At 39.5% G+C, this 144,179-nt stretch overlaps 8 protein-coding genes across 17 annotated transcripts; 4 read left to right on the top strand and 4 right to left on the bottom strand.

Annotated features, from left to right (window-relative positions):
- Nucleotides 1-1,462: 1,462 nt before the first annotated feature.
- On the bottom strand, nt 1,463-7,939 carry rnf212 (ring finger protein 212). The gene is made up of 13 exons (XM_069147198.1): nt 7,831-7,939; nt 7,081-7,142; nt 6,849-6,923; nt 6,691-6,747; nt 6,444-6,502; nt 6,287-6,340; nt 5,382-5,440; nt 4,751-4,811; nt 4,621-4,638; nt 3,837-3,879; nt 3,610-3,664; nt 2,824-2,893; nt 1,463-1,592 (listed from the first exon to the last, which is right to left on the bottom strand). The coding sequence occupies exons 1-13, from the start codon at nt 7,937-7,939 to the stop codon at nt 1,463-1,465; spliced, it is 852 nt and encodes a 283-aa protein (XP_069003299.1).
- A 711-nt stretch (nt 7,940-8,650) lies between these two features.
- Nucleotides 8,651-10,698, bottom strand: LOC138196831 (transmembrane emp24 domain-containing protein 11). The gene is made up of 5 exons (XM_069147199.1): nt 10,569-10,698; nt 9,879-9,970; nt 9,452-9,577; nt 9,142-9,288; nt 8,651-8,982 (listed from the first exon to the last, which is right to left on the bottom strand). Exons 1-5 carry the CDS (start codon nt 10,696-10,698, stop codon nt 8,833-8,835), a joined length of 645 nt encoding a protein of 214 aa, XP_069003300.1. The 3' UTR covers nt 8,651-8,832.
- Nucleotides 10,699-13,309: 2,611 nt separating this feature from the next.
- spon2b (spondin 2b, extracellular matrix protein) lies at nt 13,310-21,325 on the bottom strand. Its single transcript, XM_069147216.1, has 6 exons — nt 21,176-21,325; nt 19,927-20,180; nt 19,485-19,708; nt 17,820-18,011; nt 17,505-17,691; nt 13,310-14,385 (listed from the first exon to the last, which is right to left on the bottom strand). Exons 2-6 carry the CDS (start codon nt 20,147-20,149, stop codon nt 14,207-14,209), a joined length of 1,005 nt encoding a protein of 334 aa, XP_069003317.1. The 5' UTR covers nt 20,150-20,180; nt 21,176-21,325; the 3' UTR covers nt 13,310-14,206.
- Nucleotides 21,326-46,640: 25,315 nt separating this feature from the next.
- On the bottom strand, nt 46,641-76,996 carry LOC138196836 (C-terminal-binding protein 1). Of its 3 annotated transcripts, none has more exons than XM_069147214.1 (11): nt 76,850-76,996; nt 58,937-59,091; nt 56,393-56,537; nt 54,751-54,854; nt 54,227-54,329; nt 53,470-53,594; nt 52,154-52,243; nt 51,470-51,600; nt 50,998-51,125; nt 50,381-50,495; nt 46,641-49,541 (listed from the first exon to the last, which is right to left on the bottom strand). In XM_069147214.1, exons 1-11 carry the CDS (start codon nt 76,854-76,856, stop codon nt 49,349-49,351), a joined length of 1,296 nt encoding a protein of 431 aa, XP_069003315.1. In that variant the 5' UTR covers nt 76,857-76,996; the 3' UTR covers nt 46,641-49,348. The 3 variants fall into 3 exon arrangements, with proteins under 3 accessions (XP_069003315.1, XP_069003314.1, XP_069003316.1); XM_069147213.1 differs by lacking the exon at nt 76,850-76,996 and adding an exon at nt 69,353-69,589; XM_069147215.1 differs by lacking the exon at nt 76,850-76,996 and adding an exon at nt 69,353-69,589 and having other exon boundaries at nt 49,449-49,580.
- Nucleotides 76,997-78,855: 1,859 nt separating this feature from the next.
- maea (macrophage erythroblast attacher, E3 ubiquitin ligase) lies at nt 78,856-93,872 on the top strand. 3 transcript variants are annotated; one of them, XM_069147210.1, is made up of 9 exons: nt 78,856-78,939; nt 82,752-82,934; nt 85,058-85,261; nt 86,034-86,156; nt 87,314-87,390; nt 87,491-87,599; nt 91,136-91,269; nt 91,552-91,747; nt 91,905-93,872. In XM_069147210.1, the coding sequence occupies exons 1-9, from the start codon at nt 78,871-78,873 to the stop codon at nt 91,998-92,000; spliced, it is 1,191 nt and encodes a 396-aa protein (XP_069003311.1). In that variant the 5' UTR covers nt 78,856-78,870; the 3' UTR covers nt 92,001-93,872. The 3 variants fall into 3 exon arrangements, with proteins under 3 accessions (XP_069003311.1, XP_069003308.1, XP_069003309.1); XM_069147207.1 differs by lacking the exon at nt 78,856-78,939 and adding an exon at nt 79,892-79,980; XM_069147208.1 differs by lacking the exon at nt 78,856-78,939 and adding an exon at nt 79,920-79,976.
- A 1,331-nt stretch (nt 93,873-95,203) lies between these two features.
- LOC138196835 (heterogeneous nuclear ribonucleoprotein A0-like) lies at nt 95,204-99,731 on the top strand. Of its 2 annotated transcripts, XM_069147212.1 has the most exons (4): nt 95,204-96,411; nt 97,392-97,542; nt 97,874-98,004; nt 99,618-99,731. In XM_069147212.1, the coding sequence occupies exon 1, from the start codon at nt 95,294-95,296 to the stop codon at nt 96,209-96,211; it is 918 nt and encodes a 305-aa protein (XP_069003313.1). In that variant the 5' UTR covers nt 95,204-95,293; the 3' UTR covers nt 96,212-96,411; nt 97,392-97,542; nt 97,874-98,004; nt 99,618-99,731. The 2 variants fall into 2 exon arrangements, with proteins under 2 accessions (XP_069003313.1, XP_069003312.1); XM_069147211.1 differs by lacking the exon at nt 97,392-97,542.
- Nucleotides 99,732-101,980: 2,249 nt separating this feature from the next.
- LOC138196833 (heterogeneous nuclear ribonucleoprotein A0-like) lies at nt 101,981-103,744 on the top strand. The gene has a single exon (XM_069147206.1). It carries the CDS (start codon nt 102,063-102,065, stop codon nt 102,984-102,986), a length of 924 nt encoding a protein of 307 aa, XP_069003307.1. The 5' UTR covers nt 101,981-102,062; the 3' UTR covers nt 102,987-103,744.
- Nucleotides 103,745-106,259: 2,515 nt separating this feature from the next.
- Nucleotides 106,260-120,664, top strand: LOC138196832 (kelch-like protein 3). Of its 5 annotated transcripts, none has more exons than XM_069147202.1 (15): nt 106,260-106,348; nt 108,662-108,796; nt 109,197-109,303; nt 109,451-109,572; nt 112,715-112,877; nt 113,099-113,208; nt 114,775-114,891; nt 115,791-115,940; nt 116,078-116,195; nt 116,721-116,918; nt 118,175-118,276; nt 118,412-118,540; nt 119,183-119,323; nt 120,243-120,386; nt 120,501-120,664. In XM_069147202.1, the coding sequence occupies exons 1-15, from the start codon at nt 106,299-106,301 to the stop codon at nt 120,527-120,529; spliced, it is 1,815 nt and encodes a 604-aa protein (XP_069003303.1). In that variant the 5' UTR covers nt 106,260-106,298; the 3' UTR covers nt 120,530-120,664. The 5 variants fall into 5 exon arrangements, with proteins under 5 accessions (XP_069003303.1, XP_069003302.1, XP_069003305.1 ...); XM_069147201.1 differs by having other exon boundaries at nt 106,272-106,348; nt 108,638-108,796; XM_069147205.1 differs by having other exon boundaries at nt 106,297-106,364; nt 108,638-108,796.
- The last annotated feature ends 23,515 nt before the right edge of the window (nt 120,665-144,179 follow it).

The raw sequence follows: 144,179 nt of genomic DNA, 5'->3' as shown, positions 1-144,179 counted from the left end.
TGAGTGAGTGAGTGAGTGAGTGAGTGTGTGTGAGAGTGTGTGTGCGCGCGTGCGTGTGTGTGTGTGTGCGCGCGCGAAAGAGAAAGTAAGAGTGAGATGAACAGGAAGATGAATAGAAGGACACGTCTATGACCGTGTGATATTTAACATCCGTTATTACTGTAATTGTGAGAGGTAGCGCAGAACAGATCACCTCGTGTGTGTGTGCGTGCGTGCGTGCGTGTGTGTGTGTGTGTGTGCGTAAAAATGTGTGTGCGTGCACATAAGGGAGAGATTACGGTGATTTAGTCTTCTCCCTGTCAGTGTGTGACACCATGACAGCTTAGTCTGCCCCGGGGAGCCGCTTCTCTCTTAAGTGGACCTTAAAAAACAGGAAACGGCTTCAGATCCCACCGGAGTATGAATATAGCGTGCACAGGCCACATAGGCCACACACACACACACACACACACACACACACACACACACACACACAAAAACAGTCACACCTGAGCCCTCTTGAATAGACACCATTCAGCACCCTGACAAGCGGGGACAAAAGAGGCAGAAGCGCACGTCTACAAAGAAAGAATCGACCTGTCTGAACACATCGGGCGCCCTCGCCACCCGCCTTCACCTCGCCACCCTTTTTTTTTTTTTTTTTTTTTTTTTTCTCCCCCCCCTTCGCTGCGATGACTCCAGGTGATATCATGTTTCTGTGTGGCTACGCTTTCCTTTGCCTTCGCTCGTAGCTGTTTTGGTAACAAGATTTGAGGGTGAAATCACAAGTCAACGTCGCTGAAGTCACATCCAGCCGGCCGGGACAGCGCAAACTCCCGCTGGGGGGTCGTGCTTAACTGTCCCGCGGTTGAAGGAGACCCCCTCGACGCCGCTTCAGCATTTTATCAGGTCAACCTTTAAGTCTTGTACAATCCAGTAAGCGTAGGTGGTTTTTTTTGTTAGTTTTGGTTTTTTTTTTGGGTAAACAACGCAATCCCAGTTCATCCGCGTAGGTTGAACGGGTGCTGGCGAGCGTCGCGTCACGCTGCGCCTTCGGCTGAAAGCTCGCGGGGCTGCGTGGAGTTGAGGCCCGCGGGTTTCTCTGTTGGATCACCGACAGTCACTCTCGTGAATAACCTGACCTTCCCGACTACCTACCAGTCACTAACATACACACGAGCGTACCAGCAACGGTCCGAATATCTGCAGCAATGGAGGGCAGGTGAGTGTCAACAACAACGAGGCTTACGTCGATATTTTATCCGTTTAATTGACTCGAAAGACTGAAATGCAAATGGCTGTTTAACGACCCTAAACTGGAGTTTAGTCATCAACGTGCGTGACAATACATCTCTGCCTGAGGTCAAGAAACATTAGTACCTCTACCTCAGCGGTCAGGTGCGTTTCCTCTGTAGACTTTATATGTATGTGTATATGTGTGTGTGTGTGTGTGTGTGTGCGCGTGTGCGTGTGTGCGTGTGTGTTAAGGAGGAGGGCAGACCAGGGAGGACATGGAGTGTCTGAAGGAGGAGGGAGGTTTGAAGAGGGGAGACTTCCATCCAGAGGTCCGACCGTACGTTATGTCTGGGGTCAAAGGTGCTCCTTGAAAACGACTGAGAGAGCAGAGGAGAGAAAAACTTTGTCAGCCCACGTTTAAGTGTGAGCATCAGCGGTTGACTAATTAGAACGAACACACTAAAATGAACGGGAGGGGGGGAATCACGATGTGTTTCTGTCATATCGCGGCCACACCGGCCACTCGTGCAACATCGACAAGAACTTGATTGCGGTCCGTTTTTTTTTTTTTTTTTAAGGTCACGGTATAAATTTGAGGACTCGTCGCAATATGTCACCCGGTACTACAATAAAGCTCATTTATGTGTTGTTCACAGTTTTCGGAGAAGTATATTGTTAAGAGGAACAACCTGCATCAAGCTTTGTTTCCATTTGATTTAATGACGAGAATAAATATGTGGACAATGACCGAACGCAAAGTCTTTACATGTAATATGTTTTTTTGTTGTTGTTGTTGTTCCTGTTATTGATTCACATGTCGCCATATTTTTTCAGAACCGTAGATTAGTCACGAGTACTTTCGCACAGAATGCAAATATTGTGAAGTGAAAAAGCCTCTTTTTTTTGTAAAAAAAAAATAAAATAAAAAGGTCAATTTTTCTGTGCTTTGGCAGCAAGTGAAGGCGTCAGCCAATCGCATTGTGTGTAAAGTGGAAAGGACGTGACGTCACGACTCCCTAATGACACTGTCAATTGTTTGTGTCTCCAGCCAGGACGAAGGGCACGGGGGAAACAACTGTCTCAAGGACAACATTTGGACATTTATGTACTTTACTTCTGGGTGTAGCGGAGTTGGTGGGAAGCAGGTAACAGTGACACAGCAGGTTTGTCTAACACGCTCAAATCTGATTTTTTTTTTTTTTTTTTTTTTTTTTTTTTTGTCAAGTGAGGAGGAACAGGACGAGATCTGCATCACTGGAAAATGTTTGAATCAATCTTTTTTTTTTTTTTTTTTCTGAAAAATTAGCTGACGCGAATCTACTCAAACCTGTTTTTGAACAACCGGCACAAATTTGCATCGCTGCCCTCATGAAAAGCGTGTTTTGTGTCGTTTATTCGTCGTGCGCCAAGTGTGTAAAGGTCCGTTCCTCAATTGAAATACAAAAAAAAGCAAAACTAACGCAGCAACAACAACTGCACAGATGCATTCAAAGAAGTTTCTCACGGTGTGAATGAGGAGCTGAAAACACAGGTAAGATGACTGAAAGACTTCATCTGCATTGGACTGATATATAATATTATATGCATATAATGAATGAAACTTGTCACCTGACTGGGGCTGAGCGTGCTAAGTGGTTGGCTGACGTGTTCTGGTTGGACAGTCTGTGAGGGACGGTGGCTAAACACAACAGCAGATGAATGGTTAATCTTTAACACAGCTCATACAGATAAACTTACAATGATTTTTTTTTTTTGTTGTTTTTGTTTTTTTTAAATGCACGAGCTACTTCTGGGTCATTATAAGCTTATGGTGTCTCTTCTTCCACCCCGTGAGCTTCCTTCAGGTTTTGAATTTGGAAACCCTCCAGGAAGACAAGATCAATGGGTGAGTCGTCTTCCAGAGTAATCGCCGTGTTATTTTTTTTTTTATCTTTATGTTTTCACTTGAGCGCAAACTCGCACAGAAGCTGCTCCCAAACGCAGGCAAAGCACCTGCGGCGTGAACGCGCGCTCCTGCCGCAGTTAGCTCCGTAACGAATGGCCCGCGTCATCGCGGTGCAAGGAATAGCTATCAATCACTCCAGCTGGAAAACATTTTAAACAAGAACAATCAACCTGCCGCTGCTTCAATATTGTGACGTACGTCGCCAAACGCTCGCGCCGATAAAGTTATCGACGCGGTGCCGCAGCGAACGGCGGCGACGGGGCTGCCACTTCATTTACTCTCCACAGCGAAAAGGTCAAACCTCCTTTAAGAGACCGAAAAGCTGAACCTGAAGCTTTCCAAGGGTCCCGGTGCAACCACCGTGGACGGTCCCAAGCGCTTCTGTATTATCTCCCAACACTTCTTTCTGCAGTGGAAACAACAAAACAACAGTTGTACGGAGGACTCACCCATGCGTCCGTCCTGCGCAGGATTGATAAACGACCCTCTGTGGGCCGAGTTGGGCTGAAAAGCAAAAGCACAAATCACGGGCGTTTTTTTTTCTCGTTTTTTTTATATATCGGCTTGTTCGCTCGATACTTTCCTCCGTCGTGCGCCTGAAAGTCTTTTAAGTAAATATCAGGATTGCCGCAGAACACGTTCATAATAAAACTGTAGGTGAAATCACGGGACTTACTTTCCTGAACAGAATCCCTTCATCCACCTCCATGCTTTCACCGCTGCCAGACAGGAAAGCACACTTCATTAGTTCTGCTGGCTTCAGTTGGCCGAACACCGCAGTGGTGCCTGAACTTTTTCACAACAAGCCCAAACGTCTTCGGAACAGCAGCATTTATTCTTTCCAAAGTGAGGTGCGGACTTAGTGAAACCCTGACACGTCCTTTTGAGGTGAACCTGTGGCTGGTTTACTGACACGCTGCAGACAAATGTTCACATTTTATGTCGTCTAATCAACAGGGAGTGAGATAATTCCCAACTTTAACAATGCATTTGTACTTTAGAAATTGTCGTCGTTATTCATTGGTTTTAAAAATGTCAGAACTTTTATATATATATATATATATAGAAAAACGTATAGAAAAACGTGAATTTGTCGAGAAAACACCAAGAGGATCGGGGCTTTTCAAAATAAAACTCACGAATCAAATCAAATTGAAGATCACATTTTGTGAAACCAAACTTCGAATACAATACAATGCTTTGCACCTATCGGTGAATAAAATGTGTGTTCAGTGCCCCTTTAAAATCAAAAGTGAATGCCAATCGGGATTCCTGACTAAAGCCAAGCAAAGATCAGCTTATTCAGGTGTGTGTGTGTGTGTGTGTGTGTGTGTGTGTGTGTGTGTGTGTGTGTGTGTATATATATAGCCACAGGGCAGGGCAAAGCTACACAGCAGCTAAAGCTAACATAAGACATCAGGGCTGAACCCAGGATATAACTTGTTTGCACTGTGAAATACCTCCAACATTCTCTCTGTCTCTGAGGTGTAGTGAGACGCAGTGACGGGGCGAAGGCATCGCGAATCAAAAGATGAACGGAGAAAGAGAGGGTTGATGTGGGACGGAGAGAGAGAGAGAGACGGTGCTCACCTATTAGAGGCTGAGGAGCGTCGCAGGAGGGAAACGGGGGATTTATACGGGATCTGTAGGACTGAACGTAAACAAGAAACACCAAGACATTTAAAATATGACGTAACGTTTCAGGGATGCAGTCTATTACACGTAATCTGATATACTTCAGGTCAGAGCAGCAGAAGTCTTGTTGCGAGCTGCAGGGGACTTTTTTTATTATTATTATTATTATCTTTGACACCAGTCACCTCCGTTACAGCCTTTTGGATGAAGTCGTAAACAAAGATTTAACAAGTAATGCGACATTATGCCGCATTTACATTTGTTTTCTGTTCCTATCACGTTTCAATTTTTTATAAATCCAAATAAATGTACTAGCCGAGGTTATATTACATTTGACTTTCACTATAAACAACAGTAACGAAACGGTATGAAGACTATAACAGTCCTGATTTAAGTAGGGCACAATATAATATAATATTCTCTGTAATATTAATATTCTTTACTCCCCATTCTAACAGCTTGGTTCACAGCATATAATAAACAAGCCATGCATGAAACATGAGCTAAATAATGTAGCGGTTGAGTGTGCCGACAGATCAACACAGCCATCAATACAGCAGTGTAGTTAAGTTACGCGATTGATTACCTGGTTTATGTCCACGTGGTGCGTGAGAACCGTGGCTGACCTGGGATGAAGCTTTGGCACTGAGGGACAAGAGTAATAAATACAGTTAATCTGTTCCAGGTAATGAGTGTTGATGAGCAGCACAGTTGTTGGTTTGAATCCCAGAGAGTGTGTGAGGACCCTCCCCGCTGCGCGATGAACTCAGGACGAGCCAAGACGCAAACATTTATAAGGAGAATTTGGGTCAATCTTTTTTTCTTTTTCTTTTCGCGGTTAAGTATATGTTTATGTAGTTCGTATTTTGCGGAACATTTAGAAAAGGACTTTTACTGCGCTTTCAGGAATGATGTGAATGATGCAACGCTCCATGAAAGTAACCTAACTGTAAAACTTGTCGAACTTATTCATTAAATACTTATCAATAAGAGTTTTTATTGAAGAATTTTTATATAATCTTTTTTTTTTTTTAATCTTGTTTCAAGATAACTTTTTCGGGTCTCTTTTAAAAAACCTTCCTTTTTAAACACATCCAGGCCTGGTTGCAACAGTCCCGGCGTAGACGTGCCAGGAGTGACACCTAGTGAGTGGTGAGGCATAACAGCCAGCTCGTTGGAAATGCTTTTATAAGCTTCAGCGCTGCCAAAACCCAAAAAGGAAAACAAGCAGCATTTCCTTTGAATACGTGATCAAACTGGACAATAACTGATATTTTGAGCCTAAATCGTGTGGAAAAGTAAGGATGCTAAAAATATCAGACTGAGAAATTAAAATTATGTTTTTAAGCCAAAACAAAAGCTTTTTCCAGATAGTTAACTTTGTGAAAATACCAAAAGACCAACTGATTACCAGCACAAAGTTTGTTCAAGTAGGTCAACTTAACTGCTGAATGTTCAATTTACTTTAATACATGTTGACTATTGCCCAACCTCTGAAGAGAGTTTTCCAGCTTGGTAATGTAGACGCTCTGTTCATTCAGTTGCCTTTGAAAGGGAAAAATAAATAAGAAACACTTCCGACTTCTAATAAACAGCAGTAATATGTGATATGTATGGAAATGTATCACAAGCATATCGTTTAACTTACTTTATCATCTGCTGCACTTCTTGCTTCACCTTGACGTAAGCTTCCTCCAGCTTCTCATTCTGTAAATTATAAAATGGTGAGACTGCAGTATATTATCAGTAGCATTAAGATCTGTTTTAGGAGGGCAAGAAACTGATTATTATTATTATTAATAATAATAATAATAATTATTATTTCAGCATTGGCAAGGAAAGAAAATGCATACACAACAAAAACGAATGCACTTCACCGAATAAATTCCTCTCACCCTTTGCTGGTAATATGTTAACAACCTCTTTTGATGTCTCGCCTGAAACATCACAACCTGTAGACAGAGAAGAAACAGTCACGTGTATATTAAATCTGCACCACACACATGACATGTACAAGTTCATGTGAAGACGTGAAGCAAGAAAATGACCCAACTTTGCTGATTTCTGCGAAGTGTTTGTTCGCCACGACGTTGATGTCAGAGAACAAGGCCTTCACGTCGGAGCCGCTCTGAAACGAAAAACATTTCACACCACTGTAACGACAGCAGGGTTTTCAAATGACGTCGGTCTGCTTATGAAGTTATAAAGCGCGACGTCGTCCCAAGCGGGCGGACACACAACCAGCCGAGGATGCAATTAAACGAGAAAAGAAAAAGGGTGCTTACTTTGTCGGAGAGTGCCGATATTTGGCAGCTGGCACTGCATATTAAACATTTTCCCTGCTGGCCTGAAAGACAAGAATGCAATCACACGTGGACAAAAATGACAAGCTGAAGAACAAAATGCATCATTTTACCCCGGCTCGTAGTGAATAGAAGACATGCTGGGCCTGAATCTTAACGAGTGAACAGAAACTAAATTGATTTTAAAGTGCTTCCGCCTGAGAACCAAAGTTAATCTGGGAGCCAGAGCAAATTAAAGAGACCGTGATCGAGAGGAAACCCATCAGCAGCTGACCTGCGGCTCAATGAACGCGACCAGCGGATCCCAAAGTGGGATCGAGGGCCCCTTCCTGGAGGACTTACAGCCCGCTATTATTTCATTCTCATTTTCTGAATACGACAACAAAAAAAACCTTTGACGGAGCTGGTCTGAAATCTGATTATCAACGGGAGAAGTGTGCAACACGGGAGGCTTCCTTGGGCTTGAGACGTGTATAAAAAAAAAATATATATGCACCTGCAATATCTATAATATTGATATTGCAATAGACCTGCAATATCACTGCAGGTCCAACAGAGGTCTCTGTCTAATCACGCTGTCACCTTGTCTGGTGGTCAGCAGTCAGCAGATCCAGCGCTTCTTTTTTAATAAATAATACCCAAATATTACAAACAAATATTGCTTTGACGTTTGCTTGCATCAAAACACCTCCCTCCCCCCCACGTTTTTTTTTATTTTTTATTTTTATTTACCTTTCTGATAACAGACGCTGCAGACGATATGGCCGCAGGTGGTGACGGCCAGTTTGCGCTCAGCGCTGGGAGAGAGGAAGCAGGAGTTGCAGCAGACCCAGTGAGACATTTGAAGATCTGCAAAAACAAACAAAACAACAACAAAAAAAAGTAGATGAGAGAGGAGTTTGAGCTCACGAGCTAACTTCGCTTAACTCCCGTTCAACCATTGAGATAAAAGCTATTCCTGCAGTCGCTTACATTGAGGTTTTTTTTATTTTTTTGTTTTTTTTAAACCGTGTCAGTTGTTTTTTTTTTTTTTTTACAAATGTTATAACCTCAATTTCACAGCCAGTTAATCCGATTTATCACGCCGCTAAAGCTAAATGCTAATAATCGCTTCCGTTGTCTAATAACGGCTCCGTAGAAGTGACTTCCGCTCCCTTTCTTGTGTTTATTTACAACCACAACTATCCGTCTCGCTCCTTAGTTGTTTATTTATTTATTTTACCTCTCGGTTGGTGATCCATTAACGACTCGAGGTGTTGTCGGACCGGTCCCAGCTCGAATATGCTCACTGTCTCAAAATGATGGTCTAATTAGCGCGTAAACGACGTCGGGTTTTATTTTTTATTTATTTTTTTCAGTTGCCGAGCAAACACGTGAACGCAGAAGGATATCATTTAAAACGAGGAATAATAACAAAACAGTTAAACTTTAAAACACTTATTTTTTATTATTATTATTTTTTCCATTCTCCTCGTAGCCAGCTGTGTTTATTTGTTTTAATTGTAGTACAATAATTATGACCATATTTAGAGGGGACATGTGCTGTTATATATTGTATTATTACGTGAACTGTTGTGTTATAATACCGCAAATTTATCAATTCTTTATCAGACATCATTTTTAACCCTTTAATTTGTGTTCATCTACCCAGCTTTTTTAGGCCTTTAACTTTTTTTTATTTTATTTTTTTTTTTTTTGCAGTATACAGAAAATGCAAAAAGAAGTTCGTCATCGTCAGACCAGCTTCTTGGCGACAAAGAAGTCTTTGAGTCGTTTCATCTGCCAGAAACCGACGGTCAGCAGGATGGAGGTCTGCACTACGGCCCACCACAACACTTTGCCGTTGGTGTCCTCGCTTATCCCACGAAACGCCTCCTCCTTCTCCTGAAAGACGGCAGACGACACAAAAAGACAGGACCGTGATTCAGTTTGACTTGTTCTGTGTTTTCTCAGTAAGCACGGCGACGTTGAGGATGCCCGAGGGTGGTTTGACATGTTGTGCAATGCAAGAGGATTGTTAATGTTCACAACAGTAACGTTTACCCGCTGGTACTCTTGCTGCCTGCCGATGTACATCATCTGATCTATGAGGTGTCTGAGACTGTTCTCCAGAGTCTCCATGTTGTTCTTGGTCCTGTCAGCGTGGGGGTCGATCGAGTGCTCTCCCATCTGAACATCCAAATGAAGCTTCTGTGTGGCCAAAATTGAGGAACGTTCAGCATTTTTGTTGTTGTTGTTGTTGGTACATTTCAACAATTATGAGTGTTTTTAAACCGGGTATGCTCTTGTGTTTTGCTTTATCTTCATCTCTGTTTTGAATACATTTTTCTCTGTGTGTGTCCACAGGTCTTACCAGCTTTTCACCAGCATAGACGGCAAACCTTGTGGAGTTGGTCTGGAAGCAAAGGTAGTGCGGACCAGAGGCGTGAGCTGTAAAGGTGATTTTCCCAAATTTTCCAAAGCGTTTGGACATCACAACCTAGAAAGCAGGAAAGAGGAAAAACTGGTTGTTGCTTTTTTTCCACGTTGGGACCACGTCAATGGATAAAATACAAAACTGCATACGTGTGACGATGATATTATAACAATATGACAGATATACTGCAAGTCATTTGTTTTTTTTTACCAATCAAACTACGCGATGCTTTAGTAGCAGTGTGTTAAATTCACCGTGTCATTATCTGGGTTTGAAATGGAAACCAGCCATATTTTACTGAACCATCACACTCATGTTTGTGTGACACTGGCTTGGTGATAAAGCTCCCGTGGGAGTCCAGTACCTCATGGTTCGGGTCTCTGACTGTCGCAGTGACTCCAAAGTGAGGGGAGTGGCTGGACGCCTTCATGTCCCACGGCTCCAACAAGAAGTAACCTGAAGGTAAGAGACACTCACACATGAGCGCAAACATATACACACACAGTAGTTGTCAAGGCCAATGCCAAGCAGGTAATATTTGTAATAAGGATTGGGCATGAAAAGGGTAATAATGTAATTTCCTACTTTAATATTCAATGATATTCAACATTTACAGGTATGATAGTATTTAATATTTACATTGGTCACCTAAGTAACCAAAGTTATATTTCTCTGTCTGACATTTTAGGACCAATTGTAGGAAATGTATTTGAGAGTACAGCGAACATACAATAAATGAAATGCTCTTAACATTTTTTGCTTATTTAGTGTTTCTGAAGCACAACGCTAGCTACTACAATAAGACACTGCTTAATGAGCAGTGTGCTCTATAAATCGAGTCATAAGTGGCCTTTATGCTTTATCAACTTGTTAAAATAAGAGACATACTATCGTGGAAGTGCATATGACGCCACTGTGAGGTTCAACAAACGAAGTGGTGATTTACAATTATAAATACTGTAATTAAATACACACTCAGTCTAATTCCACATTTATTGCTGCAGTTCAGGACATAAACGACACTCGGGAGGACCATTCGATCTTTACGACTCACCAGTCACCAGCGTGTCTTCAGGAATCTCCTCAATGATGCACTTTTCCTCCTGCTCTCCGAGATCGAAATACATGGCCGCTGCCAACATCAGGTAACACTGGAGGAGAAAGCCAATGCCTCGCAAACCCATTTCAAGTTAACAATGAGCTATTAAATTACAATACGCTTGTCAGTGACCAAATATTTGGCCTGCAGTTATAGTAGAGTTTTTTTGTTGTTGTTGTTGTTGTAGACCTGTAAAATCGAGCTCAACTGTGAGCTGTTTTCATTGACTAAAACCGCAGCACATGTTGAAAGTAGAGGCCTGTTGGGGAGATAGATCGAGCGTGAGAAACTGACAGGTGCTACTTTGTGTGACGGGACGTACTGCTCGTTTTGTTACTGGTTAACCTGGGAACCAGTAGCACAGCTGACAAAGACAAATGTGTATCGGATATAGAATATCCAGCGGTGTCTTCTTTTCACAGTAGATGATAGACAGTGTTTTGTCACTAACATGGAAGTAGGAATAAGCACTGTGACTTTTGAAGCACATTCTTAATATACACAGCAATTTTCATTGTCATTATATGAAAATAAATGTGGATTGGTTTGTTATTTATTTTATTACAGCTGGTGGGTTATGGTAATTCAAAAGGGTTTGAATTACAGCTTTGATATCCATGAGAAGATATTTGTATAGTTTTAAGTGCCAAAAACCCTGTCAACATAGTTTTACATCTTTTCTCAGATGTTTCTCTCTCCAGCTCGACTAAGAACAGGCAGTTTTGTGTCTGTGTCTTTAAGGTGCATTGATATCAATGACCCTCTTTTCTGATTGGCTGATTCTTGTCTGACGTTTGCTCATGCCAACTACAGGGTTTGTTCTGTGTTTTAGCCTGCTAACTCCACGACTGAATGACCGCTGAGTGTTTTCTTACATATAAAAGTTTGGAAAGTGGGCCGTGCTGCGGACAGACACATGACATGAGCGTGCTTTTGTGATGTCACAAACTTACAGAAGTCCAAACGGCACAGTTGCTGAACACGGGCTGTGTATTTGTCTATGGACTGAGCATTTTGCCTCCTTAATAGTGTTTATATATAAACTTATATAACTTTATACTACCTAGACCTGCATTATCATCAGAAAAGAAGAATTCAGATAATAATTACCTTTTACTATCACTGCAGCAGCACCATCTTGGAGCCTGCTTTGCATTGACCTCACTAAATCAAAAGTGATAGATGCTGAACTCGACTCTAACAACAAGTAACAAATCCAAGAGGTGTGTTTATGTGTTTTGATTCTTCTTTCGGGTATTACAGGATGATAATATATGAGCACACTGTAATACAGCTCATTGACTGAGCTTTAATCTTGATCGTGTCTCGACAGTGTGTGCTTGCTACTAGAGGATGAAAGAGAGGCCAAATGTGTTTGGAAATTGAGTGGGAAATGTAATCCAAACCATCACATACAATACTTGCCATATGTTTACCTTGGATGAGGTCACTGACAAAGTTCACTCCCACACACAGAATAAACCCCTTCTCATGTCGGCATCTGCAAAAGTTGTCATCCCTAAAGTAAGCAAAGAGTCAGATTTCCTCCTCCCCCTCCCACACTTCAGTAGTTTTACACAATGTGTGTGAGGAGTAAATATACAGTAATCAAACTTTTGATCAAACAGTAGTCTGCAAAATGCAGTCCAAGTCTGTTATCATTTATTCCAAAGCAGTGTTCTTGTAATACATATAATAATTATAAAATTGCAGATTACTGTGAATCACATTCTGCCTCCTAACTCAGGCACTCAACACGGTATTTTCTTTTGCCATTGTGAAAACTTGAATGGGAGCTTAACATATACCATTATTTTTGTTTGTTTTCATTTATTCTGAGCATAGCAAAATTAATCTCTTGAACACACATTTCGCGTTGAAACAATCCCACGTTATGTACAACTACTCCTCACGATGAACTCTTCATTATAGAGTACCATGTACTGTACGTTTACTTTACTCTTACCACTCATACATGGTTAATGAAACTACCATTTAGGAAAGCCAGAGACTGACTCTGTTCCTCTCCTGTTTCTCCTGATTCTTTATCTCAGTAATTTTCCTCTCCTTCATCATTCAGAACGGAAGGACGTCCCTCATGTACCAGATGTTTAGTCCTTATTGCTATTCAATCTGTCATCTGTAGTACGGTTAGAGAAATGTTGGCCATAAGTGATTTTTTTTTTTTTTTATCTCTTTTACATATATCCACTGATATCATTGACTTCTGTTGTCTTCACCTCACCCCAAACTCGGTTTTTGAAGAGGGAGTCATTAAAGTTGGATTTATGCTTCATAGTCTGTACTTATGTGCTGCTATGGATGTTGCAGCATCAAGGCAGCTCCTTCAGAAATAAACATTTGGTGAACTCTTTTAAATAGTTGGAGCACCTTTTCCCATTTTATGAATAACACTTCATCAGGGCGAATCCTATCCAAAACTGGGGTTTGAACCCAGGTCATCCACTTTAGTGTTTTTTTCATTGTACTCAGTTTGATCCTGCAGCCCCAGTATTAGTAATACTATACTATACTATACTATACTGCCTTATGAGCCCAAATGTAGGTGAAGGTGACACACTGCTTTGAGTAGAAGCACTAAAAAAGGGAAATTAAATCTGTTCAAAGTCAATATTGTAATTATAGGAATTATCCAGTTCCACAACAACACTGTAAACACACTTTAGTCTCTTTTCTCCAAGAAGGAAAATCTCTTTATTAAAGAAACAGTCACCAATGAGATCACAATATTTTAAGATGTATTTACACTTTATTAACCCTGACAGAAAATATCTGTTCATTTTTTTGTGCATTTTTTGTTTTGTTTAGGTTTTTTTTTTGGTTTTTTTACAAACAACATTTATTTTTGTAATTAATATCTCAATAACATGAAGGAATACAAATTATTACTTTCAGATTTTATATACTGTACATTACAGGTTAAAATCCTGTCAATAAATATATTCTTTTTCTTCAGGAAAACAAACAAAGTGTCCGTAAACAATATGTTTTGAATGTGGTTTTGTTAAGGAGACAGAACATGCCCCTTTTCTGCTTGAACTACTTCTGCAAATAGCTTCATGTTTTCCCCAGTCTGAAATTATTTGGATTTTCTGTTGTATGAATAATCCACTGTGGGCAAACAGATGTCTGTGATCTTCAGACATGTCAAACCAAGCCCAATCCCAGTGCCAACATGTGTTTGTGAGTTTATGTTCAGAACAGCATTGTTCTAATCCAAGTCAATTTTGATAATCTGCCAAAACTGAATCGGTGTCTAATGGCTATTTTGCCAAACTACACCTTCTTGTGCTTTCAGATCTATCAATATGACTTGAAGATTAGATTTGTTTTGGCAGTCGGACTCCTAATTTAGCAGTCAGACAGTGAAATCATTAATTTCCACAGAAAGAGGGTATGACCGGGCAGAAGAGACAGAATCTATTCCATCAACACTACGCCTTATGCAAATACATCGCAGACCTTTTACTGTTTTTCGTCCGTCTCCGTCCCTTCCTCCCTTTCCTGCCTTTCCTCTCTTTCTTCTCTCTTCTCTCCTTCCTCTCTTTAGTCTCCCTCCGTTCCTGGCCTAGTCATAAACAGTTGTCCGGGTAGCACTTCCTCTCTTCCTCCAGCAGGGGGCAGGCTGCTCCACTGTTGGCCGGGTGCATCAGGATGTAGCGTGTGCGATGCTGCACCCCCGAGTCTCCACACTTGCTTTTGCACAAGCCCCAGGGAGACCAGACAGACGCCTCACAGTCCAGAGGGGTATCTGCACAGAGAGAGAGAGGGAGTGGGGGGGGTTATAGTCACATAAACATTCAAGTTATTACTTTCTAACTCACGCACGGGAGTGTAACCTCCTTTTTTGTGTGTGTGTGTGTGTGTTCTCTCTCTCTTTTTTGACCTGGAAAGTTTGTGAGTGGATATTTGTGTTGAAATATAATGTAGGGCAATTTTGTAATAGGGAAATTAACTGCTCTTCAACTGTTATTTGTATTTAAAAAGCAAATGAAATAGTAAAAGACAATAACAGTGAATGATGGCATGCTTTGTGTGCAGCTCTTTATGAACCCGTAGCTTCTCGTTATAGATTCTTGGCAGTGGTTGTGCTGCTGGAGGTACCTTTCATTTTATTTAACCTTAATTTATTGAGGAGTTTTTGCTGACTGTGTCTTTGTCAGTATGACCCTGCCTCACATCGCTAATACTTCACGAGTCCCCTGCAACAGATAAGGCTTCACCACCTCAACTGTCATAGAGGTAAACAAGGGCTGCCTTTAGCATTCTTTTTTTTCTTCTTTTAGCTAACGTAGTGTATATTGTAATCGTTGAAGTCTTATGTTACATCATACTCCTACTTTCTTGCTTTCCCGCCACTTTGTGAACTTGCCCGGCTACCCCAGCCAACCTCGTTGTGAGTTTATGCACAGCTGATATGTATCACAGTTGCCGGTTAAAGAGTGGAAAAGCAGAAGGATGGGAGGCGGTACGGAAGCTGCTTGGATGGATGGTGGGATTGAACATGCATGTCAGGATGAGGCTGATTTTGACATCTCTCTTTATCATGTGTGTCCGTTAACGATTAAGATGACGTGATAAAATGCTGCACGAAGCTGATTTACACTGATTTTACATCAGTGTTGTATTGAACAGATGAAACCTAAATCAAGTGATTGCCTATCATTTAATAAAGCTTGTATTAAAGCTCTGGGGAGAAGACACCAAAGAAATGGAGGGATCGGTGGAACCATAAACAGATGGAAGGGTAGGATGGAGCACTGGGAACAGGGTAGGAAACCCCAACAGATTCTTGGCCAGTCTGTGTTGTTTGTTGATGGGTAGTCAGGGGAACGGGCTTGTAGTCTGTGATGCTGACTAAAAATTTTACAGTCACCCTCAACACTGAATCTGATTACCACACTGTCAGCTCTTTTGCCAGGTTGACATGCTATCTGTTCCTTTTTCCCCCCTCTGAAACACATTTTTCCCGGTCAAGTCATCTATTTAGACTTTCTGTGGTGAGTAGTGTTTTTATAAAAGGTTATTTTTCCCTCCCTGTCACATATAAGAACATCAGTCACCCAGACAGTTTGTTTGACTATTGCATCGCCGGCTTTACTTGAGGTTTGACACACTCTTCATCTTTAGTTTTTCCAAGATGTTTTCTTATTTTTCCTTGCTGTTGGGCTTCTTTTTTTTTATTATTACCACTAATCCATACAACAGGGAGTCTTAAATAGTCCAGGAGCCACCATTACGTAAATCCTGCTTCACATTAAGGATTTAAGTCTTGTTAAAACTTGCACGTCTGTGTCCCATTTGGGGTCATGACCTCAACGTTGCTGTATATAATTTTGACACAGTCTTCTTAAAGTGCTTTTTCACTTTCTCCATCTGTCATATTTTGACTGTTCCACTGGATGCCAGATGTGGCCCTGGAATTTTCTGATGCCATGCACTCAGTTGGCTTCTCTGGTTTCTGGTTGGAAGTAATTGAGTTTGCGTGTGGCCTGTAATGTTTCCCAAATGCTTTTGTAGGAGTTAGTAAAACGCACAAGTAACTAGTGTCAGCCTTTTACATTTGAATTTAGCAAAACACAATCTGTTTCACTTTTTAAATCTGTTCATTATTATTTGATTAGTTTGTTCGGGGTGGGGACTCTTTCATGTGCATATTGTGATAGGAGTGCCCCGACACAAAACTGAGTGGGTACACATAACAAGCCATACGTAAAGGAAGTCAGCCTTCTATAATGAATGAAGCCGGAGTGCCAGTCGACCGAGAAATCGAGTGCTGCGTCAGGGTTCTTCTGGCTGATGATTCAACTCAATGACTCTGAAGGGGGCAGCCCTTACTTCTCCATATTTCAGCATATTGTGTATAAGTGCGTTTTCTTTTTTTATTTCATACCTGCAAAATATTTATATTGTATTCATTCGCATTTGCCTTTGGATATTTGGATATACATCTGCAAAACCAGTTGCTTGGATGTTGTAAAACGGTTTTAGTATTGCATCGTGGATGTGCAAGGAGAAACTGGATACTGTCTTCAAAAATTGCACCAAAGTCATTCCTGTGAAACTCGCCCGCTGCCGCATGTGCCGAAAAATGCCTGGCGGGTTTCTACAGGCTTCCTCGTGCTATTGTGAAAAAAAATGCTTTCGTGCATCGCGCGCGCACATTGGCCACTGCGCTCATCATGTTGCGAATGCAGGTGTTGCAATAATGCGGTTTGGCCCCTCGCCAAAGTCGCAACACACCCGAGCGTCTCATGTGGGGCTGGTTTGGGTCCATGTTTGCCAGCGTGCTGTGTGCTTCCTCCCTTCCTTTTGTTGTGCTTATTTGAGCGTTATTAAAAAATTTTAGTTTTAACACAGTGGTACATTTTACAGACATGACATACTTTAATCTTTTCTATGCTAAGACCAACTTTGGCTTTGTGTGAAAAAACACAACCGTCTCACTTATTTAGGGCCAGTCAAGTGCGTCAATATGTTCTAACTAAGTTGATTTTGGTACAACGTTTGCAACGGCGTAACGTCTTGGTCAACCACTTATTTACAAAAGTGCCGTATTTCTACTGTTTACCTTGCAATTGTTGTGATGAAAATGAAATGGCTGGCGTTGTAATAACTTTACCGAGTGGAAAAATCCTACCTGTACCTGAAGCAACACCCTCCCCCACAGGACTGATTTAATTCACAGTCGTTTGTAAATATCTTTACAGTTATCATACATATCACTGCCTTATAGTTATCACTACACCATATTTTTGGCAGTGCTCGACCAATACACAAAAAGGGTGTTTATTTTTTTAATTTTTTTAAAGAGTACTTAACTAATCATATGAAGGCAGAAATCCTGAGTAATTTTGTTATTGGACTTACTTATGAGCTTGTCTTCGATCTCGTTTCCTGTTGGCAGTTGATTGGACTGGGTGGGCTCCACCGGCAGGCTGATGATCTGATTGTTCTTCTTTATTTTGGTCAGTGTGACCTTGGCCATGGGTGGAAGGTGCTTCAGGCGGGGGTAGAAGAAGGAATTGGCAGGGTGGCTGGGGATGGAGGAGGTGATCTATGGAGGGGGAAAATGGACAAGGAATAAGCGTTGATAGATGGAGGTGAACTTATTTCTGCACTCACAGGGTTTGTGATATTTGCGTTGGATTGGTTCAGTGTTGCTCTTGGCTCTGGCTGACCCACCTGTGTGATTTTGTCCTGTGGGATGGTCTCAAAGTTGGGGGAAGAGAAGGTGAAACCGCTGTCGGTCCCCGCATCGTATGGGAAAAGCTCCAGCGACAGACTGTCTTTCCAGTGGTCGCCATCGCACAGGTCGACACTGTCCACGCCCACAAACCAGTCCGGGCTTGGAACGATACGCACAATAAACGACAGCTGCAGATGGAGGAAGTAAAGCAAAAGGAAGGAGATGAAGCACAGAGAGAGGAAAAAAAAGAGAAGAAGATAAGGGAGTGGGTCATAGCCAGAGATGGTGATGAGACGAAAGAGGAAGAGAACAACAGGGGAGGAAAAATGAATGGAATTGTCTTGTCATTTTATGTGAGCATGTAGGATTTGTTCATGACTATGGAATAACGCCACAAATTATGCATTTACTTCATTACACATTGACAATTAACTCTACAATAAATAGCAAAGGAACTGCTTGACATACTTTGATTCTCTTGGAAGTTATCGTTAAATAAGCATTTTGTTATTTCAAATTTGGTTACGGAACATCTGTACAACCTTGACAAATTCAATTTTAGCATTATTTTCCTATAATCTTGTTTCGTTAACTTACAATGGACAGTTAAAAGAAGGAATCAAAATCAATGCAGCAGAACCACAGGTTGTCTTTCCTAACCCTCACTGACTTGTATATGTTGGTGTACATCTTCTGTCTCCAACTGGCTTGTTATGCAAATCGTTTTCCAGCCCTAACAGGTTTTGGTAAGATGTGTCCATCATTTTTATGACCTATCTAAAAACCCATCAGCGGCAAGTTTCACAGCCAACTTCTGCAGAGTTGTACATAACTTGAAGAGACATGAATTAGACCTGCTGCGCTTTGGAAGCTCTCTTTAGGGTGCAGTGTATGGGAAAAACAGTCAGGAGCTGCTTTTATAGGAGCTTTAAGTGTTCCGCTGCATCAGCCCTGTTAAAAAGCCGTAACGCGTTCTTTCTCACAATATAACTCTTTATATTATCAACAATTGGCTGCAGTATGACAATTCATTACTGGACAAAAAAGACACTGGGTGGACTAATTTTAAAATGTTGGACATTTTGGTGCTTTTACCACCCCAGTAATATTTTTATAGTTTTGGCTGTCGGTGCAAATGGTGGTAATAAGACTTTACTCAATTGTATTGCCAGGATATGGCAACAAAACAGCCTCAGTGGAAATAACCTCACAGTTCATAGGGCTAACCCCAGATATAGTTTAACTCGGGTCTGAAACACTGACTTGGAAGTTAGACAACAGAAAATGCATCCACAATGTCCATCGTAATCATACACTGTTCTGCACTACAGTAAGTAAGGTCAAAGTTGAACCTGCGGGAGGCTCTGCAAGGTTTATAATGTGGCCATACTGGAAATGATCTATGTAGCTGAATGTAAGGCTGTGTTGTCTGGTAGTAAAATGTCATTGTCAGTAATATGAATGATGAATCCTTGGGCTAAACAAGAACTGTAGTTGTCAACTTAAAAAAAAAAAAAAAAAAAAAAATTCTTTAGGCCTCTTCCGCAGGCTAAAGACAGCATCACACCACCTTGTTCTGTACGCTAACCTGCCAGAAAAAGGCCTCTCATGCACTTAATGCCCTGACTCCGACTGAAGGACATCAGTTCAGAGAGACTTACGTATGAGTGCCTGGCGAAGACCTCAAACTTAGTGCAAGTCTGGCCTGTGCCTCCCACGACAGCGGGAGCAGACATGACCCCATAAACACTCTGGATGCGTTCGCCGGCCATCTCCACGTCCTTCATAAGCGTCCAGGCCTCGCCTTTCTCCGCAAACTCCCTCACTCCGTTGCTGGCGAACTCATTAGGTTGCCACATGTGGAAGTCAGAGCTGTGGGTCACCCCTAAGAGCAGAGGAAGAAAGTGAAAGAAGAGGATCAGAAATAGTTGATGCAGCAGCTACTAGAGATGACTCAATATAATTTTTTTTTTTTTTTTTTTTTTTTAATTTTTTTTTTTTTATAGACTGGCTGTCTGTGATTAAACCAACAGGATACTGTTCCACATCTACCCTCAAAATAATAAGAAATCATAAAACAGCACTTAGCTTCAGTGCACTTACCAATGAGGTTAGACCACTGTGCAGGGGGACGATAAACAGGATATTGCTTAGGGAAAGCTGCCTGGGTCCATTTACCGGTAAACGTCAGGCTGTACTGGGCAGTTTCTGAGGCCGTGCAGATGGGGATGTCGGTAGGAACAGGCATTGAATGAATGCCTTGGACCAGTGTCAGCATCATGACAATCAGGCGACAGAAGAAGAGCGTGTTCTTTGCGGTGTCCATTATGAGGGCAGATTAGGGGAGGACGGAGGACCTAAAGGAGGTGTAGAAAGGGAGAGCAAAGAAAAGCAAAAAGTTCATTTCTATCTAGCTCAGTCATATAGCTGCAAATTAATTCACATGCATTCAAAGGATTCTACAAATTTTATGAAGCCAAAAAGGATTTCATCACTCTTTTTTTTCTACACATTCACTCATTTTCATACAGTTTTCTTCTTCTTGTCATATCTTGAACATGACAAGGCTACAAGGAGAACTGAAAAGGGGCAAACTGTCTGGCTGCAGTGTTAGTGTCGGGTTTAACAAGTGGGGTATGTGAGTCAGAGGGAAACTTCTTTGCTTAAACCCTCTGACTGTTTTTCCACTGTTTGGGCTTGTAAAACCAGTTAAACTGTCTGGGATTAGCAGAAGGAGATCTGACATTAATTAGGATGCGTGTAACAAACTTTTGATCTTTGTTGTTGTTGCTGCTACAGCCTAGTAAGCTCTACATCTCTGACCTCAGGATATTTCTGAATGAATGAAGCTATACCAGCAAACATACTTAATTTTGGATACTTCAACATATCCTGATTTCTATCCATAATACGTCAGCGGTGTCGGTCCCCTCATTTAGTCCCTCACTTAGCAATAGGAGTCTGATGCTACTTTGTGTCCTTGCTTCTATATACATGAACAGCATGCACATAGAGTGGTTCACAGTTTTGATATGTTTCCTAACCAAGTCGACCTCTTAATATGTCCAATTCTTTTCATTGCAGAGTTAATAAAGCTCTTAATTTACTGCATGAAATTTGATGTTTTGATATGAAATGAATAAAGTGCTCAATTCTGTTACATCCACACCTCTTTGTCACAATTGTGTCTGAAAAAGTGCCAGTAGCGTTGCGTGCAAGCTTGGTAGCCTCCTATGTTGCAACTGTCACATCCTGCAATTTGTGCAAATGAATGAATGCACTCTTCCTAATGCAAGGATCTCCGCGCAGTCAAGAAGAAACAGGATAAACGTGTGGTGCAGAGGCTACTCACTGGTTGTGCTCAGGGTTCCAGATGAATGAAGGGTTGCAGCAGATGAGTGGAGAGGAGGGCTGGAGGTGGAGGAGAGAAGGGGAGAGGGGAGCTGTGGATGTGGCTGTCGGAACGAGTGACTGCAAGGCTCCGAGCTCTCTTTTGCCTATTTATGTCTTTCAGGAGGTTCACCCCTCTCTTTCCTCCATTCCACCCCCACCCTCCACCCCCACCCCCAACCAACCTCCCGGTCCACTCCCCTCTTCATCTTGCTCCGCTCTTTTCTCTCGGCCTCTCTATCTTCTCGCCGGTGACTTCCCTGCCCCCTTCATGCCCTTTGACTATCCCTCCTTCACTCTCTTCCTCCTCTCTCTCCTTCTCTTTCTCAGTAGCCCATTAACTGGCTAATGTGTTCAGCAGCTCTGGGTGCGCAGCCAGGAGTCATGTGCAGCTCCATGGGTAGTGTCATTTCACAGCGTGATATTTTAGGTCTATATACCTACAGATGTGACTAATGAGGCTAATAATGTGTTTCTAGAATTCCCAAAATGTCTCTTGGTCATGTTTTTGAATTGCAGCTGAGCTAATAAATCCAGTGCTGCTAAGGAAGTCATATTGCAATTGTCATAGTCAATTTGCATAACGCCTTTGATGTGTTTTTTAGTGGTTTATATAGTCAGACAAGTTAAGGCAGCATCCAGGAAGCACAGGCTTTAAGACTCAAAGAAACTGTGTGTTTTTAGGGCACTGAGTCAGAGACATATCTACTGTACTGATTCTGGCAGCACCCAATCACTGATTACATTCAAATTATGCACTTGATCAGCTCTAAATGCAGCTTCCGTAGTGAATTGTATTGCATTTGACATTTGACATTTGGCTCCCAAAAAGAGCTTGTAATGAGCTTTGGACGTTGTAAAGACATGAATGTGACTTTGGCCATTCCTTTGCATTCGAAACGCTGCTTCTCAGCTGCTCACTGTAAAGTGTGACAAAGTTTCTGGTTTTGTTTTATCTGGATGGAGCAGTCATTTTCAGAGCTTTTTCCATAACTCTTTTAAGAATTGATTTATCACCTCTGTGCACAGATATATATCCTGCCAATGGCAATATTTTTCTGGCACCATTGACCTTGTGGTAATGGTATCATAATGTCCCATTTAGTTGAAATTGAACACCCTTCAGTTTTGCTTCCCCACCTTCATCCGTGGCTTATTCGGAGTGACTCCCCAGTGATGCAATACGTTGTACATTCAGTTATCATCACATCAGCAAGTTGTGTTTTCAGCTGTAATTTTAGCACCCCTCACACATTTCCTACCAATAAACAAATAAGACTGTAACTGTAAAACAAACATGGAGTGTTTTTGGTCAAAGTCTGGCTCAGACTGGATATGAATAGACCCTGTAAAACACTCTTTTTGGTGCCACACCTGCAGGAAGTCAAGATGACAGCTGCTACTTTCTCTTTAGTCTCTCAGTCAGGTAATAGAAGGAGGAGATTTTGGCATGACTCCTTGTATGTGTGTCCGTGTGCATGTGTGCCAGGTGCTAGGGGTGTGGTGCTCGACTTACTGAACCTGGAGGTGATAGACCCCCACATACTCGCGTGCAACTGCAAACACACAAGTATGCCAGCATGCTGAATCAGCCCACATCTAATGATTTCCACATGGTCACGTTCCTTACCAAAACAAACTAAAACATCTATGTTACACACACACACACACACACACACACACACACACACACACACACACACACACACACACACACACACACACACACACACAGACAGACACACACACATACACACACACTGCTTGCCCTCACTCAACCTCTCTCCATTTCCAGTACGTATTATTTGGACTGCAGAGTCCAGTGTGTTTCAGTCAGTGACATTTGAAAAAGGAAAGTTAACTCATTAACTGCACACTGAACAGTAGCTCGCTGTGTTCAGCTTTATTGAGGGCAGTAGATCAATGTGGCTGAAGTGGTTTTAAACTCTCTCGCACACTACAGCTGACCTAATTCACGAAGTTTCAATTCAAATTAATAGCAGTAGCAGTAGGATTTTACATAGATACATAGGTTTTCTCGTAGTTTAGAAGTCTGTTGTCGAATTAACAATCATCATTAAATGTCCATTTACGTGGTTCTCGGTTGATCCCATATATAGTTTATTGTAGGGGTGCTGTAGAATACCTCAAAGTCCCACTATTGTATGAACCTCCGTTTTGGATTTTGTGTTTCTGGTACAGCAGAGAAAACAAACAAAAAAATAATGTATCATAATCTCCATAAGAAAAGAGGCTGATCTGATTGCAAGTATAAGATAATAAAAATAAAAAAGATTTGTTAAGACAAGTGCAACATATTCATAATCCACAAAAATTTAACAAAAAGCCAGCAGTGCATTTTCAGCCTTAAAAATTGGACCGAGTAATGCTGCCTTTCTTTATTTTTGTCATTACTAAGGACACAGCTATCTTGTCTGACAAAACATTATTGAAAGTGTTCCTGGACAAAAAGCGACCCGCGGCTTGGTGTTTATGTTCAGTGTGAGCTCCCGCATGGTGACCGGTCGATTAACCCGTTCAGGGTGAGTAGAAAAGTTTCAAGTTATGGTCATTCACGCACAAACGTGTAGTGTGAGTTAACCCTTTGTACATGTTAAAAAAAAAAAAATGGGTACAGTGTCTGCCCAGCTTTTAAGGCTAACCAGCAGGGCTAACATGCTACAGCTGATGGACAAGAACTGATGAACTGCCAAATGTGGCGTACTGAATGGTTTGGGAAGAACGTGTTTTGTTCCATCACTTGTGCCCTAGTTAGTATTTTCTAAGTAAGTATATAGTAAGAACTTGTTTATAAAGTTTTACATTTTTAGCAGTAAACAGTGGATGAGGATTCGAAAGTCCACAAACAGGCCGGGGAAATAAAAAATATGTGATAGATGGACTGATAAAAACACAAATACTATTAAATATATATATATAAATATTGAGATAGAAGAAGAGCTTTATTCTTTTAAGTATAATTTTCTGCTGGTTAATTTTTGATCATTTCCATTATTGTTCTTGAATGAGGGGCTGATGTATTCACTCTCCCTGACTACAGCCTATGTTATTACTTGATTGCCTCTCCCGTTGCTGTGGTGCACTGGTGCACGCTGCCCTATTTTTGCTTTATGTTTTCAGCATATGACCAGAAGGCTGGCTGACTGACTGACACACAGACCGCAGTCTGAGGTGTTTGTGCAGGGAAACGACCAGTCGTATGTTGTTTGAAAGGAAGCTTTAAATATCTAGAGAGAGTAGAGCTGAAGAGAATATAGGTCGAGGGCCCGCAGCCAAGGAGGCGAGTCTGTCACGTGTCTGCTGCAACTGTGGTTGGAGGTGAGAAGGTGGGTACACGCCATGGTAGGGAGGTGGAGTACCATCAGCGCTCTATGTATTTTAAACCTATATAAACCTGATGTTTGTTTAGAGTCTAGAGTTCAGTATGCCAGCAATATTCATCTGAGACCTAACACTTAAAGGATTCGAAGTTGGAGGAAGTCAGACACCAAAATCATCACATGCGAGAGATTTGATCTCCTGCAACCGACTTCTGACTCATACGTTCTGATGTAACATATCTGTACGCTTGTTGCGGTCAATGTTCACAGTTCTTTCAAATGGATAGACATTGGTATTAGTGCAATATCAGAGCTTTGGTAAATCGCAAATCTAGTTTTCTACATTTGGTCTCCTTTGAAAATCAATGTATTCGTTATAAGATTACGAGTCCATGTCCTAAACAACATTAGTCACTTTTAGTGCGTTTTGTCTGTGGAATTTTTAAATTTATGCAAAGTGAGATACCAGCAGATGTCCAACTTGTCATCGAGGTAAACAACACCTTTTATTTTGCCATGGTGTTGTGATGAAAACTACTCATTCTGTTTTTGAACGGTGAGGTCAGATTGCAGCTGCTAACATGACTTCCATGATTACCATATGGACAATTTTGGAGTCTGATGTTTTCAATATTTGGGATGTGTTGAGATTTTGTTTACATTTCGATCCCATGTTGAACCTTACAGTCATTACTTGAGTTAAACAAAGATGAGTTAATTCCCACAGTCTCAGTCACTGGAAGGATCAGAGCCAACACGAACTGATCCAAGTGTCTAAGCAGATTTTGGGAGAACAGAATAACACCGGCTGCACCCAGTAGCCTCATATCAGTGAAGGTTTTGAAACACATTCAATATTTTAATGAGACACAAACTTTTATTGCGAAGAAATATTATCCGAAACTGGTTTATAAGCTGGAATTTGTTTTACTGCCAAATAACATCGCTGAACTATCTAACAGAAAGTAGTAAGCGTGGCAGAACACATTGATTTCAGTCACTGGGTGAATGTCAAGACACTAAAGGCCGCCGAGGGGCCACCATATGTCAATACAATGGACCGGACAGCCTGTACACAAAATAACAGAGCATGTTGTTGTTATGTTCAAAGCCAGTGTTGCCATGGTGACCGGATGTGAGGTCAGTGTTTTGACTCTCTGGCTTCATTTAAGAGAGGTTAGGGAGTGGACCACGGTAAATTTGAAAATGCTGATAAACAGCTGGGCACATGTGGCCACAAACAGATGCAAGGTCATGCGTATTGATACACACACACACACACACACATACATATGCATGCAGTCCGTGAGTTTCTCTCATGCACAAACTCTTACGTCTGACACCTGGTCTCACCATCCAACTTTTTTCACACTGTTCTCTCTACGAGCCTCCCCTCAGTGTACCCCCGGGGCCTTGTTACAGCAATAAGCACCCCTGATTTCCGGGAATAATTCCCTCCGCTGTGTGGGAGCAATCTGCGTGCATGTGCATTAATTTGCACATTTCTGGATAAATTGTGTGTGTGTGTGTGTGTGTGTGTGTGTGTGTGTGTGTGTGTGTGTGTGTGTGTGTGTGTCCACTCTAATGGATGCCGCAGGTCCGAGCAGAAAAAAGAGACAGCAAGGCGGTGGTGATATTGTATGTCTTTGCAGCTCATGACTCACTCTGGTTTGGCGGAAGCTTTTCTTGTTTATGTTGGTGTAATGTTGCTGTTGTGCTTTGTTCAATGTTAAATTAATATTTTGCTATTTTGTAGATGCAATATATGCAAAAGTTTAGATGTTTCTAGTCATATTCATCATACAATACCATCAAAGAAGCATCTGAACAGTCTCAAATTAATTTAGCAACATGACCCCAAACACCCAAATATACAGTCAGAGCCATTAATCCATCCATCCATCCATGTGAAACTACTGCTAGTTTGACCCACATAGATCTTAATATTGGCTTCTAATCATTTTTTTACCAACAATAATTTAATCGTCTGACCTGCCTCAACTGTGTGATGAATCATTACCTGAGTCCCACTGTGTGACTCCACTGAAAGAGACTGCCGGTATTGTAACTGACTTTGTTGAATGTTTGTGCCATTAATCATCAAAGCCCACCACAGTCAGACAAGCCAATATTAAATGTCGAGACCAAAGCAATTTATATCCGAGAATTATGGATAAACAGCTCTGTTCCAGGGTATTAGGTGACTGCAGAGTATTAAAACACAGTGCATATAAATTCAGCATTAGGAAAACACAGTTGCTGAGTCTGCTGTTCTTGCCTCTTTTTACTCCTTCTTGTGTCTTTGGCGATTTGCTGTGTAGTTGGCGTGTAGATTGCATTATTTGGGTTTAGGAGAAAGGCTTTTAAAAGCTCCACAAAGCGGATTTTCATAAGGGTAACTGAAACTGGCAGTAAGGGTTCAGGTCGAGGAAAAGGTGGTGCAGGAGCATGTCGTTTAGTTTTCAATTGCCATAACTTTTGCCAGCTTTGTCTTTGGACAAATGGGCGTGGAGAGCTGGAAGGATAACAGTTTTCTCATTTTCAGTTATTTCTTATATTTTGGTAGGTGTCCTTTTAGAGAGCTTGATCTGGGTCAGAAACTGTTGCTAAAGCCTGTTGAGAAAATACATTTACGCAAACTGCTTTGCTTTGGCACTACATGTGTTTGAAATTCTTAAAATCCTCCATGAGCTATGTGCTTCCGGGCCAACTGCTGTCTGTGTTTTGCCTGGCTGTGATTTGTAGTCTGGAGACACTGCTCGTATTAGCGTTCACTCAGCCACTCTGAAAGGGTGATCCAATCAGCGACCAGTGTCGGTAGTTAAATGCGTTTGTCTCCCTCCTTTCCTGTAATAGCTGGGTTAAAGGCAACAGTGACGAGCGCAGCGTTTTGCCCAAAGTTGAAAATCTTTCAGCTTTAGGGACCTTAAAAAAAATGCACATTGTGAGTGCTGGTGCTTGAGAAAAATGTGGCGCTCAGTAATTTTTTTTTTTTTTTTTTTTTTTTTAAACACTGTACTCGGGTAAAAATGTTTAGATGGACATGTCCGAGATAGTTGCAGCGGAGGCAGAGTGTTGGCTGGTTTCAGGAAATGCTGATTGGTAAAAGTAATCCGAAGTCCACGCCCAGGAGGATGGAACGACTCCCTGTGTACCCAGACCCATATACATTGAAAGACTAGTCTGTGTTGGTCACCAGGACAAACCAGTTGGCACAACCACAGTTGTTTCATTGTCCATTGTTTCAGAGCACTAGTATGCATCTGTACCTTTCACTTTATGAAATATCTCTCACCTGTCTCACTCTGTGCCCTGTCTTCAACTCTCCCAGTTCCTTTTTCTTTTCCTTCCTTCTGATAACAAGCCATGATTAATTTTCATATGTATTGTTGTTATTTATGGATTTTTGCTCTTTTTTTGTGCCTACTTGGCAATATTGAGTTATCATGCTGGCTTCTTAGAAATAGGGAGACATTTTTCTTGCTGTGACTGCAGTTTTATCAGTTTTATGTCTTCATCTTCTTCCATCTTTATTTTGCTTTCTCCGTCTGACTATATTTCAGTATTTTATCCCCTACCATCTCTGTCTCTTTTTCATCCAGTGTAGACATCTCATCCAACCTCCTTTGCAGCCTTTCATTCTCTTTTGCCTCCTTTTCTTACTCTCTGTGTATTTCTGACCCACTAAAGTGAGATCCCATCATGTTTTTCCCATCATGCTCTCCTCCCACCCTGTGGTGAGGCAGTGAACCCCCGGCCGGAGGTATAAAGGACATGATTTACAGGGCCCCTCTGCAACAAAAAGAAGAAAAAAAAGAAATAAGAAAACATCAGATGAGAGATCAGTTTTCCAGCACAGTAGTCAATCGCTTCACTTAAAAGTTTCACTCTTTAAAGGTTTGCTTTGAAATACGGCGCTCCGGCCCCCGACACGGTGTGGTCCAATTTTGTCAAGTTGCAAAAGTGCCAAAATGTATTTCCACGGGAGAGGAAAACAGTGATAAAGCTGGTATTTGTTTTCTCCATATGTGCTCTGTTGACATGTCTGGATGGAGCAACAGGGAGATCCAAATGAGTGAGGAAGTGGGAGCATTAAGGCCCAAAGCTGCGGTATTGACACATTGTAATGCTCCGTTTTAAAAGAAAACATGGGATGTAAAGTCGAGGTTAAATGAAGTCTGGCTTTTTCATCTTGCGTTAGTCAGGTTTTTCAAGTTTGAGGCTGAAACGTGCAGCCTTCTGCACGCTGCTGCTGTTAGAGGTGAATGACAAGATGGTTGAACTTCAGAAAAATTGTGGTGTTGTTCTGAAAGCTGTATTCAAGAATGCTGTTGATTTAAAGCCCCTTAAAAAACTCGGGCAAAGGTGAAAGCATGATGCTGCTAGGTTGTTGTTCTGAAATAAGGCCACAAAAAAATTGTAGGATTGCATTGCTAATTCTGTGATGAATTGACGTTATTGGGAGTGTCTACTTGAACAAGTGTGATAAACATATCGACACGGGACTGGATATCTGGTAATCTGCCACAGATTGTTATTGAGACCCAAAAGCGTTTCACAATGGCTGCGTAAATCTAAAATACTTTGAATTTCTGAAGCGAGACAGCAGTGGATATTTGATTTATTATGACTCTAAAATAGTTTTTATTTTCCCTGAGAAACATTGAAAGCATTTCTGCATTTTTCTCAGGAACAACCTGCCTCATACTCTCACACATTTACGACTGGTGATCAAAAAGTTCAGAGATTGTTCTTGTTGCAGGTGAACAGAGCGAGCACGGTGATTCTTTTCTTTTGTGAGTCAGTTTTCCAAGTTATAACTGCACTCTGTGCTACATGCACAGGTGCAGTGGTCTTTAGAAAGGATGTTACACAGGTGCTGATGTTGATCAAGCAACGTAACTTGGAATGCTCACTCGTGAAAGTTCCCGTCTTTAAACATTTTGATGGTCTCTTTTACACCATGGAGCTTTCTACTATAAACACACTCCTCTGCCATCAGCCAAGTTGCAGCATAGAAACAGTTAAAGTACTGGTTGGACAAAGCCTATCAGTGATTTCATAAAGTGGTGCAAAATTCAGCAGCCTGGAAGTCAGAGCATGAGGCTTGTGGCTGGAAAGTCACCAATTTACATCCTGGACAGAGACAAGAAAAATGAATAAAAGTTTCCACTCCCTGAGCAACCAAGGCATTTTAGCCCCAATTGGTCGGATGGAGCAGGTCCATAGTCAATAGCAGAAGGCTATTTACACTGGAAAACTCCCAGTTGTAAACTTGTGGAAGCATGAAGCAGGTTGTGTTGGAAATTTTAGACCTTCCCCAGACTTTACTCTGGTATAACTGGCTAATTGTAAATATGTAAAAGTGCTATTGTGTTGAGACTGGAATGAGAATCTGACCACTAAATACTGAAATTATTAAGTTCTGATATTACGCTTCCTGCCACAAAATGATGGCTGTACTTCACTCAGGCTTTTCCAAATTTTTCATATCATGCTTACTGAACATAACCCAACACCTGTCCTGTTGGAAAACAGCTGCAGCTGTTAAATTCAACACTGTGTTCCTCCAATTAAGTGAATAAGTTGGGAACAGACACAAGAAACTTTGATTTGGCTGTCCTCATGACGACCTTGTAGATATTTTTACCAAGACGTACCATGTCATTTTAGTACAAACCGGAAATGCTGCAAATTCCAACTCAATTGTGTTTCCCATTTTTTTTTTCCTTCTATTGGAGGAGCAGTGCTGTATGAGACTTTCATAAATATGTCATTAAATATACAGGAATACATTGAAGCAGACATTGCATAGAGAAATATAACAGCAAGACTAAATTGTACATAGCAGCTCCTCAAACCTTCACCAGGAGCACCTACTATTGCATGCACAGTGGTGTTGTAAATGCAGACCCATGTTTAAAGACACGGTTGTTGAGTAAGAGTTTGTCTATTGGCCAAAATCAGAAGTACATTGAGTCCTGGTCAACCTCACCTTTATTGTCATTTGAAAACAACAGTGGGCAGATAGATAGACATTCCTCCTGAACCAAAACACTGCCAGACAGTGACAGGCTGGGCCCATAAAACTCACTGCTGGATACACACCAATATATCTGTATTTTAGTGTCAAAACAAATCCCAAACACCCATAAAGGTTATTACTCTTATGTAACCACAACCGAGAGCAAAGCCGCTGTTGGCCTAAAATGTATTTAAAAAAAACTGCAAATATTAAATGAAAAAAAAATGTGCGATTTTCCGTCATTAGAGAAATGTAGTGAGCACATAGTTTGGTCCTCTGTGGTTGTGCAGCTCCATCAGTTTTGATTGTCATAATTTCGATGTATCGGTGGCAGGGTCGTATCCTGTAGTTAATCTGTTGTATTGTTATAGAGGGTATGAATGCAGAGATTGGCATTTAGACTTAAATTCTCAACGTACACGCTTTACGTCAGCTTTTTAATTTTAAGAGTTGTATGACCATTTAGTCCTGAAAGATTTAGATTTACAGCTATGCCAGCAGCTGTGTGAATCAGACAGTGACATGAGGAGCTCAATACTGATGTCAGATAAAATAACAAGTAACAAGTAACAAAGGAGCTATATGAAACGCTACGAATTCAGTTCATCCTCATGGAAACATGAATGTGTTTCATAGCTGTCTTTTCAATAGTTGATGAGACATTTCAGTCAAAACTATGAACATCGCGGTGCCACTGGAGGAAAAGTTAGAAGGATACATTGATACACAAAAAAAAAAAAACAGGTGTTCAAAGACATGCGTGTTAGGTTAATTGGTGGTTCTACAGATCCTGTAGGGGTGTTATATGGATGGATGGATGGATGGATGGATGGATGGATGGGTGGGTGGATGGATGGATGGATGGATGGATGGATGGTGTTAAAACAGATTCATTGGCAATAGTGGGACTGACCCGGTGGGGTTGAAGGCAGATAAATAAGTTTACATATCAAGTAAAGTGGCCCACAGTTGGCGATGGACAGACCAAATGACTTCACAAGTCAGTCGGTAACCAGAACAAGTTTCAAACCTGCCATATTAATAGTTGGGACAACATACTCTGGGAAATGTCTGTGTTGTTTGGTCATAAATTCTGGTTATGTAATCGTAACATTACAATTGGAGCAAACTGACGCCACTGCTTTTTCTGAACGCGATGTGGTAAAACGATCAGGGTTTACATGTACTGTGCACACAGACCTTGACTAAAGTCTACTCCTACATGATGATTACATGCTGGTTTGAGGATTGAGGCAGATTAATAAGATCAAAGCCTGATCTGTAGCGCGGAGGATTGTGTTGCAAAAGAGGAGAGCTAATGAATTCAATTCCAAATATTAAAAGGAATTTTAATAAGCTTTCAACTATATCATCTTATCAAACATCATTTCTGTGAGCTATTAAAATGTCAGCTCGAGATGATAAGAGCCAATAAACTTTTGATGCTAATGCTCATACTGAGTGTCATACTCTTTGCACTTGGATTTCTATCAGCTTTAATTTTTCCGATGATGAGGGTCAATAAAACTAATTTACGTTAGACATATAATTTCCAAATTAAAACTGCAAGCAGTGATATGCGGTCCCTCGCACGCTGCATGTCGGGGATCCAGCGGGTCGGGGCCGCCGGCTCCCCGACGTGCAGCATGCAAAGGTCCGCATATTCCCGCTTGCAGTTTAAAAAAAATTCTCAATCTCGTTCCTTATTCTTCTTTTTTTTTTAAATTGCTTTTTTTGGCGGCTTTGAATATTTTGGACATACTTTGGATATTTTGGATGACTTTTTTATTACTTTTTGGAGTACGACCTTTTTCTGAACTGACGTGCATGCCTCAAGTTACTTCTCACTGTGAGGCAACTGCTCTAACCAGTGCACCACTGTGTCATACTATAGCATGTTGTCCAAAATATTAAAAAAAAAAAAATAAACAAAAAAAAAAAGTCTCCTTCAGGGGATTTTTGTTTGAGTTCTGTATTGTTGTTGACCTTTGGTTTGGTACTAGTATGACTGCATGTACAAACCCAAAGCTCAAACCCGTGTCTCCATGAGGTCGTTTCCAGCTCTGAAGCGGCGTCGTAGACCGCTGGACTATCTTCAGCGCCGGTGAATGAGTCGCGGCAGGAGAAAGTGTTTCACTCAGAGCTTCCAGTGACTCAACCGACAGTCTGGTTAACTCACCAGGTAAAAGATTCTACTTCACCAAGGTTGATATTAACGGTTCGAATTCCACCTGTTGATGGTGATTCAACTTTTAGTGAAGTTGAAACATTTGGAGAAACTGAAAAAGTTTTGCATACACTACACATTACAGGAAGATATTTAATATCACTGCAGACCCCCTTGGAAACATGTATATCTACTATCCAAAGAATATCTGTGGCAATTTTGGTCGCATTTGAATGAATATCTGTGGACGGTGGAGTTATAGGTTGCAGTGAGCCAAAGATTTGTCACAAAGCAAACTCTCTCCTGGGAAGATTGGTGGTGCAGTGGTTAGCACTGTTGCCTCTCCCAAGGTATGGGTTTTGAGCCCCTCCTTTAACATGACTTTTAAATAAAATCATACTATGGCATGTCATCCAAATTATGAAAAAAAAAAAGTGATACTAACAAAAAGTGGACGACGTGCTGTATTATGACTTTTTGGGCAATTTTTGGCCACCACCGATCGACGAAAACGAATTCTAATGATAACTTTTAATTCTAAACATGTTAAGAGTGCCAGACTAAATTCCAAGTCCGTCCGACAAAATTTATAGGAGGAGTTCGTTAAAGTACAACATGTGTGAATCTTCAAAAATTCAAAATGGCGGACTTCTTGTTGAGCTGACGTAATGGTGCAATGTAACTTTTTTGTACATCTCGGTGTGATACACATGTCCACCGAACTTCATGCATGTAGGTAAAGGTAGCCGCCGGGGCATCTGTTTAGGGAGGAGCCATTAGGCCACGCCCACTCGCGACTCCACTAAAATGCGTCATTTTTCGCCGGGACACACGCGTGTACCAACTTTCATGAGTTTTTTAGTATGATAAAGCCTCCAAAAATGCAGTTGTTTACGGAAAATAATAAAAGAAAATCGCTTGAATAACAATAGGGTTTTCGCACCATCGGTGCTCGGGCCCTAATGAAACACAAGCAAAACTTTTGAGTAAAAGATTTCAAAACGTGAATTCATGAATGAATATATTCATTAAAGTTTTGTCAAATCTGGACAGTTTCTGTAGATTCAATAAAAAATGTTTTACTTTAGTGGAGGAAATGGCATTTACAAGCTTTAATCGTATGATCCAGGCTCCGGGTCACTGTTACTCTCATATTGTTGATATGACACGGGTTAATGTTGTACAAGACTGTGGGTATATTCATTTTATAATCTGACCTGTTATGTTACTACGTAAATGATGTTATATAACTGTCACCCGTGATGACTCCTCCAGACACATTCCAGTCAACAGATACCTTAAAAAAAATCGGTTTGATTATTGATTTTGATCAAAAACCTGAAGCCTCTGTGATTCACATTTAATGTTCATATGAGGTAAGATCTGCAAAAGCTTTCATTTGTAACCTCTGGTGGTTTTACCCTGCAGCTACATGAGAACATGACTGCATAACAACTTCTCATTCAACTATAGGATAAGTGGAAAACTAGAGTGATCCACCATCACTCAGTGTGTGTGTGTATCCTACGCAGAGCAGTGAGCTCCTTCCAACATCCCGTCAAAGTGGGTGTTACACATACACGTAAGTGATGGATTTTGTAATATGGTTGGTAATTCATATTAATTTCCCCGACAGAAATAATTAAAAAAAAAACAGATAAATCATACATGTTTTAAATATAACACAAGGCACCTTTAAGAGTGATGATTTTAAACGGTACACCCAAATAAACTATGGACGTGTTTGCAGGGTAAATAACATTTTGAATTACTGGTTTAAAGTTAATTTTCCTGGAAAAGGATCGGCGCAAGAAAACTGAGGGAAGGATAACACTGCAGGTTTTATACAAACCCACCCAATTCCAAACTTCTAAAATATAAGCCTTATTTAATCATTTTATTAGGGCCCGAGCACCGAAGGTGCGAAAGCCCTAGTGTTGTCCAAGGAATTATTATTCTTTTCGTTCCTTATTTTTCTCCGCAAAGAACTGCATTTTTGGAGGCTTTATCATATTCCAAAACTCATGAAAGTTGGTACACACATCTCTCATTAGAGCACCAAGTTTCATGAGTTTTTAAAGATGTTAAAGCCGCCAAAAAAAGAGGCAATTTTCTTTAAAGAATAATAAGGAACGAGTTTGAGAAAAAAAATTATAACTGCAAGTGGGAATATGCGGACCCTCGGGTGCTGCACATCGAGGAGTTTGCGTCCCCGACCCACTGGATACCCGACGTGCAGCATGCATATCACTGCTTGCAGTTTTAATGAAAATTTATATTGTCATTAAAATAGACTGACAGTTTTTCTTCAGACTCACTCTGGATATCCGAGTTATACTACACCATTCTGGAAGTATGATGAGGAATATGATTAGCAAGTGGTAGTTACCTAATTTCTGCCTTGTAAGGTCTTCATGCTTTTAACTGCTAACATATAAAATATTTGCTTTGACGACAGCAGTTAAAAAGGATGATACTGGTCAAATCCACGATGAAGGAGAAAGATTTAAAATGTTATTTCTAAGAGAAGAAGAGTTGCAGAACGAGACAGTAGGAACTGGTATTATAAAACAGCCTATGTTTCTCTCATATGAAGATGAATTGAAAATTAAATTTGTGTTTTCTTCAAGAAAAAAAATTAACAAATAGCCAGCGATGCACAGTGAACATTGGTTCCTTGATTTTTTTTTTTTTTTTTCCCCCCACATTAGGAAAGGAAATACAAAAAACGTGATACTAAGGATACCCACAAATGAAAAACCGGCCAAAGTGTGCTTTGACTTGTGATTGTTGGAACGTCTGTCAGTGACGGACAGGAGAAATCTGTTGGAGAAGTTCATCCAGCTGTCAGGCTTTGATACAGATGAGTTACTAATAGTTTGGAAATGAAGAGACGGGATGATATTAAATGATCACTAAAGTCAAAAGACAACCTTGAATCTCCAACGTCAAATACGTTTCACCCCACAAAGAAAACACCCATCTAATCCTTTTAAAAAGGGTGAAGATGTGTGACATTATTTCACTAATTATCAACACCAATGACATTATGGAAAAGGAATAATTATGTGTTCTATGAGGATAACATAACTTGAAAATTGCTTCAACAAACCAGTTTTCTCTACAGAACTCACCTCGCCCTCTGGCAGATTTTGCCTCACTTGCTTTCAGCGAAATAAGATTTTAAGTCTCAACATTACACTGAATGACTTGTCAAGATGGATATCTTTTGCAGCACAGGAGAAAGAGAAAACCGACTCTCGTATCCAAGTGACGCCAACTGCTTTTTTTTTTTTTTTTTTTTAATTCAACGAGAGGCTTTGAATGGCTTCCGCAGACATAAAGGTCGTATCACTCCCTCAGCATGTTGGGAGATGATGTCAGAGTCCAGGTGAAAATGAGGCAAAAGCCAAAAGTGAATACAGAAGGTTTCCACACAGCCGAAGCGTTGCTTGACAACACTCGGACAGTGATGTTGTATAAAACCGGTTTGTTCTGTAAATCAAAGCCTGACTGACAGGAAACAATGACGTTGAGAAAAGTGTCATTTCTGCAAAACTGTGGATATCACTGACTTTAACTGCACGCATTAGTGACAGGATTGAACTCGTGAATATTGAACAGAATAAGTAAAAATACACAAACACATTCAGAAAGCTTCAGTGAAGATGTGGTTTGATGTTAGACCAGATGTCTGCAGAAGAATTTATAGACTTTCTGCTTTTGTTATTATGTGGAGAGAATCTGCAGAAAGAAGCCCAGAAACATTCACGCACACTCGTGAAGTCTCATAAAAATACAGACGTTTCTTCATAGCATTATTGAAGGACTGGACACACGAGACTTTAATACCCACAACATATAAATGCACACACCAAAAGTATACTGACACACTAGAAGCTCTCGCACACACTCATTCACCTTATTGGCTTTCAGTAAGTCAGCCAAGAAGATCATCTAGTACTTCTGGTGTCCCTCTCTGCTCAGGGATTTACTGTCCCTCTCTGAGGAACCGTTACTAATGCTGCTTCGCTGCCCAGAAATCCTATGATTCTTCAGAACACAGCCACACCAGGCACAGAAAAAACTATCAGGAGCACCTGCTGTTTTCATGAACCTGGCTGAACCCAGGTGAAACCTCTGATCCTGCACTCAAATCACCCAATAAATTGCCTTGTGCCATGACGGATTCTGACAGGTCGAAGGAGGACTTTTGAGCCTTGAGACAGTTCATACATGGACTGTTACGAAGCATGTCCAGTTCAATATATACTTAGCAAAAACTGCTTAGTGCAATAAATATGAAGGGTTTTGTGTTGGTGATATTTCTCAAGACATTCAGCTGCATGTCACGAGGCACAAATGGGGGTAGGCAGAGGGACAGAGGGAAGAACTTTTTATGATAGTCTTCGTATGTAATATTTGCCATTAAGCTAGCAGCATGGCATGCAGTGGGTCTGTGGCTGAAGCAAAGAAGGAAACCAAAGGAAACTGAAGTTTGGATGCCTCTGGACTGCCTGTTCATTGTTTAGTATGTGCATTAGCCTATCATTACTAGGGATGGGCCTTTTAAGCAAAATTGCTATTCGAAATTCTGTGGGAACTACTCGATTTAAAATACATTTTTAGCTGGCGGCTGGAAAAAAGATTTTGGGTGCCTTACCGCCACCATTTGATGGGAGTAACACATTACAACCAGTTGCCGGTAAAAACGGGAAATAAGGAGGAACGATATTCGCACATGCTAATCGATTTTTAAAAAAAAATATATTTCAATGAACATTCGAAAATCATGACCCATCCCCAATCACTATATACATTATATTGGGGCAAAGTACAAAAAATGCCTATAAATGATCTTATGAAACATCATTAAATTATTTCATTGTATTTGTTGCCGTCATCAGGTCAAAATTGTAACTCGTTTATTACCTGCAGATCTATGAAATTCCTATTGGCCTCGGCTTTACTTTGTGTTCGGTGCAAATTTTGCAAATATTAGTACGCCAGCATTTTTAACTCGGGTGATGAAAATGGCAAAAGATTAAACCTGCTAAACAACGGTAGGTTGATATTGTCTTTCTGAACCTGTTAGCATGCTGACCATTACCATCAAGCTGAAGGAACTGTTGTCCCTCGGTATAGCCTCAAAGTGCTGTTAGTGTTACTGTCGACTCACAACATGTATTACTCTACATCTTAATCCACATTGATGCAAAAGACCCAAAATGACTGAAATTAAAGATCAAAGCACTTACTGGCTTGAGTTGCATTGCTTCATCCTACGTCTGATGATAAATTTGTAATATGGGTACAATCAGTGTAGATTAACACGAGAGCTTTAAGTGATGGACAAACACACAAAGCTAGAGCAGATTGTGTTTACTGCAGGTGTCAAAGGTTTGAACTGAGCACATGACCGTCCGGCCTCCAGTTTCTTCTTTTAAGTCTAGAAGGCCCCTGAATGAGCTACGTTTACTCTTACTGGGTATATTGCCAAAGTTGGTTCTGGACACTTTGGTTTTACTGAGACGACACTGTGCCAGAAAGGCGGTGGCCTTGATTCATGTTGACATCAGAGGAAGGGAAAATTGAGTAAAAAAAAAAAAGCTGCTTTGTGTGAGTTTTATAGCCTTAATCAGTGATAATAGGCTCACTGATTGCGCACACTTCTGACATGTGTGCACTCTTTCCTTTTGAGTAAAAAAATACCTGTATTTTTTTTCCTTTTCTATTCTTTGTTTCCTTCTGTATCCCTCATGTTTGCGGTTGGTTCACCACTCTGTAGTCATTATCTTAAATTAAATTAATGTGTACCACACATGATTCAAGCAAATGCATGTTTTTTAATAGGCATTTTCCTTCCTCACATATCTGTTAAAAAATTACAGTGAGATAAGACTTTATTGTTTTTAATGCGATTACTATAACCCCATAATCTCTTTCTTCCTACTTCTGGTTTCCTGTGACGTCTTGACAGGGTAATAAGGTCTGCACTTTGTTTTCATAGGTGCGAGCAGTTATGGCACAATATTCTGTGTTGATGGCCTTGCCAGTCGCTGTCTCTCAGGTTTCTATTTTAATGAAATAATGATGACAGATGGGAGAAGCACGAACCAGAAATCTGACAGCCGAGATGGGCGGTGGTGAGGACGACTCACCACCTCGGTTTCTGTACCTGTCTATGTCTTTTGGCTTGGTCTATCTGATTCATGCTGCGAGGTTAATGAAGACAGAAACAGAAAATACCGCAACACCAGATTTGGTTAATGATCTCTATACTTCAGCTGTTTGCACAAACTAACTGTATGTTTGCGAAAAGACAGATTTGCTGGAGGGATGTAGTTTCATCCTGATATATCAGGTAATATTTTGGTGTGTGTGTTTGTGTGTAAATACGATTACAAAAACTCATTTAAATCTTTACCCCGCCCCTGGACTGTTTGTTATCTGTGTAATAGAAAGCCTTTTAAAGTACCTCATTATACACAGATACCCTTGTCAAGGAGAGTTGTGCCTCTTATTCTGTTGCAAACATCATGTACATGCTGATATTTCAATGGTACCTTTTCATTCTCATTTCATAAACCTTTCCCAAGAACCTACCATTAGTTAGTGGTATCTGTCAGTCTGGACTGTTAGCTTGACCTTTTATTTTGTATAAATGGGCTTAAATCAAGAAAGTGTGAAAAATCAATGTTCCCAATTTGAATTATAAAATCACCGCTCCTCCTATTCGTCCGATTCAATTGAAAAAACAACCCCGGGATACAAGAACAGACTCACTTCAAACACACATACAGTACATACACAAGTCATTTTTGCATCATTCCATCCATCTCAGTATCTCACTGTTGGACAGAATCAGAATTTTTGTCCATTCGACAGTCATTAAAACCAGAGGTCTAACCCACATAGGAAGTTGGAGAAAAAGGTCCATCTGTCATTCAGAGCTGCCATGTAGTTGGAAACCATGAAGCAAGTCTGTTTATCAGCTGCAGTCTTTGCTCTGAAATGAATCGCTTTTCTGAAGTTGAAATATTCTCAGAGTTAGAAAAAAAAGTGTGAACTGTACTGTGATCTAATTTCTGACAAAACCTGAAGCTGTTTGTTTTAATATGCATACTTTTTTTTTTTTATGAAATATCCAAATGAAGTGTAGGTCGGTATTATATATCAGGTAGTACACCTGTTACAGAACTAGATCTAAGTTTTCAATTCAACTGAAATTAGACATATGGGATTTCCCATATAGGAATGTAAAATCTTTTGTCGCTTTAATATAAAACCTTTCAAAGCTGTGTATTTGACATTTGACAGAAACAGTAAGAATAAAAGTAGACTTGAGAGACCGATTAGAAAAGTCCTCACTTAACTTGCTGTCTTGCTGTACCTCGGCATTGTTGTGATGGAAGAAGTCACAACTAAAACTGATGTTAAACTTTCAAATCATTTCAAGGCTTTAAACAATTTAAAAACTCACTATGACATTTCAAATTGAGTTAAAAGTACAAAACCAAAGTACAGAACAAACCCAGTTGTGTCTCATCTCAGTTTTCTTTGTTATAGAAACATGTCGTGACTGAACTTGGGAACTTGTGTTTTTGCTTGTGATCTTAGTTTTGCTTCAGGTCATGTTGTTACAGTTTGTTTTGAGTCAGAACAAACTGTATAGTTCCACCTCCGGATTAAAGACACATGAACAGGCAAGAAAAGAGCTTACTTTGATCCTTGCGCTGAAATTATGCTAAAACCTCGTAAATCTGGTTTGCACTGTCATACCGTACGCTACTTCCTGTCATGGTAAACACCATTTCCTGTTTTAGCGTGGTTCATTCGTTCAAGTGGACGAGTTAAGCGGCACACAATAGATTAAAACGCTGCTATTTAGCAGTCCGAGTATTAAACACAAAACGTGCCACTGTCTGCCTCAAACATTTGCATATAAACTAAAAATATGAAAATCATACAGTGTTTTTTTTAATCATTACAGTATCATGAAACATACAGTTACAATACTCAAGTGTATCAATATTTTTCGCACCCCTAATACTTGTATTTGTGTTGCTGGTTGCTGTATTAGCTAATTGAGCTGAGCTAGTTCACGCTTTATCGTAGATATTTTTTGCGCCATACACGTCATCACCTTTTGAGACAATGTTTTGATTATGGGCAAAACGGTTTACGCTGAACTACAGATCCTGCAACTGATTAGACGGTCAATTTTACAGCAGGTTTCTTGTGAATTTACGACAGAATGGAAAAGTTAGCGTTGACTTCAAACTTGCACAGCTGCTGCAACGAGCTGCAGCTTCTTAACACCTGCTACGACCTTAAAAAAAAGAGCGAGTTGGACATAAAATCAGCAACCCAATTTAAAATTACGACTATCCTGCACGTCTCAAAGCGCCCAGCTGGAGCGTTCATAATTCTGGATCCCGACAATCATAACCTGCTACTGATTCTGGCTGTATGCCTGTCTGTCTGCTCTGAATACTCCTGTGTGTATAATATATATGATCTGCGTTGGCCTTTACTCTCTAAGTCATGTGAAAGAGTTGTCTCTCAAACAGCTTCCTGGAGCAGCATTTGGAAAACAGGCTGTTATTAATCTGTGATGGAATGAAGCAATGCCACATGATCTGGATTTATTCACATATTCCCAGAAGAAAAAGGGAAGAAATCGCCTGATTTGTTTAAACACAGCACTGGGTACTTCTGCAGCTGGTTAAATGTTTCATAGCAACTGGGATTAACAATAAGGGTGGTGGGGTTTTTACTTTGGAAAGACGACGAGAAGCCTTTGAAAACAGGAGCTGGTTTTTGACCTGTGGGTTAAATTGCGAGTATGTAAAACGAGCATCCGAAGCGTCTTTAAACCTCAAGTTTTGAAGCAGGAGAACAGCTGTACTTTGCAAACCCATATTTATTAATGCCTTTCGATATATCTTTTTCAAGACCGCGAATCATCCCGATGGAAAGTGTGACCACTCAGAACAGACAAACACGTTTAGAGGCGTTATTCATCTCAGTATTCCCTGGTTGGACTAGAGTAGTTCTACCTAACTGAGCATCGGTTTTAATATAATGGCAAACAGTGTTGAGATTGTGGACTTGTGGTCTTATTGTGTTAGCTTGCCAACTGACTGTTAGCAAGCTCGTCAATGCTGTGCTATAGCTGGCATTTAGTGAAGTGCTACATTGGGGAACAAAACGCCAGAGGGTCGTAAACATAACACCGAACAGTTATAGATTAGATTAGATAGACTGACTCAATGTTTTGGATATGGTAATATCGTGATATGACATAAGTGTTGTCTTTTACTGGTTTTCAAGGCTGCATTACACTAAAGTGACGTCAACTTACTGGACTGCTGTAGCTTTTCTGTTATTTTCCTTTTCTCATTACTCATTATACCCACATTGCTGATGATTATAGGTCAAAAAATCTCTGCGTAAATATTTTGCCAAAACATCAACTTTCATCCTACAATATCGTTGAAATATCAACATCGAGGTATTTGGTATCTTAATACCAGGACCTGCAATCAGATGATATATTTCTGTGTCTGTCTTTTCTTGGATGGGAAAATTACCAGAACCAACACACGTAAAGGACTTTGCAACAAAATAATGGAAGTAGTGTTTTTAGTATTTTGTCCACCACCCATAGCTTCTCGTGTGCATGGATGTAGTCCTTCCTGTGTGTGTTTATGGGAACCACATGGCATCTGTCAAGTGTCAGCTCCTCCCACCTCAGCCACATGTGAGCAAAGAAAAAACACACAGAAAACCCCAGAACCCTGGCTGTGTAAAGTGGGTCAGCACCTTCAACGTCTTGTTTAGGAAACACACACAGAAACAACACGTTGAGTGAAAATGAGAAAACGTGACTGCGACTCCCGCCGAAAAATGTAAACAAGATGATTTTAAAAAGATGTTTTTTTTACAATGAGAAGATACTTTATTTATTAGAAAAGTAATTTTCTCTTCATCGTAATCATTTCGATTTGTATCTTTGGCTGTCTTTCTCATGATCCTTGTCCTCTCATTTAGATTCCTGCGGTTTCTCCAGCAGCGGCAATTCTATCCAGCAGTCTATTTATTTTCATATAAACTACTGCAGTGTGTCTTTCAACATCGTACGGGTCTAACAAAACCCATTATGCCAGAGATAACTATATAATTTACTTTAACAGACCCGTTTGAGGAATTAGAGCCAGTCTTTTTGCCTTGTTAAAACCCCTGATATTAAATGAGGCATTCAAAGGCAAAAAAAAAACAACCAAAAAACTTGTTTGGTGATGAAGCCAGTTATCATCGTAAAAATGGATTAAATGCAACAAAATAGCAGACATATTGAAAGTACACCATTTCTGCTGGCCACCAACAAAATATTGGTGACCTGCCAAAGCAGCCAATTGAGTTGGCACCTTTCAGGCAGCAGCCATCATTTACAAGCACGTGTCTGGTGTTTATGAACCGCCAGACATTTTTCTTGGCAGGGTTGAAGGGCCCTATGAAACAGTATGTGGACCCATTGTACAGTGAAACCCGCTGTTGAAACAAGTGCTAATGGGAATCTTGCATTTGGTGGGGAGCTCATCTCAGCAGGATGCCTCACCTTCTCAGTGTCAGGGCAGCCACTGTATTCCACCACATTTCTGTGGATAATAATCCTCCGTCAGGCTTTATTTGGACTGTGCCCAATCGAGGGGAGAGGAGAGCAGAATAGAAAACAGAAGAGAGAAAATGTCAGGAGAAGAAACCACAGAGAGGTGAGAGGAGATGTGAGGGGAAAGGCGAGAAGAGCAGAGAGAGGGGAAAAGGAGATGCAAAGAGGAGGTGCGACAATCCACCCATTTCCTTTATGTCCATCATCGAACAATTAATCTGTTAAACACTGGCCCGACCTCATGCGTGCGTGCACACACACACACACAAACACACATCTATCATTGTCACATTCTCCATGGAGAATAGCGAGACCCATATATTCACACGCTGAATTTATGTCTGATAGCACACTGCACACGAAGGCGGATTAAAACTCAAATTCATTGTGTCGTGCGTAATGTTGTGTAGTTGTTTGGCTCACAAGATTGGAAACTACAACATAGTATATTTACAGTCTAGACAGTCAGTTTCTATGAATTCTAGTGATATTTCGTATCATGTCCATTTGCCAGAGCTGTTATATTTAAACTTTCAAGGTTTTGTTCCCTTCATGACTTCGACTCTTGTTCGACAGCCAAGGATTTAACAAGGAAAAAAGCCCCGCTCTCCCGCTTGAACCCTGTAACACAGCTATGCTATAACATGGATTAATGTTAAGTGCCTTGCCCGAGGGCAGCTTGATGATATTTCCTGCAGGAGTGGAGAGCGTTAGTCATTCACCTATCCTTTCTCAGAATTTTCCATTTCTTCAAACAAGCCAGCATCTCTTAAATCTACAAGCTTAGTCAATATTCACAGTGGAAGATGTGACTGCTTAGAACACACTGATGGTTTTGTACAACGTCTCCAACCATTGAATTTGAGTCTGGTGCTGGTCCTGAGGTTTAAGCAGACACTTATTTCCTCCCTAAAAGTTCCAGCAGCCTCATGAAAACCTTGCTTGCCCCTTTGCACAGTGCCCTTTGGAGGTCCCCATTATAGTCCAGTTAAACGTGCCCTCTCCCTGTTTTCGTTTTTGTGCTGCATCTGGTTCCCATCCTGCTTCCTGAGGTTTAGATTAAAACATCTTGAGTTTCCAGCTGCTGGAGAGCCGCTTCCAGCGACTGTAACCCTGAATGGATGAACCAGAGAGGGAGGAAAGGACAAAGAGAGGACGACGGAGAGGTTTCGGTGTATGAAGGGAGCAAAAGAGAATAAGATAAAGAGAAAAGCAAAGACAAAGAGAGGTTGTAGAAGTCTTTCCATGTCCCATGTGAGAAGTCAGCTGCAGTCAGTTCCCGATAACGTGATTGGCAGGATACAACTGATAATAATTCATATTCCCACAGCCAAAGAATATTCTTTTTGAACTTTAAACTGTTTTATAGTTGTGGTTTTTTATTCCAAATTTTACTCCAGTTTAGGTAATTTATACGACTGTATAATCAAATCTATATTTCCTAATTTAACTCTCTATTTGAGTGAATTAATGAATGCTCGCTGCCATCTGCTATGTTGAATGGAAATACAGTTTATTAGACATGCAAGATACATTATTTTCCTGCCATTGCTTGTACAAGACTTTTGCTTTTCTTCCTAGACTCATCCAATATTTGGTTCACTTTCTTAGTGCGAATATGCAAATTATTTAAATTGTACGTAAACCTGAGTTCTTGTTCTTTCAGTTCAAATTCCAGTAATATGAGGCCTTCGAATCATTGCTTTTTGATAACCAGCTCTTCCGTGCATAATTTACACACAAACGGCATGAAAGATAATTAACATATACACTTGTACGTTGTGGTTATTGTATGAGGTCTGATGTGACACCAGGCTTTACGCTTGAGCAGTTTATAACTGTGTATACGCCGGGAATATTATGCTCGACTGAGCGGTACAAGAAGTCTCGACAACAACAGTCCTAATATGACACAGGTGCCTACTACATGTCTGGAGGAACATACGAAGATGAACATAAATTTGTTGCATGAATAAACTGGAAAACACATGCAGGTAGCACGGCGATTGCGGATTCAGATGTCACATCTGGCTTTCATGTCATTCTCTGTAGTGTGATTGTTGCAGCTGTGCTAGTGACATCTAGTGGAATCAGCTAGAAACTTTGTACTGAGAGCCGAAAGAACACAGTCTGTTGTTTTTACTTGTGTACAAAAGGAACTTCTTAAAGAACATGTCTGGAAGTTCATCTAGCCAGGTACATTTGAGCAGTGTAACAATTATCAGTAAGTACTTGTCAACAAGACTGTTGTTGCGTCCTTTTTCGACACTGAAGATAATTCACAGTTTTCGGTACAATAATGAACAACTGACAAAGCATGTGAGTTTGCTGGATTTTGTTAATGGACACTGTTGATAGCTTTTATATACATGGTCCTTTTTTCAAATAATAAGAAATATGGGGAATGACATGCAGTAAAGGTCCAGCTGGGAATGAAACCAGGGACTCACTGCTGAATGCATCTGCATCCAAACCTTTCTGTTTATCAGGTCACTTCATAAGCTAGAAAACTTTCAATCAAATTGTGGTGAGACAGCTCCAGAAACAAACTATTATATTTAATTTCTTTATTTGTATCTATATTTTCTTGAAGTTTCCAAATTGAAAATCATAAGTAATAGTTAATACGTAACACTTTAAAAAAATGTCTAGTTACCAAAGTAGAATAAATTATTATAAAAAAATCCTTCACAGAGTGTACTTTAAGGATTTTCAAGACATCCGAGTTGCTCTTATCCCGCTTTCAAACCAATGACCAAGGTCAGATCAGGGGTTTGGGACCAAACTTAAACAATTCTTTTGTCAATTTAAAATCAGTCCTTCAACTCAGGTTAACCTCTGGTTATTCTGATAGGACCTGGGTCAGAACCCAGGAGTGGTGCATAACAATCAACTCATAGACTGAAAATTGGGTGTGGGTGGACAACATAGCAACGCAATTGTGGCCATACACACTGAAATTGACAAAGTCCAATCCTGTGGGTCGGACCCACCGCGTGGAAGTGCGTATATGGTGTGAAGAGGTATCAGACTCTCCTTCGTACCTCTAAGCTTATCTTTTGAAAAGACTTAATTTCAGCTTTGACTGTAGGATTCTCATCTTTCTAACAGGAAGATACCTGTAAGGTCGTATTGTTTGAAGCTAAACTTAAAGAACCCCCCCCAAAAAAAAAAAAAAAAAAAAAAAAATCAACATTACAGATGAATAACACACAAACGTCACCTTTCCACAGTTTATTTCCTTTTAAAATAATTCATACAAATGCATACAGTCACAAACATATCTTTGTCAGGTTGTCAGTTTTGACCAAAAATAATGATATTTACTGTAGAATATAGAATATGTATACTGTATATTGCTACGCCTACTACTTTACCATAAAGGGGACCAAGGTAGGCAACAGTGGACTGTCTGTTACTACCAGGGATGGAATTTCAAGGAGCACCTCAACACTTAAAATCTAATCTAAGATAATCTTGTCGTTGTTATTTGTGGCACCCAGCGGTTCGAAGGAGGAATGCTTACGGTTTATATCAGGAAGAACGAGCAAAGAGTTTCTTCCCCACAAAATGACAGGCATCTGGTGAGGAAACATTAAAGTTCACAATATTACAGCACTAATTTCAGGATGTTTGAGCTGTAGCCTGACGGTACCTTCAGTATAGACGCTCGGCCAGTGAGAACTCGAAACTGGCCCGGGTTGTAAAATACTCACCGGCGGCTAGCGAAATTTCCATCCCTGATTGCTACGCTTACTACCTCACCATGAAGAAGACCAGGTAGGCAACAGCAAAATGTTTTGACTACTCAGCTGCTGGTAGAAGGGGATCCAGAAAGCACTGTCACTCAGCTGAACTGGAATCAGTAATAAATATTCCAGAGAGAAAAAAAACAAAAACAAAAAAAACAGTTTTGGGTGTTTTTAAGCACTGACATGATGATGATATCAGCATCTTATTTACATTGTGTGAATGTTACCGGTAAAATTGTAAGATTACCGGCTGAGTTTGCCAGCCTTGGTTTGAAGTCAAGTTTAAAGCATTTTTAGATTCAACAGAGTGTTGAGTTGTTTAGCGAGATGGCAGTCTTTGTAATGATGCCTTGTGGAGAGTACGAGCCACCACCCCTTCTCCCAGTGCTGCTTTTTTAGACACAGATACAACCAAGTCACATTGACACAGGCAGGCAGAACACCATATGTACACATAGACACAGAGGCCACAGGGGGTGGCTAAACGGTAGACTCATGGAGGACCCATCTTGAAATGTTAGTGTTACTAGTCTAGAGAAATCAGTACTGGCTGACGCGCTATCGTAAGACGCCTTTACTTCATTGTGCATATTTGCAAAGATATCTGCCATGTTTGTTTAAAAGTATAGTTTTTTTTGTTCTCACAAGCAGGTTGTTCCTCTTTTATAGAGTTGATCAAACTGACAGGAAGTGTAGTATTTTAAAAAGTCTTAAAAGGCCCATTTGGGAGCAAATCAAAAAATATGAAAATTCGATTCAATCTAACTTCCAGCACATCGCCGTCTCTCTGTCAGTAACCATTAACTTCACTGTGACATCTGTACATGTGGCTTCTGAACTTCAAATGGAAATTAAAGTGGAGTTTTTCCTCAACTCTGCCAGGTGATTGGACATATTTATAGCTAGAAGGGCAACTTCAGCAGAATACTGATTTATCAGCTCGAAGCAACAATGATTCATCAAACTGTTCATGCTCCATGACCTGCACAATTACTGCATGTGATAGGGAGAAGTACTGGATCATTAGACACAAAGAAGACAAGATAAAAATCCTTTTTGCAAGACTGTTTCTCAAACTGTAAGCCGCTACAAACTCTCAGTGCATCACCTTGTCAATGTATAAATTAAAATAGCTACAAGGAATGAAGTCCCAGCCGAGTGTACCGTTTTGCCGCCTCCCCGCGGCCTTTCCTCCCATAACCCCTTCAATTTGGGTCAAACATTTACACAAGTCCCAAGAGCAAAATCACATGCCCCTTAAACATAACCAACAAAAGCAAACATTAGATCAACTTTAGCTCCCGTTAAAGTACTTTTATCTAATGTAGCAGGACACGAAAAAGGCAAGCAGGTAGAAAAACAAAAGCACTAAGTGGCATAGAAAGGAATTTATAAAACAAAAAACTTGAAAAAATAATATACCAACTGCGGAAACTTAATTTCCTGAGATGGTGTGCAAAAAGCTGCCTCTTTTTTTGGGGGGGGCCTTGCTAATCTGGGGACACAAAGAGAAGAAAAAACTAAAATAAACGGATGTTGTATTCGCAAACCGGGTTGGCTACGTAGAGAGATCACCTTTTGCTTTTGTTAAGACTGGAATACAAATATCAGTATCTTCTTGCTGTAAATCTAAAAACTGTACACAGACAGGTTACATTCATTTCATAACCTACTAAAGTTGCTTGTACATCAAACTAATGAAAGGACACGCAAAAGAGAGAAAGACATGAAACCCGCCCCTCTAACTTTGGACACACTACGGTCTAAGACAGCGGAATTTGATTCTGTATTTTTTTTTTTTTCTTCCCAAATCGACAGATAGTTATCATAATCTTTTAGTTCTGGCAGAGAAGGTGAAGATCGACTTCTGGTTGGGGCAGAGGACAACTGTCTTGCTCTTTGATTCGAGCTTCCAACAGCTGTCTGCTCCTCTTTCTCATCATCACCTTCCTCTTCTTCTTTTTCTTCGGAGTGAGAGCTGGCCGCTGCGAACCAATTGCCAGAGAGTTGTGAATCGATTGTTATTGGGACCTCAAACCGGTCAATCGGACACTGAACCTGTCTGATGACAGCTTGTCACTAGGGAACTTATCGCTATGGTACCGGTTGCAGTGCCAACCTCCCCTTCCAGTCACCAGACAACACGGGCAAAGCTCGTTGTAGTGTGTTGTGCGGCTACAGTTGGTCGTTCGGATGCTGCTCTCTGTCGCCCTCTGGTGGCTTCACTGTGTTTTGTCCGGGAGACGGTGCGTGGGGAGGGTGCGAGGCGGCGGGCGGGAGGGTGTGTGTGATCGGAATGGCGCTAGGCATGCCTTCAACGGGTGGGGGGAGGCCTCCCGCTGGCAAGCTCACCACTCCTGGGGGATACCTAGAGGGGAGGGAGGGAGATCAAAACCTGAAAAAAGAACTGAGACAACAGTTAAGAACCTTCCACGTTAACATTATTGAAGCTCATCTAATAGAAAAATTAAATCCTTAATTAATCTATCTAACCATGAAGATAGTTTTGGTTTTATTTGATCAGGTTTTAAGATTTAACATCAACCATTTTAAAACAGAAACAGATGAATGAAACTGAATTTGTCATGCTTACATTTAATCTTTTAATACCGAGACTTAATTTTTCCCAACAGCTGACTTTTTTTCTCTGATTGATCCACAGAATACACAAAAATATCAAGACTAATATTAAATAAAAACAAAACTGTGTGGTGAAATACTATTAAAAGTAGGCCAGAAAAAAACAACAACATTATGTTCTCAGTGTTTTGTATAATATGTGTAGGTAACGCAGTGTTTCAACAGGAGCCGTGACCTTTCTGGTGAACTGCGTTGCTATTCTGGGCTGCGATACACCCTGTAAATATTTCTCGGTACCTCAGCAGTCGATTTGTTGTTGTTGTGTCGGGTATGTCATTTTCTGACATTGCCCAGCTGAATTCCTCATGCCATGTGAAGACACAATCTACCCGTCAGTCTAATTATAGGCCCGTGTGCTCTTTTATCATGTGCAGTCAGTGCTGTCATCACATCTTTGAGCACTGTAACTCCTACTGGGTAGCAACATGCTCTGTATATGTGTAATTACACTGGAAACGCAAACACTTCCTGCCATTTCAAATTTTTCCAAGATATTTAGTAAACATTTGTTGATTAAAATAATAAAGCTGGTTACTACAGATGTGTTATTGTGATGTCGGTTATTACCTATAAGCCCCGTTCAGCTCAGGGTGGACGGTAGCTGGGTCGACTCCTGTCCAGTGGTTGTTCTGAGTGAGAAACTCTTTATTCACACAGTTCTTCAGACTGTCCGGGATACGACCTTAAAAACAAAAACAGAGAGGGTAAAATATCAACTGCCACAGTAAAGAAACTCAAATTAATAGTCCTGCGTGCTGCAAGTCACTCGGGAGAACTAGTTGGCGTGACTGCAGTTCGTTTCAAAGCAGGTGTGATTTATTTTTTACCACACTGACCCACTTTCTGCAGACAAGGGTGGACAAAATTTAACAGGCCATTGGTAAATGGACTGAACCTCTGGGGAAACCACAAGAATGTAAAAGAGAGACAGAATGAGTCAAGTAAAAGGATAAAAAAAAAAAGTCAGGAAGTTGTTGGAAAGAAACCGTCAAGTCTCTCTGCTACAGAGAAAAGAAGAGTAGTTCATGCTCGACTGGATTGAAGCAGAACACCTAAAAATATCTTCTTTCTCTTTACTTTGGTTTGTATTTTCTCACGGGGGTCATGTTTTCTGTCAACGCGTGTGCGATTTCATGACTGTGTGTGTGTGTGTGTGTGTGTGTGTGTGTGTGTGTGTACGCTACCTGTCACAGCCCTTCGGATCTCCCTGGCTGCCTCTTCCCGCATCTCCAGCGATGCCTGTTCGCTGTACCAAGCAGCATGTGGTGTGCAAATCAGATTGGGAGCATCCTTCAGCGGACCCTGACTGAAACTGACACACGTACACACAGTGCAATGAGCTGTACAATCTCAGCCTTTATTCATCACCGAGTAATATTTTAATTACTCACGTCTATGAAATGTCTGAATTTGACATTAAAAAAACAAAATAAATAAATAAAAAAAAAGCAGCCATTCCCTTGAATTTGAGATGCTAACATTTTGCTTGATTGATGACTCTATAACAGTGAATTGTAACATTATAATCCGTCATAAAACTAATTAATTCACTATATAATCAGGATTTGCTTTGTGGCTTACAGAGGACCAAGTAGTTACACAATGAATTTGTTGAGTTACGAAAGTACAGATATGTAAGCCGAGAGAGTGTGTTACCTAAAAGGCTCCGTCTCATGAACATCCAGAGCAGCTCCACGTATCCTCCCCTCCTTCAGGGCCTGAGCCAAGGCCTTCTCATCCACCAGACCCCCCCTGGCTGTGTTCACCAGGAACGCCCCCTGACGCATCTTTAACACACACGAGTACAGCCAGTGATTTACTTTCAGTTAAAGCGGCACGCCACATTTATATTTTAACATTAGTGCAACTTGGCCTGGGGAAATGTAAAGTTACAATGATATTAAAGAGTAAACAAAATACAATAAAGCTAAAAAAAAAAAAAAATCACATATTCTGCGCTCAGGGCAGAACTTTTAATCAAAACCGAACCATAACAATAAATAGGTGATATTTTATTGATCCACATAAAGGGGTTGTCTTTTCACTGTTCCTTCTCCAGCAAGGTCAGAATATTTGAATAGTAAAAGTCCTTCAGGCTGATGAAGAGCGAGCATCAGTCAGTGGGTGTTCCTTCAGTGGGTGTCGTCATGCTGTGCACGCAGCACAGAACCTCATCAATCTGTAGGTTGGTGGTGGGCTTCCCTGCGCGTCTTTAATATTTATGGCTGTGGGATATAGTCGTTGATGTCAGGATAAATAAATCATTCTCTGCGTGTGTGTGCGTGTGTGTGTGTGTGTGTGCGTGTGTGTGTGTGTGTGCTGGCTGCTGTGTCTCTCAACCTGTTTGATGGTGAAGTCGTTGATCAGGTGGTGGTTGTGTTCGTTGAGGCTGCAGTGCAGAGAGACACAGTCAGAGTGGAAGAGCAGATCCTGAGGAGGAAGAGAGACGGAAGTGACAATCAATCCCAAATCACTGTTTTACTCTTAAAGCTACAGTGCATTACTTTTACGTATAAATTATAACAGTGTAAAGTTCACGCGCAACGCTGATTACGCTTCTCACCGCCAGATCGATCTCTCTGTATTTCACGGTGAACTGAGTTTTTAAATCCGGTGTCTGGTGAGACGTCCCTGCGCTGGCCGGATGAATTGCAAACTGGTGATGCTCAATGAGTTAGCAGGTGCACCGGAGACTTGGTGGTGGTCCAGCAGGCTTACTTCCGGTTTAGTCCTATGCTAACTTTACTGAGGATGAAATAATCGATCATGTGGCTCTTCTAGACTTTCTAAATGTTATCGGACTGAACGTATCGAATTCTGATAGTGTAATGACCTGTTTCGCGGTGGGGGGGGTCGTGACACCTTTTATATAATTTATCCATCACTTTACAGCTGCAACGGTGGCGAACGAGCAGCGGAGCCGAGGACGTGAACCACATGCCGATACTGTTTTTGTAATTACTCTCGCTGGCAGAAGAGGGAGACAAAAGTTCCGCACTGCAGGTTTAATACCGCTGCTTACTTCTTACTTACTTACTGCTTTACCGTTGATTCACTCTGAGACGTAGAGCTAAACGAGTAGAACAGCTGACAGAATCTTGATTTGCTTTTAGTAGTTATAGTTTAGTTTTTTAAACGCTTTCACAATTACCATTAATTAACACAAGAGGGCGTTTCTCCTTTGCCTCAAATGGAAGTCACGGCAGCATACCGACAAATGAGCATTAGTCATGGTGGATAGTGGAGGAAGCTTTTTTTTTTTTCAGCTCAATTTAGCAAAGAGAAAAAGAGACAATGGATTTTTCCTTCGCTGTAAAAAGAGGATTTAGCCGGAATCCATTTAAACGCTTCGCCAGTGATGTGTTCTTATTGGCTAAAATCTGAGTAGGAGTTGAGTGGAAATGGTTTTGAGGAGACAGTCAGATATTGTTGTCATGTGATGAATATTTAGCTTAATAAAAACAGTCAGGTACTAACACATAATCCATTACAATGTTTCCTTTAATTAAGTTTCTGAGTCAAGGAAATTGCTTTGCTTTCAGTTCTTTTATGGCGTCAGCAGCACAGTAATGTGTCTGTTAGCAGTGCCAGGTCTGTCTCTGTGTGTGTGTGTGTGTGTGTGTGTGTGTGTGTGTGTGTGTGTGTGTGTGTGTTACCTGTAGTGTGGTGACCCTTTGTAGTCCCAGCGATCGTTCTACACCATCAGCCAAATATGGGTCATAGAAAATCACATTGAAGCCAAAGGCCTTGGCTCGTAAGGCTACAGCCTGGCCCACCCGACCTAGAAACACATGAACACCCACAGGCGTGGAGTCACACGCACACACACACACACACACACACACATCAGTACACTCGCAGGGGCGTTTAAGCAAACTACACACACACATGAAGGCTTTTGAACAAAATGTAAAAAAAAACAAAATGGTTCCCATTCTTGTGCATTTAATCTTCCCTCTTTTTTTTCCTTTTTTTTTTGGGACTTCCACAAATTACATAATGTTCTGGAAACACACGTTTTTTTTTTTCGTTATTACTGGAAAAAGCTCTCACATTGTACAGGGAAGAGATTTGCATTCTGCCTCTGGTTAATCCGCTTATATTTTATTGGCAGTAACTCCTTGGGAAGCCAATTTAGCTGAGCTATGGACAAAACTTCTCAAAATTAAAATGGAAAAGACCGACAAATGCTTCATGATTAAAAAAAATAAAAAAATAATAAAAAGCTGACTCGTTTCCTCGGCAGCAAACCAGATAGATCGACGTTGTGACCGGCCCGACCAAACGTCACATCTGCTTAACAAGCCACCTGTTCGCGCTGCCATCGCGAGCATGTGAGCACGCGCACCTGAGAATGTAGGTCAGAGCTCTGTGGCGGTATCAGTGACGACTCGTATCTGTGTGGTTTCTCACCGAGCCCTATGAGTCCCAGGGTCTCCCCTCTGATCCTCGCCGCTCCCGACGCCACCTCTCTGATCTGCTCCACGCTCTGAACCCGCGTGCCCTCCCGCAGAGCCTGGCGTGAATAACGATGTTATTATTACACGCCAACAGGAAACGGACAAGAAAAACGCAGCAGTTTAACACGACCCAGCAATAAGTTCATAACGCCGGGACTTAATGCAGCATTTAAATGAGTCTAAATCCTGTTAGATATTGTGATCATTGCTATAAAAACAAGTCTAAATATTGATTTGAGGAACAGATCATTTTACTGTACCTTCTACACTTCACATCAACGTCTTTCAAATACAGCAACGTTCTAAAGAAAATGAAACGTTTACATTTTGCTAATTTGCCAGTAGACAGTTATTAGTAATTGTCGAAACTAAAGTCGCGATGACCGAATGCACACCTCTAAGCAACGCATTCAGAGTGAGCTCATTTAAATCCGAGTCATTTTCCGCCTCTTTCATCGGCCGCACGAGGCTACAAACCTGATGCAGCCAGGTGGTACGTCGGTACAAGGTGAGGATGTGACACAGCGTCGAGTCCGCCGTCTCCTCCACCGAGGCAGCTGGCATATTACACACAGCTATGCCTGTTGGACCAGAGAGCAGATAAGGATTAGTAATAGCTTTTTGGGCCCTTTGAGGGAAGGGGGAACGGAGGGAGGGAAGGAGAGGGGGGCGGGTACGTGAAAAGCTATTTTGGTGGAGAAGAAGAGCAGCCCGAAGGTGCGATGTCAGCAAGTTTTCTCTACGAAACATAAAACGACACTTTCAAACGGCAGAGCCTCTCGGTGGAAGAAGATAGGGGAAGTTGGTCAAGCTCAGGCCGAGATAGGTCACAAACAAACAAAAAAAACACAAAAAAAACAACTTTGGTGAGTTCACTTTTCTCTAGAAATATTGCTGAGTTCTTGCAAACGTGATAGCTCTCATTGGCAGCTAGGAAAATGAACACGTGGCTGTTTGGTCAACCTACTTTGTAAGAAGAATTTAATTAAACCTTTGATTTCTGGCCTAATAGGGCCTCCGTTTACACTGATCATAATTCTGATTACTCAGGAGTTATTATTCTTTTAAAAAGTTAGAATATATGCTATATAAATTGTTAAGTAACTGAAAATAATTTGTGATGGATTAAGACAATTTCATTTAGGATATAATACATAAAAAAAAATTAAAAAAAAATAAAAAAAAGCTTCTTTTTTTTTTTTTTTAAACTTTCTTTACTACTAAAAAAAATAATGCTGAAATGACTTTCCCTGTTTAGATAGGAAGGCCAGTCAGTCATAACAGAGATTGTAATGGTACCACCTCGATACTTTTTGGGGGTTTTCCGTCGGGCAAAAGTGTCAGATAGTAACTGCTACCCGGTGCTACTTTGGTATCATCTCCGTTGAGGTTCAGTGTGAGGTGAGCCGATGCTAAAAGCTGACATGAGACCATGGCAGACCACCGGGTCCGAGAGAATCATCTCGATCACTGCGTGGGTGACACGGGACATCCTGCACAAACTCGCCATTGTTAACTAGCCAAGCTCCTACGACGTTCCTCTGTTTGGTTGTTGACGAAAAGATCCAGCTAGTTTGTGTGTCATGTTGAAGATGATGTAACAATAGTTTCATTTGACGCGGCGCTGAAGGAAAACTATCTGCAGTGGGGGAATAACAAAATCCACAGAAGTAAATGGAGTCGAGAAGAATAGAGCCAGTATCAGCAGTGGAAAAGAGGCTTAATTCACCGGATAATAGATTCACAATGTTAACACCTAAAACAGTTCAGGAAACATCTTCTTTTCGTGATAAAGTGTTACTTTTGAATCTTTTGGCTCATACGTTAAAGAAGCCCAACAAGTAACTTTTGGTGAAACAAACAAGGGTTGTCAATCCTCAATTCTCAAATACATGGAAGTGCACATTCTTGGAAGATGAATCTCCAGCATGAACCTCGCAGTCGTTACGACAACGGACGCCTTGTGGTGAATGTGGCTTTCATGTCGACTCATAAATGGTGTTTGAGGACTACTGACATCATAACAGTTTAGCAGCACAGGTGTCACGAGTGTGCGATCTCTCTTCCCGTGTGTGTGTGTGTGTGTGTGTGTGTGTGTAGTTTCCGTGCGCGTTCGTACCGAGTTCTCCCGCAGATTTGATGTCAATGTTGTCATAACCGCTGCCGATGCGGACGATGATACGCAGAGCTTTGAACTTCTCCAGGTCTTCTCTCATCAGAGTGATGGTGTGGTACATCAGGGCTCCTACAGCTTCATTCAGGACCTGGAAACCAAAAAATAAAACCACACAACACACATTTAGGCAGAGACAAACATCATATCTCGTGTATATTTTCTCAAGAAATGGAGCTTTACTTAACCGTCGGTGCACACGTTTAGAAATAAAACAGAAGTATGGGACGCGCAGAACAAAATGGTTGTGCTTTTTCTAAACGTACACAGCGACACACTGTGAGGGCGAAAGGTAAATGTCAGTTCTTAAGTGTGTGTTTGTGTTGGCATGTCAAAGCTTTGCAGGAAGTGTCAGCAGCCAGAGTTAATCGAGTTCACAATCTCTCTCAGTATCTTGGGTATGGTTGTTTTCCTGGCGGTGCCGTCGATGTCAACCTCATATCCTGTTTTTGAATATAACTTGCCTGCATAGAATAACTGAATTTCCTGAATATTATATACCATGGGAACCAAGCTGCTTCTTTGTTTGTTTTTTAACCACAGCAATCAAGATAAGGTTATCTGCGTTTAGTCAAAACTGTGTAATATGAGCAGAAATCTCATTCAGACGGGATTCTCTTTGACTTCTAATCAGGATAATATCTTATTGTCTTAATTGACAATGAAACATTATGACTCGGAAGCAGATAATTTGACTATCACGTGGAATAGGAATATATGGCTCCATGTGAAAGGTGGTTCGGCATCAGCCGTCACCTTTTAATTGGTTCTCAGTTAATCGTGTGATCTTTTTGCTCATGCTGGCAGCCGCTTCATGTGTATAAGAGAGGATGAAAATGACATGTGGTTCAATTACAGTAAAGAAGCCCTTTTAATTACACAATGAGGTGGCTGCTTACTAGAGAGCCAGAGAGAGAGAGAGAGAGAGAGAGAGTGAGCGAGGGAGAGCCATCTGTTTCTCCCACACTGTGGCCTACTGAGCGTGCTCACAGAGAGAGTGCGCCTGGCAGACACCCAGAACAAGACGTAACCCTGCCAGACATACAAACCCCTTAACAATCCATAGTGGCTGTGGCAGGATCGGAGTCTGACCCACATTTAAAGTTGGCTCTCTGTGCTCTTTATTCTTCTTCACTTACTTCACTGCCTCTATTTCACTTCTCTTTATCTTCGATTTTGTGTCAGCGTGTGCATTCTTTCAATTAATTTAGTGTTGCCCGTCGTTAATGACGGCCCGTATTTTCATTCTCATTTAACTTGGATATCTCAAGTGCTGACACTGCATTCAGGCGATGCTGGTGGACTGGCAAAAAACAGGAAAAGTAAAATTGCGAGCGGTCTTCATTACAAAATGGTTCCGGCCACGCCTGTACGAGCAGTCAAATTATTTCAATTGCCTAAATTAGTGACTTTTATTGTGTTAGCCATTGATGTTGTTGCCATCAACATATGACGATAGTCTGAACGATATGATGGAATATCATGAACATTGCATTAATTGTAATATTTCCAGATCAGAGATCACTTGTCAATCAAAAAGATAGTTAAACATGATTCTGTGTTTAATCACAGATTTCTGAAGGAATGCTTTAAAAGTATTACGTAGAAGACTGTTGCCATCTCTTTTTAAGTTATTAAAGTCAATCTTATTTAGTCCACTGATGTGGAGGACTGAGAAGTGCAGTAACTAGTTGATTAATCCATAAGTAGGTCAGAAGAAAATTAATAAGCATCTATTTAGAATCGATTGATTGTTTCAGACATTTTTAAGTATGGCTGGGCGACGTGAAGAAAATCAAGCATCAACATCTTATTAACCAAATATCTCGATACTGATATTGTCAGTCACATTTTTGATAAATATTAATCAGTAATGTAAATATAAAGACTAAGCAGGTAACAGCTACATCAGTCAAGTAAATTCAAAACAATTATATCTGTACTGTAATGAAGCCTTTAAATCCAGGAAAAGATGAAAATATCCAAATTTATGGTAACATCTAGTCCCATCACAAGATCTATATACTATTTTCTGGTAAAAAAAAAAAAAAAAAAAGAAAAGCCAAATGTTTAATAGTTTGAGATTTTCAAATGTAGAGACTTGACGTTTTCTTTGTCAGTTATGATGGTAAATCAAGTCTCTTTGGGTTTTGGACTGTTGATTGGACAAATCAAGCAATCTGTCACGTTTTGTCTCTGGAAAATTGCGATGAACAATTTTCAAAAAATGTTGACATTTTGTAGACTAAGATTAATTATCAGATTAATTGATAATGAAAGCAATAATTAGTTGCAGCCCCTCCGAAGGGGCTTGGTTGGACCAGAGGCTTCCACTTTATACTTGAATCCCAGAATTCAGTTTATAGAAATATGCAAAACTTTTCCTCAAACTTCATACTAGAGATTTACACATTCAGTTGGAACATTAAAATTCACAAGTCAAGATAAAATGATGTTATAAGAGTTGCATGTGCGCGTGAGGTGTTTTACCTTCTCGTGGATCTCTTGCGTGGACTGAGCGTCGCAAAAGGCCACGGTTGCTACGTCTTTCAGGATGGGCATCTCCACTGTGCAGTCACGCCCGTCCAGCAGTGCCACCAAAGGGCGAGGGTGCATGGGCCCATTCATAATGGGTGGCCTGATGCCTAAACACAAAAAAAGGAAGGAAAAAAAAAAAAATGTCAGATAGGCAGAAAGAAAATGGCAGAAAAGAAAAAAAAATGGAAAGAAAATAGTCTTAAATAGAAATTTAAAACTGAAAATATGCGGTTGCCCCAAGGCACACATGAGCGTGTGCTTCATTTGCATCCCATAATGTTTCTGCCCTGGACTGATGCTTTTGCTATGACAACTGTGACAATAAGCGTGGAGGCAAAAAAAAAAAAAAAGAAATGTCCCATAGCAGCTGTCCGTCTGCTGCGGAGCTAATTCCTGTTGTGTGAGGTCATGTTTCACAGCTGTTTCACTCCTCATAACTTTAAAATATTTTATTGTTTTGGTTTAATTATTACAGACTTTTTTAATAAATTCATGGACTCTGTGAAACAGACAATAATTAGGAAGAGGGATGCGGTGGGTAGGCTGGCAAAAAATAGTGCTGAGTATCAAAGAAAAGAAAATTGCCCTGAAATGTTAGTTTCTGTAGATTAAAAAAAACATTGTACTAATGAGGAGTACCCTTTGGTATTTCATCGCGTTCACATTAATTTAATTAAGTCCTCATATATTCACGGTGAATGTAAAAGCTCGCCCCCCCCCCCCCAGTGGACTGCTGAGAGTGACTCTTGGGAGCTACTTACTCGGAAAAAATGGGGCAGTCTTGACCAGAAAACAGCCGTAATCTCTCGATGATATTTCAGTTGTTTATTATGTAGCAAATCTTGGTTGAAATTGAGTGTCTACTTCTAGATATGCAAGAAAAATGTAAATAGAAAAAACCCCAAGTGTCTCTGAAAATACCAAGCACCAGTAGACAGGGGGGTAAGGAAGTGCAGCAAGAAGTGAGGGACTGAGAAGTGTGTCATGAGAGACAGCCAGTCTCTGAAATCTGTCAATAAGTGAGTAATAGTGAGTGCCTCCTGCAACCTTTGCACAGGATCTTTAATTAAATCACCTCTTCAGATTCAACCAGATCCTGAGAGTGCTGCTGGGCCTGACAGGAGGATAAGTGGCATTTAACAAGGCAGATCTGCGAGATGACCCCCGACTAACAAGAACAGTGGTCGATGGAAATTGCAATTATTCGTTTGACTTAAATATTCAGCCCCGCTGGAATCTTCTCAGATGTCTCGGTTTCTCACTCTCTCCACACTTAACTGAAGGAGTAATCCTTCCACATCACTGTTAGCCATACTGACTGACTGAGAGCCGACACATCTGAAGGACAGACAGATGTAGATTCGGCGGGATATCTAAGGCACTCTGTGTGTGTGTGTGTGTGTGTGTGTGTGTGTGTGAGAGAGAGATTGTGAGAGATTGTGATTCTTTGACATGCGAGGTTTTGACAGCCCTCCGAAACACTGTCTGTCGATGAAATAAGTGCAGAGTTATGCCTGTTTCTGCTGATGCTGACTGTACCCATCGCTCACTCCTGACTTATTTCCCATCTGAGATCTGCAGGCTGACATTTCAAATAATAAAAAAAAAACCTCCTCTGTCATTTTCACTCAAAAATATTCCTCCGTAAACTTTGGAGACTCAGACCTCCAGATGGGTACTCAATTGACCTTCGCCCGGTTGTATGGGCTAACATCACGAGAAAGAAGCACCATCATTGGACCGGTCTTTTAAAAATATAACTAAGGTCTATAGAATATTTTGAATGCCCATGATCCTTTAGAACCAGACTTGTGGACAGAAGTTTGGCAGCTTCAAACCCACAAATTAGCTTGGAAAGTCTGAGAGGAATAATATTCTTCCCTCAGCAGCTATCATTAAGAGGCCCATATGTGGAATCGAAGGAAGAAAAATCCTTGCTGGAGTAATCTTACTCATTGAAATCAGGGCTTTTCAGTGCCCTGCAGTTGTACGTTTGTAATAACTCATCATAATTTATGTGTTTTCTTTAACTTACTTTATATACCATGTAATGCAGTGAATTCACTGTGATTCCCTCAGGCCGATGTTGTAATGTGCCCCTGAGTAGAAGAAATAGCTACTCTAAGTCCCTTATCTCTTTAAATGACAAGACAGTCTTTGGGTTTGGTTACTTGTATGGACTATAACTTATTTTTATCCATGACTATAACATATTATTTTTAGATACTGCTTCTTGTTTCCTTGTAGCGACTTCTATATGTTGATCTGTTGCCTCTGAGTAATGCCTGAACTTTTCTGAGTAATGCCTGAACTTTGCCTGTGACTTTTAAAGTTGTCTTTATGGGCTGGGTAAGCTGCAAGTGAATTGCCCTTCTTGGGATCAAAAGATAGTCTGAATCTGAATCCTAATATAGATTTGTACCTCATTCAGTGAGTTCACGTTTCCCAGAATGCCTTTTACCAATATTGAGAGAAAAAAAAGTGCGTAAATAACGTGTTGAATAGAACTTTTAAAATGATTTTGAGTGACAGACAGCTAAGACATTCAGCGTTGACATTTTAATTACTTAAGCTTTGACAGCTTTTAGAAATCACCGTTCATGTGCTGGATAGGGGTCGGCGTACAATATCGCATCAACTACATTTAGACAGATACTAGTCGCTGTGTTTTTTTCCCCTCCGTTTGCTCCACCTGAGCCGCACTGTGACTCGGAGGTGAGAACTGTGTTCCACCGGGCAGCTCCCAAGAGCGAATAAGTGTAAGTGTGTGAATAAGGAGGCAGGGCGACACTGCATGGAAAAAAAAAAAACAACAACACGCAATACATTTTCCCCTGACAAATGTCGAGGGATGATCGTCCTTTTCTGCTCTTGTGGAAAGTAAGTAGGTTGTTAGACTAGACTATGGTGGTTTTATTTGTACACAGACTCTCAGCAGCTTTCTCGGGTTGTCTACGGAGACAGTGTGCACGCATGGGGAGATAATGTACGCGCCGATGACATGCATCTCAGCTTCATGTTTCAGTGTGCTGTGACAGAAAATAAGCCTTCAGAATCTGTACTCGGAGAACAGAAACGCACACTCCGTTTTCAGTCTGGGTTATAGTGTACTTGTAGTTTTAAAATTTGAGGATTTGAAAAAGCACGGGTTTCTACGGCTCAGGGAATATCAGGGAATTCTAAAATCTCTTTTTCCAGACGGAGAAAGTGACAATTTGATCATTTGTTGGGCCACGTCATGGAATATCACCGAATTGTTTTTTTTTGCATGTTTAAACTTTAGTTGGCATTTATCAAAATGTCATATTTTCCATATATGTAACTATGATATTAGTTATCTTGTCAACGTGTATGTTTGATAGCATTACTGGTCACTGACAGAAATTGAAATTGTAGTTGAATCAGCACATCAGAATATAGTTCGAGCCATTTTAATGTGACCTTTTGGAGTTAAAATCAGTCATATTTTCCAGAAACAGAAGCGCGACCACATGTTGTTTCAGTTCTGGTTCAGTTTCCGTTCTCCCGCAAACAAGCTTTCCGGCTTAATTCTCACATTAGCAACTTGGAAACTTATCTGAAAAATGTCAGGTACATCAGTAAAGTCCTGGTTTCTACCCCAGTTTTGCTCCCAACGTATTATAGCTCTGACAACTTGCCTCATTTGAACCGAAGATAAAAGCACTTTCTCACTGATGAAACCAAATTGAGGGTTAAAAGGTCGTTGTTGTTTTTTTGCAGCACTCAGAAGCTGCGCCGAAGCAAAGACAGCTCACAACTTAAGACGGCTCACAACTTAGCACAGCCCATCGCTCGATTTCTGTATTGTCTCTTTATCTGCATTGTCAAATTAGAGCATGAAACCTGATCTGACGAAGCAGACCCGCAGCGCGCCGAGACCAATAAGGTGAAACTCGAATCCTACTCACAACGCCTTATGTGGCCTGGTAAAACATTAGCTTTCCCTAATAAGATTTGCCCAAAGGCCATTGCACTTGCACATCAATACAAAATCTATGATGCATATCTGCGAAATTGGAATTCAGCAACAGCGAAAATGACTCCCGAGTCTTCGACGCGGCCTTCATTGCGACCCGGACACATTTGCCTGTAAGGTGCTGCACCGCGCAGTTGCTTTTTTTTTTTTTTTTTTGGCCGACAGACAACAAATCTTTCACAAGATTTCATTTGAGTAGAAACACCAGGGAGCAGAGAGTGATTCAAAAATAGCTCGTGTGATTAAACGGACATGATCTTCACGTCACGAAGTAATGAAAGCTGGTTGTGGCGGTCGGGGTTTGTGCAGCGGAGTGGCGATTTTGGAAAGTAACAGAGATTCCAGACATTTTCTCCGGCTCACGCTTGGTCGGACTGAGGGAGGAAATAGCTCTCATTCCAGCACCATGCATGACCTTGGGAGGACCAGCGCTACTGACTGCTGAGTAGTACTATGTGATAAAACACTGCTCTATTCACTCTCTCCGTCTCATCCCCCCTCCACACACACACACACACACACACACACACACCACGGCACTACACTGTAAATATTAATCCACAAACTCAAACGTCCATTACTTCCCGGTCTCTTTTACTAAATGTATTCTCCTCGCTTTCTCGTCGCATTAAACACTCATTAGATCCTTCATTATATTAAATAACTGCCCGGACTTTTCTCTCTGTTCCTAAACTCTAAAACATTCATCCATGTCTTCCATCTCTTTCCTCCCGCTCTCATTATATTAAATAGTACAGTACTTTCTCTCTCTCTCTACCCCCCACAGCCCCGGGGTTGGGTGACTGCCGGGAGCTTTCCACACTGCAAACAGGCCTCTTGACAGCCAACGGGGGCCGCAGCCTCGGCTCCGCTCGTGTTTTTCCATCCAGCATTTTCTCTGCAGCCACACTTTGATTCAGATTAACTACTAAGAATGATAGACATTTTGGAGGCAACGCGGCAATGCAGTAGCAGTGATTCGCAGCCAAGGAAACATTAAGAGATGAAAGCAGAAAGTTTTGTTGATCGTTTGCTTAAAAGCTGTCCCTATTTGTACAGTAACAGTTGAGCTTGTGTAGTTTGTCCTCGGCTAAATGACATCCCAGACATAGAAATTTGCATCCTGCGCAAAATCTGTGAGCAGACCAAAAATGATGGTAACGCCGTCTGACTGACATTTTAGAGATGGAAAAAGCATCTGCCAGTGACTGCAGGGACCGCATGAGAGCCAGTGGGAAAGCCCTGCAGCCCAGTCTGGATCCAGCTGCCACTGACCAGCTCACAAGAACAGCTGGATTTTTTTTATTTTTTTTTGTCCCCGAGGAAGGAGACGGTGTTTTCAGACTGTCAGTCAACAAAGACAATAAAAAAAGATCAGCTACTTTCATGCGTTTTTTAAATGCACGGGTCACCGGGAAGTGGGCCGGCTGGGATAGAGAGCGATCTGCCAAAACAAGCTGCGAGGCCCCGGTCTGACCGCAACAACACACTCTTATAATGATGGGTTCACATTTACAGAGCATTCATGGGTGTACTTCAGTATAACAAACTCTCAACCCTAAAAACTTAAACCTAAAGCTGAAATCATGTGTTGATTAAATTATTTAGTTAAAAGATCAAGTTAAGAATGAATTTATTTTTCAAGCAAAACTAATTTCAGTTCATCAGTTATTCGAATTTTCTTTTTCTTTTTTTTTTATAGGAAATTTAAATTTGGATTTTTGACTGTTGGTCAGACAAAATAAGACGCCATCTTGGACTGTGTGATTGGGATTGATGATAAAAAGAGCTAAAATTATAATCTGTTAGTCGATTGAAAGCAAATTATTGGCAGAGATTTTAATAAACAGTAGAATCATTTAAGCCATTTGTTTATGAATAATATCCAATATTTTCTAGTTCCAGCTTCTACAATGTGATGATTTGCTACTTTGCTCATTGCCCATTTAAAATCTTTGATTTTTCGACGATTGGCCCGACAGAAAAAGACATTTGAAGACGTCAACTTAAGACGATTTTCTGACATTTTTGGACAAAATTATTCATCGAACAATCGAGAAAACAATTGGCCAATTAATTGAGAACAAAAATAGGAGTCTTTTTTCATCATTCAACAGTCATCTTTTTTGTATATATTGGGTTCAAAATTACACTTGTCACCCATAAACACCTCTAAACTTCACAGAAATCTCAGACAGTCCTTTCAGATATATTACGATCAAAGCGAACACCCATTGTATTTATTCAAATTATTGCCAAACATACCAACACAAGTGGCAGCTGCTGTTGAGTATTTCCTTCATTTCACCCCTTTCGAACTGAACTGAAAGTGAACGCCGGCAGACGACATGTTCACATGTCAGCTGCAGTGTTTGTATTTCTGACCGAGCATGGGAAAGAAAAAGGTGTGTGTGTGTGTGTGTGTGTGTTTGTAGGTGGGGGGGGGGGGGGGGGGAGACACTGCTGTCGGCACCTGTGATCAGCCGGCCGCCTGCGACCGTAACAACCGACTGATCGAGCCCCAGCGGGGCTGATTTATACCGTCACGGGCTCTTGTGGCATGCGGCAACACGGCGTGGTTTAAAAGCTCCTACATCCACGTCTTTCACCCCCCTCAGTGTTGATCTCCACCATCCCTTCATCTGCTATTGCCTCGTTTTTAGATCTCCATCGCTCATTTCAGTCTCACTCCCCCAGGCTTTCTTTACCCCCACCCCCCCAACCCCCCCTTTGCCATTTCCTTTTCTTTCTTTCTTTTTTTTTTTTTCCTCCCCACCCCTCCTGTCCCGTCCAGCTCTCCCGCAACGAGGATAGCCGTGTTTCATATCATCACCGCGTTGCTATGCTTAAAAAAAAAAACGCCTGAATACCCAGGTACAAAGTATTTCGAGGTGGGGGGGGGGGCTTTCTGCCGTCTCTGCTTTACCCACACTTCAGCTGCCAGTGAGGAAAGAGCAGAAGACAGGCATATTCCTCCCTCACACACATATATATACACCCCCCCCCCCTCCCCACACATGCAGAAATACAGGTGCACACTCAGCACGCCAATCCATGCTTGTTGACATGAGTAATGTACGGTGATATACGACTCATACAAGGACTTACACACAGAAATTATCACCATGCAGGTCTCACACACACACACACAGACACACACACGTACCCACAAGGTCCTCACGATAGTGTCAGCAATGCAATTCAGGTTTGTCAGCTTTTTGTTCCCATTATAAAAGACACCAGCAGCAAAACAGACAAGGAGATGCAACAACATTTGGCAGCAGCTCAGTTAGAGACACCCACGTTTTTAATCGTTACACTATTAAAACGGCCTGTGCATATTTACCGACTTCTCAATGTATAGAAATAGGAGGCAAATGGAGAGCAGTTATGGTCTGAAAGCGCAATTTTCAGCCTTATAGTATAAATACTGCAGAGGTCTGGATCAATGGATCAATAGATCAATAAAGCTGTACAGTGGGACTGTTGCAGCCCCCCACACAACCCTGCACTGAATCAGAAAGTGACAGTAACTGAAATACAGGACAGCAGGCTGGACATGCAGCTTTTCCTTGAATTCTATCGAAAACTATGTTTATTTCACAGCTGTGACATAAATATTGCTCCGTCTGTAGATCTCTGAGATTGAAAACTATTCTCAGTATCCAGACCGTGGTGCGCGTCACCAGTTGGCCCGGCTGATTTACAGACTGTCACAAATTAGAAACAAAAACAGGGTTAGGCCTTAACAATGCTTGCACTACAGGAAATACTACATTTAAACACAGGCTGTAACTGGATTATTGTGTGGCAGCCACCTCGTGAAATTGGATTAATATGCAGGGGGAAAAAAAAATCCTAATCACATTTCAATTGGATTGGGGTCAGTTTGGATATTCGGGGTGTAAATGTGCTGTCCAAATGGATTATTAAAGCTATGAGGTGTTTATTGTATTTAGATTAAGGGCTTCCAAACTGGAAAAGTTGAATTCCACATGACAAGTCAACATGGCTTATCTTTCATCAAAATGTACAGTGTTGAATTTGAAAAAAAATGAGACAACCAAAGTTAGTGTTTTTAAAACACTGGTCACCAACTGAAGTTGCAACACGAGCCTTTTTTTGTTTTGCTTGTACCAGCTTGCAGCCACCAACTCAGCCTTTTCAATCAATTCAAGGTTGTACTTTAGACAGACTCATCTGACTATGTTGACATATACTCGGCTAATTAGTGCTTTGAATTAAGTCTGCGTAGTTGAATTACAGCCTTTTGGGGATGTCGCACTGTAGGCCTGTTATTTTTTTCTGTACATGCTAGCGCTGTTATTTAGCCACCACTCTACACTGTCAGCATTTTTGAAAAAAATACATAGGTTTTTCTCAAAGTTGTTAAATCTAACTATCAAGTACACTATGCTATGTTCAACAGTGGCCAGACTTTCAGATAATAGCTGCTTGATCTTTGACTGTTGCTTCCCTTTTTAGCTCAAGCATTTTTCTTGTACGCATTAGACATAATAGACCAAACCTTTTCATGCTTCATTCTATTTGCTGAGCACTTTATAGGTTTCTAAATGCTGTAAATTATGCCTACCACGCTTTCTGTTTTTATATATTGCTGCTATGCAGTATAAAATTCAGTGTACGTGTTTTCACACACTGTGCAGTGGCAGTGGAGTCTCTATGTCAACATTCCCAACTAGGATCTGCAGTGACTTGTAATCTAATAGCACTTTGAAGTGACATTTGGCTAAGCTGACAACAAGTCGCCACATGAGCAGTTTCCTTGATTTTGTCATTTGACATAACGAAGTGTCCACATGGAGCCTCCTGGTGGGAAACTGCCGGGAGCTATTAAGCTCAATCACGTTTGGTCTTTACCTCGTAATTGGCCTGTAAGATAATGGTATCAAAAACACCAAGCAAATTAGGTCTTCAAATAAACTATGCGACCACATTTTGGTCTTTTGTCCAGCAAATATGTTCTACAAGATGCCCGGGAGGTGACGGGCATGTGTCTGTGTCACCGATCTAGGCCTCCATAATCAGATCAGACGCGGCCCAACACGCAGATCAGAAAAGATGAATCAGTGCATCTATCAGTCACCAGGAACGACAGACGGATTTTAAAAGCAGCCCTTGAGGGATCAATGATCTCCAGCGTGTGCCGAAACAAATACCGACGACCAGATCAGTGTCACGATCATTGACTGGTGGAGATTTGTGCGCGGGCATCTTAAGAGGGCAGCTCCCCCTGAACCATAATTCACAGTCGTTATTCTTGTGACCTTGGACTCTCAAGCTGTTAAAACGGATATGGAGAAGATCTCTCCCGGGGCGGGGGGGGGGGGGGGGGGGGGTGTAGGAGAGAGAGAGGGGGGGGGGGGGGGCAAAAGAATAAATAAATAAAATCAGAGCTACAACTTTAATCTTTGATGTCATCAAGAGATACAGCCCGCAGCCTGTTGATGACATCACAAATCCCAATCTCTGGTTTCTTTTTGGGAGAAATGGCTTCACAAATCCAGATTTCAGGTGACCACAGATGTAATAATTCAGCCTGAGGGCGGATGATCATTTATCCTCACACCCTCCTCCTCCTCCTCCTGCTCCTGCTGCTCTACACCCGACCACCACACACACCACACACACACACACACACACACACACCACCCTTTCTTATTCCCAACAGCCCTACCTTGATCCCATTTTCTAGAACAGTCTCCTCCAGCCCCTCTCGTGAGGTGCATCGATCACCTGTGTTTGTGAATCCGGCATGCTTGGCATGCGTGTTTATACTTGAATATGTGTGCCACTTGACTTCCCTTTTATGCGTGTTTAAGTGTGCATGCACGCTTCAGCGAAAGGCAAACCGTCTCTCCATAAAAGAAGCAGTATGAAAAGGGAAATATGTGTCATGTCCTTGCTGGCCCCTCAAAGGAGAGAGAGATCTATTTCTGTCGCCACAAACGGAGGTGTTCAAGCAGCCTTCAATAGCAGAGATTTGCCTTTTCACACACACACACACACACACATAGACACACACACACACACACACACACACACACAGAAAGAGAGCGCTTTAGAGAAAAGGCTAACCAGTCTTGTGTGCCGAGAGAGGCTGAGCTGAGCGATATAAAAAAAAAAAAAAAAAAAAAGATAATAGAGTGAGAGAGAATTAAGAAGAGAAAGAGGAGGAGACGGAAAAAGGGAGAGGAAGAGAGAGAAGGGGGGGGGAGGGGAGGAAGAAGGCAGAATAATGTACACTGAGTTCACAAATATTGGCACACACACACACACACACACACACACACACACACACACACACACAAACGCAGTTCCCAGATTAAAGCAGAGTGCTAGTTGTTTACCTAGAGGCATGCCTTTGTTGAGGAGATGTGAGCTTCCCATGGTGTGTTCCCCAGCCGGCCAGCACACAACACAAACCTTACAGTCTTCACACAGCAGACATGAACAGGAATCCAGTCAGCATATGGCGGCTGTGGCCAGCTACCTCGCTTCCCTTAGTCCTTCTCCCAGCCCCTTAGTGACAAGCATACACATGTGCTCCCCCTCTTTTTTTTTTTTTTTTTTTCTCTCTCTCTCTCTCTTTCATCTCCCCTCCCTTCCGTCCCCTTCACTCTCTATCTGTCTTACCCCTCCCCTCCCTTCCTCCCTTCCTCCCTCCCTCCCTCCCTTCTCTAACTACCTCCCTCCCCTTCCTTTCTCACTTTCTATCACACAAAATCTCTGTCTTTCCGTCTCTTTGTCACTAAAAAAAAAAAAAAAAAAAAAAAATAGTGCACATGCAGAATACAAGAACTGCTGTATTTATGGGAGCGGGAGGGCATGAGAGTGTAAAAGAGACAGCGGGGGGGGGGGGGGGGGGGGGGGGGGGGGGGGGGACAGAGCACTGTGTGTGTGTGTGTGTGTGTGTGTGTGTGTGTGTGTGTGAGAGAGTGTGTGAAAGAGAGCAGGAATGGGGAGGAGCTAAAGCCGGCCAAAATTCATCTTTTGTTTCCTGAAAGACGACAAGGAGAGAGAAAAAAAAAGAAAATGAGTTATGCAATTACAAGGCTGTAGCAAGAGAGGAAAAACTAGTTCCTTCTAATAACCAGGAACATAATTACAAAACTCATAAAACTTCATAATGAAGAACAGGCTACAACTATAATTCAGCTTGTGTTTTCAATAAATAATGACAAATGTAAACGCTTTACTTCAAAAGTTTGATCCAGCAGTTACAAATTTGCTTCTGACATCCAAGTGTGTGGGCTGTCTTTGAGGACATTCAAACTTAAAAACATAGTCATTTTAATTTTTAATGATCCTTCAAATTCACAGTTAGAGAATACAAGCTGTATTTATTTATCTTTATTTTTTATTTTTTTTATTTTATTTGTTTGTGTACATAGTCTCTGTGTGTGTATTGATTATTTTATCGCTCTTATTTTTTTCAAAAATATATTTTTTTTTATCTATCTTATTTAGTTTATACGCATTTGTAAATTTGTTCATACAGTGTACATGCTGTTGTGACGACTAAATTTCCCCCACTGTGGGATTAATAAAGTCTAATTTATTTATCTATCTAAAATAATATTTCGAATTTTTACATTAATTTCCATAACTAATTCACAATTTCTACGTCAATAAATATATAAAGTATTCACACCCCATTTTTCAACACATAAAAATGCTATTAATGGAAACAGGTGTTATAAAAAAAAATGTAATTCTAGGTTATATCAAATGTGATATTATACTCAACTTATACTGCTTAGTGATATCATTATAATGCAAAGCATGTAAACCACTTATTATTAATATTGTCATTGTTAGAAAATATGTTAATTATCATTTGTGGTGTCTTCGAATTGTCTCGTCTGGTAACTTTCATGGTCTGAACATATTCAAATAAAACCTTTTTGTGGTTTAAACATTCAAAATACTGTGCTCTGTATTAAATGTTTAATATATTTACTATTGAAAGGGAAACCAACTTTTGGACTTTAAACTACTGACTCTGGCCTAAAAAATGTTATCAGTTATGTTAATTTACCTTCATAAAACAAATAAACAAAATGAAATGAATAAGTTAAAATTTGTATTGTTTTTATGAGAACATTCAACTGGTTAAAAAAAAAAAAAAAAGTCAAATATTTGTTTAATATTGATATTTTCTTTACAAACTGACAAGTGCCAGAACTGTCACTAAAGAAAAAGTCTTAATCATCCATTTGTCTTTTGCTTTAACAAAAAAGTAACATGTTTCATTTTACTTTTCTACTTTGCAGCAGATAACACTTTCTCATATTTGTCCAAGACCTCAAATATTTTCTTCTTATTTTCCATAAACATGTGCTGTTAAATGTTGAACATTAACAGTAGAACCAAAAGAAAACAGGATAACCTTGCAGATGTTCGAGAACGGGCTTTCTCCCTTTACTGCTGTATTGTAGTATAATTGTGCCTCTGATGAGCAGGTAAATATCCAGGCAGCAGATTGTGTTTTTAAATCAGCTACTTTTTTTCTCTGTGCTACAGTTGGTAATCACATTAGTCTGTAAAACTTTCCGGCCCTGCTGCTTTGGTCTGCACCCGGCACACCTGCCCATTCTTCTTCTTTTCCATTAATGTTGCTGTTACAGCTTCTCTCATATACACGTGGCTAATCGCGGTGATATAAGCAGCATCAGACGCCCTCCTAACTGCCGTGGTCTAACCTAGTTTAACAGCAATGATGATTACATCACATCCTGACTATTGGTAAATGTCACAGGCAGCCAGTGGGCGAGTTGTTAAATTACAAAAAAACAAAACAACAAAAAAAAAAGAGACAGAGGGTCGGAGGAAGCATTGTTTTTAACACGGTTGGTAGGCTGACGCAGGACCTTTGTTTTATGTTAACCACCCCTTCCCCCCCCCCACCTCCCCCTGTCACTGCTGTCAGTCACTGCGGGGCTCTTTGAATGAAAATGAGCTGCATGCTCCTCTTGTTGTTGTTTTTTTGCCTCATTCAGACTGTAGAGCAGGTCTATACATAGGAACTGTAGCTCTGGGCCTCTGCTCTTTCTTTGGTCAAATAGTACAAATGGAATTATTAAGCCTCTCTTCTGCACCTGGCAGGTTTGTCACCATCTCATATCTGACTCACGACGGCCCCCCGAGTCAGACAGCAGAGAGCTGATGGGGAATTATGCCTCATCAAAAGTGGGCAAGTGCACATACTGTGTAGTAAAAGGATCAAAACACAATTACATGTGGCTCATACTGACACTGCTGCCAACTGCAGTGCTGCACCTGACTCCAGATGTGCTCATTGACTAATGTCCACAGCAGACGGGGAAGTCCCGGCAGGACGAGACAGGACTTATTCATTTCTCAAATCAGATACATGCAGTCCTAAAGAGCACTTATATGACTGGGTTGTTTTTTTTTTTAACAGTTGCAGGTGGGTGCACATTAGTCAACGAGAATCTCAACCTTAACACAACTAACATCAAAAGCAAAGGGCATCTTTTTGGTCACAAACCTGACATAAAACAGATTTCTCTCCTGGCCTGATTCATTTCTAGATACACACCTTAACGCCCACTTCACACTCAGATCGTGGCAGTTACTGTGAACAGACCTGTAACCTCTCCCTGACTTGTAAAAACACAGTGACACATTCCTCTCTTCTTTTTTTTTTTCCCTAGGCACCAAAAAAAAACAGTCCAACAAAAACTGATTATGATCATATCGGAGGCAAGAAGGAGCTCCCGTGCTGAAGCATAAATTGCATTCACGTCGCAACAGCTACTTTGATAATTTGCTGTGGGATTAGGAGATTTGTGAGGGGTAATAAACTGAATTTTACATTGAATAAACTATCAGCCACTTGCTGTTTGAAGAAGTACTCGAGCCGTTTAATGTTACGGTGTAACAACCGTGATTTATCGAACTCAACCAATCTGCCAGTTAAGTAGCTAAAATGATTAAGATCTTAATCAACAAATATCTCTGACACTACTTTTGTCATCCCACCACCACACGGATATTACCCCTATAAGGTCAGCATTTAATAATATAACAATTCCAGTTGCCTCCAGTACAAAGAATGTGTTAGGTGGTTCAGTCCTTGGGCCAAATTCAATCTGACAACCTGGTGTCAACTATGCGAGAAGCTACATTTATCTTGTTGCTGACACCAATGGCGGCCACTCCAAGTACCTCTTACATGCAAGACACAGATATTCCCCAGGAGAGAGAAGAAACAGGAAATATATTCGGAGCTTCGAAATGAGGGCAGAGAGGGGAGAAGACAGGGCCGGGACATGATATCAGAGACAGAGAAATAACAAATGCTCCTAAGAATAAAGGAACAAAGAAACGACTGGTTAAAACTTTTATGATTTTACCACCTAACGTGGTGTTGATTTAATTTCAGCAGTGATTTAATGTGTGGATATTAAACAGTTACCTCGGCTTATCACTCCATACCCACTGTTTGCTGTTCTTCCCTCCCTCTCACTCCTCCCCCTCTCTCCTTATCTACCTTCACCTCTCCCCCCCTCCTCCCTCTCTCTTCACCTCCTGCTCTTCTGTCTGACCAGCTTGCTGTCAGTCTTCTTCCTTCGCTCCCACTTTCTATCTCGATCTCATTCACACTCCATCAACCCCCCCCCCCCCCCCACCTCCCCTCCACCCCCACCCCATATCTCAGGCTTTCTCACCATACATCTCCACCCCCCCCGCACTCCCCCTTCTCTCTCTCTGTAGTCACTGCAGCGTGTCTAATGGTTCGGCTCCTTCTCAGCAGATCCACCACAAGGAGGCCAGGCGAGCAGCGGGCCCGGCTAACGCCTCCCCACCACTGGCCTTATCAAGAGTGACAGCTGACTAGACCCAGAGCTATCGCTGGCACACATGCGCGCACCCACACACACACACACACACACACACACACACACACACAAAATTACAAAGATACAGGCCTGCACGTGCACAACGATACAAGTGTAATAGATGCCCTCACACAAAAGCAGCCGCGAGCAAAACAGACATACCGACATACTGTTTGATGCAAAATAATGCTGCTGCAAAGAGGCCTGTGTACACACACACACACACACACACACACACGCACACACACACACAAAGATGCTTGGATGTACTCACACACACAACTAAATGCACACATACTGTAGCTACAAACGCCCTCTACCTATCGCAAAAGGAGCAGATGCAGACACATATGAGCACACACGTGGAAAGAAAATTGGATTTATAGATACTGACAGCGAGCTGCAGAACAATGTGGACGCCTCTACAGAGGAGAGCGCAGAGACTGCAGAAAGTAGCAATCTAATCTACTGTAGGCGGAGATACTGTGCGTACCGCAGGCGTCAAGAGTCTAACTGCCATGTGGAAGAAGAAGGAGTGGAGGGAGAAGAGGGAAAGGAGGTCGAATAGGCGGCACCGACAGGAGAGATGAAGGGATGGTCAGATTTGCTGGAAAGAAAAGTGAAAGGAAGGTAGATGAGAGGTGAGGAGAAGGGAAGAGCAGAGGAGAAGGATAGGGATGAAGAAGGAGGACGGAAAGTAAAAGGGAAAAGGAGAAGTAGTAAAGGAAGTGGAGTCATTAGTATCGCTGACATGTGGAGAATTTGCCAAATAACCACATCATGGTGGGATTCTGGGCCGTGACCTGTGTTGCATGTCGTACTCCTTCCTGTCTCACTCCTTGTTTCCCGTCCCCCTTTTAATGCAGTGAACGATAAAGGCAAAAAAGATAAATAATAAGACTTCAATTAAAAGTAGCAGTGGGAGGTCTGAGGGTTGGAAGTACTGATTTAGAAGGAGAAAAGTGACATTATAAATCTCTAGATTTATAATATAATCTAATCTCTGGTCTAGATGAGAAAATCATAACAAGCAGAGCTCGCCACTGAAAAAATACATTTTAAAACACTTAAATCTACATGTCTATAATTTGTGAATGTTTTTTTTTTACTTTAGCATAATTAGATTAACTATTGAAAAAATGCCCATCTAATGCTCATGACGATGTCCTCAAATGTCTTCATTTTTCTGACCAACAATGCAAAAACTCAAATGTTCCATTTACCATCAGATAAAACAAAGAAAAGCAGCAAATCCTTACATTTCAAAAGTCCGATTAAGGTCGTGTTTGGCACTTTTGCTTTCCAAATTACAAATGATTCGTTCATTTTTAAGATAGCTACCAGTGGGATGCTACCACGGGGTTGGGACGCGGACCATCAACCACAATTTTGCTGGCAGTCATTCCCCCTCCCTCACCTCATTTCCTCTCGTCCCTCCGCTCCCATAATGGCATCAAAACACCCCCAACACAACCCGATGCTGTATGTTACACAAGTTCACCATAACTTTTCTTTCAATCCCTGAGAAAGTTGCAAGAAGTGATCTCTGTATCGTACACATCTGCGCATTAATCTCAGATTAATTATACCGACAACATCTATCGACTTTCAAAGCCAGCTAGAATTACTGCCTCATAGTTGTTTGTCCGTCAATTTGCAGTTCACATACTTGTCTGTCCAGACTCGGAAAATATGTAGCGAAGACCCATAAAGGTGATTCTGACAGAACACAAAGTTGTGGACAAAGACGGTGGACAATGCATCAAATTCGCAAAGCTACAAATTCTAAAATGTGGACGCTTCAAACACATCTTCAGCCCAACAGCACGGAAATTCTATACAATCACCACAGTTTCAAGGTGGACACCCCGAATCAGTGTCACTAATTCAGTATCTGACCAAATGTGAAATATGGTCAAAATCTCCCCTTCTGTTTCTGAGTCATGGTGTTGAATAAAGTCCAGAAAACTGTTTTTGCAGGTCTTTTTTTTTTTTATCAAATTAGATATTTGTGTGAAATATTAATCACAATCAGTTGATGAATTTTTAGGTTACAGCCCAAACGTGTTTTCTGATGTCACCGTGACCTTTCACCTTTGACCAATGAGTTCTAATCAGTTCATGCCTGTAATTAGGAGAATGTTTATGGCAAAGGTGAAGAAAGTTCCCCTCATGGCGTTTACAATATCGGAACAGATGGACAACCTAAAAACACAGAGGCATAAATACTCACCTACTCTGAAAACTCAATATAAAAGTTGCCAGTCTTCAAATGAGGAAACAGCAGCTGCAGTTGAGTTAAAGTTTGCATATTTGTCTCACAAGTTACATCCCATCGCTTTTGCTTTCATAAAGTCACAGTAACTTTGGCTCTGACAACCTTAACGTATAACATATGCTGCTGAAGATGGGCACAAACTATTTTAACCATCATTTCCACAACAAAGTTCTCCAAGAAACTTTTTTTTCAGCTTGGATTTTAACACAATCCTTATTTAAGATGAGAATTGAGTCAGAATTAAAGACAAACTGCTTCTTTCTCAATAAACTGCAGCAGCATTAAAAAAAAAATAAAAAATAAAAAAAAAACTAGGCAAAATGCATCTTTAAAGAAGCAGTGATACTCATTTCTCTGGAAATTTCTTCATGAATAAACAATCCTTCAGTCACACACACACACACACACACACACACAAATAAACAAATAAACACATTCATATATTCATTCATGCAGTCACACACAAGCGAGTCTTCATACTGTAAACAGACACACACGCAGTTATTTCCCTCTTATTTAGCTTGGCACAGAGTTATCTCTTCAAACCCTGAACACAGTGCAGAGTCGAGCTGTAAGCACAGCGGCTACTATCACACAAACCCACACGTTTACACAAACAGACACACACACACACACACACAAATTACACGCAAATTACACACAGGAAGTGCTCGATACGGGGCCAAAAATACATCACAAACCTTGCATCACCTTCCTCTCTGTGTGTGTCCACTGTTCCACTTTGTTCCAAAGCTGGGTGGGTGGGTGGGGGTGTGTGAGGAGGAAAGGAGGGGGTGTAGGGGAGTGGGGGGCGGGGGTGTGCACGGGGTGGGGAGAGGGGAAGGGGTTTGCATGCAGCAGATAATGGGCCAATTGTAAGTGATTACAGTTGGTGCCAGCCAATCAGCGCAGCCTGGCACTGGACTGCAGCCAATGGCAATATGTCCACTGCAGCTGGGGGAGGGTGCTCACGCTCACACAGGAAAAGAAATGTGGCCATGATATGGAGCGGGTGGAGAGGAAGGAGGGGGGGAGGGGGATTCACTGGGTAAACTTGTAGATTTAAAATATTTCATAAAACTGGATGATGTTTTCTGTTATTGATCAAATTTCATCAGTCATCGTGTTTTTTTACGTTTTATTTTTTAGTGGACGTCTTTAAGCAAAAACTCAGGACTGGTTTCCAGATGAATGAACATAATTGAGGAATAATTGATCACCTTGTCTTCACTGAGGTCAAGCTTTTTCCCTCGCAAATGTAAAAATTCAGACATTTCTCTCAAACACCTAATAACTTTTGTTTAATCTTAGATAAATTCTTACCAAAGCTTCCCAGAGCCGAATGCAACTTCTTTAGTTGCTTAGTTTGCCAAAATATTCAATTCACAATGATGTATAACAGGAAAAGTATCAAATCTGTATATTTCAGAAGCTGAAACTGTTTGTTTTTTTTGCCTAATTTGGCCTGACTATCAAAATAATGATGTCAACTAACTACCAACTAACATTACCCGCCTCTGTCATCTGTTTTGTCAGCTCCTGGTCGCAGAAATCTTTATCTTATCTCAACATTAGACTGCAGTTCTACTGTATGTAAACGTAACGAGTGACTGGAAAAAGCTCAAACTCACCCATTGTTGAGATGGATGATCAAATCTAGACGAACAAAGAAAAATATGTCAGTCTTTATTTGAATCCATATTAGCTTACACAAAGTAGAAGCTAGCCTTCCTGGGGTCCAAACAAAAAACAACCAACAAAAATAGGACTGCATCAATAAAAGAGAAATTAACAGAAATTACTTCGTGGCTCGCTCACTAATTGTATATTTTGCTTCGTCTCCCTCGTTCACTCTTCTACTACTGAAAAGGATTTAACGAGACAGATCATAATTCTCCCAAACTATCTTCTCTTCGTTGGCCTCCCATAAATATAATCAAGAATAGAATACAAAGATAAAAATGCTTCTGCTGTATCTCAAAGCTCTTAACGGCTGTGCTCCATCTTATCTAAAAGATCTTATAGTACCATATCATCCCAAGGGAGCGCTTCCCTTACAGAATGCTGACCTGCTTGTGGTTCCTCGAGTTTCCAAAACTATTTGGGAGGCAGAGCCTTCAGCTTTCAGGCCCTTCTCATAAAATCAGCTCCCAGTTTGGGTTCAAGAGGCAAGACACTCTCTTTACTTTTAAGAGGAGGCTTAAAACTTTTCTATTTGACCCATTTGAACCATCCCCTCAGTTGTGCTTCTACATAAGCCCAGGCTGCTGCACAGGACCATCGATCATGCCACCATCGCATATCATTAACTTTACGCCCTCGTTCTTTTCCTAATCTCCCCTCACTCCGACTGGTTGACCACATACTGAGCCTTTTAATAACTTGAATTGGCGCAGGGTCTACACAAATAAAATTCAATGGAGTTAACTCTTTTTTTTTAATTATTATTTTTATTTTTTTTAAATTGCTCTATAATTTGCACGTTTCCTTCGCTCTCGCTTAATTTGCTGCCTCGGTGAATGCTTTTATAGCTTCAAGCCAACTTTTGGATGTAGAAAGCGTGCACCAAAGCAGGCCGACGCACCCAGACGGCGGAGTCAGTGCTGACACCGTCTCGCCAGATGGCGCTAGTGAGCACTGAGGCCATTCTGAGTCGATAGAAAAAAAAAAAGAAAAGAAAAAAAAAAAAAAAACAACCACAAGAAAAACCCACAAAACCAAGATGGCGGTGCAAGAGACAGCATCCCAACTGTCCATGGCTCTCAAAGTCCAAGAATATCCCACCCTGAAGGTAAACAGACATAGAAACTGCCATACATCGACGGCCTAGTGACTCCGGAGATGCCGGACTGCGTGATGCGGGAGATGGTGTTTGGAAAATAGGAATTAGTGGTTGATTTAGATCACGAGGGCAGCGAGCTTGACAGGGAGGCTAACGTTAGCTGAGCCGGATTAGCCAGGTGGCTAAACGTCCACTAAACGACCTTTATTTACAAAGTGATGAAAAAGATCGAGTCGTCCGCTCATCGACGGGAGCCGGTGGCCGGTGAGCCGGCCGCCTGCTGCCTTCTCCGGGTGTTATAACGCAGGTAGTGCGCCGCTTGGGGCCCTCACAGCTGTTAGCTCAGGTTTTAAGCCTGTTTTTTTTTAATATATATATATATATACCGTGGTCCTTGTCAGTTAGCGCCATCTAACCGGTGTAATAGTTTAAAACAAAAATAGTTTTCAGTTTTAGACGGTGTGTGTGTGTGTGTGTGTGTGAATTAAATCATCCCGGGAACTTTAGGAGAACAGGATCGAGGTGAAATATCATCACTTAACAAAAGCGTGGAAACAACATGGTTGCTCCGTTTTCTTTCGGCGGGGCCGGGCACGATGTTAAAAGACACGCGGAGACGTGATCGGCCTGTTAACGTTGAAAATAATAATAATTAAAAAAAAAACAAACAAAAAAACGTCTGTATCGTCGCACCCCCCCTCAAAAAAAAAAAAATAGCCTACCCGATGCGTGACGCCGAGCGTGCAAATCGCATGTGGCTGGAAGATAGATCGGTTTAAGTCGCCCGGTAGCCCCCCCCCCCTTCCTCCGGTAGCCCTCCCACCAGAAGCAGCCCCCCTTTCCGAGTTAGCGCAGTGTCATCAGCCTCTCTCTGCACTTCAAAATGGCCAGAGAGAGAAATCACAGCCTGCGCTGCTCCTCCATTCCTCGTAACGTTTTACTGCGACACCGCGGCTACTAAAAAAACACGAGCTCAAACAAGTCCGGGCTGCTGCTGCTGCTGCTGCCGCCTCGTGTGCTGCTCAGCCACGCAGCGGACGACGGCTGTGAGTACGTACCACCGTATTGACAGCTTTAATGTGTAAACTGATGGCGTATATAAACTAGGCATTTTCGTGTCGCTGGCGATGTTGAGAGGTCTCTCTCTCTGTGTGTGTTCAGGGTGCACTGGTGTGGTGGGGGGGGGGGGGACGTGTCTGCCTTTGCTTGGATGCTGCAGTAAAGATGATGGGCACCATTTTAAGACAGGAGTGATGGTTGTAATTGGTATCAAATGGGAGTCTTAACATCTGTCTACGTTTGGAGCTGTATTTGAGCTTATATGTCTCAATGTTGCACGGTTTGTGTTGGATATTATGTCCTGGCGGGCGTCAGATCAAGTGCATTCGTGAAGGGAAACGGTGACCCTAATGTGTACTTCATTAGTCTTTTTGTCTGTGGCTTTGTGACCAACATCCTAATTTGGCCTTTCGTTCGAAGGTGTTAACCTCCGGTGCTGAACGTACAGGCCCCTTTACAGGCTGATGACGTTGTAATGTCACAAATTGAACCAAGTGTCTGTGTTCAAGTGGAGTCAAAATGATCATTCAGGCTTGCTGTAAATTACCTGAGCTGTCTTAATGATGAATATTAGTATTCCCGTTGTCATTAATGATTTGTGATCCCTGTTAGGGGAGGGGTTGTCGATGTCTCCTGCATTGATCCACCTCCTAACTAATCATGGAAGAGAACCATCATGCTCACAAAGTCAGTCCAGTACTGTCATAACAGTCTGGGATGTGCTGAAGGCCGAATGACATGTCCACTGTCAAGCAAATGAAGGTCACATAGAAAGGATAACACCATATATGAGATCCAATTGCCAGTCACATTAATAAAGGGAATATTTCAATTCTCTAAAAGCGTCCATTGTTATATAACAAGATTTGTTGCAGTTAAATATATGTCAAGATAAAGTGCATTTTCTGGAAATAATCATATTTAAAAAAAGCTAACTTTAAAATGGATGAAACATCTGTCTTTGAATGTCCGTTTGCAACATTTTCTAAAGTGACAAGAACAACCGAAGATATTTAACCGGTTCGGCAGAGAAAGAGTCAACGAGTCAACTAGTAGGGATGGACCAACCTAATATGTCTATAATCAGTTGGTCAGGCATTCACCACGACATGACAAATCCACAGGAAGTAGGATTGTTTATTTTGAAATGTAGATATAAATTCAGTGTTTCCGGACTGTCTTTAGTGCCATGATTTCAATCTCTTTGTATTATTAAAAAAAAAAAACAGTATTCAGTTAACTCCAAACAGCTTTTAAATTTGGGTGAAAGAAAAAAAAGCACTGTATTAGAATCAAACATGAAGAGAAAATGCAAGTCTACCAGCCACCATATATCTATGGCTGCAAGCTTTATATTACTGCATTGCCCAAACCAGTATATATTCACTGCATCTTTCTGTAATCACCACCATCTATCTGCCAAGTAAAACCTTCATTTATAACCCACAGTACTTATTTGTTGATCTGTTGCCAAGTGTGTCACAAAAATACAAATCTGTAGTTCAAGTAATATTCGTGGGTCAAACGCTGACCAGTTTGGAAATGCCAAACTCTGATCTGGATGTAGCCAAGAGAGAAAAAGCTGTTGAGATAAGAAAGCCAAAGCCTTTAACCATCTTTTCCCTCCCAAAATACATTCCTATGCAGAATATGTCTGACTGTTTCTGCCAAAAGGAGATTAGTCAATGTTTACAAGTGCATACTAATTTGTCTTGTGGCACAATTAAATATGTGAGACATAAGGTTCCCTTCTGTACTTTAGTTTAGGGCTGGATTTCCCAAATACCAGCAATTTTTATTCTCTCATGTTGCACATTTACATAACTTTCCTCTTAAATTTGAGTGATCTGTGAAATTCACCTCGGGGCTAGCTCAAAAGAAGAAAAAAAACAATAGAAATCATCTCAATCGATTTAAGCACGCCTCATGGTTTTTATGCAATATCTTAAAGAGGGAACCACAAGGGTCACATAAAGCTCATTCATTTATTTACAAAGTAATCCTCTATTGCAGAACGAGGATGTTTGGTTTATTTACACATTATCGTCTTTAGATGTTTTCAGTACGCGCATCACTGAAACGAGTTTGTAATTGAAATGTTTTCTGTGAAAATGATCCGTTTTCAAATGCTGTTCAGTTGTTTGTTCAAGCTGTTTTCATTATGTCAGAAGTGTACAGACTCTTTGAGCATTTGTTGTTTCATCTGCTGTTTTGTTTGTTCCGTCCTCTTTGTGATCTGGAAAAGGTTTTTGAATCTGATGTGCTTGATGAATGTTTTAAAGTGAATGAGCAAAAATTTAGCAGTCAAATCTCAGCAGATTTCTTTCTACTTTACTACAGTAAACATACACTATGAGCCGTATTTAAACGGCAGTAGAAGAAGAGTTCAAGAAGCGTAGGTTCGGTCATGAACTTGGGTAATTTGCAAGGCCGGCATTAAAAACTCAATAAATTTGAAGCATCACTAATGTGATTTGGTCACAGCAAATATTAGGAACTGTTTAAACTGGAGATTGATGGGATTATGTTGTTCATATTGATCGAGGCTGGCACAGTATAAACTAGGGCCATAACACAATACCATGCAAAATTGAAGGTATCCACAAGCAACAAAAACAAAATATATAAAGGTTGATTGCAACTCGGCTATCTAAACAAATGTTTACCTTCGTCGGCTGGAGGTCATTTTTTTGCCCTTTGCCAACGCCAAACCTGAAAGTGTGACACACCGCTGCTCATATCCGGTGGCGTCGTCGTTACAGGTGCCGTACGAGACTCTGAACAAACGATTCAGAGCGGCTCAGAAGAACATCGACCGGGAGACGAGTCACGTCACGATGGTGGTCGCCGAGCTGGAGAAGACGCTGAGCAGCTTCCCGGTGGTCGACTCCGTGGTGTCGCTGCTGGACGGAGTGGTGGAGAAACTCAGCGCCCTGAAGAGGAAGGTGAGGGATGCAGATGTACAAACACACACACACGCACATATATTTTTCCATGCTATTAATCGGTTTAATAGTCTGGTCATCATGTCATTTAAATTTCGTTGGAGAAGCAGAATTTTAAGATGTTGTTTTTTCAAAGCTATCTGCACTTTAAAGCGAAAGAAAAACGCTGACATTTTGCCTTCGTGTTTCTCTTTTAATTCAGTTTCAAGTGACAGACGAACAAAACAGAACCGTATCACCACCTTTTGTTTAGAAGAAAGAGTGGCTGGATGTTGTTCGACCCCAGCAGAGTAAAACTCTCTCTCGTTGATTTTGTGTTCCCGTAAAGCTGATCACACAGCAGAGGTTTCGCCGGCGTCACATTTTGCCATCTCTGTTTTCGGAGGACTGCTTTTGTACAACATAGCGATTACAGAGATAATCAGAGGCAACAGAAAGTTGGCTTAACATTGTGGGCAAGTGCAACTATGCCAGCTGTGTTTGTGGAAGGTTTATCACGAAAGTCATGTGTGTGTTTTCAAGCTCCGTTTTCTCTGTTGTTGCTACGCTTGAAGGACAGCGGTTTCACTTTTTTTTTTTTTTTTTGTGGTGGGGAGGGGGAGGAGGGGGGGCTATTTTCAAAATCTGGCCTTGGGTAGAGATAAAAAAAAAAATAAAAAAAAAAGAAGGACAGAGAGATCTACATCATTCATGGCCACCTGTGGATAAACTGTGAGGAACAGAAGATTACAAAAAAATACAGCACATTTAGGAAAACCAAATCCTCAGTAGATTAGAAACTAGAACTGGTACTGAACTTTTCCTCTACAGAAACTTACCGACTTCTAACTGAACTTGTGAGCTGTGCTCATACACATTACATTTCCTGCGACTTTGTGTTTTGCTCCGCCTACTGGTGTTTGATAAAGTGCTCGTATTGTCGACCTCACTGGTGGACTTTGTTGCATTGATGTCGTTAACTCCAGTAAAATTCATCGTCGACACGGGCCTTCCTCTCTCGTTGTTGAAAAGTTGCGTCCCCATGGAAGCACTTTCTGCCAGTGCAGCTAAATTTTGGTCGCAATCTGGCAGCTTGCACATCCGATCCTTAACAGTTTGTAACATAAAGTGGGGAAACTACAGCAGAACAAACCACCTCTGGGTCATTAAGTTGTTGTAGGGAAGCAGCTGTATGCATCACCAGCAGTATCTCGTCTACAAACAAGATCTCGCTTCAGCTGGGGCCAACTGTTATATCCACATTATTTACCCCCGTTAACTAAAACACATCACTGCAGCTGTGGTTTCTTTATAATGGGTCAAATGTGACCTCGGTGGGTAGCGTTTGTTAAGGAATGCTGCCTCGCTGGTTCTTGTGTCAAACTTTTCCGAGAAAACAAGCGATTAAAAAACACAACTTGTGCACTTGTACTCTTCCAAAATGTTGTTAAGCAGGTTCTCTGTGAAATAATATGATTATGTTAAACGGTTAGGGCTAATTAGACACCCCACCAATGTGCTCGGGGTGTGGGAGTCTTTGTGTGTCGTGAGAAGAACTCCATATGTGAAGAGTAGAATTAGTGACGGGTGAACAAATCAGAATGAAACCAGGAAGCCAAAGACAATGGCATACAGTGTAGTTCTTAAATAATTCAATCTAAAATGACAGGTTGCAGAGAACAGAGAACGGGGAACATTGAAGCGTGCTGAATATTCACTGACTCCTGTGTCACATTTTCAGGTGTAAGTGTAACATGGAGCTGTGGGAATGTATTTCTGAATTTGTGTGATCCCGAGCTTCTATGGAGGTGTAAACTCAGCTTACCTCCACCGTGCAGCGTTTCATCTGCAGAACAGGAAGCAGCTGTTTAGTCTGAACCGCGTTCAAGGTTTTACATTTCTTGGCTTCGGTGTTCAGGACTTGTTCCTCTTCTATTATACGTTATAAACATAACGATCTTGGTGAAAAATGTTACGACCTCGGACCTTTTCTCACCAACGGGAAAAGTCATTTTAAGATGAACGCACTTTTATAATTCAAGGTTATTGAACACCCAACACTTCAACTCGGACCGGTTTTACACGATGCACGTTCAAGTTTTTTTTATAACCGTCCTGATTGTACTTGCTTATTTGTCGTGCAGGCTGCCGAGTCCATTCAAGCAGAAGACGAGAGCGCCAAGCTGTGCAAGCGTCGCATCGAGCACTTGAAGGAGCACAGCAGCGACCAGCCGGCTTCAGTCAACCTGTGGAAGAAGAAACGGATGGACCGCATGATGGTGGAGCATCTGCTGCGCTGTGGCTACTACAACACAGCTGTTAAACTGGCCAGACAGAGCGGTATAGAGGTAATTGGCTTTGTATGTATGTTCTGTGTCACCTCGAGTACTTAAGAGATCTTTGAGTTCGTAAAAAAAACAAGAAAAAGAAATCCAAACCATCAAACTGAGAGAAACCATCAAACTTTATACACATTTAAAAGAAGAAAAATAATTTTATTTACACGTAGGACCACGCAGCAACTTTACTTGGGCATTGAACGCATCCATGAGAAGTGAACACACACGCACAAAAGGAGCAGTTGTGGATAATCATTGTAAAAACCCTGCTTCCTATCTGTGTGTGTGTGTGTGTGTGTGCATGTGTGTGTGTGTGCGTGCATGCGTGTGTGTTGGGACTTGTGTCATCCTAATAGCTCGGTTGTTTACAAAAATCTTTTCTTGATCACTGAGCTTAATTGAATCACTTCCACACAACAGTGGAGTTGTTTGATGTTGTGTTTACCCTGTTAGGTCTTGACCATTTATCTCCCATCGCTGCTACTCAATACATAAACACTCGTTTGAAAAAAAAAAAAAAAAAAAGCCATATTTCTAAGGCACAAGAAAGTTGTTGGGTTTTCTGTTTTAGCTCGTCCTGAATATGTATGCTGTTGTAATATCATGTGACACTATGAATAGCAACAGAAAACACACCACAGGGTTTAACTTGCATGCATCTGTTGGACCTTAATGTGACCTTTTAGCAAGTTGCTTTTCTTTCATCTCAAACTTTATTGTTGTTGTTTTTTTCAGATTCCCTTGTTTTTCTGCTAACACATCCCCTCTGTTGTGTTTTCAGGACCTGGTGAACATCGAGATGTTCCTCACGGCTAAGGAAGTGGAGGAATCTCTGGAGAGGCAGGAGACGGCCACTTGCCTGGCCTGGTGCCACGACAACAAGTCACGCCTTCGCAAGATGAAGGTAGTTTATTTTACGAGGGGGAAATTTTTACTCTCCAATTTCAAGACGTTTGGTTTAACAAAAAACGTAACGTCTTAAAAAGCATTGGTATTGGTGTTCTCAAGAGAGGGCTTTAAAGTTGCTAGAAATTCAAAAATAATATTTACAAAGGTCTTAGAAATGTAATGTCCGCCTATAAAGGAAGTAATGTTACTTATGAAATGTTTTCTATTGACATTTTAGCACAAGCTCGCTGTCAAATATCTAATAATATTGTTTCAGATGTTTAAATGTGGGCCTTGAATAAATGGGTTCTTTTTTAAGCCACACTCATTTCTCCATCTGTTTTCTGCAGACTGTCCTGATCCAGGTTGTGTGTAATATTTAATTAGTAATATTCAAATTATTGTTATGTAAAGAAAGAAAGTACTGACAATAATTGGATATAAATATAAATAAGTGCATGCACATTTTCAGGCTTTATAATTCACACTGCTTTTCATCGATATCTTTATAGGATTTGTAAGATATTTAACTTCGCGAAACCTGCAGAAATCCTTTTACTTCTGCATTGCATTATTCTTCTCTTACTGAACAAGAATCGGCACTTTAACACGGTTTGTTTTTTCAAAATCTGACCAGTTAAGATTAAAACACACTTCCTTGGGGTTTTGTTTTGCTAAGAGGGGCAGCAAGTTAAACTGTTAATCCTAAAATCACGCTATTAAACTCGAAAAGCTTTATTGGAGTTCAGACCTGCACTAAGACATGATAATCTTCCTCGTTAGCTCTAACTTTGACAGTCAAACTTGTAAACACGGATGACTGAATATTCATGTTATTTCTTTCTCGTGAGAGCATTTCTGAAATCTGGTTTATCTCCAACTCATCACCAGATAGGTAACATAACATACAGGGCTATCAAAGATTTACTGTTTTTTTTGGTGGTTTTTTTTACACTCTTCTGGCCATTTTCTTCTTTCTTGCAAAAATCCATTTGGAAATGAATAAAATATTGAGGCGGCTTAAGAGTCCACCATGACTGCAGGAGTTGTATGAAAGAAATTAGTCTCCAGTCTGCTCTGTCTCAGGTCCATGTAGGGTAAAAGATTAGTCGTGAGGATTTTGCTGCGCGTTCAGTTCTTTAAACTTACCAACCATGTCTATTTCTTTTACAGAGCTGTCTCGAGTTCAGTCTGAGAATCCAGGAGTTCATTGAGCTCATCAGACAAAACAAACGCATGGATGCAGTCCGGTACTTGATTTTTTTTTTTTCAACCAGTATTGTCGCCAATTTGTTACATTTTAATAAAATGTCAGGATCTAAGTTTGTGGGTCTCTTGTTTGTGTTTCAGACATGCGAGGAAGCACTTCAGCCAAGCAGAAGGTGGGCAGTTGGATGAGGTTCGGCAGGTGATGGGCATGCTGGCCTTCCCATCAGATACACACATCTCCCCATACAAGGTAACAACGGTGGTATTTCCCAGTGTAAAGATGTACACTGATACAATTGCATTTGGTCAGAGCACATACAGACAAGAAATATTGTGTTATACCAATCTGTGTTTCTGACATTTTGATAGTAATGTTGGACAGAGCTGTGAACAGACCACCCGACATATCATCTCATGTCATGAAATGGATCTGTGTTTACAGTCTTTGCTCAGCATGATGGATAAATCATAAGCATGACAGAGTTCAGCACCAGCTTCTGTCTTTACTGAGAAACACCTCTGAAATCACCACGTTTATGGAGGGAACGCGGTATTGCAGCTGACCGACCACCAGAGGGCGCCTGTGGGCTTTTACAAAACTCAATTCCCTCGTCTGTGTTACTTTAGGCTTGTCCTTGGATAGCTGCTTTCAGCTGCAGTGTTATTTTTAGTGTTCATTTCAACTCTGAAATCCTCTGAGTTTTAGCGTGGTGCCATGACACTGGTGCTTTATCTCAAAAACAGTTTGGCTTTTTCTGCTTGGAAGGCAGACGGACCTGTTGTTGCCAGCTACATGTGACAGAAACAGAGCTGAGAATCTCGGTCCTCTGCCAACATGTTTGTAGGGCAGCATATTTATAGCTTGCATAATTATCGTACTTCTTTTTCTCAGTACTGAAAAAGAAGTACCAGTCCGCCTCTGAAAACAAGTGCAGAACACTTCCTTCACATGGCACCACTGTGAAAATGTGAAGGCTCATATATTGATAAAATGCGGTAAATATTGCCGCCGCCAACACTTACAGCGAAACAAAAATGATTTAACTGCAACTGTAACTTAAAACAATTCACTTCCATTATTCTTGAAGCATGTCTTTGTGGTGAAAACACTCACACAGTTACAGACTCGGCTGCGTTTGAGAAGCAGGAAGCTGTTAATCACTGGTTGTTCAAAACAAACGTCTGTGAATGGGCAGGTACTCTAAACTCAAAGTACAGCTACAAATCACATCTAATTTACTGTGGAAGCCAAAATCATGACACAATCACATGTGTTTACTTGTACGATATGCTAGTGGCAGCCTGTTACAGCAGCTCCCCCGAGTGTGTTTTTGTTTTAAGTATCTTTTTTTTTCTCCTCTCTTCTGAGTTGTTTTTTCTTTCACGTGTGTTAAGTGACGGTCAGACAATGGACCGTAACTTTTCCACTTTTCTGGTGGCTTTTCTTTTACTTTTTTTCCCTCTTTGTAACGGAGAGCCAGGCACAGTGGACCGGGGCCATTGTTTACTCTCGTGATCAGCTGATCGCGCTGAGTAGACCTCCGCTGCTGCTGCTGCTGCTGCTGCCCGGAGCGAGGCCTGAAATCCCGGACGAACTTCGGAGAAGACGTCGGGGTTGCAGAGCTGGAGCTCAAACTGAAGGCGAAGAGGAGGAGATATAAACCATCGGTACCGGCGATTTTAATGGGGAACGTGAGGTCGTTGGCCAATAAGACTGATGAGCTCGGCGCGCTGGTAAAGACCCAGAGGGAATACCATCATGTGTTTCACCGAGACGTGGCTGCACTCACATTTCCCGGACCACAGCGCGGCCGTACCCGGCTTCAGGACTGTTCGGGCGGACAGAGACGTTGTGCAGAGCGCCAAGAAGAAAGGTGGAGGGATTGCAATCTATGTGAACGAGAGGTGGTGCAATCCCGTCCACGTGTGTGTGAAGGAACGTTTCTGTAGCCCGGACATTGAACTGCTAGCCGTGGGGATGCGCCCGTATTTTTTGCCGAGGGAGTTCTCGTCCGCCATTGTTATCGCTGTGTACGTTCCTCCAGTGGACACCATCTACTCCACTGTGTCCAAACTTCAGACTAAGCATCCCGGTGCATTTTTGGCAGTTACTGGAGACTTTAACCAGTCTGGATAAAGTACTGCAAACTTTGCACCAGTATGTTAACTGCCCCACCCGGAACAATAAAACCCTGGACCTACTGTATGCTAATGCCATGGATGCATATAGTACTACTGCCCTTCCCCCCTTGGTAGATCAGACCACAACCTGGTCCTGCTGACACCAAAGTATGTCCCTCTGGTGCAGAGGCAGCCTGTGACCACCAGGACTGTGAGGAGGTGGACACAGGAGGCTAAAGACGCCCTGCAGGACTGCTTTGAGTCCACGGACTGGGATGTGCTGTGTGGACCACATGGGGAGGACATCAACAGCGTGACGGACTGTATCACAGAATACATTAAATCCTGTGAACACACCACCGTACCATCCCCGACTGTACACTGCTTCCCCAACAACAAGCCGTGGATCACCAGTGACCTGAAAGTTCTTCTTAATAAGAAGAAAGCAGCCTTCAGGTCTGGGGACAGGGAGGAGCTCAGGAGAGTGCAGCGCCACCTGAAGGAGAAGCTGAGAGAGTGCAAGGACTCCTACAGGAGGAAGCTGGAGGCCAAACTCCAGCAGAACAACGTGAGGGAGGTGTGGACCGGTATGAAGGAGATTACTGGGTTCAAAGGGAGAGAGAGACAATCAGGGGGCTCCCTGGAGAGGAACAATGAGCTAAACTGTTTCTTCAACAGGTTTAGTTCACCGCCCTCATCTGTCTCCTCCACACCTCACACCTCCCAAACACCTCTGCTGCCCCCCCCCCCCCCCACCTCCCCCGGTGAGCTGCATAGACACAGAGCTCTCAACTTCAAAGGGCTCTTCCACTATGGACGCCATGACCCCCCCCACCCCACCCCCTCTCTGTGAAGACTAGCCAGGTTAGGAGACAGCTGGAGAGAATCCACCAGTGCAAGGCTGCCGGACCTGACGGCATCAACCCCGGGGTCCTGAAGACCTGCGCCGTCCAGCTGGCTGAGGTCCTGCAACACCTCTTCAACCTGAGCCTGAAGCAGGAGGAGGTCCCGGTGCTGTGAAAGACGTCCTTCCTGGTTCCAGTCCCCAAGAAGACGACTCCATCCAGCCTCAACGACTACCGACCGGTTGCCCTCACATCTCATGTGATGAAGGTGCTGGAGAGGCTGGTCTTGGCCCACCTCAGGCCGCTGGTGAAATCTTCTCTGGACCCGCTGCAATTTGCGTACCAGCCTCATGTGGGAGTGGACGACGCCATCATCTACCTGCTGCAACGAGCTCAGTCTCACCTGGACGGAACCGGTGACTCTGTGAGAATCACCTTCTTTGATTTCTCCAGTGCATTCAACACCATCCAACCACTGCTGCTGAGTGAGAAGCTGCGGGTGGTGGGGGTGGACGCGTCCACCGTCTCCTGGATCACTGACTACCTGACAGGCAGACCACAGTTTGTCCGTCTGGGCAGTGTGCCGTCTGATACGGTGGTCAGTGGTACTGGAGCTCCACAGGGAACTGTTCTGTCTCCTTCCTGCTCACCTTGTACACCACTGACTTATCCAAATTGAGGGATGAAAGACGGCGTGTTGTAGGGTGTACAGATTGACTCAAACTTGTGATATTGGACGATATAAATACAACTGAATTGACTTGTGAGAATGGCTGTGTAAAAGTCTTGCCCTTGTCTTTTGCTCTTTCTGTTTCATCAGGATCTTTTGGATCCTGCTCGTTGGAAGATGCTGATCCAGCAGTTCCGATACGACAACTACAGACTGCACCAGCTGGGAAACAACTCTGTCTTCACTATCACTCTACAGGCCGGTCTGTCTGCCATCAAGACACCGTATCTTTTATTTCCAGCTTTTACTCGCTTTGAACCCCTGCGTGTTTTTTTTTGTATCTCCTTAAAATAATAAAGATGTAAAAAACAGAATATTTTGTATAAAGCGAAATGTCGAAAACAGACATGGGTTTTAAACTTTTTCTTTATCACGCTGTAACTTTCCTCCATATTTCTAATGTCTGCTCATCACTGTCTTGGGAACAACGGCTCATCTCTGACACCATAAAGTGAAAGTGATGCTTAATGAGTGGTATTAATTGTGTTCCTTAACGCCTGTTACAGTCAGTGCTACAAAGAAGATGGGACCTCTAAAAACCCAGACTGCCCAGTGTGCAGTAAATCTCTTAACAAGTTGGCCCAGCCTCTACCCATGGCCCACTGCGCCAACTCCAGACTAGTGTGTAAGATCTCTGGGGAGGTCATGAATGAAAACAACCCTCCCATGATGCTGCCTAATGGATATGTCTACGGCTACAATGTGAGTGGGCCGCGAGATGCCAAGAATTCTGGGACTGTGTGAAGCGGTCTGTTAAATCACTGTAAAATGCAGAATGGCTGCGAGACTTAAGTCGTTTAAAACTGTTGTGTTTGCGTCTCGGTCTGATTCATTATCGTCTGCTTGTCATGTCTTCCAGTCCCTTCTGTCCATTCGCCAAGATGACAAAGTGGTGTGTCCCAGAACCAAAGAAGTCTTCAACTTCTCTCAGGCGGAGAAGGTCTACATCATGTGATCGCTCGGATGACACGTCTGGGTGTTAAACGAGATCAGACGTGGCCCGTCGTACATCACGTGTGACCTGGCCTACTCAGAGCCACCTGTGGAGCTGTGATCCAGTGGACCCCCCCCCTCCCTCTCCCCTCCCCTCCCCTCCCCTCCCTCCCTCAACAGTCACACCTGAGACGCCCTGCGAAACCCTTGGCCCCCCTCTTCCCTAGTTCACCCATCCGTTTTCCCCTTTGCATTTTATCTCACAGAAACTGGGCTCTTCTCCCTTCAGACTCTGTTTTAGATGTGGCTAGAAGTTGTTTGATCTGATCCATTCAAGCACATGGACTATCAGCATTCTCATTATCTTACAGGCCTTCACTCTGAACATTACTAGACTAGAGAAAAGGACTGACGGGGTGAAAAACTGCTAGGTAGATGTTTGATTTTACTACAAATAAAAGACCTTGATGAGGTTCCTTTGACTTTTCCTTTTACCAGTGGTGATCCTTTGATAATTAAATAACGTGGCAGAGATGTGTTAACAGACGAGATTTGGGCCTTTTTTTTTTTTTTTTTTTTTTTTTTTTTTTTTTTTTCAAAACCAACATGGCTACCTGCCTGGTCACATTTCATTATGTGGTGCATGCTGTTGACATCCTCTGTCTTCTAGCCATATTTTTGGTGGTTGTTGGGGAATATTTGTGAAATGCTTCCTTTAAACTGCCTCACTTTTTAAATTTCATCCCCCCCACACCCCCTTTGAGTGAAACTGGGGCCTGGTTTGGCCTACAATGGGCCCTTTTTCAAATGTAAATATTAGATAGGAATTGATCATGCCAATTGATAAATTCAGGAGTTTTAGGGACAAGTGAAGGCAACAAAGACCTTCTGCAAAGATTTCTGTGTAAACTGAACACGTCTTTTCTTGGTTGTTATAAGATGCATTACCCTGAAGTATCATCAATTTAACTGGTTGTTCAGTGTAATTTCTTATTTCTGGAGAAGCTCGTAGTTTCACTATTGGTGAAATTAATTACGGTGTACTTTCTACCATAATGAAATTTACACAATATTTAAACAATACAACGATCTCCAATGTTTTTTTTTTTTTTTTTTTTTTTAAATGAACAAACTGTCTTCCTTTGTTGTGTGTGAGCTTTGGTGTTAACAAGTTCATCTCGATTAAGGCTGGATATTTAATTCGCTTAAAAAAGAAACCTGGGGTGAATTTTTCTTTTTTTTTTTTTACTCAATTTTCCATTGCCCATATAGTTTTAATTTCATAACTTTTTTCCCAACGAAGCAGAAGATAATAAAGAGAAGGACAGTGCTGATATTTTTCCAGTCTGTGTTAAACCTGCTTGCGGCACCGATACTACCGAGTTTACGAAGCATAAAAGTACACAAGCTTCATCGACATGTCACGTAGTTTCACGCGAGGCACGGTTTAACACTCCCACAAGGCTGTTGATTTAGCAGGCTTGTCTTTCCTTGCAAAGTCAAAAGGCAGAACCTTCGGTCATCAGAGAACATGACTCGTACTTCATGACTTTAAAAACGTACCGTAGATGATAGACTGTAATGTGGATATTTGAACAGGAATGTTTACTTCAGTGTCAACTAATGCACAAGTGGCATCTAAATCTAACCCGGAAAACACCCGTGCAAAGCGATCCAAAAATGCAGATTTGTGTTCAACATGATCAGTTTTGTGGTCGGTCGTTTCTTCCATCTGTTGTTTTATCGACGAGCCGAACGCCGCCTCATCTGTGTCCATCGAAGATTTGGAACTGTATCTGTGAAGGCACAGAATGTCCTGTGTGTTTGTGTTGGTACTAGAATAGAAATAGGGGATTGTTTCATGAGCAATATGCCTCATAAAGATTTCAGTGAACTTTGATTTCAGTGTTTCTTTATTTGCACCATCTGCTCTGCGGCCTCTAAAAAACAGCGTTAGCATATGTGTGAAGAGTGTGAACGACTTTGTTGACATGGAAATGCAGCCAAGTGTTGCGTCTTGCACCTGAAACTATAGCTCCATAGTCTGAGGAGGTCTGCGGTCGTTTTTGCTTCGTCCCCGAATAAAAAGCAGGTATACAGATGGTGATGTGGTCAACAGTTGATCCCGCAGAGTGGATTTCATGGCTGTAAAGAGCCAGAAGATAAAATAATTCGGCTGATTTGATTGGGTAGTACATCTGACTCTTCATTGCTCTTTCTGAAAGCTAAAACTTCAGTTTGTACTAACAAACCATGGTTGAGTCACAAAATATTTACTCCCAAGACAGTGAATGAGCCTTAAAACAAGGTGTGCACATGTAGGAAAAAAAATGACTTTTTAGAGCTGCAACCAGTAATTTATTCATGGGTTTATTTGCCGTTTAGTTTGTAAATGTAAAATACTGGAAAAATGACGGTCTCAAAAACCCACTTCAAGCTCGTCTTGGCTTGATAACAATAAAAAAAAATGTTTTAACGATATTCAAATTGGTTGTATAAAAAAGAAAAGTAGCAAATCTTCTGGTATTTTTGTTTTGAAAATCACAGAATTTCATTAATATAATTTTTTTTTTTTTTTTTTTTTATCAACTAATTGTGGTCAAGAAATGAGAATAAATCCTGTTTAAAACACCAAAGTAAGTTTTGTCAAGTTCTGCAAAACAAAAGTATTGGTGTTGGTTTTCTTGCCTTCGAACCTAAAATTCAACCATTTTAATCTGATTCACAAATTGTGTGATTCTCAGTTTTTGGTATACTGCCACGTCTCTGGCGCAAGTAATTATGAAAATGTCCTTTTTTTGTCAGATGTACTGATATCAGCCAATATAAAAACCTCATGGTGTCAGAGGACACCATTTAGTAGCAGAAGATTTTTTTTTTTTTTTTTTTTTTTTTTTAAATAGAATTAATGTAGATTTTAGTTTTCCTTTTTTACGATGTCATATAAATATCACTGATCGAAGCATTTGACATAAAATAAATAAATAAAAAAAAAGTCTTCCCAAAAGGTACTGCTTCAAAACAACCAAAAATATAGAAAACATATTTTATATTTTCTTCAGTTTTTTTTTTTTTTAATGGTCGTTTCATAACGTCGTATAACACGTTTCAAGCCGAATAACGTGTCCCCTTTATGCCACCATCGAAAGAAGAGCCGACCGGAAGAGGAAATACCGCTCGTCAAGCGAGTGTGTCGTCATAGCTCGGCGGGTATAAATTAATCTGCGTTCCTCCCCCACCTCCATCTTGAGACCAGCACATTGTTCAGTTCGTCGAGTGATCGCCAACTCGCCATTTTTTTTTTCCGGGGAAAAAATGACTGACCAGCTTTGCAAACTTTTCGTCGGAGGACTAAACGTGGACACCGACGACGATGGCCTGCGCAAGCATTTCGAGCAGTACGGCACCCTCACCGACTGCGTAGTCGTCGTGAACAAGCAGCTGCAGAGGTCCCGCTGTTTCGGCTTTGTAACCTACTCCTCGCCGGAGGAGGCCGACGCGGCGATGGCGGCCAGGCCGCACACCGTCGACGGCAACGCCGTCGAGGTGAAGCGAGCCGTGGCGCGGGAAGACGCCAACAAACCCGAGGCCCTCGCCAAGGTGAAGAAAATCTTCGTCGGCGGCCTGAAGGACGACATCGAAGAGGAGCACCTGAGCGAGTACTTCTCCCAGTACGGAGAGATCGAGAAGGCCGAAGTCATCTCGGAGAAGGAGACCGGAAAGAAGAGGGGGTTCGGCTTTGTGTACTTCACGGACCACGATGCGGCCGACAAGGCGGTCGTGGTGAAGTTTCACACGGTTAACGGACACAAGGTGGAGGTGAAGAAAGCTCTGACCAAGCAGGAGATGCAGGCGGCCAACAGAAGCGCGATGGCGCCCAGAGGCAGACCAGGTAGAGGCATGAGGGGAAATCAAAATGGCTACGGCAGCAGGGATTATGGCGGAAACTACAACTACGGAAATGGCGGAGGCTACAACTGCGGCGGCGGTGGCGGCTACGGAGGTTACGGCGGGCCTTATGGGGGTGGCTACGGAGACCAGGGAAGCGGCTATGGAGGCGGAAACGGCTACAACGAGTTCGGTAGCGGCTACGGCCAGCACTCATCCGGCTACGGGCCCATGAAAGGGCCCGCTTTCGGAGGCCAGAGGAGCGCTGCTCCCTACACCAGGGGCGGCGGTGGCGGCGGCGGAGGCGGCGGCTACCCGAGGGGGGGCTACGGCGGCGGCTACTAAATGAGACTGCACAACGGAGAGAGGAAAAAAGATAAAAGAAAACAACCCACAACCATCCTCCTGCCACAAATTACCCCATCAAGCCAGGATTTGGACGTCAAAACTCAGTCAGTAACGGGGGCGTCTGCCGTGAAAATCCAACCATGGCAGAGACACAAGAGACCCCCTAATCATAATGAAGACCTCAAAAACCCAAACAGGTAGGAAGGTCACTTCCCAGAACACCTGATAATAACGAGCAGCTGTCGTTGCCGTTCAACTAGGACACGTTAAAATGAAGATTAAGTGATCCCTCTTTTTTTACTGTGTACCGACGCCACCTGCGTGTAGTTGTCGTTTAGATTATTTTTTATTTCTGCGTTCACTCGTTGTTTTTTTTTGACATTTTCGATGTAGGATTGTTTTTTTTTTTTTTTTTTTTTTTTTTTGCTGACAAGTTCTGATTATTATTATTATTATTTTTTTAAATATTTGCATTTTAAGGAATTAGACTCGACTTTTGTGTTCTGGAGTAAACTTTAGTGTGATTTTTTTCAATGTATGAGGATGAGAAAGCATGTTATGTGGTTTTTCATAGCTATGTCATACTGATACCAACAATTTGTATAATTAAAATTTACTTGGGTCATTCAGCAAAGGCAGGAACGTGATACTGCAGGATCCTTGTTTCCTCCCCCATCCTGTACTCAGACGCCTCAACTTATACCAATAGTTTCGGTCAAAATATTGTTCGTTTTTCCATTTACCTGTAGCAATATCTAATGTATATTGTATACTTTCTTTATGTCTGGAGAACAAAACCTACTGTTAAAAAAACACTTGGTATGCTTATGTATGTTCATTTTAAATAAAACGTTATACCACTTAGCTTAGTTATTTTACTTATTTAACCAGGCTTCCTCAAGTTCATCCACAGGTTTATAAGCGACATCATCTTGGTCTTTTTTAGTTACGTGGCATCATTCCCACAGTTTATTCCCTTACGCTCAGGTGGGTGAACCGGTTACAGTTGTAGTCTACCCACAGCCGATGCATGTAGGCTTTGTAGGGTGTGACCTTGTTTATAAAATTATGTCTTTTAGATTTTTGCTTATGACTTTTTTTACATTTTCTTTGAATACATATCTTTATGTTCGACATGAGGGCTCTGATATTTATCTTTGATTATTCCTACATTTAGGTGTTCTTACTCGTATTCCAGTAGGCTATCCCAGCCAAAATAGCCGTAGCAGTTTGTTTTTAGGCTACATGCGGACCCTGTTGATTACCTGGGGTCGATTGTGATAGGAGTCTGAAATATCTCTTTAGGATATCCACATCCAGCAAACTAGGTATGTAAATCAACCTGTCTTCACTCTGTGTTGGTCAACAATGTATGGACTATCTTTGGGATGGTGCACAAAGTGTGCCATTGTTTAATCTTAACTTCTAAAGTGCTCAATGCGTCCTATATAGCTAATCTTTAAAATAAATTTTAAAAAAAAAATGGGGGGGCTTATTTAATTTGGTCTTTTAATGAACTTTAAGTGGGTGGAAGGGGACCAAAATTTATTTTGTTCCACAATTTAAAAATGAAATAATGGAACAAGTAGCTTGGCGTCCCCTCCAAAGAAACTTTACTCGGTCCACTTTCTCACTCTGCTTTTCTCCCATCTCCTCCAGGTTGCTACGGTAACTTGGGCACGAGGACATCATCACCCCCCTCCCCACCCCCGAAAACGATGGGGGGGTGTGTGTGTGTCTCCACGGGGACGGGGGGGGACCGGAGAGTGGTTGTGACTTCTCCCCCTCAGGTGAAGTCAGTTTTCACAAAGGATTCTCCGCAGTGTGGTCGAAAGTCTCACGTGGTTCAGTACCACGTGTGAAGTGTTACCTGACGATGTGGTTGGTTTCAGGTTCTCGAAGAATTTTGATAACGCAGTGCCTTAGTGCTACCATACGTTGTTCTTCCAGTGACCAGTACGGCCTTTTTTTAACAAAGTGACCTGTGTGGGGTTCCTGACCTTTTGACAACTTTTGAAATGAAACATTTTCTCCCTCACTCAAGTGTTTCTTTCGTAGGTGCTGTAGACGTTACAGATTGGACCGGGATTGGCTTCCTAACTAGTTTTGACGTCTCAAATTTTCCTCACAGATGTCCCCTTTTTTTAAAACTCAAAAGAAACTTTACAGTTTCATCTTCCAGTGTCTCACTCTGCAGCAACAGTGGCCCAATACAATTTTGAGCAGAGGGGTGCTTTATTGTTGAGGAGCTTGGAAGTCTACAATCTTGTAGTGTTTTTATCTGGAGGCTGGAGAACTGATGTCCAGGGAGACCCAAGTTTGCATTTTGGCACTGTGTTTTTCAAAATAAAATGTTTGACGATGACAATTTCATTCTTTATTAATGGTTCTACAGGTTGGGTTTTTTTTAAATTTCATAATGAATATTAAGTTGTCACAATATGATTGTACAGTGTTTTATTTTTTTTAAAGAAGGTGGGGGAGGGGCTTAAATTTATCCCAAGTGTTTGGTTTTTTTTGTTTAACTCCTCTTTGCAAGGCCAGTAATGTTGATGATTATGATAATAGGTCTTTGGAGCCTCTAATATGCATTTAACCTAAATTCTAATGTAAATAACTGCAGATGTGGAACGATATCCTTACTTACTGTCGCGTGTGTTCACTAGGTTACTTTGGAAGTAAAGAAGTTTTTCACTTCACCACGTCGGGCTGCCTTTTAGGAGCTGTGTGACACAAAAGTTCCAGATTTTGTACATTTGAGTTTGAACTGGCTGCAGGACACATGGAAATGTGATCAAATTACACTCCTATTAAGCATAGATCAAATATGTTTTTCCTAAAGTCTGCCCGCTGACAGGCCATGCAGTAAGTAACCAACAAGTGACAGCAGTGCAGTTTAGACCCCTCTGCTGTTTAATGCATAGCCTGTAAATTATGAATTGGAAGCTGGTTAAAGTATGCAGAGTGAACTGACTGGCCATCAAACCACTGGATTTGTCTGCACGGCATGTTCTGTGCACTAAAATTAGAAGATTTTGTGCCATGATGTGCAAGTAATGCATGTGATGACTTTACTCTGTGGTGTCTGTGATTTGTAGCCAATGAAAGCACCCAAATTTCGGACTGAACAGGCCGCTGGAGGTGCAGAACCACACGGCATTTTCCAGTTTGAAATTCATATTGAACCGGCATTGTAATGTGTACTAGCTGTAACGACTACGAAAAGCACCAAAATCTTGCCGCAGAACCAAAAACTCAAAACAGCATTCCTTGCATCAACTCTTGTCTGAGGAACTGCGATGCTGTAGGAGGGTTATTGTGATTATACGTTATGTGTGACACAAATGCTGTATTAAGTGGTGTTGAGTGTAAATTTTACTTTTTGTTCTCTTACCTTTTATAGGATTATGGTGCGTGATGATTTCTGATCGCCCCGTAGGAGAAGGAAACGCCTGTTATTGTTACCCGTGCTTTTTATGAATACACAATAAATTATATATTTTTATATACCAACAAAGTTGTTGTTACTTTTTTACATTGAGGATAGTTTGGTTGCATACCTCGCCTGGTGATACGTCTCTCAGAAGGTCAAAAGAACTGGTCACACTGATTATTTTCATTCTGATGGACAGATGTGTTTTTGCAGATGTGGCGAGGTCCCAGATCTGAAGCCGTTGGATGTACTTGTGTTTCATTCAGCCGGGTTGGAATCGTATAAAACCTGATCAGAGGACATTTTTCAGCCTCTGTGTTTTACACATTTGATGGTGTATGTGTGAGGTTTGACTGGGCGGTGGTAATGTCATAGTTTTGGCCTCTTGGGTGACAACAAGGATTTATAAAGAGCGTCACCAGCACAAGTCCCACGTCCCAACATGCACAGCACAAGTATTGTGGCGGATTTAAAGGTGCCCTGTGAAGTTTGCCTTTGTACAAACAAAAGTTCTGTTCACCTTTTAATGTTGTTTTTTTTTACTTAAAGATACATTGCTTGTCCTCAAACAAATGCTCAATTGATTTCCTTCAGAAAACACGCGATGCAGATTTTAATTTGTTTAAACCGTGCATCGTTTATGCAAATGTTTAGTCTTCTACTTTGCATTTTCTGGCACGTTGCACATCTTGGCTCATTACAGCTGTAGTGCTGCCTCATATTTTGAAATACCATGTAAAAAGTTCAAACTTACAATTCAATATATCTGCAGTTGCCGTCTTAATAATAAGTGACCATTTTTAGTTGCTATCTTTGCAGAAAAGATGACTAGTCAAAGCCCAATTGTATCTTTGTGTTTGTAAAAGCTAAAAAGACAATTGAGGTATCTTTAAAAGGTTTTGAATTAAAGAGATCTTTAATGGAAAATATAACGACTTGTCAGAATTCCATTAAGAAATATCGTTTTAGTTTTGACTAGTGAGGGTCGGATAAAACTTTCGAGTTCACACTTCACAGTCAAAACCTAATTGTAGATACCCATTTTTTTTGTCCTCGTCAGAATATACTTACACTAAACTTTCTTTTGAGTAAACAAAAACAAATTATTCCATCTATAGTATAAAATGTCAACCTTTTGTAAGTATAAAAGGATTTCCCACAGGACATACAGAGGCTAACTACAGGGGAGAGCCTCTGAAGGGTACCTTTAAGTATTGAAATATTTTTTATCAGGAAACTGGCACATTAAAAATAAGGAGCTTGTGACTGCTTTAGAGCTGAAATTTAAATAAAAGGCAAAAGAGAAATTAAATAATCCGATTCTGCAGTCCTCAAATGCTCTCATTAGAGGCTGTGCAAAAAAATTCTGCTCAAAAAAATGGCTAATGGGAGCTCTTACAGCCGGTAGGCCTCGAACATGAGCTTGTTGCAACACGTGTTAATGTGCTGTAGATTCTTTTGAACAATTTTTTTTCTTTTAGTAGCAGCCTGGCGGGAAGGGGGCTGAGACCAGTCGACATTTATTGCGAAAGGACTGACTTCAGCAAACCCCTGACCATGAAGATTTATACCACGTCTCATAAATAATGTGATGGCACTAATTCAAACTAGTTTCAACAGTGGAATAACTGGATTTAACAACTTGTTTTATGCTTTATGTAGAGGTTACGGAGTTTATTGGTGCTTACTTTTTCTCAAGATGGGTTCAAGCCCAGTCTGACCAGGTCTCTGTCTTACGTTATCAGTATGTTACATTAATGTTGAAGCACGGTGTTGCTGTTTGATAGGATAACTGCCGCTTTAAGAAACAAGACAATTTGTCTTTAACCAGTTTATTTGGATTACCAGCCTTCACGTGTTGGAAATACTGTTTGGAGGGAATTTGTGGTACTTTTTTTAAATTATTTTTTATAAGATAAGTCTCAATCTAAATCTACCTTACAGTATGCGGTAATTTTAACATGTGTTGTGTTGTAAAATGCTGAATTCTAGTGTTAAGTCCAAAGTGGCTTTTGATCAGAGCCAATTTACACATTGTTGTATTTAAAAAAGATGAATCATCCATGAATAGTAGTAGCGGTGCAGTTGCAGGGATGTTAAGTCAACTGAATTGGGATGTAGCTTTAACAACGTGTTTTTTTTTTTATGGGAATACCACAAAGACCCACGTTTGTTTTTTTTTTTCCTTTATCCTGAGCAAAACGATGCTCCGATTTCCAACGTGTTTGAAGGCAACAGCAAACCGAATCGCTCGCGCGCCACTGGGGGCGGGGATCTTTTTTTCAAAGATGACCAATCAGCGTCCGTTACGTCTCACGAACGCGAGCGAGTCAAACGGCCCGCCCTGACGTCGTTCATTGAAGAAGAAGAGGGACGGTCTCGGGCGCACCATCCTCAGAAAAAAAAAATTCAACCATGGCGACAAAACTTTGCAAGCTTTTTGTCGGAGGATTGAACGTGGAGACCACGAGCGATGGTCTGCGCGCGTATTTTGAGCAGTACGGGACGCTCAGCGACTGCGTGGTGGTCATGAACCAGCACCTCGGACGGTCCCGCTGTTTCGGCTTCATCACCTACTCGACGCCGGAGGAGGCCGACGCAGCAATGGCGGCGAAGCCACATGTCGTCGAAGGCAACAACGTGGAGCTGAAGCGGGCCATAGCGCGAGAGGACGCCAACAACCCGGACATCCTCGCCAATGTCAAGAAAATCTTCGTCGGCGGGGTGAAAGACCACATCGAGGCGGAGAACCTGACCGAGTACTTCTCTCAGTTCGGCGTGGTGGAGAAGGCCGAGATCATCTCCGACAAGCAGACCGGCAGGAAGCGGGGCTTCGGCTTTGTCTTCTTCGAGGACACCGACTCCGCCACCAAAGCGGTGCTGACCAAATACCACACCATCGACGGGAACAAGGTGGAGGTGAAGAAAGCGCTCACCAAGCAGGAGATGTCCACCGGCGGCCGCGGGGGACGAGGCAGAGGGAGAGGGATGCAGAACTATGGCGGCGGAAGAGGAGGAGGCGGCGGCGGCGGCGGCTACGGGGGAGGCTACGGCGGCAGTTACGGAGGCGGCTACGGCTACGGCGGGGGATACAACGGCGGCGGAGGAGGAGGAGGAGGAGGCGGCTACGGGGGTTACGGGGGATACGACGAATACGACAACCAGATGGGGGGTGGGTACAGCAACGGTGACTTTGGGGACGGCTACGGACAGCAGCACTCCAACTATGGAGCGGTGAAGGGGGGCAACTATTCCTTCAGGAGCGGGGCTCCCTACAACAGAGGCGGCGGCGGCGGCGGGAGCTACAGCAGGGGTGGAGGGTTTAGCGGGGGCTACTAGTGGCTCCCACCGGGCTATGAAATGTTCACGGGGAAATTTCTGAATGAAACGAACTTGAATTTACACACACACACACACCAACACATACACCAACACACACATTTACACAAGCCCAGGTGGGGGTGTGGGGGGTCTTTGTTGAGTTCACCCACACGGAATGAATGCGACTGTCCTCCGGATCCCAGCTGCCCCCACCCGGACCCCATCTGTCCTCCTATTCCACACATTATGGACTTTACTACTAAGATTTGTGAATTTGTTGAACTGTATTTTTTTTTTTTTTTTGTTATGTTGGGGGAAGACTTTTTTTTTTGTTGCTTTGAACCATTTGTAAAAGCCGTAATTCACGTCACTCACTGCTTTTTCAGCTCAAAATTGAGTTTGTTTTGTCTTTGCAAACCAGATGTGTCTGTTGTTTTATTTTTTGTTTTTGCTTCTTTTTTTTTTTTTGCATCATGAACTCAGGGTTTTAAGTGAAGGTGATGGCAGTGTCAGGCAGCACGGGACTCTGATTGCTTGAGTTTCTTGAGTTTTTAACACACTTTACCGTGGCAAAGTATTTTTTTTTGTTTTTGGAGAAATGACACGGAAATTTTTGTTTTGTTAACTGTAAATTACAATACTTCTTTCCATTTTCCCGTCCCATTACAGCTTCTTTTCGTTTATCTAAATCAAAACTGTTCGAAATCCATGTGTTCAGTTCCCCCCAAAATGTTTTATTCTGCTTTTATTAAAGTTTTTAATGTTTTGAAAATCTATCTAATCTCGTAGTCTTAATTCAAATCCAGTGGGTTATGGATAATAATCTGCCATGTGGTAGTTTAGCTCTCAATTTCTTTTTTTTTTAATCCCCCCCCCCCCCCCCCCCCCTCCTCCTTTTTGCATGCTTTCTGTAACCGTTGAGTAAAGTCACCAGCAGGCGGGAGTATTGCTTGTAAATGCTGCTTTTCCCGTTCATCGGCCATTTTATACGGGTGGGTTTAATTTGGAGGAGACGAGGGGGGGGGGGGCAATCAAGATGATTGTGTGCATCACTGCTTTTTGGGACTCTGATTTCTTTTCTTTTTTTTTTTTAATTAATTAATTAATACAGGGTCCTTGAAAATAATTAGCAACTAAACTAGTGTTCAACTAAAAATATTTTTTTGTTTTATCAGTTCACGGTTATTTACTGGCGGGCGGTTATTTGGACTAAAAACTATTAAATCTCATAGTTTTCCTTTTACTTTCTTCCATAAAAATAATCACCAAAAATTCGTCAAAGTGGTGCTGTAAACAAAAAAACCTTAATGTGTCCAAGGTGCAGCCTAAAATGTCTTTTTTATCTCAGCCAACTATTCTCAATATATTCAGTTTATTATATGGAGCACAAAGGAGCCTGAAAATATCCACATTAAAAAAAAAAAATCAACACCCAAAATGCTAAAGCTTCTGATCAATGCATCTTTAAAATAGTATAAAAAAATCCACCCCACATGACTGCAGGGTGAATTACACAAGCTTTTAATTATGTTGTTGAGCAGTGTACAACTTTTCATACACATCCTCATAAAATGACATTTCTGCTTTTTATTGAAGTAAATCTTTATAAATATTGTAAAGCTTTTCTAGAGGACTTTTTTTTACAAGATATACATTTGAACTGGTTCCCATCAAGGTTGAGGAAATATTCCAAAAATATGATTTCAGTGTCGGTTACACCTGGACGACAGGTTTTTCCAAAACATCAGGTTTTGTTCAGATTCATAAACTCACTCATACAGGCGGGTGGCCCATCAAAACTAGTGTTTTACTATCAATTAAAAACATTTAAAAAAAACTTAATTTAACCAAGTAGGCTGCCTGTCACATTTCTAGCAGCGTCTTAAGCCATAAATGTAATAATGGAGTGAAATCTCATGAATTCACTGTCTTTTTAAAGAGGTGGATTTTATGAGTTCGCCTACATGACTTAGAATTTGTGGAGAAAAGTAGGTGCACTGGCAGAGAGGGGCAGAAAACACGAGCTCTCACTCTGAGCCTATTTGTGGGTGTCAAAACGTCCAAAGTCTAGATTCTTATATGGAAGTTTTTTAGTTTTTTTGTTATGTTACCTGTGTAACTGCTTTTTTTTTTTTTTCTTCAAAGTGATCCACGTCTGCAGCAGTACAGTGAACTTTGTAAAGGAGGTTTATTCCCTTTATTTTTAGTGTCGCCCATTAGCGACAAGACAATTCAATGTGGTGTAGGCCTCCATAAAAAAAAAAAAAAAACAATGTAAGGATGATAAAAAAAGTCAAATTACACATAAGCAGGTCCAATCAAACTATAAATTCATAAAACCCTCAATTTAAATGAAGTGAAGTTTAAGATAATATACCATGTTCATTTTACAGAAGACAAATTATTCAAAATATATCCAAATTTAACCCCTATCATCTCCAACTATGCGTCACATGCTTTGATCCTGAGCTGCAGAACCTCTTCAGTCTTAATCTGCATTGTCAGAATAAAACCAAAGAAAGCATCTATTATTTGCAGTCCTGCTGCTTTTGTTTAACCTCCTCTCATCTTAATTCACTGGAAAAATCCCAAAAAGCCTTCTCATTCCAGATTTCATGTTTCACGTTCAAGTGAAAACAAGGACTTGATTTGTCAATTACCAAATATTAATCTGCAATTATTTCCACAATCAAACATTTTCTGCTATGTTTGGATTTTGGACAAAAGGCTGCTGAGGGCATCATATCGGTCTTCAGAGGATTTAGGAGTCATTTTGCACCATTTTCAAGTATTTTATAGAGCAAATACATAACTGATTAATCTGAAGCATAATTAAATGATTCATTTGAATAAAAATGATCATTAGTTGCAACCTTAGCTCATTTAAAACAAGATTAAAAAAAAATCAAACCTGCCGTGCTGAAGAAATCTGTAGACTTCTGTTTTATACACATGACTATCATTATATGTAGGAATGTATAAACTTGTAAGAGTTATGTGTTATTTTTTTTTTTTACATTTCTTTTCTTCTTGTATTCCCTTTCATATATTATTTTTTTTTAACTTAAAAGGTTAGGTCTAGCTTGTTGGGCAGGGGCGTGGTTTGTGGGGGTGGACAGGGACTAGTTTTTGTATCTAATTATAGGAAAAAATATCTAAAAAAAAATGCAATGTACACTTAAAATTTCCATAAAATGAGCACGTTTTTCCAGCAGGTGAGTCATCCCAGAGCAGAAATCTGAATGTGCTTTTATTGATTTTTTTTTTTTTACTACAGAGTGATACATCGTCTTTAACACACCATCTGTGTGCTGCTGCTGCTCGGCGCTCATGCCCGCTGTGGTGTCTGACTCCGGGAGGATGGACGGTGTGTCGTCGGGGTGAGTTGGCTCAGCGGTAGGGATTATTTCTTTTTATTTATTTATTTTTTTAGTAAAGCTGTGATTCACGCCGCTTCTGCATCTGCTGGGATAAACATTTATTTTATTTTTTTTTGTCGCTTCCCGACACGGACGGGTCCCGCGAGCTCCCTCCCGACGCGCACGAGCTCGGAAGCTAGCCGTGTTGTTGACTAGTTAGCTTCGGCAAGTTAGCCACATTAGCTTCGCCGGCTGCTCAGCTGATGTAGTTAAAGTTGCCCGCCGAAGTTAAACCGCGTAGACCTTTTTTTTTTTTTTTGGGAGCACCGTCAGCCGGCCTCCGCTTACTGAGACAACGAGCTGCGTGTAAAACTACTTCTCGATACGATTCGCGGCGGTGAAGTTTAAATGGTTAGCGGCGCTAACGGAGCTAGCCAGCCTGCCAACTTGACGCACAACAAAATCAAAACAAAACATCTGTTCACGTTAAAAATCTCATGTTGTTGTTGTTGTTTGTTTGTTTTTGGACATAAACAAACATGCTTTCTGTAAACTGTTGGAGGAAATGAGACGCGGTGATGAGTTGAGAGACTCATGCTGGAGTTTTTTTTATTTTATTATTATTTATTTATTTTTAATAAAGTATCGCATCAGTGTTTATTAAAAAAAAAATCTTATTTTGGGAGTTTTCTCTGTGACGGAGGGAAAAAAAATAAACTTTCATACAAACAAAGTGTAAAACACCTGAAACCAAACAACTCATCAGATCGAGTCACATCTGGTTCAAAGTTGAATTGAAAGCTTCATTTACATCCTGTCAAGACTTTTCTCCCATAAATAAAAAAAAACAACCTCCCAAGGAATTGTTTAACCTTGGAAAATAAATGAAATCATATATTTATGACTAGGTTTTAAATATTTTCTTTGAACTAATTATTGATTTTGTTGATTAATCGGTTAGATTATCAAAAAAAAACAAAAAAACTACTTCTTGTTTTGAGTAATTTGTTTTATAAAACGATAATAATATAATAAATAAAATGCTGGCATTATCTGGTTCCATCTCCTGAGATGTGAATATTTCGTGGTTCCTTTAGTCCTCCGTCATAATAAACTGAATATCTTTTGGTTGTGGGCTGTTAGTCGGGACAAAGCGAGACTTTTTATTTCCACCGTGGGATTTGGGAAACACTGGTCGACATTTGTCCCTTATTCACATTCCTAAATATTGATGTGTTTAGCTAGAAACAATGACACAGGCAGCCTAGTGAGAGACAGACTGAGGCTTTGCTGGTTTGGATCTTTGTTTGGGATTATCTGACCACAAAAATATACATATATATATATATATATATATATATGTAATATCAAAGCCCTGTTCTTTAAGTCCCCGATACTTAAGAGTGTGATTAAAGGATGGGTAGAGGAATACTTTCATACAATTACGCTGAATACAGGGACGACCTACCAAATCAGCATGCCTGAACGGTTATTTAGTGCAGTTAGAGCATCAGGAAAATGGCCTCCATTACTTTAATGGATTACAATATTGGATAATGGGTCTATAGAGGTGGACAGTGGGGACAAATTGTGACGTCATGGCACTTGAAAAATGATCTGTTTAGATTCGGTACCGATCTGTTACTTGTGTCTTATTCTTACAAGTCTTAAAATGTGTCTGCATCGATGCGTAATCATTTTAATGTCACATTACTGAACATACGATTACAAATGGAGTCAGAGATTTTAATTGTATTACAAAATCTTATGTTAGCCGGCAGTATTTAATCCAGCATTTAAAAATGATTTCCCGCACTCAGCCTTCTTTTTCCTGTTTATATTACAAAGCGTTTCATTCTCAAAAGAAATCACAGCATGTGTTCATGCGTAATTAACGTGAGATGCGTGAATGTAGAAAAGTCTTCTCGCGGATTCCCTCGTGCGCAGCGGCGTCTTGAGTTTCATGACAACCAAAGCAGATTAGCATGAAGACGTGAGGATTATTAAAGGAGGATGGGTCAGTGGCGTCGCACAAGTGTTCAAAAATAACCAACGGCTGGCAGAGAACCGGGCCAAGTAACAGCCCCTCGGTCGGGGAGTAATCAAAGTAAAGACGTTTAACGAATAGTTTTAACGTGGACATGAATTATTAAATCGAAAGAGCTCATTTTCAACCTAATTTGGCTGCGGAGGCTTCATCGCCTTGAGTATTTTGTCACGGTCTCAGTCTTGCCTTGTACACTCCCGCTTTCATGAACCATGAATTAGCCTCTCTAACTGGTGAATCGTCGTCTATCTCGATTGATCCAGACACTGCCTCTCATGTCTCACCAGTCTGGTGGCAAAGCCGGCCTCGCCGCGTCCGAACTGCACCACCGACTCCGAGGAGGACGCGGTGAATGGCGGGATGCACACCTTCAACCAGACGCACACGAGGAAAGCCTTCCAGCTGATGAACGACCTGAGGAGGTGCGAGGCTCGTTGTCGTTTGTTTGTTTGTATCTGCAAAAAAAAAAAAAAAAAAAAAGACTGTGAAGCCAGCGTGGCTATTTCACTGTGAGCCCGAGACTGAAGAGGCTGTAAGTGAGCTTTGTAAGTTAGACAATAATGTCTTGAGTCATCCTCGGTTCACCTGGCTTGTCTGAAAATCTCAGTCCAGCGGTGAAGTACTTCTGCCTGAACTGGAGCGGGTTCATTTGTTTTTAACCGAAAATTTCACCTCAAATAATCCGTAACTGTCAAAAACAAATATTTTAATTTGGTGTTGATGTGCCTCTTTTTCTTCTACTCCGCATGTCTGTGAGCTTTTCAGTGCAGCTGCGATTTTAAAAAAAAACTTCCCTTCCTGTCGTTCCTGTCGTTCCTCCAGTAAAAAGATGCTGTGCGACGTCCAGCTGGTGGCGGGGAGTGTCGAGGTGCCAGCTCACAGGGTGGTCCTCGCGTCCTGTAGCCCCTACTTCTGTGCCATGTTCACAGGTACGCACACACTGCTGTCTGTTTGTCACTCTACCTGATGTGTGTGTGTGTGTGTGTGTGTGTGTGTGTGTGTGTGTGTGTGTGTGTGTGTGTGTGTGTGTTCGGCGTACAGGTGATGCCGAGCTGTGTGTTCCGCTCTGTGTGCAGGTGATATGAGCGAGAGCAAAGCCCATCAGGTGGAGATCAGAGAGGTGGACGGTCAGACCCTGAGGAAACTTATCGACTACATTTACACCGCTGAGATAGAGGTCACGGAGGACAACGTTCAGGTGAGAGTGTGTGTGTGTGTGTGTGTGTGTGTGTGTGTGTGTGTGTGTGTGTGTGTGTGTGTGAGAAACTGTTTACAAAGAGGGAAAGTGAGGAGGAGGACGAAGAGGCTGCGAGTGAGCAAAAATCCGTATTCCTATTATTACTTGATTTTTCTTTCCATTTTTCTTCTGCTGTGGCGGCTTTTATCTTGTTTCGCTTCAAAATGACTACTTAGCAGCAGTAACAGAATTAACGGCCTCGTGCTCATGCAAGAGTTTAGTGTTTTGCGTCCATACAGTCCTTTGAGCTCTTCTGTTCTGTTGTCTCGGAGAGTTTATGATGTCGAAGAACCAAAGATGTGGCTTCATGGGAACCAGCATTTCAAAACATTTTTATCCCACGTTCTTCCTATTTTGCCTTTAAGGTCATTGAAATAAAGCAAAGCTGCTGTTCCCTGGAAAAATATCACAGCATTAGTCAGAACTTCCTGGTTGTTGAGAAACAAACTTATCTTGGAACGGCCGCCTGGACCCTTTTCTTTGTGTGGACAAGTTTAAGCACAAGTCAGAGTAACAACATAACAAACTGGTATTGAAACACTCCTTTTTTTTATGAGTTCATTTCAGAGTGGTTTACATAAGTTTGCAGTGGATCAAACAGGGACAATTTTTCTTTTCTTAAACTTTTCCTCTAATGTGTAGTAACAAAAAAAAAATAAAAAAAAAAACATACAAATCTAAAATGCTATCTGTGAAAATGGCTGTCATTTATCTTTTCAATATTTTCAGAGCACTTTTCAAAACAGACATCAGCTTCAATGAACTTTTCGAATTGTATTCAGTGGAGAGAGAAAAAAAAAATCGACTTTAGATTAAATGAGGAAAATCACGAGTAGTTATTAAAAGCATTTTTTGTTTTGTTTACTTTTCATCATTTAAAAGATTGTTTTTGCATTTTGATAGTTTTCGATGTAGGAGGTGCAACCAAAAAGTTCAGAGCCTTTGCTTTGAACGACCAAAAATCTGTCCGCCAGTTTATGGTTCACAGCTGTTCATATGTCAAAAAAATACTCTGCATGCACAAGTGCCAGTGGTCCCAAAAACATGAGTAACAGGTGCTGATGTTGATCAAGTTACGTAACTTGGAATAGTTACTCGGGATGGGTAATCCTTCGCGCTGCTCCGTGCACATCACAACAGGATCAGTCTTAGAACTTTTTGATCATATGTCTTAGTTTAAAGTCCCTGAGGGAGACAGTTGCTCTTATAAAAGCCTGATCACTTTAATCTTTGGTCTTTCCCTTTTTAAATCCAGAATGGTCCGAACAAACCTGCCTGAGGAGCAGATGTTTACTACAAAGCGGTGTGAGGCCCGGTAACGGTTGTGAGCGACGCTTTGCTGCGAGGGCGCAGGCTTGAGGCCACGTTCGTCTCGGTGGCATTGACTCTCGGTAGCTGCACGGCTCGGCTCAGAGCTCGGCCTGATCCAGCTGCAGGCGGGATACTTCCTCTGATTATTAACGCAGGAAGTGTGCATGGAGAGAGGCAGGAAATCCTCCCACTGTTAGCAGCGTGCCTGCCTGATTGGCTCCCTTCTGAATGTGTAACGTGTGTGTGTTGACTGGTGGCTAATTTTCAGTAAAACACTGCTCTAACTCCTACTGAGTTGTTTTCTCTGTACAATATCCGTTTGTTCTGTGTGTGTGTGTGTGTGTGTGTGTGTGTGTGTGTGTGTGTGTGTGTGTGTGTGTGTGTGTGTGTGTGTGGACTGGTGGCTAATTTTCAGTAAAATACTGCTTTAACTCCGACTGAGTGTTTTCTCTGTACAATATCTGTTTGTTGTGTGTGTGTGTGTGTGTGTGTGTGTGTGCGCGTGTGTGTGTGTGTGTGCGTGCCTGCATGTGTGTGACAGCCTGATGCTCCCTGTTAGAAGACGCGAGGCTGTGCAGAGGAAACACAGGAGACAATAACAACACTCACTCAGAGGACGAGTGCAGATAGACGGCGAGGTGTCGAGGCAGACGGGGACCGGCTCTCTGACCTAGTTAAGCTGACGAGTGGCGACGTTTCAATGGATCCGTTAGGACCGTGTTTTCAACGGTCCACCGACTAACTTCCTGTCGAGACTGAACGACTGAGCCCGACGTGCTTCAGTTGTCAATCAATATTCATTAAACGGCACATTCCTGGTGGATATTTTTGTTACGCGAACAAAGTTTTTTTCCTGATGTTTTCATCTTGTGATCGTTGCGATGAAACGGAAAATGATAGCAGCTGTGAAAACGTTCCCGAGTCGTGTTGTCTCTTAAAACAACATCCCTTGTGCTGTTTTAATACACAGCTGGTTTTAATCTGAGTCACTGCAAAGATTACAATCTTTTTGACATTTACCTTCATGGACACGTGTTGCTATAACGTGGGACCTTTTAATGGATGACTGTGTCAACGTTTAAGAGATTATACACATTTGAAGTGTGTCCTGATGTTACCATGACCAGTTTTGCACAACATCTAGTTGCATATACGAATGCCGACAGTATATTTACCTCCCAGCTCTGGGTGTTAAACAAAATTTGACATGTTCTCGGGGGTTGCTGTATAATACATACACATATCAATATACTGACTGTTATTTCAGGTCTGTCTGTTATATTGGGAATCTTGTAAGTCGTGGTTTGACAGAAATGCAGGAGTAGTTGTTTGAGCACGCTTCAGAAATCAAAGCCAAATGTGAGGTTTTCTTTTTGTTTGTTGGTAGAAAAACAGCCTGTTTTGCTTTCATTTTAAAAAGCTTTGCCGCTCATGATTATTTCTACAAACAGTATTTCTGCCCTTTTTTTTGGTCTTAATTAATTAATTGTTTATAAAAATAGATGCCATTTAATTTGTTTGTCGATGACCTCAGTTGACAGAGCGATTTAATTGATTGAACTGATTGATGGTAACCTCCTGGCTGTAGCTGTTTAATAAACAAACTAAAGACTCGACCAGCAAAGCTGATGAATTATTGCGCAGGTGAACAACTAACTGACTTTCTACTACCAGATAAATAACTGCACTCTTCCATGTTATTTGAAAAACCCTTTTAACGTGTTTAAATTTGTGCAGATATGGATGCCCTCGTCAGTTCTTTCCCATAAAGTTCCTTTTTCTTCTCTCGCAGGTTCTGCTGCCAGCAGCCAGTCTCCTCCAGCTGATGGATGTTCGTCAGGTCTGCTGTGAGTTCCTGCAGTCTCAGCTTCACCCCACCAACTGTCTGGGCATCCGAGCCTTCGCTGACCTGCACACGTGCACGCAGCTCCTCGACCAGGCCCACGCATACGCCGGTAAGGCTTTTAGCTGTTCACGCCGCAAATCACTGAGTCATCTTTTGCCACTTCGAGTGTGCACAGGTATGAGTGGTGGTGGTGCTTTTATACAACAGGGAGGAATGTTGAAAAAACAAAACACCAGAGACATCTACTCAAGAAATAACAGATTTGAGATTTCTACGTCTATGGAGTGTATGATCTGAAAATGTGTAACCCTGCCTGTTTGTGTCTCCCAGAGCAGCATTTCCCCGAGGTGGTGCAGGGTGAGGAGTTTCTGGGCCTCTCTCTGCAGCAGGTGTGCAGCCTCATCGCCAGCGACAAACTCACCGTCTCCACCGAGGAAAAGGTGAGACGGCACTTGCGGCGACGCGTTCTTTGGCAGTTTGTGTCTCGAAAAGATGCGAGAATTACGTTCGTCTGGGATTCTCCATTGAGACACACTGGAGTTCTATAAATAGAGGAGTCCCGGTTGTACTTGACTGTGTGCGATTAGCTGCAGCTGGCAGCAGACGCACTTCAGACGAGGACACGTCTGTCCGCTGTCAGCCCGTCGACAGGAGGAGTCTGATGGAGCAGCTGTGTGTCACCCTGCTGTCGGCAGCCGTCAAGGTGACTGCGGCTTCAGACGGACAGGAAACACAGAGGAGGGTTGACGCTGCCGTACAAACAGACCGCACCTGGACGCGCAGTCAGTTACACTTATCTGATACAGTGCGTTGGTGACTGGATCAAATGAAGTGAGCGGAGAAGATACTTATTATTATTTTGCGCGTTTTTATGAATGTGGAAAATGGGAAAACATCCTGTTATTCCATCTTTAAAGCTTTCACACATTAAAAAAAAAAAAAAAGATGGTTAGCGCCACTCCTGACCGTCTTGTCGTGTCAGATTAAATGGAAAGGAATCCTAATTGAAAACAAACAGCGTACAGCTCCTCATTTCATTTGCTGAAGTGATAGTGTTAATATTTGTTTTGGACTTTATTTAGATCTAACTGCTATAAATGAAGCCATTGCTGACAGAGAGTCCTGAAATTTCGAATTGTGAATGACCGCCGGGATGTGTTTCTCTCACGCGGATGCTCCCTGTTGTGGTTGAAAGTCAGCATCAAATGTAGCAACTGCTTTTTGTGCAACACACAGAAGATGGAGCCGATATTATTACTACGATGTAAGAGGCGTACTCGCAAGTCCTTCCTGTTGCATCGTATTACATCATAAGTGTCTATTTTTGAGGCCTGTGAGAAATGACAGCAGACGGAGCTTGTACCTGATGTTGATCGAGGGTTTCCTGTTTTCGTTTGAACCCTGGAAGAGAAGAAAGAGCCGCCGAGTAATTATCCTCTTTCCCTCGACAACCATCGCTGAGGTCCTTTGTGCACATCAGGCTCGGTCTCTCCTTTTGGAGCTGCTCCACAGGCCATCAACAGATGATCAAGTGTGAATGTATGTAAATTACTGAGTATGGAACTGTTGATAACCGACGGGGTGCGGTGTCAAACCAAGGCCGGCCACTTATGTTAAGTTGATTGGGCGAAATCAATATCGGTGTTTCACTCTGAAAGGACACAGTATCACCTGATTGGATGCAGTAATTCTCTGAATGCGAGACACGTCTTACACCAACGACCTCGGATTGTTTCAGACCAAGTTCCTGTCTGATCGTTCTGAAACTCTCAGCCCACACATTTCTGACATCCAACAACTTCCCCAAAAACACCAGTTGCACCCACATCATCCGGCTGTGGGGAGGTGATCAAATTCAGCTCGTGCGAATATGTTTTCATCTCCGTTTTGCCTTTTTCACACCAGTAAAGCACCATGAAGATAAAAGGGATTGAAAATCAGAAATGTATATACTTTTTAAAGAATCTCCTCCATCTCCCTCTTTGTCTTTGTTTTCTGTCTCCCAGGTGTTTGAGGCGATGATAGCTTGGATCAAAAACGATGAGACGGCTCGTCTGGAGCACATGCCCAAACTAATGGAGCATGTCCGGCTTCCCCTTCTGTCCAGGGATTACCTGGTACAGGTAAAAGACTTTCTCTTTTGTGCTCTGCTAAATATTCATTTTTTTAAGTCTTTTTTTTTTTTTTTTTGCTTGTTGCACAGCCTGCTTGCACTATTGGTACTCACTTAAAAATGTAAAGGGGTTTTAAAACCCTGAGTAACGCCCAACACTTCAGTGTGTCATCCAAGTCGTTGAATATGTGGAGATACTGTAGTGTGACGAATGCTGGAAAACAACTCAAGAAGTGAAAGTGTTTTCAGTTGCTTGTGTCGAGCTCATGAAAAGTGTGTTATGCAGAAATACAATATCTTTACGTCAGCTCGGGGCACAATACTGCCTGATATGAAACTAAGAGCCCAGAATTTATGAGCAGGGTAGATACTGTAATGATTTACTGTTTGTTCTTGTATGTGCTCTCCACTAGTCAATATGTTCCTGGGCCCATGCACATAAGTACCTTGGCTAAAGTGGGATTTTTCCACCTCTGATTTCTTTAATGCGAACAAGAAAGCTACTTTCCGTAATGAGTGTAAGGGATTAGAGAAACCGAATGTTTTTTTTGTTCCCCCCCCCCGTGCTCGATTTCTCCTGAGCGCAGCGATTCCTCTGCCATTTATGCAACTGGGTTTCTAATCAGCTTTTTACAAGTGTGCATAGCAGCAGATTGTAAACGGGCACGGTGACAGCAGAGGGGCTGGATGAAAGGAGACTTCATTACACGGAGCGACGAGTCCTTGTTTTTAAAATAAGTTAAACTAGAACAAACGCTGCCGCAAACTAGTTCCCAGAGGTCCGATAAACCTGGTTACTCGGGTTCAGTAAGATGCACCGTGTGACTGTACGGTTCCTGCAACATTGTGGGGGTTTTTTGTTTTTGTTTTTTTTTAGTAAATAAAAGTGAAATGTGGTCCCCGTTTCAGATCGTTGAGGAAGAAGCTTTAATAAAGAACAACAACACCTGCAAAGATTTCCTCATAGAAGCCATGAAGTATCACCTGCTGCCGGCCGACCAGCGGCACCTCATCAAGACGGACAGGACTCGACCTCGAACTCCCATCAGCATCCCGAAGGTGCGCAAACAAACCGCCGCCCGGCAAGAGTGCGTTACTGAACGCACGGTTCACGCGTTCTGCTTTTTTTTTAATTTATTTTTTTTATTATCCGACTGTAATCGGTCCGATCTCGCTTCTCCGGTGTGCATCCGCAGGTGATGATCGTGGTGGGCGGCCAGGCTCCCAAAGCCATCCGCAGCGTGGAGTGTTACGACTTCCAGGACGACCGCTGGTACCAAGTAGCCGACCTGCCGTCGAGACGCTGCCGGGCCGGTCAGTTTGTGTACGAGTGTTGTGTAGTGACGCACGAAAACGACGAGAAACCACACGAAGCGGTCTTACTGCCGGAGGTGTAGGGACGCGGGGGCGGGGGGAGATACCCGACAATACAACACAACAACACAGTGAATACGGTCTCCGGATTCCAAAGACTTGAATCGACATGTTCAGCTGACGGTGGCTTCGTGAACATTTTTAAATACCGGCTTCACGATATTCTTGGTTTATTAGTAATACATTCGGGTTTTTGATGGTTAAATCGGCCCTTTTTTCCACCCGTCGTAATCGACACGGTGACTTTGACAAAAAAAAAAAAAAAATGAAGCAGATTAAATGAGAAAAGATTGGTTATTCTATAGTGAAAAGTGAAGTTTTAGGTGAGCTTCATGAAATAATTGGCGATAATGTCAATTATTCGCGGTTTGGAGGGCGAACGTCTCCCGGACCTGATTTTCAAGAATTCCCCTTCGCGCGTTTTCACAAGTTATGACACGATCCTCCAATGCCGTCGTCTCCCAGGTGTGGTTTCCGTGGCGGGCCGAGTGTACGCGGTCGGCGGGTTCAACAGCTCTCTGCGGGAGCGAACGGTGGACGTGTACGACGGAGCGAGAGACCAGTGGAACGCCCTGTCCAGCATGCAGGAGAGACGCAGCACGCTGGGAGCTGCCGTGTTGGGAGATTTACTGTACGCTGTGGGAGGCTTTAACGGAAGCATAGGTACACAAAACACACGCACACACACACACACACACACACACACACACACACACACACACACACACACTAAAGACCAGTGGCCATTACTACCACTGGCAGTATCTTAAAAAAGCACAGTCCTCATAGACATATTTAGAGATCTTTATAAATGTCCGAGAAAATACGTCTTTTTTTTTTTATTTTATTTTTTTATCACTCTTTGCTTCACGTATTCTCTCGGTTCAAGTCGAGTTTTTCAGGATTATCATTCAACTAATCGCTGCTCGTGGAGAAAAATACAAGATGTATAATTCTGGATATTGTGTGGAACTTTAAAGGTCCCATATTTGACACTTTTTTTCCCCCCCAATGTTTTATACACAGTCTTGACATCCGTTTGTGGTTTTAGATCCCAAAAAAAACCCGTCTCATTATTGCTTTACATCGTCTTTCCTAAGCTTCTCTCTGCAGCTCTACCAACAACAGACTGTTTTGTGTCTGTGTCTTTTAAGGCGCATTGATATCAATGACCATTTCTTCTGACTGACTCTTTTCCCAGTCGTGAATGCTCAGACCAACCACAGGTTTTCTTGGGTCTTGTAGCTTGTAGCTCTGCAACAAGGTTAAATGTTGGACAGTGGGACGTGCGTAGGACGGACAGGACATGTGACGTGTGTGTGAGTCTGTGATATTACAAACATGCATAAAGTCCAAACGGCGCCGTTACTGAATATGGGCTCTGCTTTCTCTGTGGACGGAGCGTTTTCCCTCTTTTGCAGTATTTACACAGCACCAAGACCTGCTTTATAATCAAAGAGGAAATGGAAATCTAAATTTCTACAACATGGGACCTTTTTAAAGCTAAAGTAAATTATAAGTTGGGCAATTTCAAGTTATACTTATGACTCTTCGGGCTTTGATGGCATGATCAGCCGAAAAGAGCTGAACTATGAGATTGTCAATATTCTCCAATCTGTGACGAGCACATCATTATCTGGAATCTACTTTCCTTCCCGTCTCACCATGTGAGGGCGAGCAGATAAAACTGCTTCTCGTAGCACTTCCGTCTACTGCAGTGTTAACGGTAAACACAGGAGACGTTTTCCTCTTTTAAAGGATGCAGAACACCCACAGACCGATGCGCAAACACTCTCTACTGTTACTCACGTTTTAGTTTGACTCTCTGCTCCCATTTCCCTTTTTATAAACCGCGTATACAAATCAAGTCTTTCTCACATCTGCGCGCCTCTTTCTTTCTTTGCGTTTTCTCTTTTCAGGTTTGTCGACAGTCGAGGTGTTTAATTATAAAACCAACGAGTGGATTTACGTCGCCTCCATGAACACCCGACGCAGCAGCGTGGGCGTAGGGGTGGTAGATGGTAAGAAGAAAGTCTGCGCGTGTTTGAGTTCAGTTACACTGCGTGGCCTCTTTTTTTTTTTTTTTTAATGAAAATCCCCGAATTCAAAAGAAGTAACTTTTTGAATAACGTGTTTGTGTTTGTGTTCGTCTGCAGGTAAGTTGTACGCCGTCGGAGGCTACGACGGAGCATCGCGTCAGTGTCTCAGTACAGTGGAAGAATATGACCCCGTCTCTGATCAGTGGGGCTACGTGGCTGACATGAGCACACGGAGAAGTGGAGCAGGTACACACACACACACACACACACACACACACACACAGGGAATCAAATTTCAATTAAATATATTTTGATTAATCATGTCACTATAATATTAATAGAAATATAACCCGGGTGTAATACATATCAAAAGCCGACATGATCACTTCAGCCTTGCACGCGTTTTAAAGTTGAGCGTCTTAGGCAATTTCACATGAAGCAACGACGCCCTCTGGTGGACTGTGAATGCAATTGTAAAAATCCTAAAATGCACAACGTAATGCACTTGATTTACAGTCTGCATGAACTGTGCGCACTTTAACAACACACTGAAATGTTTTTATTCAGTTCAGTAAACACTCATAAAAAGCAATTTTGTCAACTTTGAAAACTAGAGCTGTTGTGATGATTAGATTAATCAGAAATCACATAATTTGCTATTTTCATTTTCTCAAATGTGCTGATGTGATACATTTCTTTATCTTAGTTTATTGTAAACTTTAGCCTGTTAATCAAATAAAACAAGAAATTCCAACACGTATAAGCTACAACAGGCAACTTTCAGTCATTTCTGACATTTTACAAAATGAACACGAATTAATAATGTAAATAATTACGAGTAAACGGCTCTACACGTTTTTTTTGTTTTTTGTTTTTTGTCTTATCCAGGTGTGGGTGTGTTGGGCGGTCAGCTGTATGCAGCAGGAGGACATGACGGTCCTCTGGTGAGGAAGAGCGTTGAGGTGTACGACCCGCAGACCAACACGTGGAGACTGGTGTGCGACATGAACATGTGTCGGCGAAACGCAGGTCAGACAACGAACACGGGACGCGCAGCATCCATTACAAACTTCAGTTACTGTTTATTTAAACTCTGGAGAAAACCGAAGTGTATTTTAAGGGGACCTGGAATTGATTTATGGTCGTGAGCGGCAGCTAGCCCAGTGGCACTGCCTCAAAAATCTGATGACCTCGTGACTTTTTTTTTTTTAACCTGCCGTTGGCTTGATTATTAATAAACATCCAGTCAACTGGCTCCACAAGTACCTCAGCGATTTGAAACTAGAACCCATTTTAAGCTCATTTTTGCTCATCAGCCGAAGATCGACTGATATATTAAAGGATTTCTGAGAAAACGCAATCTTTCAAACTTCACCGTAGATCAGCTGTAGGAGCTTAAAAAAAACAAAAAAACGATGGAGTTCAAGCTAGGAACAAAATCACGAAGCCGCATAATGTTTGCTGTTTCTTAAATTAAAACCTACAGCTGGATGCAATAAACTCAAGTTGGCTCCAAGGAGACCTCAATTCTTTCTACTGCGCAATAAAACCAAAGCCGAACCTGTAAAAGCGTCTATGGGATGTTTACACAGCGGCGGCTGAAAGGCACAGCTGAAAACCTGCCGGAATAAAATGACACCTTACGTAAAGAGGGTTAGATTTACCGCAGTGTGTGTGTGTGTGCGCTCATTGTTTTCTTAAACCGATGACTTCCGACAAAGTTCCTCTGGTCGATCTATGAAATACGTTAATTGTCGTTTTTTTTGTTGTTGTTTTTTTCCTTTTAAGAGTCTGAAGGAAACAAAAGAACCTTTCCTGCCTCCAGCTGTTTACACAACAGCTCGGTTTTACTTACCGGCGTCCTCCGTTTCCACCCCGAATTGTCCCAAGTCGAGACCTAAAAAAAAAAAACCCTGAAACGTATGAGCTGTTGAACTCTCTCCTGAAGGTGTGTGCGCCATCAACGGGCTGCTGTACGTGATCGGAGGAGACGACGGCTCGTGCAACCTCTCCTCCGTCGAGTTTTACAACCCGGCCGCAGACAAGTGGAGCCTCATTCCCACCAACATGAGCAACGGACGCAGCTACGCAGGTAAGTCGCCGGCCGACCCGACGCTGTCCACGTGACGCGGGGGAGAAAGCGACGGGGCGCGGGAGTCCCCGCGTCCGGCCTCACCGTCCGCCGTGTTCTCCTCAACCTCTCCAGGGGTCGCAGTGATCGACAAGCCGTTATGACCCGGGGGGGCCTCGCACGGCGTCGGCCGCGCGCCGGCGGCCGGCTTCGCGGAGACTCGCGCGGACGTCTGAGGCTCGGCGGGGGCCGGCGGGAGGGAGGCCACGCCTCGAAGAGAGGGACAAGATGCCCTCGATCGTCGGGACGAGATGCCCTCGATCGTCGGCGAACGCGACCGCAGATGAATCCAAGTCTTTTGTATTTTTTTTTTTTTTTTTTTTATTGTTATTCGGGCGCCAAAACCCCAAACCTGATTTCGTTGCTCTTAGAGCGCCGCGAGATCCCGACGTTCACCCCGCGGCTGTTGCTCTGGGTGAGAAGCAGCAGCCGCGGGGAGGTTTGGGCTTTAAACGGAGGAGTTTTCAAATGCCAAGCACATAACGAGCAGCTGCATCAGCTGTCGGAAGAGTCGCCCTGATGAGGACGATGGAAAAGACTTGTCGTCGGGGTGGGGTGGGGCGGGGGGTGGGATGGGGGACTGACTTAGAGGGGCCAAATGGAAGAAGTGCTTTAGATACTCAGCGGTGTGTAACGGCTGCGTTGTTGATGGGCTGCATCAAACCTGAAGAACCGAATACCTTGAAACACCAGCCGTTAAAAAAACAAAACGCTGACTCATCAACTGACCGCACAAAACGCGCTGATTCAGGCCGCCTGACTGCTCATAACATTCACCATGTTGCTGCAATAATGTGCAACACGGATTTGCTGTTGCATAATTTAAAGTCCTGGAAACTCTGGGTGCGCAATGGGAGCCTTTTTTTTTTTTTTAAATAATTTTTTTTTTTACTTTATTAGACTTACCCCCTGTATCTAGAATAGAATAATAAAAAAAAAAAAAACAGCTTATGGCAACTTTTTGCTCAGCTTGATTTTGAGAAATGAATCAAGCTATTTGAATCTTTTGTGGTTAGAAACACACCACAGCTGCCAGGAATTATATTTTGTCAAACCCGGAGGCCAGGACGCAGAGAGCTGCAGGACTATATAAAGAATGTATAAAACATCTTATATGCAATTTTAAGTGTCATATTTAAATGTCCGAGATTGTTTTCAAAGGGGCTGAGAACCACTGCTGTGGCTTCAGACCCGGGCCAGCTGATCTGATCCGACGCGGTGGGACACTACTGATGCACTGATCACTTGCACTGACTGATAACGGATCGGCCGGCCGGACGCCCGCCCGCCCCGTCTCTCTAACTGACCAACCAACTGGATCGCTGACCTGCTGTCCGACAGACGGCCGCTCAGCTGTCTGTCTCCGTCGCCGATCGAACTCACGGGAGCTTTTAAACTCAACACTTAAGGGCCAATCATTTCATCAGAAATTGTAAAAAAAAAAAAAGCGAACGTGGCAGTTGTGATGACCGGTTTTTAAGGATTTATAACAAACTAAAACGGATGAATTGTCTCGTTGTCGAAGGACCTGTGTCAAAATGCACTGTAGGAATTCAACTGTAAAATAATCATCTAAAAGATTTTATTTATTGTTTTGGTTCATTCGATCGCACCGCAGTGAGACTCTCTTCATTTTCTCAGTCCGATCATGTCCCGTTTTGAGCCCTCGTCGCATCCATGTAGATGACGGCGGGTGCGTTTTAGATGTAGTTACTCCGTCAACTGACCGGTGCCATGGCTTTGAAGACAACAAGGTCATAGAAGCTGTTTTACGAAAAAAAAATTTTGTTGTTGTTTTTTTTGTTGTGAAGTTACTGGATGAGATCGGCTGATTTCAAAACCCTCTGACAAGTTTATAAAACACTAACACTGTTGTGCTGGTAAATTCTTTAGTCCCATCCACGTTACACACTTTCAGGTTGATGGGGGGGGGGGTTTCACGTCTTCCATGGTCTCCTGATTTAAAACGTCCGACTTGAAACTTGCTCGAGACGGTGTCGGTGATCACTGTGAATATTCCTTTTTTTTTTATTTTATTTTAATTTATTTTTAAGAGAATAAAGCCGCCTCGGCAGGACGAGGATTGTCTGGAGTTTTAGTTGGAGGTTTTAATAAGGTAACTCTTTTAATGTCAATATGTCCAAGAGACGAGCAAAAGGTAAATTATTGTGTGTTATTGAAATGATAATGTGGCATTAGCAGCTTTAGTTTCGAGCCAGAATTCCTGTCCAGCGTTTTAAAACTATTTATTTTTTGCAATTTCTCACATCGCAGACACTCAACAGGTGAAATGTGACGCCGTTTGTCTTTTTTTTTTTTTTTGGTTCAAACTGCAGCCTATTCACCGTTCACCGACATCTCTCTTAAGCAAACTCAAGTCTAGCGGTGTTTAAATTGTTCATAAAAAAGCATTTTTCAGTCTTAAAAACACTGTTTTATTACAGACGATAATCAATAATAACTTATAAACTATATGCAGTTTTTTGTGGATGGGCTAAAACTAAAAAAAAAATAAAATAAACTGAAACCACCTGTATGGATGATGTTCAAAGTCAAATTCTTGACAGAATAATTCCACCCGAAGCTCCATTTGTAGTCACGATGATGAGCAGCTAATAAATGGAGCTTAAAGTGAAGTTTTCCGGATGAATAATGTTCTTACCGAGTGAAGATGTTATATTTTTTAATATAAACTGTGGATGTCGTGAACGAAATCGGTTGATATTGTGAGTTCATTAACTCGTGTGGTTTGTGACTTCTTGAAGGTGTTTCGATGTATGAGCAGGTGATTTGTACAATTTTATTAACACAAACTAAACAGGGTTTTACTTTGCAAAAAAAAAAAAAAAAAAAAAAGCTGCTGACAAACTTGACTCCTGTTTTGTTGTCTGAAAGTGTAAAATGACGCATTTAGCACTTTGGTGTGTGTGTGTGTGTGTGCTCGCTTCTCATGGATGCGTTCAATGCCCGAGTAAAGTTGCTGTTGATAATGTAAACACGGGGATTTTTTTTTTTCCCCCCTCAAAGTCACGACAGAGACCGATTTCATTCAGCAGTTACGTCCTCGTCTTTTTCATTTATCTTCTTCCAAATACACAGCAGGTCGGTTGTACAAATGTAAACAGAAGGAGGGCAAATAATAAAATCAAACAAACAAAAACATACTGTTGCATTTGAAAGGCAACGTGGAACTGCACTTCATTTTTTTAATTTTTTTTTTAAAGAAGACTCAAAATTCCCATTTACAATCAAATAATAATAATTGCGCTCTTCCTCCTAAAAATATACCTTTTTTTTTTGAGGGGTTCCAAACTTACTGAATGATATTTGGTGTATGAAAGTCTTGGTTGTCATCGGTTATAAATTGTTTTATCACCAAAAACAAAGATCCAAAGTAGGCAGTTCCTATGTGGGCGTGGTCTGTAATGTTTTGATTGACAGGTGCAATTAGCACAATTAACCGACTTCTACATGGTGCTGAACGACAATGGACCATGTGGCTGAATTCTTCCATCTTAAAAATGATTGTTTAGAAAGGTAAGTGTATAAAGAACAGTTAACACTGACCTGAAAGTTGGTGTTTTTTTTTTTCATGTTTTCCGTTCCAGTAATTAGCAATTAATTGATTATCATGGTGAAAAAACTCCTATCATTATTATCATCCTAACATTCATAATATAGATATATTTCCATCTGTCAGTGATATTTATCAGTAATTCTTTAGGTTCGTAGGTTTCCGAAGTAGAATGAATAAACAATGCAAAGTTTGTCCTGGTGAGCATCGTCAATAGGACACCGAGATACTATACAATGACACTTTTTTAATATTTTGGACGACATGTTATGGTATGACTTTTTTTTTTTTAATATTTTGGACCACATGCAATAGTTTGACTTTTTTTTTAATATATTGGACGACATGCAATAGTTTGACTTTTTTTTTTAATATATTGGACGACATGCTATAGTATGACTTTTTTTTTTAAATATTTCAGACGACATGCTATAGTTTGACTATTTTGTAATATATTGGAAGACATGCTATAGTATGACTTTTTTTTAAAAATATTTCAGACGACATGCTATAGTATGACTTTTTTTTTTAAATATTTTGGACGACATGCTATAGTATGACTTTTTTTTTTTTTAAATATTTTGGACGACATGCTATAGTATGACTTTTTTTTTTAAATATTTTGGACGACATGCTATAGTATGACTTTTTTTTAATATATTGGAAGACATGCTATAGTATGACTTTTTTGTAATATTTTGGACGACATGCTATAGTATGACTTTTTTTTTTTTAAATATTTTGGACGACATGCTATAGTTTTCTTTTTTTTTAATATATTGGAAGACATGCTATAGTATGACTTGTTTTAATATTTTGGACGACATGCTATAGTATGACTTTTTTTTTAAATTTTTTGGACGACATACTATAGTATGACTTTTTTTTAATATATTGGAAGACATGCTATAGTATGACTTTTTTGTAATATTTTGGACGACATGCTATAGTATGACTTTTTAAAAAAAATATTTTGGACGACATGCTATAGTATGACTTTTTAAAAAAAATATTTTGGACGACATGCTATAGTATGACTTTTTTGTAATATTTTGGACGACATGCTATAGTATGACTTTTTTTTAATATATTGGAAGACATGCTATAGTATGACTTTTTTAAAAAAATATTTTGGACGACATGCTATAGTATGACTTTTTTGTAATATTTTGGACGACATGCTATAGTATGACTTTTTTGTAATATTTTGGACGACATGCTATAGTATGACTTTTTTTAATATATTGGAAGACATGCTATAGTATGACTTTTTTGTAATATTTTGGACGACATGCTATAGTATGACTTTTTTGTAATATTTTGGACGACATGCTATAGTATGACTTTTTTTTTAAAATATTTTGGACGACATGCTATAGTATGACTTTTTTAAAATATTTTGGACGACATGCTATAGTATGACTTTTTTTAATATATTGGAAGACATGCTATAGTATGACTTTTTTGTAATATTTTGGACGACATGCTATAGTATGACTTTTTTTTTTAAATATTTTGGACGACATGCTATAGTATGACTTTTTAAAAAAAATATTTTGGACGACATGCTATAGTATGACTTTTTTGTAATATTTTGGACGACATGCTATAGTATGACTTTTTAAAAAAAATATTTTGGACGACATGCTATAGTATGACTTTTTTGTAATATTTTGGACGACATGCTATAGTATGACTTTTTAAAAAAAATATTTTGGACGACATGCTATAGTATGACTTTTTTGTAATATTTTGGAAGACATGCTATAGTATGACTTTTTAAAAAAAATATTTTGGACGACATGCTATAGTATGACTTTTTTGTAATATTTTGGACGACATGCTATAGTATGACTTTTTTTAAAAAATATTTTGGACGACATGCTATAGTTTTCTTTTTTTTAATATATTGGAAGACATGCTATAGTATGACTTTTTTGTAATATTTTGGACGACATGCTATAGTATGACTTTTTTGTAATATTTTGGACGACATGCTATAGTATGACTTTTTTTAATATATTGGAAGACATGCTATAGTATGACTTTTTTGTAATATTTTGGACGACATGCTATAGTATGACTTTTTTGTAATATTTTGGACGACATGCTATAGTATGACTTTTTTTTTAAAATATTTTGGACGACATGCTATAGTATGACTTTTTTAAAATATTTTGGACGACATGCTATAGTATGACTTTTTAAAAAAAATATTTTGGACGACATGCTATAGTATGACTTTTTTGTAATATTTTGGACGACATGCTATAGTATGACTTTTTAAAAAAAATATTTTGGACGACATGCTATAGTATGACTTTTTTGTAATATTTTGGAAGACATGCTATAGTATGACTTTTTAAAAAAAATATTTTGGACGACATGCTATAGTATGACTTTTTTGTAATATTTTGGACGACATGCTATAGTATGACTTTTTTTAAAAAATATTTTGGACGACATGCCATAGTATGACTTTTTTTAATATATTGGAAGACATGCTATAGTATGACTTTTTTGTAATATTTTGGACGACATGCTATAGTATGACTTTTTTTTTTAAATATTTTGGACGACATGCTATAGTATGACTTTTTTTTTTAAATATTTTGGACGACATGCTATAGTATGACTTTTTTGTAATATTTTGGAAGACATGCTATAGTATGACTTTTTAAAAAAAATATTTTGGACGACATGCTATAGTATGACTTTTTTGTAATATTTTGGACGACATGCTATAGTATGACTTTTTTGTAATATTTTGGAGGACATGCTATAGTATGACTTTTTTGTAATATTTTGGAGGACATGCTATAGTATGACTTTTTTGTAATATTTTGGACGACATGCTATAGTATGACTTTTTTGTAATATTTTGGACGACATGCTATAGTATGACTTTTTTGTAATATTTTGGACGACATGCTATAGTATGACTTTTTTTAAAAAATATTTTGGACGACATGCTATAGTATGACTTTTTTTAATATATTGGAAGACATGCTATAGTATGACTTTTTAAAAAAAATATTTTGGACGACATGCTATAGTATGACTTTTTTGTAATATTTTGGACGACATGCTATAGTATGACTTTTTTTTAATATATTGGAAGACATGCTATAGTATGACTTTTTTAAAAAAATATTTTGGACGACATGCTATAGTATGACTTTTTTGTAATATTTTGGACGACATGCTATAGTTTTCTTTTTTTTAATATATTGGAAGACATGCTATAGTATGACTTTTTTGTAATATTTTGGACGACATGCTATAGTATGACTTTTTTGTAATATTTTGGACGACATGCTATAGTATGACTTTTTTAATATATTGGAAGACATGCTATAGTATGACTTTTTTGTAATATTTTGGACGACATGCTATAGTATGACTTTTTTGTAATATTTTGGACGACATGCTATAGTATGACTTTTTTTTAAAAATATTTTGGACGACATGCTATAGTATGACTTTTTTAAAATATTTTGGACGACATGCTATAGTATGACTTTTTTTAATATATTGGAAGACATGCTATAGTATGACTTTTTTGTAATATTTTGGACGACATGCTATAGTATGACTTTTTTTTTTAAATATTTTGGACGACATGCTATAGTATGACTTTTTTTTTTAAATATTTTGGACGACATGCTATAGTATGACTTTTTTGTAATATTTTGGACGACATGCTATAGTATGACTTTTTAAAAAAAATATTTTGGACGACATGCTATAGTATGACTTTTTTGTAATATTTTGGACGACATGCTATAGTATGACTTTTTAAAAAAAATATTTTGGACGACATGCTATAGTATGACTTTTTTGTAATATTTTGGAAGACATGCTATAGTATGACTTTTTAAAAAAAATATTTTGGACGACATGCTATAGTATGACTTTTTTGTAATATTTTGGACGACATGCTATAGTATGACTTTTTAAAAAAAATATTTTGGACGACATGCTATAGTATGACTTTTTTGTAATATTTTGGACGACATGCTATAGTATGACTTTTTTGTAATATTTTGGACGACATGCTATAGTATGACTTTTTTTAAAAAATATTTTGGACGACATGCCATAGTATGACTTTTTTTAATATATTGGAAGACATGCTATAGTATGACTTTTTTGTAATATTTTGGACGACATGCTATAGTATGACTTTTTTTTTTAAATATTTTGGACGACATGCTATAGTATGACTTTTTTTTTTAAATATTTTGGACGACATGCTATAGTATGACTTTTTTGTAATATTTTGGAAGACATGCTATAGTATGACTTTTTAAAAAAAATATTTTGGACGACATGCTATAGTATGACTTTTTTGTAATATTTTGGACGACATGCTATAGTATGACTTTTTTGTAATATTTTGGAGGACATGCTATAGTATGACTTTTTTGTAATATTTTGGAGGACATGCTATAGTATGACTTTTTTGTAATATTTTGGATGACATGCTATAGTATGACTTTTTTGTAATATTTTGGACGACATGCTATAGTATGACTTTTTTGTAATATTTTGGACGACATGCTATAGTATGACTTTTTTTAAAAAATATTTTGGACGACATGCTATAGTATGACTTTTTTTAATATATTGGAAGACATGCTATAGTATGACTTTTTTGTAATATTTTGGACGACATGCTATAGTATGACTTTTTTTTTAAAATATTTTGGACGACATGCTATAGAATGACTTTTTTTTAATATATTGGAAGACATGCTATAGTATGACTTTTTTGTAATATTTTGGACGACATGCTATAGTATGACTTTTTTTTTTAAATATTTTGGACGACATGCTATAGTATGACTTTTTTGTAATATTTTGGAAGACATGCTATAGTATGACTTTTTAAAAAAAATATTTTGGACGACATGCTATAGTATGACTTTTTTGTAATATTTTGGACGACATGCTATAGTATGACTTTTTAAAAAAAATATTTTGGACGACATGCTATAGTATGACTTTTTTGTAATATTTTGGACGACATGCTATAGTATGACTTTTTTTTTTAAATATTTTGGACGACATGCTATAGTATGACTTTTTTTAAAAAATATTTTGGACGACATGCCATAGTATGACTTTTTTTAATATATTGGAAGACATGCTATAGTATGACTTTTTTTTTTAAATATTTTGGACGACATGCTATAGTATGACTTTTTTTTTTAAATATTTTGGACGACATGCTATAGTATGACTTTTTTGTAATATTTTGGACGACATGCTATAGTATGACTTTTTAAAAAAAATATTTTGGACGACATGCTATAGTATGACTTTTTTGTAATATTTTGGACGACATGCTATAGTATGACTTTTTTGTAATATTTTGGACGACATGCTATAGTATGACTTTTTTGTAATATTTTGGAGGACATGCTATAGTATGACTTTTTTGTAATATTTTGGAGGACATGCTATAGTATGACTTTTTTGTAATATTTTGGACGACATGCTATAGAATGACTTTTTTTTAATATATTGGAAGACATGCTATAGTATGACTTTTTTGTAATATTTTGTACGACATGCTATAGTATGACTTTTTTGTAATATTTTGGAAGACATGCTATAGTATGACTTTTTAAAAAAAATATTTTGGACGACATGCTATAGTATGACTTTTTTGTAATATTTTGGACGACATGCTATAGTATGACTTTTTTTTTAAAATATTTTGGACGACATGCTATAGAATGACTTTTTTTTAATATATTGGAAGACATGCTATAGTATGACTTTTTTGTAATATTTTGGACGACATGCTATAGTATGACTTTTTTTTTTAAATATTTTGGACGACATGCTATAGTATGACTTTTTTGTAATATTTTGGAAGACATGCTATAGTATGACTTTTTAAAAAAAATATTTTGGACGACATGCTATAGTATGACTTTTTTGTAATATTTTGGACGACATGCTATAGTATGACTTTTTAAAAAAAATATTTTGGACGACATGCTATAGTATGACTTTTTTGTAATATTTTGGACGACATGCTATAGTATGACTTTTTTGTAATATTTTGGAGGACATGCTATAGTATGACTTTTTTGTAATATTTTGGAGGACATGCTATAGTATGACTTTTTTGTAATATTTTGGCGACATGCTATAGAATGACTTTTTTTTAATATATTGGAAGACATGCTATAGTATGACTTTTTTGTAATATTTTGTACGACATGCTATAGTATGACTTTTTTGTAATATTTTGGAAGACATGCTATAGTATGACTTTTTAAAAAAAATATTTTGGACGACATGCTATAGTATGACTTTTTTGTAATATTTTGGACGACATGCTATAGTATGACTTTTTAAAAAAAATATTTTGGACGACATGCTATAGTATGACTTTTTTTTTTAAATATTTTGGACGACATGCTATAGTATGACTTTTTTTTAAAAATATTTTGGACGACATGCCATAGTATGACTTTTTTTAATATATTGGAAGACATGCTATAGTATGACTTTTTTGTAATATTTTGGACGACATGCTATAGTATGACTTTTTTTTTTAAATATTTTGGACGACATGCTATAGTATGACTTTTTTTTTTAAATATTTTGGACGACATGCTATAGTATGACTTTTTTGTAATATTTTGGAAGACATGCTATAGTATGACTTTTTAAAAAAAAAATTTTGGACGACATGCTATAGTATGACTTTTTTGTAATATTTTGGAAGACATGCTATAGTATGACTTTTTAAAAAAAATATTTTGGACGACATGCTATAGTATGACTTTTTTGTAATATTTTGGACGACATGCTATAGTATGACTTTTTTTAATATATTGGAAGACATGCTATAGTATGACTTTTTTGTAATATTTTGGACGACATGCTATAGTATGACTTTTTTGTAATATTTTGGACGACATGCTATAGTATGACTTTTTTTTAAAAATATTTTGGACGACATGCTATAGTATGACTTTTTTAAAATATTTTGGACGACATGCTATAGTATGACTTTTTTTAATATATTGGAAGACATGCTATAGTATGACTTTTTTGTAATATTTTGGACGACATGCTATAGTATGACTTTTTTTTTAAAATATTTTGGACGACATGCTATAGTATGACTTTTTTTTTTAAATATTTTGGACGACATGCTATAGTATGACTTTTTAAAAAAAATATTTTGGACGACATGCTATAGTATGACTTTTTTGTAATATTTTGGACGACATGCTATAGTATGACTTTTTAAAAAAAATATTTTGGACGACATGCTATAGTATGACTTTTTTGTAATATTTTGGACGACATGCTATAGTATGACTTTTTAAAAAATATATTTTGGACGACATGCTATAGTATGACTTTTTTGTAATATTTTGGACGACATGCTATAGTATGACTTTTTAAAAAAAATATTTTGGACGACATGCTATAGTATGACTTTTTTGTAATATTTTGGAAGACATGCTATAGTATGACTTTTTAAAAAAAATATTTTGGACGACATGCTATAGTATGACTTTTTTGTAATATTTTGGACGACATGCTATAGTATGACTTTTTAAAAAAAAATTTTTGGACGACATGCTATAGTATGACTTTTTTGTAATATTTTGGACGACATGCTATAGTATGACTTTTTTGTAATATTTTGGACGACATGCTATAGTATGACTTTTTTTAAAAAATATTTTGGACGACATGCCATAGTATGACTTTTTTTAATATATTGGAAGACATGCTATAGTATGACTTTTTTGTAATATTTTGGACGACATGCTATAGTATGACTTTTTTTTTTAAATATTTTGGACGACATGCTATAGTATGACTTTTTTTTTTTAAATATTTTGGACGACATGCTATAGTATGACTTTTTTGTAATATTTTGGAAGACATGCTATAGTATGACTTTTTAAAAAAAATATTTTGGACGACATGCTATAGTATGACTTTTTTGTAATATTTTGGACGACATGCTATAGTATGACTTTTTTGTAATATTTTGGAGGACATGCTATAGTATGACTTTTTTGTAATATTTTGGAGGACATGCTATAGTATGACTTTTTTGTAATATTTTGGACGACATGCTATAGTATGACTTTTTTGTAATATTTTGGAGGACATGCTATAGTATGACTTTTTTGTAATATTTTGGAGGACATGCTATAGTATGACTTTTTTGTAATATTTTGGACGACATGCTATAGTATGACTTTTTTGTAATATTTTGGAGGACATGCTATAGTATGACTTTTTTGTAATATTTTGGAGGACATGCTATAGTATGACTTTTTTGTAATATTTTGGAGGACATGCTATAGTATGACTTTTTTGTAATATTTTGGACGACATGCTATAGTATGACTTTTTTGTAATATTTTGGACGACATGCTATAGTATGACTTTTTTGTAATATTTTGGACGACATGCTATAGTATGACTTTTTTTAAAAAATATTTTGGACGACATGCTATAGTATGACTTTTTTTAATATATTGGAAGACATGCTATAGTATGACTTTTTTGTAATATTTTGGACGACATGCTATAGTATGACTTTTTTTTTAAAATATTTTGGACGACATGCTATAGAATGACTTTTTTTTAATATATTGGAAGACATGCTATAGTATGACTTTTTTGTAATATTTTGGACGACATGCTATAGTATGACTTTTTTTTTTAAATATTTTGGACGACATGCTATAGTATGACTTTTTTGTAATATTTTGGAAGACATGCTATAGTATGACTTTTTAAAAAAAATATTTTGGACGACATGCTATAGTATGACTTTTTTGTAATATTTTGGACGACATGCTATAGTATGACTTTTTTTTTTAAATATTTTGGACGACATGCTATAGTATGACTTTTTTTAAAAAATATTTTGGACGACATGCCATAGTATGACTTTTTTTAATATATTGGAAGACATGCTATAGTATGACTTTTTTTTTTAAATATTTTGGACGACATGCTATAGTATGACTTTTTTTTTTAAATATTTTGGACGACATGCTATAGTATGACTTTTTTGTAATATTTTGGACGACATGCTATAGTATGACTTTTTAAAAAAAATATTTTGGACGACATGCTATAGTATGACTTTTTTGTAATATTTTGGACGACATGCTATAGTATGACTTTTTTGTAATATTTTGGAGGACATGCTATAGTATGACTTTTTTGTAATATTTTGGAGGACATGCTATAGTATGACTTTTTTGTAATATTTTGGACGACATGCTATAGAATGACTTTTTTTTAATATATTGGAAGACATGCTATAGTATGACTTTTTTGTAATATTTTGTACGACATGCTATAGTATGACTTTTTTGTAATATTTTGGAAGACATGCTATAGTATGACTTTTTAAAAAAAATATTTTGGACGACATGCTATAGTATGACTTTTTTGTAATATTTTGGACGACATGCTATAGTATGACTTTTTTAAAAAAATATTTTGGACGACATGCTATAGTATGACTTTTTTTTTTAAATATTTTGGACGACATGCTATAGTATGACTTTTTTTTAAAAATATTTTGGACGACATGCCATAGTATGACTTTTTTTAATATATTGGAAGACATGCTATAGTATGACTTTTTTGTAATATTTTGGACGACATGCTATAGTATGACTTTTTTTAATATATTGGAAGACATGCTATAGTATGACTTTTTTGTAATATTTTGGACGACATGCTATAGTATGACTTTTTTTTTTAAATATTTTGGACGACATGCTATAGTATGACTTTTTTGTAATATTTTGGAAGACATGCTATAGTATGACTTTTTAAAAAAAATATTTTGGACGACATGCTATAGTATGACTTTTTTGTAATATTTTGGACGACATGCTATAGTATGACTTTTTAAAAAAAAATATTTTGGACGACATGCTATAGTATGACTTTTTTGTAATATTTTGGACGACATGCTATAGTATGACTTTTTTTTAATATATTGGAAGACATGCTATAGTATGACTTTTTTGTAATATTTTGGACGACATGCTATAGTATGACTTTTTTGTAATATTTTGGACGACATGCTATAGTATGACTTTTTTTAAAAAATATTTTGGACGACATGCTATAGTATGACTTTTTTTTAATATATTGGAAGACATGCTATAGTATGACTTTTTTGTAATATTTTGGACGACATGCTATAGTATGACTTTTTTTAAAAAATATTTTGGACGACATGCTATAGTATGACTTTTTTTAATATATTGGAAGACATGCTATAGTATGACTTTTTTGTAATATTTTGGACGACATGCTATAGTATGACTTTTTTTTTAAAATATTTTGGACGACATGCTATAGAATGACTTTTTTTTAATATATTGGAAGACATGCTATAGTATGACTTTTTTGTAATATTTTGGACGACATGCTATAGTATGACTTTTTTTTAAAAATATTTTGGACGACATACTATAGTATGACTTTTTTTTAATATATTGGAAGACATGCTATAGTATGACTTTTTTGTAATATTTTGGACGACATGCTATAGTATGACTTTTTTTTAATATATTGGAAGACATGCTATAGTATGACTTCTTTTTTAAAATATTTTGGACGACATGCTAAAGTAGACTTCTTTTTTAAAATATTTTGGACGACATGCTATAGTATGACTTTTTTTTTTTTTAAATATTTTGGACGACATGCTATAGTATGACTTTTTTTTTTTTTAAATATTTTGGACGACATGCTATAGTATGACTTTTTTTTTTTAAATATTTTGGACGACATGCTATAGTATGACTTTTTTTTAAAAATATTTTGGACGACATGCTATAGTATGACTTTTTTTTAATATTTTGGACGACATGCTATAGTATGACTTTTTTGTAATATTTTGGACGACATGCTATAGTATGACTTTTTAAAAAAAATATTTTGGACGACATGCTATAGTATGACTTTTTTGTAATATTTTGGACGACATGCTATAGTATGACTTTTTTGTAATATTTTGGAGGACATGCTATAGTATGACTTTTTTGTAATATTTTGGAGGACATGCTATAGTATGACTTTTTTGTAATATTTTGGACGACATGCTATAGAATGACTTTTTTTTAATATATTGGAAGACATGCTATAGTATGACTTTTTTGTAATATTTTGTACGACATGCTATAGTATGACTTTTTTGTAATATTTTGGAAGACATGCTATAGTATGACTTTTTAAAAAAAATATTTTGGACGACATGCTATAGTATGACTTTTTTGTAATATTTTGGACGACATGCTATAGTATGACTTTTTAAAAAAAATATTTTGGACGACATGCTATAGTATGACTTTTTTTTTTAAATATTTTGGACGACATGCTATAGTATGACTTTTTTTTAAAAATATTTTGGACGACATGCCATAGTATGACTTTTTTTAATATATTGGAAGACATGCTATAGTATGACTTTTTTGTAATATTTTGGACGACATGCTATAGTATGACTTTTTTTTTTAAATATTTTGGACGACATGCTATAGTATGACTTTTTTTTTTAAATATTTTGGACGACATGCTATAGTATGACTTTTTTGTAATATTTTGGAAGACATGCTATAGTATGACTTTTTAAAAAAAATATTTTGGACGACATGCTATAGTATGACTTTTTTGTAATATTTTGGACGACATGCTATAGTATGACTTTTTTGTAATATTTTGGACGACATGCTATAGTATGACTTTTTTTTAATATATTGGAAGACATGCTATAGTATGACTTTTTTGTAATATTTTGGACGACATGCTATAGTATGACTTTTTTTAAAAAATATTTTGGACGACATGCTATAGTATGACTTTTTTTTAATATATTGGAAGACATGCTATAGTATGACTTTTTTGTAATATTTTGGACGACATGCTATAGTATGACTTTTTTTAAAAAATATTTTGGACGACATGCTATAGTATGACTTTTTTTTAATATATTGGAAGACATGCTATAGTATGACTTTTTTGTAATATTTTGGACGACATGCTATAGTATGACTTTTTTTAAAAAATATTTTGGACGACATGCTATAGTATGACTTTTTTTAAAAAATATTTTGGACGACATGCTATAGTATGACTTTTTTTTAATATATTGGAAGACATGCTATAGTATGACTTTTTTGTAATATTTTGGACGACATGCTATAGTATGACTTTTTTTAAAAAATATTTTGGACGACATGCTATAGTATGACTTTTTTTTAATATATTGGAAGACATGCTATAGTATGACTTTTTTGTAATATTTTGGACGACATGCTATAGTATGACTTTTTTTAAAAAATATTTTGGACGACATGCTATAGTATGACTTTTTTTAATATATTGGAAGACATGCTATAGTATGACTTTTTTGTAATATTTTGGACGACATGCTATAGTATGACTTTTTTTTTAAAATATTTTGGACGACATGCTATAGAATGACTTTTTTTTAATATATTGGAAGACATGCTATAGTATGACTTTTTTGTAATATTTTGGACGACATGCTATAGTATGACTTTTTTTAAAAAATATTTTGGACGACATACTATAGTATGACATTTTTTTAATATATTGGAAGACATGCTATAGTATGACTTTTTTGTAATATTTTGGACGACATGCTATAGTATGACTTTTTTTTAATATATTGGAAGACATGCTATAGTATGACTTCTTTTTTAAAATATTTTGGACGACATGCTAAAGTAGACTTCTTTTTTAAAATATTTTGGACGACATGCTATAGTATGACTTTTTTTTTTTTTAAATATTTTGGACGACATGCTATAGTATGACTTTTTTTTTTTTTAAATATTTTGGACGACATGCTATAGTATGACTTTTTTTTTTTAAATATTTTGGACGACATGCTATAGTATGACTTTTTTTTAAAAATATTTTGGACGACATGCTATAGTATGACTTTTTTTTAATATTTTGGACGACATGCTATAGTATGACTTTTTTTAAAAAATATTTTGGACGACATGCCATAGTATGACTTTTTTTAATATATTGGAAGACATGCTATAGTATGACTTTTTTGTAATATTTTGGACGACATGCTATAGTATGACTTTTTTTTTTAAATATTTTGGACGACATGCTATAGTATGACTTTTTTTTAATATATTGGAAGACATGCTATAGTATGACTTTTTTGTAATATTTTGGACGACATGCTATAGTATGACTTTTTAAAAAAAATATTTTGGACGACATGCTATAGTATGACTATTTTGTAATATTTTGGACGACATGCTATAGTATGACTTTTTAAAAAAAATATTTTGGACGACATGCTATAGTATGACTTTTTTTAATATATTGGAAGACATGCTATAGTATGACTTTTTTTAATATATTGGAAGACATGCTATAGTATGACTTTTTTTTAAAAATATTTTGGACGACATGCTATAGTATGACTTTTTTTTAATATATTGGAAGACATGCTATAGTATGACTTTTTTGTAATATTTTGGACGACATGCTATAGTATGACTTTTTAAAAAAAATATTTTGGACGACATGCTATAGTATGACTTTTTTAAAAAATATTTTGGACGACATGCTATAGTATGACTTTTTTGTAATATTTTGGACGACATGCTATAGTATGACTTTTTTTTAATATATTGGAAGACATGCTATAGTATGACTTTTTTGTAATATTTTGGACGACATGCTATAGTATGACTTTTTTAATATTTTGGACGACATGCTATAGTATGACTTTTTTTTTTAAATATTTTGGACGACATGCTATAGTATGACTTTTTTTTAATATATTGGAAGACATGCTATAGTATGACTTTTTTGTAATATTTTGGACGACATGCTATAGTATGACTTTTTAAAAAAAATATTTTGGACGACATGCTATAGTATGACTTTTTTTAATATATTGGAAGACATGCTATAGTATGACTTTTTTTAATATATTGGAAGACATGCTATAGTATGACTTTTTTTTTAAAATATTTTGGACGACATGCTATAGTATGACTTTTTTTAATATATTGGAAGACATGCTATAGTATGACTTTTTTGTAATATTTTGGACGACATGCTATAGTATGACATTTTAAAAAAAATATTTTGAACGACATGCTATAGTATGACTTTTTTTAAAAATATTTTGGACGACATGCTATAGTATGACTTTTTTGTAATATTTTGGACGACATGCTATAGTATGACTTTTTTGTAATATTTTGGAAGACATGCTATAGTATGACTTTTTTTTAATATATTGGAAGACATGCTATAGTATGACTTTTTTGTAATATTTTGGACGACATGCTATAGTTTTCTTTTTTTTTATATATTGGAAGACATGCTATAGTATGACTTTTTTTTTTAAATATTTTGGACGACATGCTATAGTATGACTTCTTTTTTAAAATATTTTGGACGACATGCTATAGTATGACATTTTTAATATTTTGGACGACATGCAATAGTTTGACTTTTTTTTTTAATAATTTGGACGACATGCTATAGTATGACTTTTTTTAAAAAATATTTTGGACGACATGCTATAGTATGACATTTTTAATATTTTGGACAACATGCAATAGTTTGACTTTTTTTTTTAATAATTTGGACGACATGCTATAGTATGACTTTTTAAAAAATATTTTGGACGACATGCTATAGTTTTCTTTTTTTTAATATATTGGAAGACATGCTATAGTATGACTTCTTTTTTAAAATATTTTGGACGACATGCTATAGTATGACTTTTTTTAAAATATTTTGGACGACATGCTATAGTTTGACTTTTATTTTTAATAATTTGGACGACATGCTATAGTATGACTTTTTTTTTTTAAATATTTTGGACGACATGCTATAGTATGACTTTTTTTTTAAAATATTTTGGACGACATGCTATAGTTTTCTTTTTTTTAATATATTGGAAGACATGCTATAGTATGACTTCTTTTTTAAAATATTTTGGACGACATGCTATAGTATGACTTTTTTTTAAAATATTTTGGACGACATGCTATAGTTTTCTTTTTTTTAATATATTGGAAGACATGCTATAGTATGACTTTTTAAAATATTTTGGACGACATGCTATAGTATGACTTTTTTTTTTAAAATATTTTGGACGACATGCTATAGTATGACTTTTTTTTAAAATATTTTGGACGACATGCTATAGTATGACTATTTTGTAATATTTTGGACGACATGCTATAGTATGACTTTTTAAAAAAAATATTTTGGACGACATGCTATAGTATGACTTTTTTTAATATATTGGAAGACATGCTATAGTATGACTTTTTTTAATATATTGGAAGACATGCTATAGTATGACTTTTTTTTAAAAATATTTTGGACGACATGCTATAGTATGACTTTTTTTTAATATATTGGAAGACATGCTATAGTATGACTTTTTTGTAATATTTTGGACGACATGCTATAGTATGACTTTTTAAAAAAAATATTTTGGACGACATGCTATAGTATGACTTTTTTAAAAAATATTTTGGACGACATGCTATAGTATGACTTTTTTGTAATATTTTGGACGACATGCTATAGTATGACTTTTTTTTAATATATTGGAAGACATGCTATAGTATGACTTTTTTGTAATATTTTGGACGACATGCTATAGTATGACTTTTTTAATATTTTGGACGACATGCTATAGTATGACTTTTTTTTTTAAATATTTTGGACGACATGCTATAGTATGACTTTTTTTTAATATATTGGAAGACATGCTATAGTATGACTTTTTTGTAATATTTTGGACGACATGCTATAGTATGACTTTTTAAAAAAAATATTTTGGACGACATGCTATAGTATGACTTTTTTTAATATATTGGAAGACATGCTATAGTATGACTTTTTTTAATATATTGGAAGACATGCTATAGTATGACTTTTTTTTTAAAATATTTTGGACGACATGCTATAGTATGACTTTTTTTAATATATTGGAAGACATGCTATAGTATGACTTTTTTGTAATATTTTGGACGACATGCTATAGTATGACATTTTAAAAAAAATATTTTGAACGACATGCTATAGTATGACTTTTTTTAAAAATATTTTGGACGACATGCTATAGTATGACTTTTTTGTAATATTTTGGACGACATGCTATAGTATGACTTTTTTGTAATATTTTGGAAGACATGCTATAGTATGACTTTTTTTTAATATATTGGAAGACATGCTATAGTATGACTTTTTTGTAATATTTTGGACGACATGCTATAGTTTTCTTTTTTTTTATATATTGGAAGACATGCTATAGTATGACTTTTTTTTTTAAATATTTTGGACGACATGCTATAGTATGACTTCTTTTTTAAAATATTTTGGACGACATGCTATAGTATGACATTTTTAATATTTTGGACGACATGCAATAGTTTGACTTTTTTTTTTAATAATTTGGACGACATGCTATAGTATGACTTTTTTTAAAAAATATTTTGGACGACATGCTATAGTATGACATTTTTAATATTTTGGACAACATGCAATAGTTTGACTTTTTTTTTTAATAATTTGGACGACATGCTATAGTATGACTTTTTAAAAAATATTTTGGACGACATGCTATAGTTTTCTTTTTTTTAATATATTGGAAGACATGCTATAGTATGACTTCTTTTTTAAAATATTTTGGACGACATGCTATAGTAGGACTTTTTTTAAAATATTTTGGACGACATGCTATAGTTTGACTTTTATTTTTAATAATTTGGACGACATGCTATAGTATGACTTTTTTTTTTTAAATATTTTGGACGACATGCTATAGTATGACTTTTTTTTTAAAATATTTTGGACGACATGCTATAGTTTTCTTTTTTTTAATATATTGGAAGACATGCTATAGTATGACTTCTTTTTTAAAATATTTTGGACGACATGCTATAGTATGACTTTTTTTTAAAATATTTTGGACGACATGCTATAGTTTTCTTTTTTTTAATATATTGGAAGACATGCTATAGTATGACTTTTTAAAATATTTTGGACGACATGCTATAGTATGACTTTTTTTTTTAAAATATTTTGGACGACATGCTATAGTATGACTTTTTTTTAAAATATTTTGGACGACATGCTATAGTTTTCTTTTTTTTAATATATTGGAAGACATGCTATAGTATGACTTTTTAAAATATTTTGGACGACATGCTATAGTATGACTTTTTTTTTTAATAATTTGGACGTCATGCTATAGTATGACTTTTTTTTTTAAAATATTTTGGACGACATGCTATAGTTTTCTTTTTTTTAATATATTGGAAGACATGCTATAGTATGACTTCTTTTTTAAAATATTTTGGACGACATGCTATAGTATGACTTTTTTAATATTTTGGACGACATGCTATAGTATGACTTTTTTTTTAAAATATTTTGGACGACATGCTATAGTATGACTTTTTTTTAATATATTGGAAGACATGCTATAGTATGACTTTTTTGTAATATTTTGGACGACATGCTATAGTATGACTTTTTAAAAAAAATATTTTGGACGACATGCTATAGTATGACTATTTTGTAATATTTTGGACGACATGCTATAGTATGACTTTTTAAAAAAAATATTTCGGACGACATGCTATAGTATGACTTTTTTTAATATATTGGAAGACATGCTATAGTATGACTTTTTTTAATATATTGGAAGACATGCTATAGTATGACTTTTTTTTAAAAATATTTTGGACGACATGCTATAGTATGACTTTTTTTAATATATTGGAAGACATGCTATAGTATGACTTTTTTGTAATATTTTGGACGACATGCTATAGTATGACATTTTAAAAAATATATTTTGAACGACATGCTATAGTATGACTTTTTTTAAAAATATTTTGGACGACATGCTATAGTATGACTTTTTTGTAATATTTTGGACGACATGCTATAGTATGACTTTTTTGTAATATTTTGGAAGACATGCTATAGTATGACTTTTTTTTAATATATTGGAAGACATGCTATAGTATGACTTTTTTGTAATATTTTGGACGACATGCTATAGTTTTCTTTTTTTTATATATTGGAAGACATGCTATAGTATGACTTCTTTTTTAAAATATTTTGGACGACATGCTAAAGTAGACTTCTTTTTTAAAATATTTTGGACGACATGCTATAGTACGACTTTTTTTTTTTTTTTAATATTTTGGACGACATGCTATAGTATGACTTTTTTTTTTTTAAATTTTTTGGACGACATGCTATAGTATGACTTGTTTTAATATTTTGGACGACATGCTATAGTATGACTTTTTTTTAAATATTTGAAAAATATTTAACAATTTGGTCGTAAAAAAAAAACATTTAAAAAAAAAAAAAGAAAGAAAAGGGAGATCACTCGTTTCCTCTTCGACTCTTCTTGTGACTCTTTTTTGAACTCCTCTCCGGAGACTTGGAGTGGCTGCGATGTCATGCTATAGTATGACTTTTTTGTAATATTTTGGACGACATGCTATAGTATGACTTTTTTGTAATATTTTGGACGACATGCTATAGTTTTCTTTTTTTTAATATATTGGAAGACATGCTATAGTATGACTTCTTTTTTAAAATATTTTGGACGACATGCTAAAGTAGACTTCTTTTTTAAAATATTTTGGATGACATGCTATAGTATGACTTTTTTTTTTTTAAATATTTTGGACGACATGCTATAGTATGACTTTTTTTTTTTAAAATATTTTGGACGACATGCTATAGTATGACTTTTTTTTGTAAAATATTTTGGACGACATGCTATAGTTTTCTTTTTTTTAATATATTGGAAGACATGCTATAGTATGACTTCTTTTTTAAAATATTTTGGACGACATGCTATAGTATGACTTTTTTAATATTTTGGACGACATGCTATAGTATGACTTTTTTTTTAAAATATTTTGGACGACATGCTATAGTATGACTTTTTTTTAATATATTGGAAGACATGCTATAGTATGACTTTTTTTAATATATTGGAAGACATGCTATAGTATGACTTTTTTTTAAAAATATTTTGGACGACATGCTATAGTATGACTTTTTTTAAAAATATTTTGGACGACATGCTATAGTATGACTTTTTTGTAATATTTTGGAAGACATGCTATAGTATGACTTTTTTGTAATATTTTGGACGACATGCTATAGTTTTCTTTTTTTTTATATATTGGAAGACATGCTATAGTATGACTTTTTTGTAATATTTTGGACGACATGCTATAGTTTTCTTTTTTTATATATATTGGAAGACATGCTATAGTATGACTTCTTTTTTAAAATATTTTGGACGACATGCTAAAGTAGACTTCTTTTTTAAAATATTTTGGACGACATGCTATAGTATGACTTTTTTTTTTTTAAATATTTTGGACGACATGCTATAGTATGACTTTTTTTTTTTTTAAATATTTTGGACGACATGCTATAGTATGACTTTTTTTTTTTTTATATTTTGGACGACATGCTATAGTTTTCTTTTTTTTAATATATTGGAAGACATGCTATAGTATGACTTGTTTTAATATTTTGGACGACATGCTATAGTATGACTTTTTTTTAAATATTTTGGACGACATGCTATAGTATGACTTTTTTGTAATATTTTGGACGACATGCTATATTATGACTTTTTTGTAATATTTTGGACGACATGCTATAGTATGACATTTTAATAAAAATATTTTGAACGACATGCTATAGTATGACTTTTTTTAAAAATATTTTGGACGACATGCTATAGTATGACTTTTTTGTAATATTTTGGACGACATGCTATAGTATGACTTTTTTGTAATATTTTGGACGACATGCTATAGTTTTCTTTTTTTTAATATATTGGAAGACATGCTATAGTATGACTTCTTTTTTAAAATATTTTGGACGACATGCTAAAGTAGACTTCTTTTTTAAAATATTTTGGACGACATGCTATAGTATGACTTTTTTTTTTTTTAATATTTTGGACGACATGCTATAGTATGACTTTTTTTTTTTTAAATATTTTGGACGACATGCTATAGGATGACTTTTTTTTTTTTTTAAATATTTTGGACGACATGCTATAGTATGACTTT

This window comes from Embiotoca jacksoni, unplaced genomic scaffold (genome assembly GCF_022577435.1).
Source record: "Embiotoca jacksoni isolate LCO1_2020_lvr unplaced genomic scaffold, fEmbJac1.0.p SCAF_135, whole genome shotgun sequence".
Taxonomy (NCBI): domain Eukaryota; kingdom Metazoa; phylum Chordata; class Actinopteri; family Embiotocidae; genus Embiotoca; species Embiotoca jacksoni.
This window is presented reverse-complemented; position numbering and strand designations above follow the sequence as displayed.

Excerpts from the sequence above, each read along its gene's own strand:
- LOC138196835 (XM_069147211.1), top strand. The coding sequence starts at position 95,294 with ATGACTGACCAGCTTTGCAAACTTTTCGTCGGAGGACTAAACGTGGAC.
- LOC138196836 (XM_069147213.1), bottom strand. The coding sequence starts at position 69,392 with ATGGGAAGCTCACATCTCCTCAACAAAGGCATGCCTCTAG. Across the intron at positions 53,595-54,226 it reads CCTGGGACTCATAGGGCTCG|GTCGGGTGGGCCAGGCTGTA; the intron begins GTGAGAAACCAC and ends ATGTGTTTCTAG. Across the intron at positions 51,126-51,469 it reads CATGAGACGGAGCCTTTTAG|TTTCAGTCAGGGTCCGCTGA; the intron begins GTAACACACTCT and ends TACGTGTGTCAG.
- spon2b (XM_069147216.1), bottom strand. The coding sequence starts at position 20,149 with ATGGACACCGCAAAGAACACGCTCTTCTTCTGTCGCCTGATTGTCATG. Across the intron at positions 18,012-19,484 it reads TCTTCGCCAGGCACTCATAC|CTGTCGTTTATTGTGCGTAT; the intron begins GTAAGTCTCTCT and ends CTCCATCTGCAG. Across the intron at positions 17,692-17,819 it reads CACAGGACAAAATCACACAG|ATCACCTCCTCCATCCCCAG; the intron begins GTGGGTCAGCCA and ends CCCCCTCCATAG.
- LOC138196832 (XM_069147201.1), top strand. The coding sequence starts at position 106,299 with ATGCCCGCTGTGGTGTCTGACTCCGGGAGGATGGACGGTGTGTCGTCG. Across the intron at positions 109,573-112,714 it reads TCACGGAGGACAACGTTCAG|GTTCTGCTGCCAGCAGCCAG; the intron begins GTGAGAGTGTGT and ends CTTCTCTCGCAG. Across the intron at positions 112,878-113,098 it reads CCAGGCCCACGCATACGCCG|AGCAGCATTTCCCCGAGGTG; the intron begins GTAAGGCTTTTA and ends TGTGTCTCCCAG.
- LOC138196833 (XM_069147206.1), top strand. The coding sequence starts at position 102,063 with ATGGCGACAAAACTTTGCAAGCTTTTTGTCGGAGGATTGAACGTGGAG.
- maea (XM_069147210.1), top strand. The coding sequence starts at position 78,871 with ATGGCGGTGCAAGAGACAGCATCCCAACTGTCCATGGCTCTCAAAGTC. Across the intron at positions 85,262-86,033 it reads CCAGACAGAGCGGTATAGAG|GACCTGGTGAACATCGAGAT; the intron begins GTAATTGGCTTT and ends TTGTGTTTTCAG. Across the intron at positions 86,157-87,313 it reads CACGCCTTCGCAAGATGAAG|AGCTGTCTCGAGTTCAGTCT; the intron begins GTAGTTTATTTT and ends TTTCTTTTACAG.
- rnf212 (XM_069147198.1), bottom strand. The coding sequence starts at position 7,939 with ATGTCTCACTGGGTCTGCTGCAACTCCTGCTTCCTCTCTCCCAGCGCT. Across the intron at positions 6,503-6,690 it reads TAACATATTACCAGCAAAGG|AATGAGAAGCTGGAGGAAGC; the intron begins GTGAGAGGAATT and ends TATAATTTACAG. Across the intron at positions 2,894-3,609 it reads TGCGCAGGACGGACGCATGG|CCACCGTCCCTCACAGACTG; the intron begins GTGAGTCCTCCG and ends TGTTGTGTTTAG.
- LOC138196831 (XM_069147199.1), bottom strand. The coding sequence starts at position 10,698 with ATGGGTTTGCGAGGCATTGGCTTTCTCCTCCAGTGTTACCTGATGTTG. Across the intron at positions 9,289-9,451 it reads TCTATGCTGGTGAAAAGCTG|AAGCTTCATTTGGATGTTCA; the intron begins GTAAGACCTGTG and ends TTGGCCACACAG. Across the intron at positions 8,983-9,141 it reads GGCAGCAAGAGTACCAGCGG|GAGAAGGAGGAGGCGTTTCG; the intron begins GTAAACGTTACT and ends GCCGTCTTTCAG.